The 142831-nt window shown below is 50.0% G+C and overlaps 1 protein-coding gene and 1 long non-coding RNA gene across 3 annotated transcripts in view; both read left to right on the top strand.

Annotated features, from left to right (window-relative positions):
- Nucleotides 1–13720: 13720 nt before the first annotated feature.
- Nucleotides 13721–76659, top strand: UMODL1 (uromodulin like 1). The gene is made up of 21 exons (XM_021935485.2): nucleotides 13721–14783; nucleotides 19161–19403; nucleotides 26123–26284; nucleotides 27434–27555; nucleotides 30449–30635; nucleotides 32439–32579; nucleotides 41080–41334; nucleotides 44376–44488; nucleotides 46104–46323; nucleotides 48263–48400; nucleotides 49555–50400; nucleotides 52097–52354; nucleotides 54667–54779; nucleotides 58049–58262; nucleotides 59993–60130; nucleotides 61801–62120; nucleotides 65336–65481; nucleotides 66000–66236; nucleotides 66546–66705; nucleotides 68589–68673; nucleotides 75605–76659. The coding sequence occupies exons 1-21, from the start codon at nucleotides 14705–14707 to the stop codon at nucleotides 75784–75786; spliced, it is 4359 nt and encodes a 1452-aa protein (XP_021791177.2). The 5' UTR covers nucleotides 13721–14704; the 3' UTR covers nucleotides 75787–76659.
- A 58748-nt stretch (nucleotides 76660–135407) lies between these two features.
- The window catches only part of LOC103882568, a 17994-nt gene continuing 10570 nt past the window's right edge, over nucleotides 135408–142831 (top strand). Inside the window, exons 1-3 of one of the 2 annotated variants that reach the window (XR_002520796.2) lie at nucleotides 135408–137518; nucleotides 138864–139444; nucleotides 139673–139983. This is a non-coding gene — a long non-coding RNA (uncharacterized LOC103882568). Of the gene's footprint in view, nucleotides 137519–138863; nucleotides 139445–139672; nucleotides 139984–142831 lie in introns of those variants that run through there. The other variant, XR_644442.4, reaches the window with a different exon arrangement.

The raw sequence follows: 142831 nt of genomic DNA on the forward strand, positions 1-142831 counted from the left end.
ACACGGCGTTTAAATATATTACCAAGACCAAGGGCATCAGTTTCTCAGCTGGGAGTGACTTCCTCTCACTCCTGGATTCTCTTGGCAGGAGGTAGATGAAGAGAGCTGCTGAAAAAGTGAGTTTCCTGGTTTGTGATCTCCACGGGAAAGAACATGCGACCCGTCTGAGCCTTGAATGTCGGAATGAAGTGTTTTCCTGCTGGTCACAGCTATTCTGGGAAGCATGGCTGTCGGTCTGTGAGACCATGGAAGAGGTCCTTAAAATAAGATGCATGCCCGGGAGGTGGGAGCGATGAGTGGCTATGGGGAGCCCTCTTCTGCCTGCTTCTTCCTGGGCCTCCCCTAATGTGTATGTGGGCTGACCCCAGGCCATTCAACAAGCACTTATTGAGTACCTACTGTATGCCAGACATGGGCTGGGCCCCAGGAGGAAGTAGTCTTAGGTCCTGATTCCTCCTTTTGTTTTTGCTTTGTTTGTGTTTTCGAGTTAGGGCCTCGTTCTGCTGCCCAGGCTGGAGTGCAGTGGCCTGAACATGGCTTATTGTAGCCTCGACCTCCTGGGCTCAAGCGATCCTCCTGCCTCAGCCTCCCGCATAGCTGGGTGTACAGGCACTCACGACCATACCTGGCAACTTTTTTCTTTTGTATTGTTTTGTAGAGACAGGTGTCTCACTATGTTGTCCAGGCTGATCTCAAGCTTTCTTGGTGTGAAGTGATCCTCCTGCCTCAGCCTCCTAAAGTGTTGGGATTACAGGCGTGAGTCACCGTACCAGGCCCTGACTCCTCCCTTTGTGGTGCCCTCACCTATCAGGGCAGGGGAGACCTTCACTCACACTGTCACAGAATAAAGGGACCAGTGACCTCAGAGAGGCGACAGTGAAGTGCTGTTTTGGGTGTCGGGAAGTGGGATGGCGGTGGGCCGAGAACCAAAGGGCAGCAGGGAGGAATGAGAATCTGAATTGGTGCTGAGTGGGATGAGTGTTGGAAACGGCACTGATTGGAATGAGTATTTGGATTGGCACTGACTGGGTTAATATTGGTTCTCCCCTTTTGGGTTGATGCTGATCTGTGGCCCTAGTGTCCCCCTGGGCAGGGCCCCGATTGTGCAGATTGAACGTGGCCTCTGACCCCAGGCTGATGTGGACCCTGGATTTAGTTGCTGCCACTTGGCTCTGCCTCTGTTGCGTTCTGGTTCTGGTCATCTGCTCAGTGGCTCACCCCCTCTGGGGATGGCTCTTGCCATGTTTTGTCCTAGTGTCAGGAGTTTCTGGGTCTGGAGTCAGCCCTGCCACTCCCAGGAAGACCTTCCCGAGGCCAGCTGCCTAGTCCCCAGCCCCGATCCCCTGTCTGTGGCCCTATGTCATTGTGATCCACACTGTCCTGCCCACCACGCTGTCACCTGCTTGCCTCAACCCTGGCCGGCTACTGCTGAACACCCTTGGAAGCCCTGACCTGGCCCAGGCTGAGTGTCCCCTCCCCTGACCATTTGTGGGGACACCTCCTCCAGCGTCAGTCGGCTCTCATCGGGGTCCACTGGGGGCCACTTCTAGGCTAGGCCCTCACTGCCTGCCTGTCCCTAGAGACCACCAATGGCAAGGAGTCCATCTGGCTAGTGGTTCCATGGACAGTGGACCGTGGACAGTGACAGCAGATTGGACAGTGACTGCGGTGGACATGACGCAGCCCTTTTCAGCAGGGAAGGTTGATTTCAGGGTCACTCTTGCACTTGCTCTTCCTAAACAGGAAGCAAGGAAGCCAGCCTCTCTGAAACGCTGATTGCATCCTGGGGTCTCTGTGCAAGCTGGCTCAGTTGCCACCTTTAGGCATGTACTATTCTTCCATTTGCCGATTCGATACCAGGCCAAGTGTCTTCCAAAGGCCACCTAGAAAACAAACGTCAATGGATCTGGGTTTAGACCTGGCTCTGCAAGGACCCAAAGGCCACGGCAGCCCTCTTCCTCCTCCTCTTCCTCAGCGGTCAGCGGCGTCTGGTGTCTCTATTCCTCAGTCACTGCGTCCTTGTGCCTCAGAGCTGAGATTCTTATCTACCCTCCACTGACGCCGCCCACTCGGGAAGGAGCCTCTCTTGCTCACTCAGGTACGGAGGCTGGAAGGCCCCGTTGGGGACAGACAGAGTGGGTAGGGGAGGGCTGCCTGCCTGGCAGATTCACCCAATGCCAGCATTTCTCATCACAGCGCCTCAGACAAGACAGGCTGGGGCTTAACAGCCCTCATTATCTGACCTAAATTCCTGCTGAAATTGAATCGGCCTCTTCTGATTCTGCCCCGAGTGATCTGGAGGCCTTGGTCACCAGACCCCTGTGAGGGGTTGCACCCTGCTCAGGGGGAACTGATGGTGACTGGGGCCACTTTCACTGATGCCCTGCCTTGATGCCCACTTCTAGAGAGGCAGACCTCTCAGCACCTACATTGTCCTCGGTGCCGGGCAGGCCGGGGCCTGGTGTGTGGCTGGAAGGGTGGAGTGATGGGGTGGTAGAAATGCGTCTTGTGTCCTGTGCTCCGGGGTCCCTGCCCTCTGCATGGGTTCCTGGGTGAGGCCAGCTCCCGGCCCCAGCCTCTCTGGAGGGTACAACTGACCCTTCTCCCTTCAGGCTTCAGTGTTGGTACCACGGACCCTGTTGTCTAGGCATAATTGGGCATGGGATTATGTTTAACCTACAGGTGCACACCTGTAGTCCCAGCTACTCAGGAGGCTGAGGTGGGAGGATCGGTGCCCAGGAGGTGGAGGCTGCCGTGAGTCTAGATACTGTCATGCACTCCAGCCTTGGTGACAGAGAGGACCCTGTCTCAAAAAAACAAAACAAAACAAAACAAAACAAAACAAAAACAAACACAAACAAACAAAATCAGCCAATTACCAAACAAGCAAAAAAGGAGTGAGGGTTGCACATGGTGGTTCGTACCTGTAATCCCAGCACTTTGGGAGACTGAGGTGGGAGGATTATGTTTAACCTGTTTAACCTCTTCCCCATTAGACTCTGTGTGAGTCGGCTTGGGCTGGGAACAAAGCAGTGCCAACTCGGAGCTTAAACAACCGATGCTGATTCCCTCATAGCTCTGGAGGCTGGAAGGTCTAGATCCAGGTGTCTGCGCAGAGCCCTTCTGGCCTGTGCTGGTGCGGGCAGGGGCTGGTGGTCCCTGGTGTGCCCTGGCTGCAGCTGCCTTGCTGCCCCTCCACCTCTGTTGTCTCATGGTACTCCCTCCTCCATTCATCTGCATCCAAATGTCTCTCTTTTTATAACAACATATTAGATTTAGGGCCCACCCTACTCCAGTTTGACCTCAACTTAACTACACCTGCAAAAACCCTGTTCCCAAATACAATCACATTCACCAGTTCAGAGGGGTAGGACTTCAACGTATCTTTCTGGGGGACACAATTTAGCCCACAAGAGACTTGAAGGCTTTTGGAGGCCATGAGTGGGTCCCACTGAGGCCCTGGGGTGGCCTGCAGCAGGCAAGGTGGTGAATGTGTGTGGATGGAGTGGGGTAGGGGTGGCCTGCAGCGGGCAGGGTGGTGAATGTGTGTGGATGGAGTGGGGCAGGGCAGGGGCTGGCTCTCAGACAGGCAGCCGAAGAGAAGCCCAGCACATCCACGGCGAGCTCATGCTGGTATCTTTTCTCTCTGTTTCCCTCTCCTTTCTTGTACGTTGGGTTCTTCTTAAATGTGAATTTTCTGTATCAGCATCCCTCCCGCTTGCCCACACCTTCCTCCCATCACCCAAGTCTCACTTCCTGTTTTCTGCCTTTCGCCTGAACTGCTTCAGAAGCTGAAACCCCACAGGGCTCGGCCCGCCTCTGCGAGGCGTGTTTTTTTTGTTGTTGTTTGGAAGGAGGAAGCGGCGACGGGTTACAGGCTGGAGGCTGTCTCTGTGCTCAGATCCCACACATGTCCCCAGCAAGCCCCAGCACCTGCCCTGCAGGAAGCGGGGTCTTGAACACTGCCCTGTGGGGGCGATGTGGCCTCTGGGCTCTCTCAGCGGCAGGCAAGGCAGCGACTTCTCGCACCCTCATTTCCTTCCACTTGTCTCCAGGGCAAAATACTACACACTGGCACCCAGTGGCCGGCCCTGACTTTGATCTTGGGAGCTTTCCTCTCCACCCAAGAGGATCTAAGGTCATCTCTGTATCAGAAAATCAGCAAGACCAGCAGCGGGACAGTGGGGACTGACGGCCTCTGTCATTAGCATCATGGTGAGCACTTGAGCTGTGGTTTCCTCAGGATGAATCGGCCTTCCCCACATGAACTCGTGGCAGGCAGAGAATCTGGGTTGGGACCCTGGACTGCACCCCGTCCTGGGCTCCTGGCCTTTTCCCTCTCCGCCCTGCTAAGACCGCTGTGCCAAGCCCTGGGATCGTCCAACAGGGAGAAAGTCCTTGGGACAAAAATGACACGTTCTCAACATCACCCACTGTTGAGGTCACAAGAAGCAGAGAATATGAGAACGTTTCCAAATGAAAGTGGGGGAAGCTTTGCAAAGAAGCAAGTTAGTTAGGGCTGTGCCCATCCAGCACCAGCGCCAACACCAAGCCATCTCTGCAGGGTAAACTGAAGCAGATGTGGTGAGATAATACATCCAACCCTGAGCACTACTCTAACCTGCCAGAGGCGGAGGGTTCTCAGTGAGATGAAAGCATTACAGATGCGTTAGATCTAAGGGAGGGGCCTATGGAGGCTCAGCTGGCAGAGAAACCAGGGAGGGGCTGAATTGTCAGTCGCAACTACCAGGGATCTGAATCAGTTCGCCAACAGCCTTGGGGACATTCACCTTGGGCTCCACAACCTGTCAGAAATGCCCCCAAGCCCAGAGGCGTCGAGGGAATGGCCAGGTTATTTCAGATTGACACACATCCTAGTGTAAAAGTCAGCCCACACACCCCACGTGCACTGAGCGTCTCTTGTTGTTCACCCCAAATAAACTCTGCTGGAACTGGGGCGGGACTCACAGGGGTGGAGAAGAGGGGAGATAGGCAAAGGGCAAAAGTGGGTGGTAAGAGGCGATGGAGGGGTCCCACGACAGTGACGAGGCTGCACCCCTAACCAATGTCCTAGGGGTGCTGTACAAAAAAGAACCACAGGCTGGGAGGCTGAACAACAGACCTGCACTCTCTCGCAGCTCGGAGGCTGCAGGTCTGAAATCAAGGGGCTGGCAGTGCTGGTTTCCTCTGGAGGCTGCGAGGGAGAAACCATCCCCTGCCTCTCCCAGGCTCTGGGGTGAGCTCTTCCTGGCATCCCGGGCTCGTTGTCGATGGATCACTCCAATCTCCATGGCTTCTCAGGGCTTCCCTCCATGCACCTCAAATCTCCCTCTCCTTCCTCTTGTAAGGATGCCAGTCACTGGATTTAGGTTCACTTTAAATCCAGGATGATCTCATCTAAATTACATCTGCAAAAAGACCCTATTTCCAAGCCACTTCCTGCACTGGGTTAGACCACGGCCTTTGTGGGGGGCTGGGGTCGCCATTCAGCCCACTGCACAGGATGACCGTGTGCCATTCAGCCCACTGCACAGGACACCCCGGTGCCATTCTAGCTAAACTTAATAGGCATCTGCCAGCCCAAACACTCTGCATGAGGCACTGTCATTCTCAGCCCACTTAGGGTGATCTTTGAAAAGGTCTGCTCACTGCACAGGCACTTGCCATGCACTTGCGCTTATCTGTGCCCACTGCACAGGGCGCATCTCGGCACTGCAGTCCCACAAAGCACTGCGTCATCAGCCCACCGAAAGGGTGATCTTGTGCCATTCAGCCCACTGCACAGGGTGACCTTGGCCAAGGGCCCTTTGCTTTCACTTCCTCATTGGTAAGCTGCCCTGTGTTTAGACTGGATTGAGGTTGTCAACCTTGCTGCCCCTTGGAGTCACCCCAGGTGTCCCCCAAAGAGATTCTAAGCTGCTTTCCTGGGGCTGGAGGCCAGGCATTGGGATTTTTTAGAGAGCTTCCCAGCAGGTGAGCAGCCCATCCTCGGTATCAGAAGACTTTCCTGGCAAATGTGGTGAAGGTCCTTCCTCCTGAGCGATGCCTTAGACCCAGGAACCCAGGGAGGCTGCTCACCTGATCGTTAGGGTAGGAGTAGTGGAAACCTCTGGCCTCAGTCCCCCTGGAGGAATCCCCTCCCTCTAAGACTCTGGGGCTGGTGCATGCTGGGAGCCATCATGAACAGTGCTCCCAACTGGCCACTTGCTTGTCCCCTGGCTCCCCTTGTTCCTGGTGGTAGCTTTGCCTGAATTAGAGGGTGTGAGAGCCACCTGTGTCTCAGCACTGCAATTAAAGCAGGAAGCCCTTTCGGAAGCAGCCGTGTGCACCAGCCTCCCATGGGTGGAGCACAGCAAACCACCCACTTCTGCCCTCTGCCCTTCTTCCCTCTTCTCCACACCCTGCGGCCCCCCAGTTTCAGCAGAGTTTATCTGGGGTGAACAACAAGAGACGCTCAATGCCCGTGGGATGTGTGGGCTGACTTGTACAATAGGACATGCGTCAACCTGAAATAACCTAGCCATTTTATGGATGTCTTTGGGCTTGGGGGGTTTCTGGCAGTTTGTGGAGCCCAAGGTGAATGTCCCCAAGGCTGCTGGTGAATCAGATCCCTGGTGTTCTCAGTTGACAGTCCAGCCCAACAGTTTCTCTGCCGGCCATGCCTCTGCAGGTCCCTCCTCTGATCTGATTGGATTAATATTTGAATCAATAGACTAAGTCAAGCAGAATGTGGGCCTCGTGCAATCAGCCGAAGGTCTGAAAAGAGCAAAAGGGCTGCTGCCCCTGCCCCCGAGGAGGAGAGTACCCCTCCTGCTGGATGGCCTTCAAACTGGAGCATCAGCTTTTTGCTGCCTTTGGACTTGAACTGAAACGTTGCCTCTCCCTGGGTCTCGAGTCTGCCTACGTCGGCACAGGAACTACACGTGGGCTCTCCTGGGCCCCAGCTTGCTGACTCACCCTGCAGGTGGTGTTGGACTTGTCAACTCCATAACTGTGTGAGCCAGTTTCTTGTAATCACAATTTTCTTTCTTTCTTTTCTGTTTTTTTATTTTTTTTCTTTTTCTTTTGAGACAAAGTTTCGCTTTTTTGCCTGGGCTGGAGTGCAAAGGCGCAATCCCTGCTCACTGCAACCCGTGCCTCCAGGTTCAAGCGATTCCCCTGCCTAAACCTCCTGAGCAGCTGGGACTACAAGCGCCCGCCACCCTACACCTGGCTAATTTTTGTATTTTTAGTGGAGATGGGTTTTTGCCATGTTGGTTAGACTGATCTCTAACTCCTGACCTCAGGTGATCTGCCTGCCTCGGCCTCCCAAAGTGCTGGGATTACAGGTGTGCGCCAACACCCCCAGCCCACAAATTTCTTTCTTTTCTTCTCTTTTCTTTCGTTTTTTTTATAATCAGTTTTCTGTTTCTCTGGAGAATCCTGACAAAGAGTGCATATCTGATAATTTAAAAATCATTTATTGGAGCTATTGAATCTATTGTATTCTGTTTTTACTTTTGAAAATCCTTGGGGCTGGGGGAATGTACACCTTCCTCTCTTTTCCTCTTAAAAATTAAAGGCTGATTCAAGGTAGAGGCAACTCACTGTCGTGATGTCCTTTTATCCCAACCTCAGCCCCAGCGGAAAATCTCCGCACCTTGGGACACTGGTGTTTTCCAGGAGTGACTATCCTGGAGCAGCTGCCTGTTGCGATGAGGACTGGCGAGGAATGGTCCCCTCTGAGTCTGGAGTCACTTATTTGGAATCCTCCAGCAGAAAGCTTTCTAAGATGTCACACTGTAAACTCATTCATGTAATTATTGCATTTCAGTTCAGATTCTATTGCTCTTGCTTCATTATTTCAAAGCTGTATGATGATATCCATTAGTGGGTGCAGAATGGCCCTGAAAGATCTAGAGGCACCATGGTCTGACCCATCCTGAGAAATGATCCAGTCATGAAATGCTGGTGCAGATATGGATCGAGCTAGTTATCTTCACCATCTGGAATCAAGACCCTGAAATCCAGGTGGCCAAGGACTGGATCAACTCTTTTTTTTTTTTTTTTGAGATGAAGTCTTGCTCTGTCACCCTGACTAGAGTACAGTGGCATGATCTTGGCTCACTGCAACCTCCAACTCTCTGGTTCAAGTGATTCTCCTGCCTCAGCCTCCCGAGTAGCTGGGATGACAGGCAGGCACCACCATGCCTAGCTAATTTTTGTATTTTTAGTAGAGATGGGATTTCACCATGTTGGCCAGGAGGGCCTCGATCTCCTGACCTCATGATCTGGCCACCTCAGCCTCCCCTCCCAAAGTGTTGGGATTACAGGCGTGAGCCGCTGTGCTCAGCCTGCACCAACTCTCACAGACAGGCCAGAGTCCTGTCTAGAAGTCGGGACACCAGGCCTGGCTGGCACTCTGTTCTCCAGACCACACTGCCCTCCGCAGCCAGGTCCCAGGACCAAGACATGGGTGGATTTTTGTTTCTGACTTGCATTCGCTCCTTTACGTGAAATGTGACTTCTTTGTCCTGATGTTACTTGTTAGCACTGACAGAGTTCCTGATCGTGGTACTTAAGCTGCTATCAATAAGCTCCAAAGCTTATCCTTGATGCTAATGATCTCAGAGTTGGAAGAGGCCCTGGCAGGTACCGAGGCCAACCTTGTCTGGTGAGTGCCCTATGTCCTTGAGACCACCTCATGCCCTTCAAGGACAGAGACAAATTAAAAATAGAAGCTTAATTCTCCTGATTGAGAAGAAGGGAAGAGATTTTTCTCTCCTTTTTCTCTGAGCATGACTCTTTTTTCTTTTTGAGATGGAGTCTCGCTCTGTCACCCAGGCTGGAGTGCAGTGGCGCAATCTCGGTTCACCACAACCTCCACCTCCTGGATTCAAGCGATTCTCCTGCCTCAGCCTCCCGAGTAGCTGGGATTACAGGTGTGTGCCACTGTGCCTGGCTAATTTTTTTGTATTTTCAGTAGAGGCAGGGTTTCTCCACGTTGGCCAGGCTGGTCTTGAACTCCTGACCTCAGGCGATCTGCCTAGCTCGGTCTCCCAAACTGTCTCCTGGCCTTTCTGGTTTCCGAGGGAGGCCAAGAGCCTAACTTAGTCCGTCTTGCTCCAAGCTGCAAAACTATCTCCTGCCATGAAGATAGGAGTTTATTCTTCTTCTAGATACAGGCAATTAACAAACACATGGTAACCCCAACGACCAGGTGGCTCTGGGGTCAATGGTGTGTGACAAATGGCACTGTCAGGGCCTCTTCCTTAAGGACTAGTTATTGTTTATGTTGAAAACACTCATGCAGTGAGTTGTATCTATTTGGGTCTTTAAAAGGATGAGATCCTTTCTTTGCAATCTCTTCGCCGTTGCTTCTGGTGCATATCACCTTCTGGCTTAACGGCTATTCAACAACGAAACTTTTCTCTTCCACCTTTGTGGAGAGGTTTTCGGGATTGGGAGCACACTTTTTTTTCTTTTCTTTTCTTTTTTCTTTCTTTTTTTTTTTTTTTTTAGATGGAGTCTCACTGTGTCCTCCAGGCTGGAGTTCAGTGGCACGATCTTGGCTCACTGCAACCTCCGCCTCCCGGGTTTAAGCAATTCCCTGCCTCAGCCTCCCAAGTAGCTGAGATTACAGGCATGTGCCATCACGCCTGGCTAATTTTTGCATTTTAATAGAGATGGGGTTTCACCATCTTGGCCAGGCTGGTCTTGAACCCCTGACCTCGTGATCCACCTGCCTTGGCCTCCCAAAGTGCTGGGATTATAGGCGTGAGTCATTGTGCCTGGTCAGCACATTTTATTTATAATTATATTTCCCCAGTAATGGCCTTACCTACATTTAATGACAATAAATGATGGATACTTAAAATACTCTCCAGTTCTGGAAGGCATTCCCATACATTAATTAATTTGGTTTTCATAAAATCAGGAGGCAGTAAAACACCACTAAATTAGAAGGCATCACTATTCCCTTTTGGTAATTTCCCGTTTAGGAAACCGAGGCGCTGAGAGGATAAATGCCACCCAGGGGACCCTGTCCAGCTGTTGGCAGAATGAGGACTGGACCGAGGGTATTTGGCTCCTAATCCAGGGCTTTCCCCAGGTACCGCTGTGAGGCACACGGGGTTTGAAAACACAGTGGCATGTGCGTGTCCACTTCACCCCGGTCTTAGATACACCTTTGCTGTGTTACAGAAGCACCTCTGAGGGCCTGGGCACCTCTTCTGGGAGTTTCTTGTGTCTCTTCGCCTTCCGCTCTGCTCTGGCTTCACCACGAGAAAGCGGCATGCCCGCGCTGCTCCTAGGGGCCTGGAGACAATGTCCCGACCCCAGGCCGCACCCTCACTTTCCATCCAACCCCACAACTGTTGCCCATGGAGGGCCACAGTCTCCGAAGTAGAATGTGAAAAAGGAAAAGTCATTTGGGCTGTGATAAGAAAGCTGAGCTTCTGCAAAGGCAAACGGAAACAGCAACGAACAGAAACAAAGACAAGAGGGCATGTGTCTGTATGAGTGAGGGAGAGAGAGATGGGGGAGGGGAGCAAAACAGAGGTGGCCCGGAGAACTCTCCAGAAGGGTCCGAAGGCTGCCACATGGAGGAGTGGCACTCACTGTCCAGTGTGAGGGTGGACCAGGCTCCCCGGGTGTGGTCGTTCCAGTGGGAAGGCCAACCGTGATTCCACATCGGGAGGAATTTTCTGGCAGAGCCATCTGTCCACAGAAGGGTCCATCCCATGGATTCATGGCCTGGTGTTCAGGAGGACGGGGTCCCGTCCTCAAGGTTGTGTGAGTACCGAGTCACTGGGATGCCAGGGGCCCATGCTCCAGTGCCTGAGTGAGCGACGGGCGAGGCTGGGAGCCTGCATTTTCTATAGGTCCCCTCCCCATGCAGGTGGTCCCCAGCCACACCCCGAGAAAGAGGGTGTTACGTCACGGCCACTGTCGGAGAGCCACCTGGATGGGCTGGATGGTGGGGTGGATGACTCAAGGTCTCCTCCAAGTCCAAAACATTTTTCGATTGCATGACTCTCCTCCCTAGCTCTTCCTCGCATTCTCCAACACAACCAGCTTTCCCTGAAAATAAACCCACCTGGCCACCCCTTGGAGATGCGGGCTTCTCCCGCCCTGCCTCTTTTTGCCGTGCACCTGCCTGGCAGCCGTTGCCATGGCTGCCTGTCGTGGGGATACGAAGAGGAGGCTGTGAACATTTTGGCCGTAGGGTAATGACAGATGTGTGATTTTGCAGCGTGACTTGTTGAGCCTCTGTGAGCTTGCACACATAGGGTCCTAGAAGTCTGACCTGAGATGAGAAAGGCCCCCTGGAGGCCGTTGAGTTCAAATCGCTTCCTCTAGAGATGGAGAAAACAGGGCAGCTGCCGGCCCAGGCGCCAGCGCTCAAGACGGGACAGGAGGTGTAGCACATGCCCAGGCAGAGGCTGCATCCTGGGATGGGAAGCACTTCCTTGGTTCCTGCGTTGTGCATGTAAGAGTGGGCAGCTGTGTGTGTGCAAGTACATGAGTGTGAATGTGATCGTGAGTATGAGCATGTGTGTGGGTGTGCAGATTCAAGAGTGAATGTGAGTGTGTGCGAGTGTGAGGGCGAGAATGTGTGTGTGTGTGAATGCCCATATGCTTATGGGTGTGAATATGTGCACATGTGTTAGTGTGGGCATGTGTGAATGAGCATGCATGAGTGAGTGATGTGGCATATGAGTTTGTGTTTGCAAGTGTGAACGTGTGTCAGTATGTGTGTGGACTTGTGTGAGTGTGTCTGTATGTGTTAGTGCACATGTGAGTGTGGATATGTCTGTGTTTATGCCCAGTGTGAGTGCATGTATGTCAGTGTGAGAGGGTGTGAGTGCCTGGGCATGTGTGCCCTGAAAGCCAGCACGGCACATCAGTGGCCTCCATTGGCTCTCCAGCCCTTGGATGCTGTGTGGGGGATGCTGGCCTTTCCGCACAGAGGCCCTGAGCGAATTTGGGGCTCTCTGCTGGATGGACTGTGGAAGACAGGCCCCGGCAGCGTCAGACCTCTAGTGCTCGAGAATTCTCTCCCTGTTGGGTTACAGTGTGGGGTTATTTTTCTCCTCAGAGTGTTTACACGGACAGTGCACACGTGCAATATCCCTCTGGCCATCATGCAGAAAAACATGCACAAAGGATAACTGCAGAAAAATTCCTTCTGTGGACAAAACACAGACAGAAACACACACACACACACACACACACACACACGGCAGAGGTATCTTTCTTTGTGCCTCAATGAAAGGGAGGTTGAAGGAGAGACCAAGCTAGAAACAGACTGTTAATTTTGAGACTTTTTTCTTTAATCATTTAATATAAAGAGACAGCATGTTACAATGACATTTTATGGACGATTGTAAATTATGATGAAGTCCTCAACTGGTAAAATGTCTTGACTTTTTTCCCCTGTCTTGGGGTCTGTGGTTAAATCATGACAGACCAGCAGTGGAGTGGAGTGTGAAGAACTGCGGCTTGAGGCTTGGACAAGTCTGGGTTTAATCTCTTGTTTACTGGCTGTGTGGCCTTTCTGAACCTGTTTTCTCACCTATTTAATAGGGACAAATGATCTATTTCATAGAGTAATCGTGAAGATGAGAGACAATGGTGCACCAGACAAATTGGGTTTTAACCTGTAACATTATCCCTGATTTACCTTGATATTTTATAGAGACATTCATACATTATAGTAGCAAACATTGAGATGGTATATACAATATAATACACATTCATCTTGCATTTTAAAGTGTTCAGATTTACTTAAATCGTAATACTTTTAATTTATTCTTTTAGCGTTGATCAAATTTCACTTTTTTGAGTATTATACAATAGCTTTAACAGTTATTCTTTTCCTATGAAACCTTTTTTTTTTTTTTTTTTGAGACGGAGTCTCGCTCTGTTGCCCAGGCTGGAGTGCAGTGGCGCCATCTGGGCTCACTGCAAGCTCCGCCTCCCGGGTTCACGCCATTCTCCTGCCTCAGCTTCCTGAGTAGCTGGGACTACAGGCGCCCGCCACCACGCCCAGCTAGTTTTTTGTATTTTAGGTAGAGACGGGGTTTCACCATGTTAGCCAGGATGGTCTCAATCTCCTGACCTCGTGATCCACCCGCCTCGGCCTCCCAAAGTGCTGGGATTACAGGCGAGAGCCACCGCGCCCAGCTGAAAACTTTTTGTAATGAGCCGATTCTGTGTGAAGCTTTTGGTTTTCTATAAAAGCTGCTGTGTTCCAAGGACACCCGTGGTGCGCAGCCCCTTTGCTGTGTGATCATTTCCGTGTGTGATCATTTTTGTATTCTTGTCATAGCATCTGACTTTTAGTCATTAGCCAAGCAAATGCAGCAGTTCATCATCTCAGAGATTAATCTCCGGAGAATAAAAGAGGTAGCGTCGTCGGTGCGGGAGTCAGGCGAGAAGTTCCCTTCTGGAGGAATTGTTTTGTATCTAGAACACCAAGGAATTATGCTCCTGAAACATACAGCCAGGATGAATCTTTGTTAACTCATCAGAATGTTTCCTCAGTAAAATCCACAAGATCTTCTTCATCCAGTGTTAAAAACTGGGCAGCTGAGGCAGGAGAATGGCGTTAACCCAGGAGGCGGCGGAGCTTGCAGTAAGCGGAGATCGCGCCACTGCACTCCAGTCTGGGCGACAGAGCCAGACTCCATCTCAAAAAAAAAAAAAAAAAATTGAGCTTCAGCAGTCAACATCAAGCAATAAGAGGCAATCAGCAGTGCGATATGAAAACATCATGAGCTTGAAAGAACTTAACATGAAATTTAGAAATCTATGTCACATATACCATGATGGTTACTGAAATAAAACATCAATCACCCGTATTCTTATCACTCCTCAAAATGTTTTCTTCCCATCCCATGGCCCTTTCTGGAGTTTTCTCCATGCTTATATAACTGTACAGCGTTGTCACTTTCATGGAGATGAAATTGCGTGCGTTGCTGTTTTGGCTTCACATTGTTGAGTATTTTTTTATGCTACTAAAACTTCATGGTGAGCATTTCAACACCCGTGTAATGCTGCATCCAGATGCTCTGTAATAATTACACTCCCGTTCTCCTGTGGCTGTTCAATTACGTAATTTTCCACTTGAAGTCATAATAAGTAATGCACATCCCCGTGACCACAGCTTCGTGCTCTCAGCCCAAGCTCCAGGAGGAGAGGACTGGGTCAAAGCACCTGGACATTTTTGTGACTTTTGAACTGCATTGTGGAACCGTGTGAAGGACACTTCTCTCAATGTGATGTACCACTTTGATTTGACGCTGTTTTCTCCTGCCAGTTCAGAATGATAGGGTAAGAGAACACCCTGTGTTGATGGAGAGACTCAGATTTGGGTCTCAAATGTGTTTTCTGCGTAACAACGAGATGGGATCCAGTGATGCGGTCTGGGCTGTTGGGTACTCACTTTTCCTAAAAGATGCCATCTGCTTGGAGCAGAATAGCCTGTGACACGCAGGAGCCCCCAGGGAAACGGCCACGGCAGTGGTGGGTGTTAACGTGCAGGCATAAGGGACTGCTCCCAGCGGTGCTGCCTCTGAAGCCATTGCCACCTGCAGCAGCACAGGAGACAGAAAGGCCCTTTCTCCGGGTCCAGGCGGCTCAGGCCCCTATGTGCCCTGGTGTAGGAGAGACCCAGGCTTCTTGGTAGAGGCCCAGAGCCCTGCGCTGCCACCCCTGCTGGATGATGCTCAGGACCTCGGGGCTGGCCCTGCTGGCTCTGGTCTGTGCTGTGGGCTCAAGCCAGGCCAGCGGCTTCACAGGTGAGGGATCTGGGCTTGGCATGGGCAGTTCTTGAGGAGGGAGGCTCCCTGGCATGGATCTCATGAGGACAGCCTCCTGCTGAGACCTAGGTGGGTAAGGGTGCCCCTGCTTGAAGAGGCGACATCTGTTCCTTGGTGGACGAGCTTTTCCGTAAGCGCACATGGTAGCAGCTGTGGAGGTGGGGCAGGCGTGCTGGGTAGGGTTTTGGGAAGAGGACTCCCTAGTGGGAACCTGTTGCTGAATCACCGGGGCGTTCGTGGGGGTAAAATGCAGATTCTTAGCCAGCAGGTCTGGGGTGCAAGGCCTGGAACTCTGCATGTCTGTGGGTGATGCAGACGCTGTGGGGTCCTCAGATCCCACTGAGAACAGTGAGCTCCTACAAAGGCAGAAGAAAGGTCTCCTGAACCTTGGTGCATTTAAGTCCTCGCTTAGAGATAAAAAAAAAAAAAAAGGAGACCTAGTCTGGGCAACATCATGAGACCCCATCTCTACCAAAAAAAAAAGAAAAAAAGCCAGGCATGGTGGTGCACACTTGTGGTCCCAGCTACACAGGAGGCCGGGATGGGAGGATCGCTTAAGCTTGGGAGGTTGAGGCTGCAGTAAGCTGAGACTGCTCCACTGCACTCCAGCCTGGGCAGCAGAGCAAAACCCCCCTGATAAACAAAGAAAAGCCACAATACAAAAACAAAAAAGAGAGGGAGACCCAGAATGGATCAGGGACTCGCCCAGGCCACACAGCTCACAGGGCAGAGTCACCGCAGGAGCCAGCGGCTGCACCAGGGCTCTGTCTGGAGTCTTCAGGCATGCCGAGAGCAGAGCAGCTGCTAAAACACACGTGGGGGTTCTGAAACCCCGGAATCCAGGGAAATGGGACTGCAGAATTTTAAAATCGTTTCCCTCTTAAAATCTGTCTTATTCAGTTACAAATTTAAAGGAATCCATTGTTTCTAAAATCCACGATGTCTTTGTACTACCTGAAAGTTTTTCACCCAGAAGCAGGATTTTGCTTTGTGATTTGTGAAATGGATATTCCCGTTGGAACAGGTAATGCGTAGACCCCACAGTTCAGATACATAATGGGTGGGAATCCTGGGAAACTGGAGAAGGTCTTAGGAGGTGTTTCCAGAACCCCTCATTGTAGATGAGGACACGAGGCAGAACCTCAGCAACCCCACATGTGCCCGCCCCGAATCTTCCCTGGGTGCCAGCACTGCCTTCACGGGCATGGCCCCACTTCAGCCTTCTGCTGCCTCAGGGCATGGCTGTTATTTCACAGATGACAAGAGGGGGGCACTGGGAGGGCATGACACAGGTACAATCACGCAGCAGGGTGTGAGCGCAGGTCCATCTGACCCCAGGACTCTTGTTGGCCCCAGAGCATTAGGCTTTCCCACGTCTGAGACCGGAATCCAAGACCCCACGCTCCTGCTCTGATGGCCCTTGCAGGGCTTTACAGAATGGCAGAATCTGCTAAACACTTTCTTCTCTGGGCTCTGGCAAGAAGCCAGGCTTGGGATGGCACATGGCCTCAGATAAAATGTGAAAAACAAAACAGGACAAACATCTCCTGGGTTCCACAGGAGACGAGTGTGTGTGTGTGTGTGTGTGCGCGCGCGCACATGCGGGTGTGCGTGTGTGTGCAGGAGGGCTCTGCTGCAGACCAGCTGGGGTCATGTAATGGTCAGGTGGGGCCCTGGCAGCTCTCTGGAGACCAGGAGCTGCAAGTGTCCTTAATGTGGTTGGCGTCTCTGCTCAGGTTACGATGGAAAACACAAGCTAGATCCACCCTGCTAAATTCTTGGTGCAGGAAGTCCTTGGCCTTTGCCTTGCTCAGCGTGGTCACTGAGTAGGTGAGCGCGTTCCTTCTGGCCACATTCCACCGTTCCTCATGCAAGTCACCCCTAGGCTCTCAGCCAAGCTGCCCTGGCCCGGGAAGCTGATTTGTCCTGTTCCACTCCGTACGACAAGGACCTCCCATTCCTTTGCAGAGCTCACGGTAACTACCCCACTGGTGATGGCAAATAGCAGGTGGTCCCCATCCCTAGAGGCCCTGCTGAGCCCGCAGGGTGATCTGGGGTTCAGACCCCAGAGGAGGTTGCGGCTCCAGTCCCTGTTGCTTGTGGAGTGGGGTCACTCTGCGCAAGCGTGTGGTCCAGCACCTGTGTTCCGCCCAGAGCAAAGCTGCAGCCTCTTCCCTTACCTGGTTTGAGGGCCAGCTCTGCCCTGTTTCTTCCTGGGGTGAGTAACAAGCCCCTGGAGTCCCGCTTTCTGCACACTTATAGGTTGCTGTGAGGTTCAAGGAGGGAATCTTCAGAGATGCTGCCCCAGTGGAGGGAATAAGGACAGCATTGGTTTTGTGATCATTTCTGCTCCCATCTCTGTGTTCCTCCCCAGAAATCAATCCAGCTACTCATTGAGGGAAATAAACTCTAATACTGAGCCCCCACCTCTTGGCTGTACAGTCTAGTAAAGCTTAGAGCTCAGGGGTTGAGTGTCTGAAATGCAAGCCCTGTATGTCAAATCCTCCGTTCATTAGGCACTGAGAGTCCATATACTCAGAGTCCCTTGCTAGGTGCCACAGGGGAGCTGGAGGGGACCCTTCACCATCCCTGTGTTCACTGGCTAGGACTGCTGAAACAAAGAAACAGCCTGGGCGGCTTAAACAGCGGAAATGGATTCAGTCACAGTTCTGGAGGCCAGAAGCCTAAGATGAAATTGCGGGCAGGGCTGGCTCCTCCCGAGCCCCTGCAGGAGTCTCTGCTCCGGGCCTCCAGCTTCTGGGGCAATCTTTGGTGTTCCTTGACAGTAGAAGCACCATCCCAGTCTCTACCTTCTTCTCCCTGTGTGCCTGTCTGTCTCCATGTTTCCCTTTAGTATAAGGGCCAGTCATATTGCATTAGGGTCCAGCCTAATGTCTCCACTTTAACTTGATAACCTCCAGAAGACATTACTACAGATAAGGTCACATTCTGAGTTACTGGGGTTTAGGACTTTAACATACGAATGTTTAGAGGAACACAATCGATTCAAATTAGGCAATAGGGTTCTCCCGGGGAGATGGGAAGCCCAGGCACACGTCAGGGGATGTCCATGACAAAGAGTCTCCTGGTGAATGCCATGGGGCTAGGGGTCTCGAGAACAGAGTAATCACGTTGATGGAGGGGTGATGGGCCTTGTGTACAGGACCCAGGCTCTGGTGAGAGATGCATAGGGCCCGATATGGTAAATCTGATGCTTGTCCTGCAGCGGGGGTGACTGTGCCTCCTCCTGATCACAATGGTAAAGGCAGAACAGTTGAACTGGTCTTTTTTTGAGACGGAGTCTCGCTCTGTCGCCCAGGCTGGAGTGCAGTGACATGATCTAGGCTCATTGCAACCTTCGCCTCCTGGGTTCAAGCAATTCTTCTGCCTCAACCTCCCAACTAGCTGGGATTACAGGTGCGCCCCACCACACCTGGCCAATTTTTTTTTTTTTTTTTGACAGGGAGTCTCCCTCTGTCACCCAGGGTGGAGTGCAGTGACACAATCTCGGCTCACTGCAACCTTAACCTCCCGGGTTCACGCCATATTCCTGCCTCAGCCTCCCAAGAAGCTGGGACTACAGCTGCCCACCACCAGGCCTGGCTAATTTTTTGTATTTTCAGTACAGACGGGGTTTCACCGTGTTAGTCAGGATGGTCTTGATCTCCTGACCTCAGGTGACCCGCCCACTTCAGCCTCCCAAAGTGCTGGGATTATAGGCGTGAGCCACCACGCCCGGCCTGAGCTGGTCTTTTATCATCAACAAACTTCTCACACGTGTTTTAAGTACCTGCTTACTTATCTTCCAGCTCACTGAAAAGAAAGCCGTCTTTGTCATGTCCTGGCCGCAGTATCCTTCAGTTTCCACTGTGACGGGAACTGCGGCTCGTTCACTTCCCATATGGCAACCTTGAGGCTCAGGGGGACGAAGAGATAGACGTGCATGAGATTTTACGGCCTGTGGAATGAGCCCACACGGAGCAGAACAAAGGGACATGATCTCTAAGCGTTGATTCCAGTGCTGTGCTCTTTCCTTCGTATATTGGCTGTGAGACCCCTGTGCTTCAGGAAGCGTGCGTGGGGCCCAGGTGGCACCTCCCCCTTGGTCACGGCGGCTTTCTTAGCAGGCCAGGCTCTGTCGATGCTTTATTCTTCTGTGCTCACTCATGCAACAGCCTTCCTGGTGCACTAGCAGGCAAAGGCCGGTGGAGAGGGCTGGTGGGCAGCTTCCGAGAGGCCTGCCCGAGTGCGGGAGGTGTGGTCTCGCTTGCTGTTGCAGAGGGACACCTTGCGGATAACCGCTCGCATGGATCTGATCCTGGTGTTCTCAGTCGCCTCCTTGCTTGCCTCTTTTAGAAAAAGGCCTCTCCCTGTTGGGCTACCGGCTGTGCAGCTACCGTGTGACCCACACTGTGCAGAAGGTGGAGGCTGTGCAGACGTCCTACACGACCTATGCGTCCTGCGGTGGCTGGATCCCCTGGAGGCGGTGCCCCAAGACCGTTTACCGGACCCAGTACCTGGTAGTGGAGGTTCCTGAGTCCAGGAATGTGACCGACTGCTGTGAGGGTTACGAGCAGCTCGGCCTCTACTGTGTCTTGCGTGAGTCCAGGGCTGCCGGGCTGGGGCGGGGCCACCCTTGCCGTCGAGACTCCTGATGGGACAGTCACCGTTGGCACCCACTGGCCCGGAACTTGCTAGATCTTCCAGGAGCACGGTTCCCAGCCTTGACCAGGCAGCAGGGTCATCGGCAGGGCTTGTCCCTGGCCCAACTCTCAGGTTTCTGAGTCTGTGGGTGGGGGTGAAGTACAAGAATTTGCCCTCCTGACAACTTCCTGGGTGACACTGATGCTGCTGGCCCAGGAACCCCACTTTGAGAACCTCTGTTGTTCTCAGAGGGCCCCAAGTCCTCCCGCTTCTCAGTGCAGTTTGAAAGCTGCTGTCCTGTAGGATGCTTGGGGTCAGTTACCAGGGTGACCAGTGCGGTTAGGCCAGGCCAGGGTCTGAGCCGTTGGGAGGGGGCGGGGACTCAGGACTCAGCCTACTGACACGCAGGTGATCTCTTTCAGGGGAGGGGTGTGTGTGTGTGTTTAGTGGTTGCTAATATCGAGTCAATACCAGATCTGCAATGAGTTTCTGTATAGTCAGAAGGTCCTGCCTCACAGCCCCACTGTGGAAGGACATGGGGGTGTGTGGCTCCAGCTTGGTGTTGGCCAGGGTCACTGAGACACAAGGGCTGTGGCCTCCAGAGTGCAGAAGCCACCAGCTCCTGGGTGCCCCAAGGGGGATCCTACAGGACCCATCCTTGTGGCCTGAGACCAGGACACCAGCAGAACGGAACGCGGACTCCCCAAACCAGGGTGCCTGCCTCCTCCAGAAACCGAGGGCCCCAGGTTGCAGAATCTGGGGTCTGCGTAGACCTGCATGCTGGGCCATCCTGAGTGGGCCCTCCCTCAGCCCCCAGTGCGATTTCACAGATGACAGGGAGAGTTGCCGCATTTCTGCTGCCCCGTTCAGAGGGCCAGGCACAGACAGGGCCCGATGGTTTCGGGTGTGCTGTTAACAGGCACGCTTCTCTTTCAGGAGTGTTAAAACAATACCACCATGACCAATACCTCCATCACCAATAGAAACCCGGCGGGGCCAGCTGACCCCAGAGCAATGGCCCTTCTGTACTCCCATTGCTTCCCTAGAGGGCCACCGGCAGGACAAGGCTATGCCTTGGCCATGCTGCTCAGGTGCTGGTCTAAGGAGACCCTTCCTGTCCTGTTGCCTGACCCCATTTCCACTTTCCCTTTCTCCGAGGGCCACACACACAGAGGGGCCTGCTGAGCCACAGTTGCTGCTGTCCTTGCCCTGCAAGCAGCCTCCACTCCTAGTGGATGGCGGGGGCCATTAGGACACAGGTGCTGATGCCATGGCACCTTGGTTTAGAGCATGTGGACTTTGCAGCCAGGACATGCTCTGTCCTGTCCTGTCTTACCTGTGGAGGCCACACCTCTTCCTACCTGTTGGCATTGTCAGGACTAGTGAGGGGAGGAGGCTCTGGGGGAGGCTGATCAGCAGCCCCTTCCTGCCCCCTGCTCTGCAGGGCCACACCAGCCCCACCCATGCCCACCATCACCTTCTGTAAGAGACCCTGGCCTGCTGCAACAAACAAGTTAATTCCCTCCCAGAAGACAGGGAGGCCCCTCCCCACCACCTGCCCTTCATCCTCCTCCACAGAACAGCCTCCAGGAGCTGCCTCTTGTGGGAATCAGCCGCACTGTTAGAGTGTTAGCACCTTTAATTAGGGGCTCACCCGGGCAATGCTTTTGCAGTCAGGGAGTCCCGTGGGTGAGAGTGGGCTGCCATGGGGAGCTGCAGGGAGTGGAGGGCGAGGCCACAGGGAGGGACGTGGGGCATGAGGGGAAGTGGACTCACTCGGCGGGCCCTGAGCCCCTCAGTACATGGCCCCTCAGGTTCTAGAAAGCTCACTCTGGCACAGCGAAGAGGGGGCAGACCTAGAAGGAAGAAGGAAGAGAAGACGGAGGGGAACAGGCATTGCCTGAGTGCATTCTTTCTAAGAGGCCAGGGCAGAAGACCCTCCAATCCCTCAGGTGCCAAAGGAATAGGCATCCCTAGCTCTGCAGGTGGAGATCCAGGCTAGGGGAGGCCTGCGCCTCCACCACCATGGCACAGCTCTGGGAAGCCTGGCTTGGGACATGGACCTGGGGCTCTCTGACCCCCAGGCAGAGTTTTGGGGATTTATCAAGCTGCACTTTAGTGTAGAGGAGTTTGTGGCATTTGAATGCTGTGGCTGTGGCGATTGTGGGAGAAGGAACGTTTCAGGGCACTGAGGACACAAAGTTCTTTCTCAGAAAGGTCCCTGCCTGTGCCGGGGCCTGGTGAAGGGCATAGCCCACGAGGCTTCTGCAGCTCCTGCTGCTGGAGGGCCTGTATCCCGTGGGCCTCCATCTCTTCCCAGCCCCAAGGTCACAGACATCACACTGGTAGTGTGAAGGTGCCTGTGGTGGGCAGATTTACACCCTGGATTTTGTCAGCACAACCTTCTCCATGCTTGCACAGTTCTTTTGATCAAAGCCGCTTTTTCTGGGATGCCGCACGGCAGGTTGACCCCTTGGAGCTGGACGTGAGATGGTCTCAGTAAGTGACCTGTTGAGCACTGCAACTCTGATTTGTACAGAATGAGGCAGACCTGAAGCTGGACCTGGCAGATGTTGGAGGAACCTGGAAATACTGGGAGGTGTGAAGGGCAGGAGATGCTCCTTCCTCTGCAGCAGGGCCTCCAGGTCGCTTGAGTGTGGGTGACTCACACCTCAGCTGCCCGGGGGTCTGCACCTCGGAGTCCTATCCCCCAGACAGTGGCAAAATGCTAGACATGGTTCCTCCTTTCTCCTCCCGCTCAATCATGACTTACGCAAAAAAGCGAAGGGAAGCATCAACACACACGTGATATGATTTTCAGTGACTTTTTCAACTTTTTCATTCCAGCATTTGGAACGCAATGACACCTGGTGCATTAAGTTTTTAAAAATATAATTACAGAAATGAATACATGAGCCATGCGGAAAATATGGGAACACAGAAAACAGGAGGAGGAAACGATCCCAAGCCTGCTGCTCACGAATAACCACCTTTCACATGTTCTTTTTTTTTTTTTTTTTTGAGACGGAGTCTCGCTCTGTGCCCAGGCTGAAGTGCAGTGGCCGGATCTCAGCTCACTGCAAGCTCCGCCTCCCGGGTTCACGCCATTCTCCTGCCTCAGCCTCCCGAGTAGCTGGGACTACAGGCGCCCGCCGCCTCGCCCGGCTAGTTTTTTGTATTTTTTTTTTTTTTAGTAGAGACGGGGTTTCACCGTGTTAGCCAGGATGGTCTCGATCTCCTGACCTCGTGATCCGCCCGTCTCGGCCTCCCAAAGTGCTGGGATTACAGGCTTGAGCCACCGCGCCCGGCCCCTTTCACATGTTCTTTATCCAGGGCAGACATTTCACAAGGGGATGGCCACTGTGTCCAAGACGTTTGTAGCATGATTTTACCACTCAGCAATGTATCCACAGCAGCTTTCATGTCCATAAACATGATTCCACTGCATGCTTTTACGGCCACATGGCATTACCTCATACGCACATCAGCATTCACTGAGCAAGTTCTTGCCACTTAACATTCAGTTGTTTCTAATTACTCATTAGCATACGTAATGCTGTGATGAACAGTATACGGTACAAACGCGGCTGTGCACGAGTTGGATTATGTGCTCAAGATGAATTCTGAGAAGTGGAACCCAGCATCTTAGCCATGCTCCCTAACTCCAGTGACACCCCAATTCTGCACAGGATCAACCTCCTGGCAAACTCAGCCTTGTTAGGCAAATCCAGGACCCCACGGGACCAGGAGACTCCCCAAAACTTCTTGTCCTCGCAGGCTGATGACCAGGGGCCCTTTGCTGAGAAACTCCTGTGCTGACCAGGCGAAGAGGCGCTGAGGAAGGAGGAGGGAGACAGGAGCGACTCCTCCCCAGCTCATCCAGTCCTCAGCACTGGGAGCCTTGGGTTTTACTGCTCCAACAGAAAGCTCCCCTGTTGCTTCACTGGACCATGACTAACAGTGTTGCCAGGAGCTGAGCAGTTCTTTTATTGTTCGCATTGAGTTAGGGAAGAAGGAGATTTTTGACTTTCTACCAAGTTGGACTTGTTCAGCTTTCTCAGGGCACTCAGTCAGCTGGCCGGCTCCAAGGCATGGAGGGGCTTCCCGGCAGTGCCCAGTTAAGATGCAAACCTTTCACTCAAAAACACGCCTCTGGTGATTAGGCAACTATTTTTGGAAGCCAATTTTGGGGGGATTACTTCTATTTAAATAGCCTTTTAGTTTAGAATAGTTTTAGATTTGCAGGGAAGTCTTTATCTTTCTGCAAAGATAATGCAGAAAGGTCCTGTACCCCCCAACCCAGCTTCCCCTAATGTTAGCATCTTACAGCTCTCGGGACAACTTGTCCTAAGGAACCGGCACTGGGCATTGCCAAGAAACTCCATACTTTATTTGGATATCCCTGCTTTCCCCAGAATGTCTTTTTCTGTCCCAGGAGCCCACCTTCCATTTAGTCCACACATCTGCTTAACCCTTAGGCCTTTGCTTTTTGCACTGGGAGACAAAGCAGAGACCATCAGATGCTCAGCAAGCCTCCACCAGGCTCCTGACATTGCCCTCCTCGAGCTGCACCCAACGTTCATTTTTCATGCACGGCCATTGGTAGAGCTGTCTGGATGATGAGGAGAAGAAGACTGAGTCAGGGACAACGCAAGAAAGAGAGTGTGGCTGAGAGGAATGCCCACAGCGAAGCCGGGCGCTGGCAGACAGGGCTGTGTGAGAAGAGCGGGGATGCAGTCTGTCCGCATATTCCACGACTCTGGCTCCCCCTACTCTGGCCAGCTGAGCAGTGTCCTTGGTGATGTGGTCCCAACAGAAACCAGGGCCACCACCTTCTTTCTTGGTTGCGGAGTGCTCTGCAGAGACCCTGGGGGACCCAAGAGGCCGGTCCCTGGGATTGCAGCCTGTTGAGGCTGCCCTTCCACTTGGCCAATCCCACAAGTTTTCCCCACCCTCGCGGAGGTGAGTCTCGGACCCAGTTACCAGCTGGCCTCCTCTAGTCTTCTGGGCTCTGAGAGGTCTCAGGCTGTGCTTCTAAACATCCCCGGGCCATAGACACACAAAGCTTGCCATGCATCTGGGCATGAACTGGACAGCTCTGAGTAAAACTCCAGGGGGAGCACGGCACCCACCATCAGGATGGCTGACTATGGAGGCCACAGAGCGGGGCAAGCCTTCTCTGGGGCCCTGAACTGGGTCCCTCCTCCCTGTGTGTCCTCCTCATGGCTGCCCTCTGCCTCGTGGAGCTCCCATCTCAGCTTCCTTCCGTCCTGGGAGATGGGGTCATCTCCTGCCCTGGGCCCACCTCTGCTGTCTTGGCAAAGGCACACTGCAGGCTCTGCGGCATTGGGCACAGGCTCCACTGTCTCCTGTCCCCTGGGGTTCAGTTTCTTCTCCTTGCCCTCCTCTTGTGTTTCTCGGAGCCCTGAGCGTCAGCCCCCGGACTCATGAAAGCTTCGCTTTGGGTGGATTCTCAGACTCCTGCAGTGCTTTCTGAGAGCTCTACAAGCCCCTTTTCTGGAAAGCCCACCGTGGCCTCCCTCTGCAGCCCTGACTGAGGTCTGGTCCCCAGGACCAGTGTACCTCCCATGGGGACCCCACCGGGCTGGCCTCTTGCCCCCCTCATCTTTGCCTCCTGCAGAGGCTTGCCGTGTTTCTGTGTCTGGAGCTGCATCTGAGCTGCACTCACACTGTGAGGGGCTGGGGAGCTGTGCAGCCAACAGCTGGCGGGCTGGCCTCAGTGGCCACCTCCAGTGCCACTCTGCCGTGCGTCTCCACGTGGGCAAACAGTGAATGTGTCCAGCTTCACATTTGTGCTGCCACACCTGGTCTACCCCAGGCCGTTCTTCCCACAGCTTTCCCCAGCTCAGGAATGGAGCCCCAGGGATGCCAGCCCCAAAGCCTGGGAGCCTTCCTGAAGCTTATTCTTCTCTTACACTCCATCCCATCTGTCAGCACATCCTGTGGACGCCCCCACCTGATCTCCCCAGGGTCCCATGCTGCAGTCGTCTGCACTGTCACCTGGACCAGCCTCCACCACACCCCACACCAGGCCTGTATCTCACCTCGTGGGCGCCAGGGCTGATGTCTGCAGGGCTGCTCCGAGCTCCCCTCTGCCCAGCCCAGGCACGAGCCCCTCTCCAGAGCGGCCTTCCCAGACCTCCATCCCCCACACTGCTTCATCCCCCAAGGCTCTCACCCTGTCTGAATGTCTGTAGATCGCCTTGCACTGTTGTTCCCCCACTGGAATATAAGTTCCCTGAAGGCTGGGCCCTGGGCACCTGGGATTGTGCCTGGCACATAGTAGGTGCTCAACAAATATTGAATGAATGAATGAATGAATGAATGAGCTATCAGGACTGGAAACAGCAAGCAGCCCTCTAGGGGGTAGTGGAGCCTCTTGGACCTGGACTCCTGAGGCCTGGAGGAAACAGAGACACCTAGGACCTCAACTGAAGCTGCCCTGGCAGGACAGATGGGCAGAGGATATGAAAGCCAAAGCCAGCGGCCCTCCAATGGGGTGGGTGTCTGCACAGGCATGGGGATGGGCCCTGAACAGGCCACAGACCCACAGGCAGACTTCAGCACCAGGAAGCACCGACATGAGGCCCCTGTGAAGCAAATCAGGTTCGTCTTTTATCGCCAGCATCACTAACTGTACCATTTTCTCCCAGCTCTGAATCAGTCCAGGGAGTTCACATCAAGACCCGGGGTCTGCCCCGCAGAGGGACCTGAACCATCCACCTCCCCCTGCAGCTTGGACACCGACTGTCCTGGACTTGAGAAGTGCTGCCCCTGGTCAGGGGGGCGCTGCTGCATGGCCCCTGCACCCCAAGGTAGGCTGCTGCAGGCCGTGCTCACAGGTAGGCAGCAAGGGCGGGTCTCGGTGAGGCTGATCTGTGTGAAGGTGCGGGGAGGAGTGTGTTTCTAGGAGCAGCGACCGATTTCACCAGGAGCCCCCACTGTGTGCACAGGCAGCACCTGCTCTTAGACAATTTCTTAGTCAAAATCTGGCCCCTGAACTCTCGGGGAGGAAAAGCTCATGGCGCTCTCAGGGGCCCTGAAATGTGAAGACACGTCTGGTGGGGCAGAGACCCGGATTTCCCAGTTTGCCTGGAGAGGCCAGGAGCTCCAGGCAGATTTGTCACAGGTGCGGAGCTGGCTGGGCCTGCAGTGCCACAGGGGCCCGAGGAGCGCCACAGCGCCGTAGGCAGGTCCTGCCGTCTCAGATGCGCGCCTGCTGGTCTGGAAAGTTTTCTTTCGATTAGGGTCTGCATCCAGGAGAATGGGATAGTCTATATACATATATTATATATATATACACACACACATAATTTAATATTTATACATATTATTTAATATTAATTAATATTAATTATATATATTATATACACATATTATTTAATATTATTTAATATTTAAAATATTTAAATATATTTTAAATATTTATATATTTAAAATATATTATAGCATTAGTATGGTATGCAGTAATAAAGCAATAGTATACATAATATCAAGTATTATGTGATAATACTATATCATTACATTACATGCTATTCTTTAGTACATCTCATATTACATATTATTATACTATCCAATATTTGTAGTATCAATAAAATAATGACACAGTATAAAGTAATTTTCTATATCAACATACTATGACAGTATAACGAGGCTGATAGGCTCTATTTACCTCCTAAGCAGATCTCTTCAAGGCAAGGCCCGCTGCTGTGGGTCCCAGGCCCAGCTCACCTCTGAGCAGGGATCAGTGGTCTTCAGGGACATTAGGATGGAGAGGAGCAAGGGGCAAGCAGTGGGGACATCCCCCCGTCTCCTGTGGTAGATGTCTTTTTGCAGGGAGGTAAATGCAGAGCAGGGCCTCTCATGGCCTCTGGTTCCCTCTCCTGCCCCCTCTCCCACCCCAGCGGCTCTTGTGACTTCAACCTGTCCTGGGTCTGTAATCATCAGTGTTTGCCCTTGTGCAGCTCCAGAGAGGGGCCCTGTGGGCTCCTGGTACAACGTCACCATACTGGTGAAAATGGACTTCAAGGAACTCCAGCAAGTGGACCCCAGGCTCCTGAACCACATGCGCCTTCTGCATTCCTTGGTAGGTGAGAAAGACAGGGGCTCCCTGCACGCTCCTTTCAGCAGCTGCTCAGGCAGACCCAGGTGTGGGGCTGTGGAAGGGACCTGGGGGTGGGGAGGGTGATGTTCCACAAGTGGCCCCAAATGACTGACTGTGAACGAAATTCTAATTCTTAAACAAATCAGCTTCAAAGAGGTATGATTTACATGCAACAACATGCACACAACTGAAGCATGTAGTTGGCTGAGTTGTGATGTGTATACCCTCGTAGGCCCACCTGTTGTGGTGGAGAACGCAGATCCCTAAGCTTGCAGGAGTCTGGAGTCCCAGCAAAGACAGCCTAAGCCCCAAGCTCTTCCCTCACCATCCTCACTCCCAACTTTCTCAAGTTCTGGCTCCTGCTTCATGGAAGCCGGCACCATCCTGGGAGTGCGGAGATGGGAGCTGTAGCCTGGGGCTGGAGAGCACCCTGGGGTCCCATGGTTAGCAGCGCCCCGGCCTCTCCACACAAGTCAGAAGCACACCCCAGGGTGACATGCAAAACTGTCTCCAGATGTCACCCACTGTCCCCTGGGGATAAAAACAAACACCCTTGCTGACCGCTGCTGATGACACAGCTCACACTTTCTGGCCCATCAGCAGTGATTGCCAACCAGGATGTCTTCTCCAGCTCAGGCCACCTTCAGTCTCGGGAATCCCAGCGTGGACAGGGCACTGCGTGCCCCCAAGGCGGCCCTCCCTGGGGGTTGGTCTGACTCTAGGGCCGGCTGCTGACAGGGGCCGGTGCTCAGAGGGGCTCAGCTTGGTCTAAAGTGCTGCCGTTGCCTCTGGAAATGCTGAACGCTTTTCAGACAAAGGGCTCTGCATTTTCCTTCGGCATCTGTGTAGCTCTTCTGTGTCTTTTGTGTGTCCCACGTGTGCCTGGGTGTCTTGGTGTTAGACCCAGGGTTGGGGCACTCCTTGGCCTTTAGACTAAGCTGGCTGGGAGCCCAGATCAGATGGTGCACACCTCCCGTTGTTCTGGGCTGCTGGCCAGTGAGCTGCTAGACAGGTAGTCTGCAGTCTCAGTCTTAACAGCCCGGGCTAGGAGTGATTCCTGTCTCCTCTTAGCTTGTTGAGGGGCTGTCCAACCGGCTAGTAAGAAGCTAGCTCTGAAGCCGTACTGCCTGGCCCAAGTGTTGCCACTCATCAGCTGTGTGACCTTGGGCAAGTCACTTAACCTCTCTGTGCCTGAGATACCGCCTCCATTAAATATAAATAACCGGCCAGGAGTGGTGGCTCATGCCTGTAATCCCAGCACTTTGGGAGGCCGAGGAGGGCGGATCACTTGAGGTCAGGAGTTCAAGACCAGCCTGGCCAACATGGCGAAACCCTATCCCTACTAGAAGTCCAATAATTAGCCAGGTGTGGTGGCACCTGCCTGTAATCCCAGCTACTGGGGAGGCTGAGCAGGAGAGTTGCTTGAACCCGGGAGGTGGAGGTTGCAGTGAGCCGAGATCATGCCAGTGCACTCCAATCTGGGCTACAAGTAAGACTCTGTCTCTAAGTAAGTAAGTAAGTAAGTAAATAAATAAATAAATAAATAAATAAATAAATAATAAATAGAAATAATCACAACCCTGCCTGAGACAGGGCCCATGAGTTTAAATCATACATGTAAAGAGCTCAAGATGGTTCCTGAGCTTCCTGATATGTGTGGGGCCAGAGATGTTGTGGTTGTTGTGTTTTCACTATTGCTGTGTGCCACCTGCTGTCTCCTCGTGTATGCAGGTTTCGTGTCTCCAACCAGCCCATTACCCCCTGTAGAAGCGCCTGCCTTGCCCAGGGGTCAGGCGGCAGCAGGGGCTGGGCTCCGAGGCCTGTTTCTGCTGCTGAATAAGGGGTTCCAATGAGGCCGGGGCTGGTTCCCATTTCTGTATTCTAAATGACGAGTTGCATCTCCTCCCAGGAAGAGGCTTCAGGTGTGTGTCAGAGGACCCCAGCTCTCCCCAAACCTCCTTCGGTGTTCCCAGTGGAGACTCGGGGGTTTGCTGACAAAGTTTGTTTTGGTGACCGCTGGTCTGGCTGTGCAGCTGCCGGTTCGCCTGGCTTCCCAAGGGTTGAGATTCAAGATATTAAACTGAAATAAAAATAATGCATTGAAATGAGGAAAGTGATCATTAAACCTCAAAAAAGTAATTGGATATTTGGATGTACACAACAGGAGACCGTGGCTTGTGATCTCAAATTGTCTAATTCTAGTTCTAATTCTCTGTCGTCAGCTGCAAGAGACCTGCAGTCTTGGCAAGGGTGGGAGACCGGGGGTCCTGGGGCTGGCTGCTGTATTAGTGTCCTGGGGCCACCGTTACCAAGGACCACTGACCGGGGGCTTCAAACAACAGAAACTTCCTCTCTCACAGTTCTGGGGACTGGAGAGTCCGAAATCAAGGTGTCGGCAGGGCTGGTTCCTCCTGAGGCCTCCGGGCCTCTCTCCCTGGCCTGCAGGCAGCTGTCTTCTCCGTCTCTTCACACTGTCTTCCCCCCATTCATATCTGTTTCTGTGTCCACATTTGCCCTTTTTATGAGGGCACCAGCCATATTGGATTAGAACCCACCTTCACTAATTAGATCTGCAGTGACCCTATTTCCAAATAAGGTCACATTCGGAGGTGCTGGAGCTTAGGACTTCAACATATGGATTTTAGGGGACAGAATTCAGCTTATCACAACTGGTGCTAAAAGGTATTGATAATTCTGGTTTGTAGGACTTTTATTAGGCTAGTGACGGATGCATAAGTACTGTAGAGGTTCTTTGCTGAGGAGCAGAATGGTGTGTGTGTGTGGACAGTTCATTTCAACTCTGCGGGCCTCAATCTCCTTGTCTGTCTGACAGGGTGTCCTTCTGCCGTGTGATGCTCTGATTCTGGCTTCACAGGTCACCAGTGCCCTGCAACCAATGGTCTCCACCATCCACCACCTGCACTCGGCCCCTGGGGATGCCTCCACCACGGTGTCATGGCTGCTGCTGGGCCTGCTGCAGCCGCTGCCTGTGGCCGACGTCTCTGCCCTGCTGGGTGACATCGCGAAGCGTGTCTATGAAGTGATCAGCGTCCAGGTGCAAGGTTGGGCTTCCCTCGATCCTCCCTCTGGGGAGGCTGCAGGGTGGGGCCTGAACAGTCAAAATGCAAGGTGGACGCTAAAGCCAGACCAGTCCTTTGTCTTTTAAAGGAGGTTTAAGTTCAGGAGTGAAAGAATAACCGGTTCAAGTGTGTTCATCCCACAGGTGTGGGATCTGCCTTCAGCTCACCCTGTAAACTCCAAGTCCCCAAGTACAGACCTCGAGAACTTATTTTGCCCCCCATTTCTGGCCCCTCTCCCCTTCCCTCCATTTCTCCTCAGATCCCTTTGGACTCCTTCCCCCTCGGCAGGCTTCTCCTTCCATCCTAGTGGACACTGGAGGGCAAATCCCAGGGCCACACACAAAGAACTTGTTTCTTCAGTTCTTTGGTTTCCTGAATTTCCCTCTCGCCTCTTTCCCACCCTTGCCAAGGACATCCTTTTACTCCAAAGGCTCCTTCAGCAGAATTTGTCTAAAGTTGAGTTTGTATCTGGCAAAGCACATAGACGAGGCCTTGTTTCTGGAAGAAATTACCTATTCTTTGTCGTTGTTGTCCTATGGCAGGAATTGGCAAACCTGATCTAAAAGGGACCAGATAGTAAATATTTTTGGCTTTGTGGGCCCACGTCGTCTCTGTCTCAACGACTCAGCCCTGCTGCGGTAGCAGCCACAGACAGTCCGCAAGCAAACCGCCGGGCTCCTGTACGGCTTCCTGTACCCAAGCAGGAGGCAGCCAGGCTAGTCTGCTGCTCCCACGGCTTTGCGGGAGGGTAGCTGCCTTGGTGAAGCCTCTTGTATGACACTGAGGAGGCACGTGACAATGCCAGGGCTCAAAGCCATGTGAAAGCTCTAGCGATTGCAGTGATCTCCCTTCAGATCCACACACGTTCTTCAAAACCAAACTGCATTGCTCTAGTGCCATTAAGCAAAGTGTTCGTTCTATCATCCGCTCTGTCAATGACATTCGGCCAGAGGTTGCAGGAGCACACCTGTGGGTGGACCGGTTGAGTTTATTATTTGAGGCAGCAAGGGAGAACCCATACCATGGAAAACCATGAGGTCTCTCAGTAAGAGATTGTTAGAAAGAAACTGTTACAGGATGTGGGTTGTGATCGGGTAGTTTGGGGAGGGTCTAGGGAAGTGTGATTTTGTTCTGAATTGAATATGCTGTCAGGAAATGAAGGCAACTCCATGATTGGGAATCTCAGTACATCTAAGCAAACGAGACGGGCACAATTGCATAAACATAAGCTATAATTTGTGAAGAACTAATAATCACTCATTTGGGCCAAGAGAGGGGCGTTAGTATTTTGTGGATGACACATGAGCTTATCACTGTCTGTGCTTCGACAGCATTATGAAGAGGCTGGTTGCTGTGAGATGGTTCTGTCTGGGAGGCCTGGGCCAGCCTCAGAATGTCAGGGGTGACTCTGGGTTTCCTTGTTGGCACAGAAAATACCCATCAATTTGCTTTACCCTTGGGATGGGATGTTTTGGCCCCGTCTTTTCATGACCACCCAGTCTCAGTCCAGCCCAGAGTGATTTGCTCATGTGAGGCTGCCCGGTGAGCTAGCCGCGAGCCCTGCCTGCACGTGGGCCACTGCTTGGATGAAGATGGCCAGCAGCCGCTCGGGGCCCTCTAAGATGAGGCTTCCATAGTCCCTCTTGGGCCCACTGCCCAAGGCACCCCTCAACCGACGTGGCACAAATCCATGGCAGGAGTCCACAAAGGCCATGTGTGCAGGTAGATGAGGGCGGCATGGTGGCAGCAACTGCTGAGTGTGGGTCCTGCTGTCCGTCCCTGTAGATGTCAATGAGTGTTTCTACGAGGAGCTCAACGCCTGTTCTGGAAGGGAACTGTGCGCAAACCTGGAGGGCTCGTACCAGTGCATCTGTCACCAGGAAGTTCCAGCCACGTCTCCGCGGAAGCTCAACCTGGAGTGGGAAGGTAACGGCTAGGCTCTCTCAGATAGTGTGGGAATGGCTTAATTCCCATTTGCCCCCGGAATACTCACCAGCAGTGCTTGCAGCTGCAGCATTTGCCCCGAGATAACTTTGCCATGAAATGTCTTGCTTTTATTATTATTTTCACATCACTCTGGTATGTCGACTTTGGAAACAAAAGACACAATTCTCCTTATAGCATTCTGTTTTTAGTAGTGGTGTTTCCATTTACAAAATATAGTGACTCTTGATTGCTGGAAATGTCAAATCCTAGAAAACAGCATTCCTACGTGTGTTGTTAACATTGTTCTCAGACAAGTTGTTGGCCAACGATTCATTTGCTGAACCTGTTTTTCTGACAATTCTGATGATTCAGACGATTCTGAGGTTAGTTCTGTTTAGAAATAACTCCAAGAACAGTTTTTGTATTTTATTTTCATATTGAAAATCAGTTAGATTTGCTTTAGCCCCAAAGAGTGTGTTGATGTAAAATTAAATGAGTGTTGGCAGTGAGCTGCCCTTTTTGTCTTCGAAACGGGAAAAGGGTGAATGCATTTTTCAAAGGCTAGATGGTCTTTAGACCACAGAGACTCTTCTTGCTGAGAGGGAACGTCTGGCTCACAGGCACAGGATACACTTAGTTCTCTCAACCATCATTGGTCTCCTAGTGGGCCACTCTTGCCTCCATTCTTTGGCTTAGGAAATGTTGATGTAGGTGCTATTCACTGTGCTAGGTGCTGGTAATGGAAGCATGCAGAAGCAGGTCCTAATCTCTGTCCGTCTAGTGGATTGTGGAAATGGAGACATTTTAGCGCATGAAAGGGCATGACTGATGTCTGCATTGGAACCACGGGGATAAGCTGGGACTGTCCCTAGCATCGTGGGGTCAGCCTGGGGAGCAGAAGAGCAGGCTGGGCGTGGGGGGAAGCACGTAGAAAAACGTGCCCAGGTCTGTCCCTGTTGGGAGTGGGGAGGGATGTACCAACCAGGACTGGCACACGGGATTGGCTCTGCCATCAAGCAGCTGGGAATAAGAAGTAACTGTGTAATCTGAAATGTAGGAAGGCGCTATAAAGATGATACACTGCGTGCAGGAGTCTAGGGTGTAGAAGGTGATGGAGAAAGGGATTCAGGCAACATTTTAGAGGTAGAACCTCTGGAACTTACTGATTAATCCAGTGAAGAAGAGGATAAAGGAAAGAAGACGGAATCCAGATATCTTGACTGAACAATGGAGTAGAGGGTGTTTCCACTGGAGTGGATGGGGAAGATGCGAGCTGTTGTTATTATTGTCAGTAATAGTTACAGCTGAGATGGAGTGAGTGGAGGTGCCAGGATGCTGACTGAGTTGGACACGTGGTGCTGGAGCGCAGAGGCGGGGCTGGGCTGCATATGTGAGTCCAGGGTCACTCGCCTCCAGGTGACACTTAAACCATGGCATGGCTGAGAGAAGGGAAGAGGCCTGGGGCCTGCGGCCAGAGAACCCCAACAGTGCCAGGTCAGTGCAGGAGGAGAGGCTGCAGAGGACAGGGGTAAGGCAGGAAAACAGCTGGATGGGCGTGTGCAGCCAGGTCAGCAGGGAAGGCTCAGTAAGCCCCAGGCAAGCAAGCAGTAAGCTGGATGGCAAGCAGGGAGGGCACACGCGTGGGTAACAGCAGGGCAGGAAAGCGCCTGTGGGAACTGCGGGGATCTGGTGCCGGCTTCAGGAGAGCAGAAGGGAAGCAGCCAGCAGCCCAGGTTAGGAAGACAGCTGGAGGAGAGAAAGAAGAGAGAACAACTGAGAATCTTGCAGGGAAGCTTGACTATGAAGAGGCTAAGGGAAGGAAAGCCTGGTGTGGAGGAGGCTGTGGACTCCCGGGGGGTCTCTCAGGCAACGCTGATCCCATCTCTTTCTATTTCCTGTTTCTTTCTAGGTTTTGACCTTATTGAATACAAGTTTTTGTGTGTTTTTTTTAACCTTATTTAAATCCTGCTACATGTGTAATTTTATAAGCTGCTTTCTTTAGTTCCTATAGTGTGTACAAAGTTTCCAAGAAGAATCCTGGTTTTCACCATGACAATTATTGGTAGTTGAAAACTAACAGCTTTCTAAAGCAATCATATAATATTCTTTCCCCTCACGGGAGTACTTCTGTTGCTTCCAGGAGTCTGAAACTGTAGCATTGTGACAAGGGTTACAGAGAATCTCTTTATACCCAATTTGAATTCGTTAATCATTTAATTTGCATGTTCTTTTTCCTTAAAAGGACTCAACAGTGAGGACCATCCCTTTGTTCACAATAACAGCACGGCTGGCAGTTGCCGGCACTTCACATACACTGGGCTCTGCTCTCAGCACTCTGTGGGTATTGCTTCGTTTAGATTCTTAGAATAACCTCAAGAGGCAACTAGTCTTAATACGCTCATTTTTTCAGAAGAGGAAATTGAGGGAGACGAAGGTGATTTTCTTGCATAAGATCCCAAGACTGGTTCTCTGCAGATGCACATGAACCAGCTGTTCATGACTCCCTGCCACCCTCGTCATCCTGAGGCCGTCTTCCTGAGAAGCCCTCTGGAGGGGACCTGCCTGAGAGTGTGATGGCCTCTCCCCCATCCTCGGGGGCTGTCCTTTGTCCTGCTGCACTCAGGGAAACCGCCATGCCCTTCCCACCTTCATGAGTGCTTAGGACCAAGAGTCTGTAGAGCTCCAGAAGACTCGAATTATTTTCTTTGGTGTTTCAGAGCCCAACTAGGAAAAGGAGTCTAAGGTTGTGGTTTATTTATTTAATTAATTTTATTTTTTATTTTTTGTAGAGACAAGGTCTTACTCTGTCACCCAGGCTGGAGTGCAGTGGCGTGATCACCGGCCACTGCAGCCTCCAGCTCCCAGGCTCCAACCTCAGCCTCTGGAGTAGCTGGGACCACAGACGTGCACCACCACAGCTGGCTCATTTTTAAATTTTTTGTAGAGACGAAGTCTCACTGAGTAGCCCAGGCTGGTCTCAAGCTCCCAGCCTCAAGAGATCCTCTCTCCTTGGCCTCATAAAGCGCTGGAATTGCAGGCAGGAGCCCCCATGCTCAGCCTAAGGTTCTGATTGGCTCTTCTCGTTGTCCTGTGGGTGAGGGGTGGAGGGAGTGGACCAGTCCCCAGAGCCAGCTGTGGATGTGGTGGGCTCCAGGGTCAGACGTTCCCCCTACCACCAGGAATGTTCTCCTCCTATCAGAATGAGGCTGTGTGGAGAGAGTGGCCTTGCCTTCTGCCCTCTGGCAGATGAATCCCTGGTGCCCCGCAAAGAGCAGGCACTCCACAAACATTTCCTGGATCAATCACGGAAAGAGAGGTTTTCACAGTGTCATCCCAAGGATCTCCAGGTGTTAAAAATTTCCAGCCCAGCTCTGGCAGCAAAACACTGAGAACACTCCTGTACCCTGCAGCACGTGGCCTTGAGATCCACTTAGAACTTCGCACCCCATGCACACCCCACGGCACCCCACTAAGTTCTGCAGAGAACCGTCTATAGATTCCTGCTCTGTGGCTTCCAGGGTGAGAATCCTGTCCCTTTCGTGAGCGCAGAAGGTTAGAAAACAGGTATTTTCCGAATAGTTATTTTTACCCTTGTCAGTCATCTGGAAAAATATTAGATTCTATTTACGGTTAGGTCTGTTGGCAGTCACACTCTGCCGTGTTGCTTGGCGCAGTGAGCTGCCAGATTACGTCAGGATACACGGCCACTCGAGCGACCGCCAAACACAAACAGGGGAGGCTGCGCGGTCCTGGCTTCACTTCTAATAGGGCAGGACACACTAATCCAGTGTTTCCAGTTCAGCAGTTTAGAGTGAATTCCAATTGCACATTGCTAAGGAAACAGCATCCCTGGCACCTTCCCTGCTGAACCAGAGATGAGTCATGGCTGCCCAGAAGAAACAAGGGCCAGACTGTCAGACGTGGAGAACCCAGGGTGCTTTACCCAGATAGCGGCAAAGTTCTGAACTTGTGTTTCTAGCTGTGGATGGGGAGGGCTGTGGAGCAGGGGCTCTGGGGCCTGGAGTTTAGATTAACCACATTACTGTGGCCTTGGGTCATGCAAACACAGAGTCAAGAGCATCATTTTCTAGGCTACATTTAAGGGGGACACTGAAAAGGGTCCCGATTTAAGGGTGACCAAAGGAGGGTGTTCTAGCTAATGAAAACCAAAAACCAAGTTATAGGGGCCTACCCTGGAAGAGAGGAGTCAGGGGTAGAAGGAAGATTTCTAGTTTTAAAATACCGCAAGGTCTGTCCAACAAAAGAGAGATTGGCCTTAGCATGTTAGAAGTTGGTTGGTTGGTTTTACAACACAAAGAAAACTCTCCAAGCTGTGCTGTCCAGCCACAGGAACAGTTGCAGTGAAATTTCGCTAAAGAAGGATTGGGAGATATGTAAGTTTCCTGGGTTTCCTTAACAAAGACCCATGAACTGGGTGGCTTCAAACAAGAGAAATGTATCCTCTCACAGTTCTGAAGACCAGAAATTTGAAGTAGTTAGCACTGGGCCCAAATCAGGATGCCAGGAGGGCTGTGCTCCCCAGAGGCTCTGGGAGAATCCATTCCTTGCCTCTCTGCCCTCTGGTGGCTGCCGGCATTTCTTGGCTTGTGGCTGCATCCCTCCTACTTCTGTTTTTGTTTTGTTTTGTTTTGTTTTTTGACAGGGTCTTGCTCTGTCACTCAGGCTGAAGTGCAATGGCACAATCTCGGCTCACTGCAGCCTCCACCTCCAGGGTTCAATTGATCCTCCTAGCTCAGCCCCCCCAAGTAGCTGAGACTATAGGCACACATCACCACATATGGCTAATGTTTGTGTTTTTTTGTAAAGATGGGGGTCTTGCTATATTGCCCAAGCTGGTTTCAAACTCCTGGGCTCAAGCCGTATGCCCACTTTGGTCTCCCAAAGTTCTGGGATTACAGATGTGAGCCACCACGCCTAGCCCTACTCCATCTTCAAGGTGAACATCTTTGTTCTTTCTCTATTCCAGCTTCATACTGCCTTCTCCTTTGTGTGTGTGTGTGCATGTGTGTGTGTCTGTGTCTGTGTGCAAATCTCCCCGGATTCTCTCTTATAAGGACACTTGTGATTGCATTTAGGGTGGACCTGGGAAATCCAGGATTATCTTTCCATCTGAAGATACTTCACTGAATCACATCTGCAAAGATTCCTTTTCCAAATAAGGTCACAGTCATAGGTTGCAGGGATTAGGACTTGATATCTTTGAAGGTTGTTATTCAGCCTACTACTGGTGATAGGAAAGCTTAGTAGTAAGGCAAATGAACTTTGCTATTTCTTATTGTTCAGCTTTGCCATATACTACCTACTTGACCTTTCTAGGCCTCAGTTTTGTCCTCTGTAAAATGGGGATCCTAGAAGAACCTATTACTTGGGATTGCTGTAAGAACTAAATAGGATAACATGCCTGGTGCACACAGCACCCAGGAAACATTTCCTGTAACCGTATCACTGATAGCATGGCTGGTTTGTGACATGGACGTCGTGGGAGGGAGTACTGTAGGGGGCTCACACCAGGGAGTTAATTTATAGCTCCCTGCAAGTTCCTACTGCTGCTATGATGCATACTGCGCAGCTTGGACACTGTAGACATTAACTCATCCTTGTTCCCTCAGTGTTTATGGTGACGCTGGGTGCATAGTAGATGCTCAATAAAAAAAATTGAGCCGTAAGAAATTGGTGCCCTTGTTGGACAAACATGGTCCAATATGGACAATTCCAAATGCTTCAAGGTAACAGACTGGAAAAGGGCCACACAGATATTGGATGGGAGCGTTGTCCTCAGGGATAATGCATTTCTTTGGATTAGATGAGATTCTCTTTCCCCAAATGCTCACGATCTCTCCTAGCTGCAGAAATCACTGATGGCAGCTTCTGCAGATGCCTCCAAGGGCTTTCACAGCATTTGAAATGCCAGATTTGCAGGTTCCCATCCAGTGATCCAAAAACCCACTGGTATCTTAATTTAAAGAGTAAACATATTTATTAAAAGAGATAAAGCATGCATTGCCAGCCCCGTACCCTTTGAGACTTCTTTCCAAACACCATTCCTCTGCGTTCTTTTCAAATAAGTACGGGTGCCCTTTTAATTTTAACTCCGCTCTGCTGCGAAGCACCCCCCTTATAGAATGCGCTTTTAAATGGCCCGTAATCTGGGTGGGCCATCTGTTGTCCCACCCATGTGCTCTCTCACTCTGTGTCAAGCTTGATATCTGAATGGCGACAAGGAGGCAAGGTTGGAGCCCTGGGTGTGGACTGGGGGCTGCTGTTCAAGCCGCTGGGCTTGCTCATGGCCGCCCCACTTTCCTGTTTGCAGGGCGTTTTGCTGTCACACCATCTTCCACTGACATGGATAAAAAAATGCTTGGGGCTGTGTCCTGACTGTACAAAAATAGAACAGTCAGTGCTTTTAGCAGACTTTTTGGAAAAGAAATTGTAGCCCTTCCTTCCTTTTTCAGTGAGACATACGTTCCCAAGGAACAGACTTTAAAAAGCTGGGTGGTTGTTAGAAGGCCAGGCAGTGGGGGGTCTTTTTGATTCCCGGGTTCTGGTGACCCTGGAGATGGGAGGTGCCACCCACAATCTCAGGTCCCAAGCTTTGGGCGACCCTCAGTTGAAGCATTTCTGCTTTTCTTGCCACTAAAGAAAATATCATAAAGAATGAATCCATGTCTGTGTCTCTGATCAATATGCCAAAAATCACTGGATAATCCTGTAAAAAGTATAGATGTGTCTTTTAAAAAATACATTCTACCCCACATCCTAGAAGTGTTATTAGGACACATCAGAATTTGGATGGATGTCACTGATCCCATCCGAGTGAAGCCTGTGCAGATTCCCCTAACAGATACTCATCTACTGGGGGGTGGAGCGGCAGGGTTTTCAGTGGAGGAGCTCACCTACACAGGGCCCAAGATTCAAAAGAGGCAGCTCAGTCTCCGATTGGAAGGAAGAGACAGCAGGGCTATGTCGCATGGTGGTGACTGGGCACTAAATTGGATTCTGAGCCTCTTGGCAGCCAAGGCGAAAAGGGAAATGAGCTGGATAGTGTTGGTTTTTTTTTCAATTTGTTATTGAGAGAAAGCAGGCACATGTGTCTAGAAACAGAATTTTTTTCATGATACTAGAAAGTGTATATCCTACCAATCCTTACGTAAAAGGCTTTGGGAAGCCACACATTATAAAATTATTATTTTCTTTACCATGGTTTTGCAAAATATATTTTTTAAAATTCTTCATTGCTTGTTTTTATAGAATTTAAACTCTCATGTGAAAATTTTGGTGACTAGACTGGGGGCCATCTACTTTTTATATAATTCTTGCTGCCCAGATACTTGCTGTACAGCCAGAATTTTTTTTAACCAAAAAAGAGCTTCAATGCTATTTGAGCACTGGCATATATATAGGTTGGTACATCAGAGCTTTGCTCCCTGAGGCATGGATTTCAATAGGAAAGCATAAAAAAGGCAATAAAGGAAGCTCAGCCTGGTTTCTGAGTCCTGCTTCCTGAAGAGGCCATCGTTTACGGCGTGATGAGTCAGCCCAGTGCAGACGTTCTCGTGCAAATGACCAAGTGCTTGTCATGAATCAGAGCAGCCCAGGGCCCTGGGAGAAGCTGGCAAGGCAGCGTTTGTAGATGTGGCACAGAAACCTTACACTGTCGTGGCCATTGCTACAAATGTTTTCTGTACAATGACTGCCAACGGGTCCCCAGAGAGAGTGTCCTGACTTTCTAGTAACCACCGATTCTGGATCCCAAGGAGCCCCACGACTCAATGCTATTCATTGTGTAGACAGAGGCACACTTGGATGACTCCTACCCACTAACTTGGCTCAGTGATAGAGAGGCTGAGATTTCAACTTCAGACCTCTTGCTTCTCCATTTCATCTCAACTATCCCCATCACTGAATGCAATCCTGAGCTACCTTCCAAAATTACTCAGAAACCTGGAGAGAGAGAAGATTGATATTCTATTTTGAATGAATGGGTTTCATTTATAATTGGAAAAAAAAATAAAAACAAACAAACAAAAAAACAGCAAGTGGGCCAGGCGTGGTGGCTCACACCTGTAATCCCAGCACGTTGGGAGGCTGAGGCAGATGGATCACGAGGTCAGGAGATCAGGATCATCCTGGCTAACATGGTGAAACCCCATCTCTACTAAAAATACAGAAAAATTAGTAGGGCATGGGGGCGAGCACCTGTAATCTCAGCTACTCGGGAGGCTGAGGCAGAGAATTGTTTGAACCAGGGAGGTGGAGGTTGCAGTGAGCCGAGATCGCACCACTGCACTCCAGCCTGGGCGACAGAGTAAGACTCTGCCTCAAAACAAAAAACAGAAAACAGCGAGTGCTGTCCTGCATGGGTCAACTTGATCAATAAATCAGTGAGAACCAAGTTGAGACAAGGCTGTGTTACCTGCTTCAGAAGATAAAGCCACCCTCGCTGACCCTTTGCTCGTCTTCTCTTCCTGTGCTTTCGTAGATTGTCCTCCACTCAGTGACTACGTGGTCCTCAATGTCACCAGTAGCAGTTTTCAAGTATCCTGGCGTTTAAATTCTACGCAGAACCACACTTTCCACGTCTGGGTTTACCGAGGTATGGAGTTGCTCAGGAGCGCCAGGACACAGGGCCAGGCACTGGCGGTGGCTGGGCTGGAGGCTGGAGTGCTGTACAGGGTGAAGACCAGCTACCAGGGGTGTGGGGCCGACGTCTCCACCACGCTGACTGTCAAAACTGGTAAGGCCCCCAGTCAGAGACCCACGTTAGCTTGTGCACTTGTCTTTCTATACCAGTTCCATGGCCTTAGCATGTCGCATTGTTCTTCCTATAACCAGGGCACCAGAAGTCACTGACCATCCCGCACTTCCTCCCTCCCCTCCCAGTTATCCCACTGCCTGCCTGGCATTGCACCAGCCCGCTGGCGCCTTCATGGGCTCCCTCGCTTCCCCACATCTCACCCTGTTCGGGGTTCACTCTGCTGTGTGAGGGGACAACATGTGGAATCAGAAGAACCAATAAGGCATCAGCTAGAGTGAAGCAAAGGAATAAAATAATAATAAAGCAGAAGGCGGCAGCTCCTGGCAGGCAGATCAGGACCCTGCCTGCTTACCCCACAGCACTGAGGCGGTCTAAGTTCCCTCCCTGACAGGGGAGAATTGCTGACGTTTTCATGCCTCGCTTCCCTAGTGATGCATGTAAAGTGAATGCTGTGCCCACCACATTTGTGCTGGGACGAAATGTTTTTGCTTTTCGAGACAGGGACTCACTCTGTCACCCAGGCTGGAGTGCAGTGGTGCGATCACAGCTTGCTGCAGTCTTGACTCCCTGGACTCAAGTGATCCTGCCACCTCAGCCTCCCTAGTAGCTGGGACCACGGGCACATAGCACCACACCTGGCTAAATTTTTTTATTTTTCGTAAGGATGGAATCTTGCCATGTTGCTCAGGCTGGTGTCAAATTCCTGGGCTCGAGTGATCCCAAGAGGAAACTTTTGTCCCCAAAACACATGATGCACACATGAACTCGGCACTTTGTCGGGAAGGAGCTGGTGTGGCCCGTCTGGGTCTGTCCCATGTGGCCCACTTGGCTCTGCCCGTGACTTGCTCCCCACTTGCCTGGTGCCCAGTGGTGCCTAGACTTGGTCAGGTGAGGCCTGGCTGGTGGAAGTTCTCCCCAAGGCTGGCCTCCGTGGCTGTGGGATGTGAATGTGGGGTTGCTGGGGCTCCATTCTGGCCCTGGGTTCTCCACGTGTGTGTCCCTGATGTAGAGCCGGTGGGAGCCCTGGGCTGTGGGCTTTGGGCTTCATGTCTCAGCAGAGAGTGCAGAGCATAGAAATTGCTGCATAAAGACCATACTGGGGCCTTTCTCACTCACAGAGGTTAATGCTAGTGACAGTGAGTGGTGGCGGAGAATGAATGGCGGAATGTGGCTCAGCCCTACATCCTTTTCAAACTGATTTGGGGTGAACCTCAAGCTAAGTCCTCAGAGCAGCCAGCATGGGCATCCAGAGAGCCCCGAAGCACCCCAGCCACGCTCGACACAAGCCCTCCACTGTGCACGCAGCTTCCCATTCCAAGCTGACTCCACCTCATCTTCTCATTTCATTTCCAAAGTACGCCGGGACTAAGGGGAGGAGGAACTCTTTTCCCTCTTTGGAAACTGAGGCCTGAGAGGCAGTTCCATTATAGAGCCATCCTCCAGGTGCAAAATTGATCTCTATGGGAAATGCAATAGGAACTTGCAGCTCCCTGCCCACCCCACCAACCCCGTGCCCTCACCCTCCCCACCCTACCAAGCCTGTGCCCTCACCCTCCCCACCAATCTCGTGCCCTCACCCTCCCCACCCCACCAATCCCGTGCGCTCACCCTCCCCACCCTACCAAGCCTGTGCCCTCACCCTCCCCATCCCACCAACCCTGTGCCCACCCCACCCTCCCCACCCACCAACCCGTGCCCACCCCACCCTCCCCACCCCACCAACCCCATGCCCTCACCCTCCCCACCCCACCAACCCCGTGCCCTCACCCTCCCCACCCCACCAAACCTGGGCCCTTATCCTCCCCACCCCGCCAACCCCGTGCCCTCAGGAAAAAAATACCTACATTGCAATGTCAGGCACAGATAATTTGGAAGACTCTAGAAGACTCCTGAATTGCCAACCTATTCCACTTCCCAGCCTTGATTTTCTTTCCTTTTCCAGATTATAAAAATGCCCTCCTTTTGTAGACCCCTTTTTGAAGGAGCCCAATTTGCTTTAAAGGCCTTGTCTAATCCCACCTTGTCATGAGCCTGTGACGCCAGGAGGCAGCAGGGCAGGTGTTACAGTGGCACCTGATGCCCAGAGCCTCCAGGGAGTCCAATTCCCAGGGTCCTGGAGGAGGCCGCTGGTCCACGAGGCTCTGCGATACGTCGGGGCCTGAGAATCGGAGGCCACAAGGAGTGCTCCTCCCTCTCGCTAAGATGGGAGATTCACAGGGGCCCCAACTGGGAAATATACAATATACGACATTAGTGGCATTTCTGCAGCCTTAAGTGTGGCGTGCATAGGTGACACACTCTCTGATGGCCCGTAGTTTGCCAGCTGGGAGAGAGCCAGGGTGGGGCACAGCTGCGGGTCGCTGTTAGATAACCAGAGAAATGTGCAGAATTGCAGCCGACCTGTTCCTGTGCCTGCCGACGCTTGGGTTGTGCATGCTGAGTTTCTTTTCATAATGAGAGACGAATATTCCCGTGTCCCATCTTGAACCTTTTTTCCATCTTTGCTTATGTCCAAAAATAATGCAACCTCCCTTGTAAGTGAGCAACCCTACCAGTTTGACTGGCTGAGTACGTTCTTGAGAGATGGGACTTTCAGGGCTAAATTCTGGAACGTCCCAGGCAGGTTGGAACCCTTAGGTCACCCTGATGTTGGGGGCCTGAGTAAGGGCCCTGTGTGAGTACCCGCTGGGCCCTGTGGTTGTGAATAGGGCAAAGGAAAGCAGCAGCCACCCCATGGGAAAGGACCCTCCATGCACTGGTTGAATCCCAGTTCCTGTGGGTCGGGCTGTGTGTGACGTCTGCACCTCCTTCCTGGGATGTCCCTGCCCTGGACATAAAAGTGATTGTTTATCCTTTCGTTTCTTACGTTTATTTCCCCCAATTAGGATACCTCAATCTAAGACTCATGCCCCAACCTATTAAAAAACATTCTCCGCCAGAGAGTAGGCTTCATGGAAAACATTAACAGACAAGTGTGTGACTTTTGACCACAGGCTAATTTGTTTCACTGTCTGTCTCAGATGCCCAGGTATTTGAAGTCACAATAAAGATTGTAAACCACAGCCTGACAGAGAGGTTACTCAACCACAGCAGCATGGAGTTCCAGGACTTTTCTAGACGACTGCTCCACGAGGTAAAGCCACAATGAGACATAAAAATCTTTTCTTGGGCGTTCTGAGTGAGGACATCAAACACAAGCCAATTCCTGCCCAGCTCTTCCTCTGGGATTGTGGCAAAAATACATGTTACTGCAGCTCCAGGGGAGGCCAAACCCAAATCGCACAGTGATTACTCAAAAGCTTCCCCCCTGCTTTTATGGGGTGCTTAATCCAGATACAGGGCCGATCCATCTTTAAAATATGTGCCTTTATTCAAATGGTCTACGCCATTTAATCCGACTGCTGGATTTTCTGTGGAACCTTCTGTCTGAGGGCTCTGTCTTCCAGCTCTGGGGTAGCTTCATTAGCAAAGCGTTTACCAGCAATCACGGCATCCATTCCTCCCTCGTGACTAAAGGGGGACATCAGCAGACAGCCAGGGAGAAGCAAGCCAGTGGGAAGTACATCTATCCACAGATGGTGCATTGGAGGGAAAAGTGACTTCCTAAGCTGCCAAGAATCACATAAGGTCTGAGGTTTTACCCTCCCTGCAAACTAACAAGTGAGTCTACCACAGTGTCATGCATGCTGGCAGAAGACACGAGACTCCTGGGCCAGAGACAGAAGACCGTATTACTCACAGCGCAGCAGGCAGCATGCGTGTGCTGTTGTGCCAGTTCCCCTTCCTGCACCCGAGTCCCACAGAGGTGATGCAGAAGAGCCCAGGGGCATGAAGCACATAAAGTGGGTCTGCACCTGAGCTGAGGAACCCCAACCCTAGGGAACCTGAATCTTTTATAATGGGTGCAAGCACTTGCTCCAGAAGGAGACATTATCTGTTACATCAGACAGTAACAAACCTGTTCTTTGCTTTGGAGGGAGCCATTATCTCTCCCTCCCAAGGCTGTTTACTATGCAAACATCCTTGGAAAGATATTCTGGAACAAAAGGGCAGTTAGTGCTTCTACTTGCAAGATGTGTAGAAATGCCAGAGACCCGCAGAGCGTTGCTTCCCAACATTCGCCTGCAGGGGGAATCCAGTTTTCATTGTTTTCAGAGAACTCCCTCCCTTTTTTAATGTTAACTCACTTGTGTGTGCAAGTATGGGTTGGCAGAAAGGCGGGGAATCAGGCTGGTATCTCCCTTGCTTGGGCGTGGGTAACCCTAAGCACCTGGCTCTGTGTGCATGTTTTCTGCGGGATACAGCCTAGTAAGTGGGGGGACAGCTCCAAAGAGCCGTAGGCATTGTTCCTTGATGGGGCCTCTCCATCTATCAATCCATTTATCAATCAATCCAATAGTCTTTCTCACACACTCACACAAATGACCTTCACACCAGTTTTTGGGACACTCGGAGGGGATTGTCCATCTGATGCTGCATGACTGGGAGCTTGATTGCAGTAGTCACTGTGAGTCCCCAGCACACACCAGGCCAGGCCTGGCCATCCCAGGGAAAGCCCAGCTAAGGTGCTGTGAATGGACCTCTCTGCTTGCTCTGAGAGGTTGGTCGCTGGGTGCCTCCTCTTGATTGTAGAGGAGAGAAATGGCTCCATGAACCATCCACTGGTCACACCTGGAACCCTGCTTAACGGTCGTGAAGACGTTGATGGACGTCTGCTGTCTGAGTAGCTGTTGCCTCTTCTTGGCTAGGTCGTGAGCTCCTTCCCGCCGGCGGTGTCTGACTTGTACCGAAGTGGGAAACTGCGAATGCAGATCGTGTCTCTCCAGGCGGGAAGCGTGGTCGTGAGGCTCAAGCTCACCGTGCAGGACCCTGGGGTTCCCGTGGGTGTCTCCACGCTGGCCCCCATGCTCCGGCCCCTGTTGGCAAGCACAGTGTTCCAGATTGACCGGCAGGGGACACGTGTGCAAGGTACAGCCCAGCCACCCGCCCTGCTGCCTGGTGCCCTCCAGCTCAGAAATCCTCTTGGTGACTTTGAGTCAGTCTTTCCTTTATTTAAAAGGGTAAAGAAATGCAAATCCTATTCTATCTTCCTCCACCGGAACCGGGGGCCAGGGCAGTAGCCCTGAACAACCAGCCCACCTGTGTGTCCTCGGTCAGCCCAGGACCCTGAGTGAAATGGGGCTGGAAGGTCCTCTCGGGGGAAAGGGACAGAAGTTCACTGTGTCTGTGGTCAGGACCCCCCAGCACTTCCAGGCAGCTGGACAACTGCCCACATGTGAGTCTCTTTCTTTTCTTTTTTTTTTTGTTGGGACAGAGTTTTGCTCTTGTTGCCCAGGCTGGAGTGCAACGGCACGATCTCGGCTCACTGCAACCTCTGCCTCCTAGGTTCAAGTGATTCTCCTGCCTCAGCCTCTCCAGTAGCTGGGATTATAGGCGCCCGCCACCACACCTGGCTGCGGGGCCAATGGGAGCAGTGTGCAGCGTCCTGCCCTGGGCTCCTGCCTGCTCTGCGCCCTTGCCTGGCCAGCCCGGGAGGGTACAAAGGCTTGCTGGCAGCTCTTTCTGCTCCCACACCTGCCTCTTCCTCTGAACTGGAGGACCGGCAAGCCTCAAGGCGTAATGCAAGACTAAATACAGCTGTCAGCGCCTTCCTCTGAGCTCGCTTGGGAGCTGTCTGGGGGGACGGAGGAGTGAGGACTAGGTGAATCACCACACACCAAAATAGACACGAGGTGCTTGGTGGTTTGAGCCAGCGGCTTGCTTGGTGCCTCTGCTGTCCTCCATGGACTGCAACCCAGCCAGCCTAGGCTCCAAACCCAACCCGGAGCACCCCTAGGAGAGTTACTGGTCAGCTGGAGGTTGAGTAGCACCCCAGGAAGAGGTGTGGGTTAGCACCAGCAGTGTTCTGATGGCAAGGCAGCCCCCAGGCCATGCCAGGGTGGTGGCATAGCTGTTGTGGCAGCTGACGAGCTTGCTGTTCTCCAGGGAAGCTGCTTCTGTGGAGACCGCAGGAAACACAACAGAAAAAAAGCCACGAAATAAGACTCTGAGCACTCAGCGGCAGGGTTTTCTCTGCACAGAACTGAACTGATCCCACATCGTGGCTTAAATTCCAACTGAATTGGAACTTCTGTGGCATGCTGGGCGTGAGTGCGTTCCTGAGTACCTCCACCGGCAGCTCTGCAGAAGCACAGAAGGCACTGTCACCACCCAGCGGGGCCTGGCCCCTGATGAGCTCAGCTACCCCCCCGGGAACTACATTGTCCTTGTCCTCCCCATTTCTCCCCAAGGCAGGCCCCCCAGTGACATGACATCACATGTCTTTGGGGCACAGGAGGAGGAGCACACCTGTGGAGACACCTGGGTGCTCTAGAATGGCGTGGGAAGTTCATGTTATACTCAGCTGGACCCCACCCCCGGCGTGGGAAGCTTGTGTTATACTCAGGCTAACCCCCACCCCCGGCGTGGGAAGTTCATGTTATACTCAGCTGGACCCCCACCCCCGGCTCCATTACTTTTCCATTTCTTGGTTGAGACACTAAGTATTGGAGAATGTTGGCACATCAAAGAGAGAGGAGAAAGCATTTCAACTTTTGGGGTGTGGAAGCAGAGAATAAAGAAGAGAGGGTTAGATGAGCACCTGTGGGTGCTAATATCATCCAAAGAAACCAACATTTCCTAATCTTTGCCCCCAAGTAAGCCAACCGATGTGAAGGTGGGCACGGGCAGGCCATAAGCTTGTCATGAGAGAGTTGGACGAATGCCCCACTTCTGCCCCAAAAGTGCCCCTGCTCCCGGCCGTTCACTGCAAAGATGGCTAGGAAGGACTCCTTCCAGCGTGGGTCTGTCTTCTGATCACTCTCTGGCCATTTTCTCATGGGTTTTGTCTTGTGTCTACCCCTGGCAGACTGGGACGAGTGTGTGGACAGCACAGAGCACGATTGCTCGCCGGCTGCCTGGTGCATCAACCTGGAGGGCTCCTACACCTGCCAGTGCCGCACCACCAGGGACGCCAACCCTTCCCGCGCAGGCCGGGCCTGTGAGGGTACGTGTCGACCCCCCTGCCAACTCTGAGAAGGCCTCCTGCCCGAGAATCTGGGGGTGGGGCAAGGTCCAACTCTCCATCGGCACAGCGCTGAGGACCTATGGTAATGTTAGGGACCTACAGAAATGTTTTCATTTCCATTTCTTTTAAAATCAGAAGAAAGAAATTAATAGAAGGATAGTAAATATACATAAAACAATGAATCTAGCCTGGATTACACTCATCGCTATCCAGATGTCATTATAAAATGTAATTTTTGATAAATTTTTAAGTGGAGGGGTGCAGGGGTCCATGAAGGCCAAGTTCCTTGGGCCCACAGAAGTCAGGATGCAGCCCGGGGCAAGGGATTCCTCCCTAGGTGGCCTGGAGCCCAAGAAGGGGTGGAAGCCCAGAGAAGCTGGAGAGGGGCTCGATGGGGGCCACTGACCTCTAGTCCTGCCGTATCAGCCCCCAGTCTTTTCTGTGGGCCAGTTCTGATGAGAGGGTTGGGGATACCTGGGGTGCTGAGCTGAGCAGCAGGAGGAGGCCACGTGAGGACCTAAAAGGCTGATGAGCCATGTCGGCCCGGATGCAGGCATGGCAGAGGCGCCCAGCTACCGGCTGCCAGCCCCCGCTGAGGCCTTTCTAGCTGGAAGGAGCAGCCGAGACCTGTTCTCTGGGGAGAATGTTTCTTAGACACTGCGAGTGCTGCTCTGCTTCCTAACACCCACAGCTTGTCTTCTCCTGTTTTTCTTATTTGCCTAACGTCCTGCAAGTCGATGACAGCATCCAGCACCAAGTCCCACACTGAGCACAAATCTGGGGGAAATTGTCCCATTTTCCCAGAGTCCTGATGGATTAATCTGAGGCCTGTGAGAACCAAGCCCTGCATTTTCAAGTCCGGGTTTTGTAGCCCCCCGGGTGGATCCCTCACCCTCAGCTTCAGTCTCTTCATTTATCCAGTAGGGAGGCGTGACTTGCCTTCGGAGATTCCCGGGGAGCCTGCAAACATGAGCCCATTGAACTCTCCCGAACGCTGGCTGAAGCCGCCTGCGGCCCTGCAGGTCCACGCGGGGATGCACAGCAGTCCTGCTGGACAGTTGTGCTGCCCTCCTGGGAGGCTCTTAGTCATGGGTGGGATCCAGCAGGCTCTGACAGTGGATGTTTCTTGGCAGGTGACCTGGTGAGCCCCACGGACAATGGGCTGTCTGCGGCGACAGGGGTAACGGCCCCAGCTCTTGGCATGGGAACAGCAGCCCTCGGCCTAGAGAACTTCACCTTGTCACCCAGCCCTGGGCACCCTCAGGGCACCCCGGCAGCAGGCCAGGACTGGGCCCCAGGGCCCCCGCCCAGGAGAGGAGGCAGCAGTGTGGTCGGGTATGACCGGAACAGCACAGGAAAAGGTGAAGAGCAGGAGGCGCCCAGCACTGCCCTGGGTCTGGGGATGGACCAGGGGAGTCCCAGCGAGGTGAACCCCAGCCAGGGGAGCCTCAGACAGGCGAGCCCCAGCCAGGGGAGCACCAGCCAGGAGAGCCCCAGCGAGGTGAACCCCAGCCAGGGGAGCCCCAGCCAGGGGAGCACCAGCCAGGGGAGCCCCAGCGAGGTGAACCCCAGCCAGGGGAGCACCAGCCAGGGGAGCCCCAGCAAGGTGAACCCCAGCCAGGGGAGCACCAGCCAGGCGAGCACCAGGCAGGTGAGCCCCGGTCATAGGAACACTATTGGGGTGATAGGCACCACCTCCTCCCCGAAGGCTCCTGGGTCAACCCACAGCTTCCCTCCTGGGGCCACAGATGGCCCACTGGCCCTCCCTGGACAGCTACTGGGAAACTCCACCGTGGAGCCACCCTCCTGGCCTTCCCCTACTGAGGACCCCACCGGCCACGTCATGTGGCATGCCACCCGTTCCACATGGGAAACACTTCTGAATCCCACGTGGCTGCAAAATGAGGACAGTGGACCCTCCGGTTCTGTCGACCTGCCATCGACCCCCACCCTCACACCTCTGAAGACCCCCGCCTGTGGTGAGTTCCTCGAATGGTGCATGGGGACTAGGACTAATAGGACCCATAGCCTGTGTGAGCCTCTGGTGGCAAAGCTCCCACAGCCGTGGAGTCGCAGGCTGCTAGCAATGCTCAGGCAGCAGCCTCATCTTGTGCGTGAGGAAACGGAGGTGTCCAGCAGCTGGTTTCTGGTTGAGTTAGGAAGACAGCTTGGTCCCCTTGCCTGTCCCAGCCCTCTCTTCCCCATGTCTTAGGGCTCCCTGTCTACAGCCGCTGGGGCAGAGGTCTGCCTTCAGGAGCAGGCACTGCGGCTTACTTGTCGCATTAGGTACTGGAGCCATCCCCTGAGGCATTGACCACCCCCGCTGTCCTGCCTCCTAGCAGAGCTGTGCCCCCGCCTGCCCCAGCCCCAATCAGTGTGATGACACCCCCACAACAACTCTGCACCCCCCAGTAATGCTGCCCTCCCATAGCTGTTCTGCACCCCTCCGTTGTTCCGTCATCCTGCCAAGCATTCTGCAGCCCTGCAGCTGCTCTGCACACCAAAGTGGGCTGCACCCCAGCTTTTGTGCACCCCCGGCTCTCCCAGCTGTTCTGCACTTCCTCGGTGGTTCTGTCTCCCCAGCTGCTCTGTATCTGTCCAGCTGTTCTATATGTCTCAGAGATTCTGCATCTCCCCAGCTGCTCTGTATCTGCCCAGCTGTTCTATACGCCCCAGAGATTCTGCATCTCCCCAGCTGTTCTGTGTCTCCCCAGCTGTTCTGTGTCTCCCCAGCTGTTCTGCACCTCCATAGGTGTTCTGCACTTTCCCAGCTGCTTTGTGCTCCCTCCGCTGTTCTACACCCACAGTTCTGTACTTCCCCAGCTGCTCTTCACCCCAGACGTTGAACCTCCACAGATGCTCTGCATTGTCAGCTGTTGTACACCGCCAGTTGTTTTTTACCCCCTAAGTGTTCTGTACCCTCATCTGCTCTACACATCCAGGGTTCCTGCACCCCTCAGCTGTTCTGCACCTCTAGTCATACCGTAACCCCAGCAGTTCCATGTTACCTGTAGAAGATTGAGCCATCACCAAGCCCCCAGGTGACATCTCAGGAGAGTCACAGCAGCTCTCTGCAGGAATTGGGTCTCGGCCATGACAGCCCTGTGAGCTTGCAGAGCTAGTCTGCCTCTGGATTTCATGCTAATGAACTGTTAAATGTGATCTTCCTCAATGCATTTCCTCTGCTAAGCAGGCTCTAAGACTAAACTCTTAAGCCCATGTAAGTCAGTATTACCGAGGGCCCTGAGGTCCTCCTGTAAGAATGGTTCTCTAGCCAGCATTGTCACCAGTATCGACCCCTAGTTGGATCCTGGGTAAATCCACCCAGGGGTCAAGAGTAGACGGTCCCTCTGAGGCGCCACCAAGAACCTGCTCAAGAGGCCTTCATTTTGGGGGGTCCAGGGGCCTCAGGGATGTATATGAGCCATTTGCTGAAACAAAACCAAACCAGAAGCCATTTGCTATCATCCTGAGGAGGGGCAAGGATGCAGACCCAGGAAGCCCGCGCTTGGGAGGTTTGTACAGGATCCTACTCAACCATCACTTTGGCGGCCATCACCTGCAAATCGCTCATGTCCCCACGGTGATGAATTTGATTTTTGGCATTGGGCGAGGCTTCTTTTCTCCTAGAAATGGCTTGATTTTTAATTTTGGTGTTTCTATTCCACTTCCCAGTTCCCGTCTCCATTGGGAGGATCATGGTCTCCAATGTGACCAGCACAAGCTTCCACCTAGCGTGGGAGGCAGGTCTTGCTTTGGACTCCGCCTTCCAGCTCACTCTGACTTCCGCATGGAGCCCCACCGTGGTCCTGGAGACCTGGAACACGAGTGTGACGGTGTCGGGGCTGGAGCCTGGCGTCTTGCACCTGGTTGAGATCGTGGCCAAAGCATGTGGGAAAGAAGGTGCCAGAGCTCATCTGAAAGTGAGGACAGGTAATGGGCTTCCATTTGGTTTTTTGTTTTGTTTTGTTTTGTTTTTTGTTTTTTGGTTTTTTTTTGAGACGAAGTCTCGCTCTGTCGCCCAGGCTGGAGTGCAGTGGCGTGATCTCAGCTCACTGCAGGCTCCGCCTCCCGGGTTTACGCCATTCTCCTGCCTCAGCCTCCCGAGTAGCTGGGACTACACGCGCCCGCCACCACGCCCGGCTAGTTTTTTTGTATTTTTTAGTAGAGACGGGGTTTCACCGTGTTAGCCAGGATGGTCTCGATCTCCTGACCTCGTGATCCACCCACCTCGGCCTCCCATTTGTTTTTAAAGAGAGGAATAAAAAGTATGAAAAAGGCTTTCCGTGGGTTAAGGCTTAAGAGAGCTGGATTAGTTTGTGGGCTGCTAAGTGTCATTGTTCCTCTCAGCTTAGGGACATCTGGCTGGCTTCAGCAGGCATGCAACGACGGCCAGGCAGGAGGCGGCTTATTCAGGAAAAGGCATTAGGCAACCCGCCGGCTCTGAGGCGGCGGCAGAGTGCTGCAGGCTGTGCCTGGTAGGCTGCGGGTGTGGCTCCCCTGTGTCCTCTTGGGGAAGCAACTCAGCTGTTGAGCTGCATCCACTCCCTCTGATCTCAACAGTCTCAGAGGACTTGGCTTTCAGGAAGGACATCAGCCGACAATCGGCAGTCACACGGATGATCTGTGAGCAGCCCGCCAGAGCCTGGGGTCACAAACTAAAGAATTGAGCAATAATGAATCAAACATAGACTCCACTGCGTTCAAGCTGGGTGGTGACCATATTACATGTATTTGGATGAAATTCCTCTTTTCTTTTCATTAGCGTCGCCACCTGGGTATTTTCTTATGTGTACCTTACCTGGATAGTCAAGGGCGTGTCTGATGTTGCAGGCTGGTTTTCACACCGTGGCAGTTTCCCAAGTGTTAATAGCAGTGGTCTGCACGGTCGGGTGCGCACCCCTTGAGGGAGGTGTAAGATGGTTTTCACACCGTGGGCAGCATTGATAGCAGTGGTCTGCATGGTGGGGTGCACACCCCTTGAGGGAGGCATAAGATGGCCTATTGGGATGCAGTAACAGAAGTTGAGAACTTCTATGTCTGTGCTTTAAAGTACTAATCAGCCATGGCCTGGGAAATTAGAGAACAGAGGGAGTGCATGACGTGAACTGTGCAAGTTCATAAGCAGCTGGAGAAGAGGGAGATCAGTGCTGGCTGGACGGTCAGACAGGGTGGCCCTGGGGTCTGAGAACCAGAGTTGGGCCGCTGAAGGTCTCAGCTGCTCTGGATGGGACAGGCTGCATGGGGGACCCCGAACATGTGGGCACGCTTATACTTGCTCTCACCTGTGCACCTGTCCTGCTACTGATGGCTTTCAGACTGGGTTGCCCGTGCCAGCCATGGAGACTGAACCGGAGGCCCTCAGGGGCAGCCACAAAAATGATCTCAAGGATGGAGAGTTTGGGGTTCCCCCAGGAATGCATAGCAGAATGGCTCTGTGGTTTGTCTTAAGCCCGAGTGAGAAGCTCTGGGGAGATGGACTCTCAGCCCCCTGAGGGGAGAGCTGTGTCTTTCTCCTTCACTGTCTGGAATGCCTCTGGCACATGGCAGGTGCTTCACAAATATTTGGTGAGGGACTGACTGAACACTGGGGTGGCTGCCATGCCAGGGCCAGGAGGGGGTGGCGACATTCCTGGACCACATTTATGTGCCACATACTCCTAGAAGCCCTCCACGGAGGGAAAAGATTCAGATGGAACAGATGATGCCAAAACAGGGACTGCCCATAGATGAGGGGAGGTGGGGCTGCTGGGGAAGGAAGAAGGGCTGGCTCTAAACAAGACCCCTGGGCACCCTGTGGCCCTGTGCACTCTGAGCAGAGGCCTGGCCAGGGCTCTAAGTCCTGGTCTACCTGGGACAGCCCAGTTTGTACCTGTGGCCCTGGCAAAGTTATTTAATGGTGCCTCCACATGCTTCAAGTCATGCCAGCTTGCTGGTAAATTGTTTGAATGCCCCAGCATGGGTAACGGCAGCAAGGAAGGAAGGGTGTGTGTGTTGAGGACACAGTTGCAGGGGCTGAGCTGGCTCCATCCTCTGGAAAGTTCTCCCACTGTGTTCAGGCTTTGTCCTGTGTCCTCTGGCATCTGATGGACTGTGTCACTGAGCCCTGGCACTATTCCTTCTTTCTAGAACACAGGGCGGCCTTGGTATGATGCTCTTCACAGACATGAAAATACGCTTATTAATATTGAAATGTTACTTTGTTATCTAATACATTCCAAATGTGCTTATCCTCCATCCTGCAGCAGCCCGGAAGCTCATTGGAAAGGTCAGAATCGCAAATGTCAGATACTCAGAATCCTTTCACAACGCAAGCAGCCAGGAGTATCGAGATTTCCTAGAACTGTTCTTCAGGACGGTGAGTTGGTGATATCAGCCCTTAATTCCTTTCAGGAGAGAAAGGGTGGAAGGCTGATAGAATTCTAGGTTAGGCGCGGTGGCTCACGCCTATAATCCTAGCACTTTGGGAGGCAGAGGCGGGCAGATTGCCCAAGCTCAGGAGTTCAAGACCAGCCTGGGCAACATGGCAAAACCCCATCTCCACCAAAAAAATACAAAAAATTAGCCTGTCGTGGTGGCTCATATTTGTGATCTCAGCTACTCAGGAGGCTAAGGCAGGAAAGTCTCTTGAACCCAGGAGGCAGAGGTTGCAGCAAGCTGAGATCATCCCACTGCACTCCAGCCTGGACAAGAGAGTGAGACCCTGTATTAAAAAAAAAAAAATTCTAGTCTCATCCAACAAGGAATTTGACTTGTAGGTCCTATGAGCTCTTCATTTCTGAAGAAAGCCAGGACTATAAGCTCTGGCCTGGCTCCCTGAGTGTCTCTGGATCTGCCCTGGCAAAGACACGGTCAGCAGACAGGAGGCACAGCTCTTCCTCTGCTGCATCCTTATTTCACATGCTTTTCCGTCCAGTGAAATCTGGTTTTCAGTTGTGGAACCTATGAAGCAGAAAGTCCCTCCATGTTTTTTTTTTTAACCTATAAAAAATGAGATTTATTTCATAGACCATAAAATCTACACTTTTAAACTGTACAATTCAATGGTTTAGACTATTTTGCAAAATTGTGCAACCATCACCACTAATTCCAGAACATTTTCATCACCCAAAAAGAAACCTCATTAGAAGTCACTCCCAGCTAGGCACGGTGGCTCATGCCTGTAATCCCAGCACTTTGGGAGGCTGAGGCGGGTGGATCACCTGAGGTCAGGAGTTTGAGACCAGCCTGGCCAACATGGCGAAACCCTGTCTCTACTAAAAATACAAAAATTAGCCAGGCGTGGTGGCAGGTGCCTGTAATCCCAGGTACTCAGGAGGCTGAGGCAGGAGAATCGCTTGAAACCAGGAGGCAGAGGTTGCAGTGAGCTGAGATCGTGCCACTGCACTCCAGCCTAGGCAACAGAGCAAGACCCCATCTCAAAAAAAAAAAAAAAAAAAAAAGGAAGTCATTCTCTTCTCTCTCACCACTTCCTCCCGCTCCTGGTAATCACTAATCTGCTTTTTATCTCTATGGATTTGCCCATTGTGGACATTTTACAGAAAAAGAATCGTACAATATGTGACTTTTTGTGTCTGGCTTCTTTCAGTTAAAATGAGGTTTTCGGATTTCATCCACGTGGCAGCATGTGTCAGCACTGCATTCCTTGTTATGGCTGGGACATAACCCATGCAGGCTCATCCATTCATTCACTGAGGGCACTGGGCGGCTCCCGCCTCTGTCTGTTATAAATAGTGCTGCGATGCCCCTGCCTCAGAGAAAGTTCTTTTCCTGCTCTTTCCTGCATTCCTCCCTGCCATCCCCTCAGCATTCTCTGAGACGCTGTCTGTTACCGTTTAGTGACGTGCCTTCTTGTGGATTTTTTGAGGTAGAGGGAGTGCCCTTGCCATAATCTAGTGATTTTGTTTGCGTGGAATCTCACATTGTAGATGTCTTGAATCTGGGAGTTGAAGGCTCAGCACAGAGAGGTATGACATCGCCACCTAGTGGCCTGTCATGCTAATATCGTACCAGGGCTGCAAACCCCAGCGCTTCACCCACAGATGAGAAGATTCGGCTGCCTTTGGGACCGGCCTCGGTGGCTTAGCTCATTCCCAGCTCCTGGTTTGTGCATTCAAGAGCTGTTGATGGCTTGATTAACAATATGGTTTGATTAATAATGTGATTTCATTGATAAGGTTAAATAGTAGTTACAATATTAAACAGCAAACACCAAATCCTTCCACCTGGCTCTAGTGGTCAAACGAGGCAGCTCCATTTCCTTCCCAAGTTTCTTGATTAATCTTTCCTCTTTGAACCATTTCTTCCTTTGCCCATTTTTGGGGATGTTGTTTTTCTCTTTGCCTAGAATTTCAGGACAGCAAATAGTTACACAACTTAATCACAGAAGTAGGATGTTAAGAGAAATTTCGGGGGTTTCACCTGCTGATAACCGCAGACGTGGATGTCCAGGAGGTGTCAGCTGCGTGCCTCAGTCCCTGGCTCTTCACCACTTCCTAGCAAGGGGCCTGAAACTTTGCTTAGAGGTTGGTTTGAAATGCAGCTAAAGGTCACATTAATCCAAGACTATGACAGATTCCTCTGAGAGAAAGAGAGAGGGAATATCTGATTGTGAAGATGGTCACAACAGTCATCTACTGAGCCAACCCAGGGCAGCTGCACTCTCCCTGGGGTCCGCAGACTCTGAGAGGGACAATGGATCTGTTCACCTTGGCGGCCCAGAAGCTGGGGAGTGAGTCCATGACCTGGGCCCTGAGCCACCGCCCCTGTGAGGACAAACCCTGGAGGTGCCCTTTCCATAGGAGGTTTGCATTGAGGATGATCGAAGCTCATTATAAGATTGTTTGCCTGTCTGGGTGTTTTTTGTTTTGTTTTGTTTTGTTTTGAGACGGAGTCTCACTCTGTCGCCCAGGCTGGAGTGCAGTGGAGCGATCTCTGCTCACTGCAAACTCCGCCTCCCGGGTTCCCGCCATTCTCCTGCCTCAGGTGTTTTGACCAAGATGGGTTAGTGTGGAATCATATAGTGTGTGATGTGTGACTCTGTCCAAAGAGACAGAGTAGAAAGTGGGACATTTGGGGGCAGGAACCCCCTGTCCTAATAGGGATGTTGGAAATGCTCACAGGAAGAGTCTGGGGACAGGCAGGGAGGGAGAATGAAAGGGGACATGTTCTGCAGTGTCAGCAGCAAAAGGGCTGTTCCAGAGAAGGCAGTGGGAGTGGTGTCCCTCCCCACGACCCCGCACTCAGCCTCCTGCCCTCGGTGGCTGCAAACCAGGAGTATTAGGTTCTAGAAGCCCTTGTGAGCCCCCAGCAAATTGTAAGCCCCATGAGGTAGGGTCTCTGCCTGTGTCCCAAGTCCTATACTTACCCCACAGGCATTTTTCTGAAGCTGTTTGCTGGTTTGGGGGGAAACAAGGGCTGTTCTCATATCACAGACACTCCCAGGCATTTGTACTGGGCTTGAAAACATGGCAGACAGGAAAGGGGCCCAGAACCAACCTGTGGCTTTTACCTTTGTGCTATGGGCCAGCCCTGCTGCTGGGCAGACTGGCAGGAGGAACCGCCTTGAGACGGGCATCTGTTTCCTCTCAGCGTGGGGACCTCCTCACATGGCCTCTTTCCTCACAGGTGCGGGGCTCCCTGCCAGCCACGCTGCGTCTGCACATGGACGCCGGCGGGGTCAGGATGGAAGTCGTCGGCGTCACCAATGGCAGCGTCGTGGTGGAGTTTCACTTGCTGATAATCGCAGATGTGGATGTCCAGGAGGTGTCAGCTGCATTCCTCACCGCCTTCCAGACCGCGCCTCTGCTGGAGGTGATCAGAGGCAACACCTTCATACAGGGTATGAGAGGATGGGACTGAGCTTCTCCCATGTTCCGGAACCAGAGGCAGCCAGAGCGCAGCCACTACCCTTCGCTTTTGAAAGATGTTGTGTTGTGCCCATGTAGTCCTTCTTCCCCCGAAATTAGATGAAGATGTGAAATAGACAGGACCCTCTCTGTCCCTCTTATTGTGATTATAATTTTGTAAAAGTTGAAGTGTTGAAAACACCTTCGGGTAAACCTGCAGATGCCCAGGGGTGCTGCTTTCTTTTGGGGTCTACTGCTCCCCTGCTGCTTGTTTCCATGGGCTGAGGGCAGACGCATCCCTCTCTGCAACCAGACCCTCTCCCAAGCACAGTTCCCAAGGAGATCCCAGTAAAAATAATTAATGAGAAAAGCAGGGAAAAAAAAAGAAAATTTAGATTCTTTTCTCCTATCATACTTGAAAATAGATGATGAATGGCTTATAGTTACATGTATCAGAAACCAAAGACCTTTTAAAAATTGAAGATTAATGTTAATTTTTTGATTTTTAGAATAAGAAGGACTTCTCAAAGAAAATACGATTTTCAGAGGAAAAGGATGAGATACTGACTACATGCAGAGATAAATCAAAATAAAGGCACCATTTTAAAGCAAAGTAAACAAAAAAAATTCAATAATTTGATGAAGTGTTAGTATCCCAAATATATAGAGAGATCATACAAATAGATGATAAATATTAAGAACTTGATGGATAAATGCACGAAAGATCTACACAGACAAGGTATAAAAGAAGAAATATGAATGACTAACAAAGATGTGGTAACCCAAGACATCCCCATTAAAACGCGTTGCACTTTTTGCCCATCAAATTGCAAAAAAAGGTCTTTTTACTGCTGACATGAATACTGGTGAAAGTGTAGTGAGGCAGGTGTTTGCACAGACTGCTGGTGGCAGAAGGATTTGCTCACGCTTCCTGGAAACCAGTTTGGTGATATAAATCAAGCGCTTTCAAAGTGGCCATCCACCTTGATTCTGAAATATCAGATTCTGAAATATCCCAATTTGATCTCAGTTTGGACCATAGTTTACATACAAAGATGTTCATCTTCAGTGTTACTTTAAAAGCAAAAGAGTTGGAAGTCCCAATCATCCAGTTACAGAGAAGGTGCTAAATTACCAGGTGTCCCTGCCCTGGGCTGTTGTGCAATGATGAGAATCGAGGTTTGTGGATTTGCATGGAGCTAGGTGGTAGCAGAGGCAAGCTATGCTCTCAGAGCATGCCTGTATTTTGAAAGGCCGTAAGGAAATATGTCCACATGCCAACATGCCCCGGTCATGCTTTTCTGGTACTTGTCCATATTCTGTAGTAAACCTGTTTTGCTGTTAATAATCAACCAAGCATCATGGTGAAAGGCAAATGGCCTGAGGGCCTTCTGCCCAGGGTTGGGCTTGCGGCCTGGTCTGAGGGCCTGTGCATCTCCTGGTCACTCCTGGGAACTGAAGGGTTGGCCTTCCTCTGCCCAGATCTCCCTCCCAGCTCTGGGCCAGAATCCTCTTTCCAGAAGAGCCCCTGCAGACCTCCCTAGCCATTCCCAGCCCCACCGGCAGGAAGCCTCCTGTACTCTCCAGAACTGGCCAGCTTCACCGCAGTCTGCTCTGGCTGGAGTTTCCAGCTTTGTCTGGGAGATGCACTCTCCCCTGAGGCTTCTGTGAGCCCGCAAGACCCCAGGGATGTTCTTCTGTTTTGTCTTCTAAATATTGGCAGATTACGATGAGTGTGAGAGGAAGGAGGACGACTGTGTGCCCGGGACATCCTGTCGAAACACCCTCGGGTCTTTCACTTGTAGCTGTGAGAGAGGAGCCCCCGATTTCCCTGTGGAATATTCTGGCAGACCCTGTGAAGGTAATGATGTCAGCGTTTCTTTTTCTGGAATACTATCTCATAATCAGTTTTATTTAAGGACATTCACATGCAAAGGGCTTCTTGTCCCTATGAGGTCATATTTCTGTGTCCTGGGGAAGTTTCCTGCGTGTGATGTGGGTGCACGTGTGTGTGTGAGGTGTATGTGTATGTGTGTGTACATGCGTGTGCACGTTCCTTCCCATTCTTTCATACGTGTCCAGGCTTCTGGGCAGTGCCTTATCTCTCCGAGAGCTAGCTCTGACATCCATGAAGAGAAAATACACACATACATGAGGTGTGAACATGCAGATGCTGAGCGACCGTCTTGTGAAACACGCAGCCGTGGGACACGCGACACAAGGGGAAGGTTTCCTCTCGGCCACTCTTTCCACTCAGCTCTTTTCCTGAAAAACGGGGTCTTAGTGGATTTAGCGCTGACCCCAAGATGCCCACTGCTATCCAGGAATCTGCGTCAAGTAAAGGGAGGTGGACGTTTATACCAGTGAGGGCAGTATCCAGGGGGCTGTAGAACGTGTCCTGCTTGAGGTAGAATCAGAAAGCACAGAGGAGGCTAAGTTGCTTCAGTCCAGGGAGTGTGGCCGGGGAGGGCTTCCTGGAAGGGGTGTCTCGAAGCTGGTCTTAACGGATAGCTAAGACGGCACCCAGTGGGGATGGCAGGGCATGGTAGGTGGGTGCCGTGGTGAGAACAGAGCTGCTGACGGGCATGATCTCACAAGCAGGTACCTGCAGGAGATGGGTGGCAGAGAGCAGGAAGCAGGCTGCCCAGGGAGGCGGGTGAGGCAGCAGCCAACTGTGAAGGCCTCAGCAGTGGTTTGGACTACAGCCTGGAGACAGGAGTGAGCTGGGTGGAGCTGCAGGGTGCTGGGGCTGGGCGAGCCCCACTCTGAGATAAAAGAAGGCACAAACCAGGCCCACAGATGCCGGAGCCACTGCTGAAGGAGGGTGCAGGGCACGCGCGGAGCTGTGTCTGGGGTCTGCTTCCATATAGACCAGGGAGGGAGCACCCCGAGAACGGGTGGGTGGATCGGAAGCCTTTCCGGGCCCCCTTGTTCTCCTAGGCATTGAAACTGAACCTGCTCTGGGGGCAAGAAGGGAGCTGGAGTGGGAAACTTGGGCACAAGGACCTCAAGAGGAGGCATCATTACCCCATCTTAGAGAACAGACTCAGGGCTCTGAGAGCAGGAGACTCACCCTGTGTCCACTGGCTTGGCACATCCCTGGCATCAGGTCCCTCGGTCCTTGGCCCTCGGGGGCCCATGGTGAGCCTGGCTCCCTGAGCTGGTGGAGATACGCAACACTTGCATGTGTGTGCATGTGTGTGTGTGCATGTGTGCACATATGTGTGTGCATGTGTGTACGTGTGTGTGCATGTGTGCACATATGTGTGTACGTGCATGTGTGAGCATGTGTGTGCATGTGTGTATGTGTGTGCATTACGTGCGCATGTGCATGTGCGTGTATGCATGTGTGCATGTATGTGTGTGCATGTGTGTGTGCGTGCACACATGTAGTTGTGGCTGGAACATGCGGTTCCCAGGTGTGGCTGGTGCAGAGTGCAGGGCAGCTCCAGTCTGCTCCTTACCCCTGCCCCTCCATGCCAACCCCAATCACAGAGCCACTCTTTGCCTTTTCCTCCTTGTGCCTTGCAGATGACTCTCATGGCAACGAAACCTGGGCCACCAGCCCAGAGAGGCCTCTCACCACAGCAGGGACCAAGGCTGGCTTTGTTCAAGACACCAGCCCCACCCCACAAGGCCTGCCCCGGCGGCTGAACCTGACGGGAGCAGTCAGGGTGCTCTGTGAGATCGAGAAGGTGGTTGTCGCCATCCAGAAGCGCTTCCTGCAGCAGGAATCCATCCCTGAGTCCTCGCTGTACCTGAGCCACCCCTCCTGCAACGTGAGCCACAGCAATGGCACACACGTGCTCCTGGAGGCTGGCTGGAGCGAGTGCGGGACCGTCATGCAGAGCGTAAGGCCAGGAGAGCCAGGCTCAGGATGCACGCTAGGGCGCAGGGGGCTCTAGGTCGCATGGGCCTCTACAGGGGAGGGCCAGGCAAGACTCTACACCCCGAGGGGAACCCAGCAAGGGGGGTCAGGACAGGGTTGAGTTCTCAACCAGGGACCAGCCTGCACCCCAGAACTGGAAGGGAGCTGTGAGTCCACCCAGGAGGGACTCTGGTGCTGAGTGCTGGGGCAGGCTCCAGAGTCGGGGCTTAAAACTGCTCCCTGCACAGACAGGATGGAGAGGCAGCAGGATAGGAAGAGGCAGGAAAGCCAAGGAGTTGTGTGTGGATATGAGAGTGTGTGTGTGAGAAAGTGTGTGTGTGCGAGTATACATCTGTGCCTGTGTGCATGTGTCTGAATATGTCTGTGTATGTAGGGGTGTGCATGTGTGTGAATGTGTGTATGTGTGTGAATGTGTGTACATGTGTGAATCTGTGTATGCAAATGTGTATGTATGTATGCATGGCTGTGCTTGTATGTACGTGCGTGTGTGCATGCATGTGTATCGCATGCTTATGTGCGTGTGGGTGTGCATGCATGTATGAATGTGTGAGTGTGTGAATGTGAGAATGTGTGTATGTGCATGTGTGCATGAGTTGAGCATGTGTGGATGTGTTTGTCCATGTGTGTGAGTGTGTATGTATGGGTGGGTGTTTCGGGGGCATTGGGTGGCATTAGTCAGAACTCCCCTGTTGGAGGGACTGTGTTCCTAGCAAACACTCTATTTCAGGGTCCTGGACGGGCTGCAGGGCTCCCAGGACAGAGGGAGCCCAGGTAGGGAAAGCAGGTTTTCTTGGCCTGAGGCCTTTGCACCTCCGTGTGCACAGATGAGCTCCAGCATCTCCCCTTGCAGGTGACTCTGGGCCAGTGGGTCCTGGGTCTACTCTGAGCCTCTAGTGTGTGGCACCCACGAGGTGGCCGACCTGGCTCCAGGTCCCACTTCTTCCCAGGGTGCCCCTGTGTCATGGTGAATGCTCCCACGCATGCCCTCGTTCGTCCCCAACCCCACTTGGCCCCACACAGAACACAAAGGCTTCATGTTCAGGACCCTGCTGCGGGGACAAGAGGAGGGGAGAGCCAGCACCTTCCATCAGCTCAGCCCAGTACTGGGCACAGGGGCCTGGGCTGCATGGGCCTGGGCGTGCAGGGTTGATCAGGGAAGCTGCATGGAGGGGCCGGCGGCTTCAGAGGGAGCCCATGCCAGCTCTGGGTTGGGGAAGTGGCCTTCTGGGAAGGGGCTCGACCTAGAAAGGCCAGCATCGTTCCAAGGGTGAGTGTATCCAAGGGCCATGCCGGGAACGGCCAGATGAGGGAGGCTGGAAACCGTGGCAGAGTTAAGAGTCTGCCCAAGTGGTTCTGGCCAGATGGGCAGGGATGGAAGGGTGGACTCGTGGGCAGGGTGGAGTATGAGGCCTGGTGTGAAAGGTGAGGCTGTGGATGGGGCTGAGCAGGGAGCAGTGTCTGGCTGTCCCAGGAGCTAGGGCCAGAAGGCTTTCCTAATGGGGACATTGTCCTCATTGGGAGCTAGGCAGGAATGGTGGTTCCTGGTCGTTGGCAGGAACTCTGGGCCCTGGGCTTCTGTCCCTCAGGGCCTTTGAACAGTCCAAGGCATTGCATTCTGAAAAAAAAAGGGATTGGGAAGTGTGGTGCCCTGAAACTGCCGTGGACCTGCCTGACTGGGAGTTCTACATTCTACATGCATGACGATGTTTAGTCCCTTAGCGACCCCATGGGTCAGGCATCATCATCCACACTCGGCGGCTGAGCCCTGGGTGCTCAGCAGGGTCCATGGGAGTTCAGGTTCGAAGTCGCCCTGCACCGAGAAGCAGCCCCATCTCTGTGGCTCTGCCTCTTGAGAAACCTTGAGGGGGCGCTGCTTCTGGTTGGGGCTCTGGACACACTCCCTAGTGGGGACACGGTGGCCTCTGGCCCTGGGTGGGGTAAAGCTGGCAGATGAAACCCAGAGTCCGGCATGGGGTGTCAATGTCTGGGAGTCAACAAGGTGGGAACCAGGTGAGCATCCTGAGCGGGAGGCTGGGACGTGGACCTCGGGGCTGAGTAAGGAGCTAGCCCTGGGGGGCAGAGGCCAGACAGCCCCAGAGGCTGAGGGATGAGGTGGGGAGGTGGAGACATAAGGTAGTTCCATGGTGTGGAGCCTGCTTGGAGCCTGGAGCAGGGATTGAGGGTGGCCAGGAAGCTGAGGGATTCACATGGACGTGTTCGAGGACATTGCAGAGCACAAGCTTGCCTGAGAGGCGCAGCTCACTCTGCTGAGCTCATTCCGCTCCCTCGGGGGCTCTTCGGACCCTCCCTGGGCTGAAGGAGTGACCTGCACTGTTTCAACAGCTACAAAACCTTCCTCATCCCTCAACCCCTCAAACTGCACGACTTAAGGAGAACGGCCCAGAATTCGTTTACTCCCTCAGAGATTCTTAGACAGCCACCTGGAGGCCGGGCGATGGCAGCAGGGGGGATGTCTGCAAGGGGGATGGGCAGTGATCAGTGGCTCCTGTGGCTTCTGGCAGCTTCCGTGGTGAGGGAGGTCTGGGGTGAGAGGTGCACATGAACGGGCCACTGTGGCATCCTCAAGCCTGTGCAGGGCTGTGGGGCCGAGTGGAGGGGCTGAGGGTGCAGGACACCCTGCCTGGTGCTCAGAGCACCACCCACACACCAGCAGCTCCAGGGGGGCGGCAGCGCCTCCCAGGGCTGGGGCCCCGGGCGGACCCTGCAGCCGGCAGCTCCCTCTGTGTTTTTCTGAGCTAGACCCATGCTTGGCTTGATTATTAAATGCAGCAGGGTTTGGGGCATGTTGAAAGAAAAGGGAAATTTGTCTCTGATGAGTCACCCAGGCCCTGGAATCCACAGGAGCTCTTGATGGTTTTTGACACTTGTCAAAAACTAAGTTTCCCAGAAAGACTTATTTGTGCAACGGCCACAGAATCCACACAGGTTCAGGTTCTGCCTCCTCTGGTCCACAGGGAAAGGGCAGAGGCCGAGCCCTTAGGCTCTCTTGGGCGATTTATGGTTGGGAGACTCGCCAGGGTCTCAATGCTCCTGAGGAGAAGCTCTAGAGAAGAATCCCCATCCCCGGTCCCCCCAGCACCTAGAGCCATGGCTGACAGCAGGGCGTGGGGGGCCGGCTGGGGCCTGGGAGCTCCTCACACTCCACTTTGTGCTCAGAATGTGACGAACACCGTGGTGAGGACCACGCTGAGGAGCGACCTGTCCCCGGAGGGCATCATCCACCACCTGAAGATCCTCAGCCCCATCTACTGTGCCTTCCAGAATGATCTGCTGACGTCCTCCGGCTTCACCCCGGAGTGGGGGTGAGGGAGAAATGCCCCCGCTGCTCCACAGCCCCGTGCCTCTAGAGCACCTGCGCTTTCAGAGTTCTTTAGGGTTGCAACCACTTAAGGACCCTTCCTTTGAGATGGAATATACAAATGGGTGTGGCTGGGCTGCTCCCCAACCTTTGTTCCCACTTCCCACTCAGGGCCAGCCAGACAAGGCCAAATACGTCCCTGGCCAACCCCATGGGATGGCCCCACTTCCAGTGAGCCACGGGCAGGCCCCCACCCATGGCCTCCACCAGACACCACTATTCCTATGCTAGGTGGCCCCCCCACCTGCCACTGAGTCTCCACCAACACAAGTGAGGGAGGCAACCCCTGGACCAGCCAGTCTTGAACACATGGCCTCCGTGTGCTCTCATTGGCAGTGGGGGATCTTCTCATTCATTTGCACGCTCCTCTGGAGCTGTGTTTTGGGGGAGAAGTGGAAACGAGAGGGGCCACGATAATGCACCTCCTGAAAGCCACCTCCTGCAAGCTGCTTCCTCTTGCAGGGTTTACACCATCATTGAGGACCTCCACGGCGCTGGAAATTTTGTTACCGAAATGCAGTTGTTTATCGGGGACTCTCCCATACCTCAGAATTATAGCGTGTCTGCCAGTGACGACGTCAAGATCGAAGTGGGGCTCTACAGGCAGAAAAGCAACCTCAAGGTGGTCCTGACGGAGTGCTGGGCAACCCCGTCCAGCAACGCCCGGGACCCGGTCACCTTCAGCTTCATTAACAACAGGTAGGGCTCAGGAGTGCAGGCACCCCCATCCAGCAATGCTTGCGGCTTCATTAAGAACGAGTAGGGCTCAAGCGGGCACTGCCGTTGCCTGGCCTGGCTGTGTGGCTGGCTCTGGACTCTGCAGGATTTTCAGGCAAGTGCTGTCATGGACCTGGGTTTTGGGGAATAAATGAGGTGGCCGGTCCTCGACTCCCATGGAGCCTGTGGGATCTGTGAGCGTTGTCAGATGTAGTTGTGAGCAACCTTATCTGAGAACAAGGACAGCAGGACTCGCTGACAAGCAAGGAGTCCCTTTTCCTCTCTTCTCAGCTGCCCGGTGCCCAACACATACACCAGTGTGATTGAGAACGGCAACTCCAGCAAGGCTCAGTTCAAGCTGAGGATCTTTTCCTTTATCAACAACTCTATCGTCTATCTGCACTGCAAACTCCGCATCTGCATGGAATCCCCCGGGGCCACGTGCAAAATCGTAAGTGTGTTTTTGGTTTTCTAAACGTTTGGTTGGATTCACATTGCTTATCGTTATGATGCAAGGCTCTGTTAATAGCAGCCTGGGGCTCGAGTGGCTCGGGGCCGACCTCTGGGAGGAGTCGCTGTGCCTGTCCTGCAGACTCTGCGTCTGAAATGGTATTTCCACAGCAGGCAGCCCTTGCACGGAGGACTCTTGTGAACTGGTGGGCATTTCCCATTTCTCAGTGGCTGAGCTAATTTCCTTTTTGAGGCCATAATGTTCAACCGGCTGTCACATCGGCACTGCCTTGCCATGATACCTAGTGCTTCTAAGGTGACTTTTAGGTGTAAAAATGTTTTTTAAATATTATTTTTAACCACATTGATGGAACATACTAAATATCAGCCACTCTGTTATTTAATAAAGTTTTTTTCCCCTTTCCTTTCTTCAACATTTAGGCAGGGCTAATTTTACATTCCCGTTTCCTTAGACTTTCGAATTTGAAATAGGTTTTGTAATCCTGAGGTCTGAAAGCTGTGCTTTATATCACAGACAAGTACATGCGGTTCCCACGTGTTGGTCTCCTGTCGTCCGAGGCAGGGGACAGCTTAGGGCGCACACTGCTTTTTACTCAGTGACCGAATGCTTCTCTCTCCTTGGAGGGACTGCTTGTTCCTGCGCTCATCTGAGCACGCGTCGCAGAATGCGGCTGTTTTCCTGGGTGACCGAGCTCTGAGCATCTGCGGGACGTGGATAGAAAAGCAACACAAGGAAGGCTGATTCTGTTCATGTCCGTTTTGCTCAAACGGTAGATCTTCCTGAGCAATGGGACACAAGGAACCTCAGGTCCTAATGACAGCAGGCTGAGGGCCACACACGAGGAGCCTGCCCCTGGTTCCATCGGAGCCTCAGAGATGACAGACACACAGACGGCCACTGCCAGGCTTGGTCTCTGCAGGGAGTGGCTGGCTCTCAAGTTCTTTACAAGAGGATTCCTTACAAGAGGAGCGGCACACTGTTTTTTTCAAGCCCTTTTAGAGTGGATAGTGTATGAGCTTTCCAGGCTGCTGTAGGAACGTACCACAAACTGAACGGTTTAAACAGTGGAGACTTGTTGTCTTGGTTCTGGATGTCCAAGACGGAGGTGTCAGCCGGCTGGTTCCCGCTGAGAGCTCTAAAGAAAGGATCTGTCCCAGGCCTCTCTCCCAGCTTCTGGTGGCCTCAGGCGTTCCTTGGCTGGTAGACGACATTTGCCCTGTCTCTTTGCATCACCTTCCCTCAGTACACATCTATGTCTGTGTCCAAATTTCCCCTTTACATAGGGACCCCAGCCATAGTGGATTAGGGCCCATCCCAGTGACCTCAGCTTGATTATCTGTTTCCAAATAAGGGCACATGCACAGGTGTTGGGATTTAGGACTTCCATACCTTTTTGGAGGACATGTTGCAGCCCATCTCAGGCATCTAGTGAGCAGATCCTACCATGTCACTGAGCCGGGCAGTCTTTCTTGTAAGGCAGAGGTGTAGAGGGGAGCAAATGGCTGCAGCGGCCTTTGGAGAACACAGAGGGACTCTTAGGGCTGTGACCAAGACACAGTCCTCAAGGGACCCAAGGAAGCAGCTCTAGGAACCAAAAGCAGCTCAAGGGGTCTCTTCCAGCCTGCTGCTCTTTCAGACCTCGCCTCCTTCCCCGCTGACGCCTGGGCCTGCCTCTTGTTGCACCAGGACCCACCACCCTGGTCTCACCCGGTCTCCCACTCCTCTGTCTAATCTTAGCCCCCTTGCCTTGCAACTTCTAGCAGGATAAAATCGCATGAATCACATTAGCATCCTTGATAGTAGCTCCTTTCTCGTAAGTGGTGTTCAATTAATTTGATGTTTCTCTCCTTGGAAAAAACCAGAATTGCAATAACTTTCGGTTGCTGCAAAATAGTGAAACCTCTGCCACACACCAGATGTCCTGGGGACCCCTCGTCAGGTCTGAAGGTGAGTTGATGACTTGGTTTAGACAACGAAAGAAAAGATGCAACCAATTCCTTTTCACCAGCATATAAACAAAAAGCAACTGTTTTGAAATGCAGAACTCTTGAGAGACTTCTAAGAGGCTTATAATAATAGAAATACTAATAGTTACTGTTCACTGAGAGCTGCTATGTGTCAGCCTGGCACTACGTTCTTCACATGCAGAATGTAATATGATCCTCTCAGCAACCCTAGGAGCACGAGCTATTACTGTACCCATGCTACAGATGGAAACACTGAGACTTCAAAAGGCCAGGCACAAAGTTACATAATGAAATGTTTTGAGCTACATAATATCAGGCTGGTGAAGTTTTCTGACACTGGGTAAATGATACACCCAGTGGGTTGTTAAGAGATAAGAACGCAAGCTATAATCAGACCATGTCAACGTGTGTGTGTGTGTGTGCACGCACGCACAAATGCATGCACAAGAAAAAGCTATTTTATTCAAAAGATGCAAAAAATGGCATGTCTGTTCGTCCTCAGTTTAAAACTTCCATCAGCCAATTACATTGCATGTATTTTCAAAACTCCACATCAATTTTCCAGAAAAACATTTTATTTTCTGTATAGTCCATCATCTTATTTTGAAAAAAATACATTGGTTTGGGGGAAATTGTGTGCTTTGGGTATTAAGAGAGACACCACTAGTTGTCCCATAGTATCTGTTCTCCTCCCCTTTCACAGGAATAGCGACCCCAGCTTTTGCTGGTACATGGCTGCCAGGAATAAAAACTGTAATTCCAACCTGGCAGCTAAGTGCAGCCATGTAAGTAAGTTCTGGCCAATGAGATCTAAGTGGGAAAGTCATGTGACAACTTTTAGCGGTGCACCCTCCTTAAAAGACGTCTGTGCCTGTCCTCTGCCTCTTTCTTCTTTAGGGCGATGGGGCCCAGTCTGTGGAGGGATCCGGCTTCCCCAGGACACTGTGGACAAGTGGCCAAGGCAGGCCTGGGTTCTGACCCCCCACTTTTTTTTTTCTGAGACGGAGTCTCGCTCTGTCACCCAGGCTGGAGTGCAGTGGCGCAATCTCGGCTCACTGCAAGCTCTGCCTCCTGGGTTCACGCCATTCTCCTGCCTCAGACTCCCAAGTAGCAGGGACTACGGGCACCCGCCACCACGCCCAGCTAATTTTTTGTATCTTTAGTAGAGACGGGGTTTCACCGTGTTAGCTGGGATGGTCTCGATCTCCTGACCTCGTGATCTGCCCGCCTCAGCCTCCCAAAGTGCTGGGATTACAGGTGTGAGCCACCATGCCCAGCATGGCCCCCATTTTTATGACAGAAAGAAAGAAACTTCCATGTGCTTTAAGCCACTGCTATTTTGATTTTTTTTCTCTTTCTTGCTGCTTAACCTAATCCTAGTTGGTTTTCCTTTTTTGTTGTTTTTTTCCCTAATCGTGGTGACCCTCTCCCTTCTCTCCCTGTATGAGAACTTCTGAGGTTTGGATGCAGGGTGTGAACCGGAATCTGAATGCTGCTCAGGTCTTGGCCATGAAGCTGAGGAACAGGAGGAGGGAAGTCTTGGCCGGTGACTGAACTGCTGGTTCTCATCCAAAGCATTTGGGAAACTGAAAAAGTAGACACAGGTCCCAGGCCACACCCCAGGACTACACACTCAGAATCTCAGAGTTGTGTCCCAGGCCCCTGAGCTGGTCATCAGGTGACTGTTGGTCAAGGTGCTAGGACAACCTGCTTCTCCTCACTCTTCATTTTCTTAAATTGCTGGGAAGAACGGGTCAACCTATTTCTTTAACACTATAAGAAATAGCATATGTGTGAAATACATTCTCATTAATAGATAATGTGTTCTTTCATGAATAGAAATTAAACTTCCTTCTTCATTCATTGATATTATAGGGAATGTCATAATTAGGGAAGAAAAGCACTACACTTGGAGTTGGGACACCTGAGTTTGATTATAGGCTCTGACACTTATGAGCTATGTGGTTCATCCATCATCCACCCATACATCTATCTGCTCATCTTTCCATTTATCATTTATCCATCCATCCATCCATCCATGCATGTAGCCATTCATTCATCTATCCATCTACCATCCTTCATCTGTCATGCATTCATCTATCATCCATCCATCCATCTATTCATCCATCCACTCATCTATAATCCATCCATCCATCTATCCATTGGTCATTCATTCATCCACCCATTCATTCATCTATCATTCATCCATCCACTCATCTATCATCCATCCATCAATCGATCTATCCATTGATCATCCATCCATCCACTCATTCATTAATCCACCCATCTATCATCCATCCATCATCCGTCCATCCATCCATTCATCTATCATCCATCCATCCATTCATTCAACTATCATCCATCTATCCATCTGTCATCCATCTATCTATCATCATCCATTCATCCATCTATCATCTATCCTTCTATCATCCCTTCATTCATCCATCCATCCATTTATCCATCCATCCTCCATCATCCATCTATCTGTCCATTAATCCATCCACTCACTCATCCATCCACCTACTTATTCATGAATTCATTCATCTACTATGTTTCAGACACTCTGATTTTTCTTTGCAACATGCCCTGCCTACCTCATAAGGTTGTTGTGAGTGTCTAACGGTAACTAAGAATCCTTTGTGAGGTTGAAACTAGACTCCCTGGATTCACAACTTGGCTCTGACACTTAACAATTTTGTGACTTTGTGCATGCTGCATGTGAATTGTGCCTTATTTTCCTCATCTGTGAAAAGGGAATAATAATAATTCCTACTTCATAAAGAGCCTGGCCCATAGAAGTTATTGATTAAGTGCTACTTTTCACTTGTAACCAGTAGAGCACTACACTGGCATAACCAAGGCAGGAAGTACCGAATGTAATAGGGGTGTAATTACTCAGACTCAAGAACAAGGGCTGTAGATATTCATGTTGTTCAACGTTCTTTCTCATTGTGTTAGTAGCTTTTGCTTGATCTATGATTGTCATACAAATACACAGCAGAATCATTTAGACACATGGCATCTCCCAGTTGGTGGGGACTTCGCTGCATTTTAATAGTGTATATTAACAGAAACGCTGTTGGAGACTGCAGAGGTGAGAGGAGGCTGGCAGACAGGTTCCTCAGGACCTCACCACTATCCACGGCCTCTGAGCTCCCATGCTTTGTCCCTGCCATCACCATCAGCTCCACTTCAGGGAAGAAATGAGAAGAACTCAGAGATTTTAGGGAATGTGCCTCAGCTCCCACAGCTGGTGCCCGCATGAGCTGGGCCTGCGAATGCAGATCCAGGCTATTCATAACCTGCTGTCCTCTCCCTGTCCCCTGGGGACTGGGCTGGCTTCATTTTGAGGTTTCCCTCCACCCCAGCCCTCACATCACACTCACGATGTCCTGGCACCACCGTAACAAAGTCCCGCAGCCTGTGTGGCTTAAACAACAGAAATCTGTTCTCTCCCAGTTCTGGAGGCCAGACATCCAAAATCAAGGTGCTGGCAAAGCCCCAGTCCCTCGGAACATTGTAAGGCCGAGTCCTCCCTTGCCCCTACCTCATTTCTGCTGGATGCGCCCAATCTTTGGTGGACCTTGGCTTGCAGCTACCTCCCTCCAGTCTGTGCCCCCGTGTGCACATGGCCTTCTTTTTATAAAGACGCCAGTCATGTTGGACTAGGGGCCTTTCTACCTGAGTGTGGCTTTATCTTAACTACTTGAATCTGCAACAATTCCATTTCCAAATAAGGCCATGCCCCACAGTACTAGGGGTTAGGATTTCAACATATATGTTTTTTGTTTTGTCTCTTTTTTTTTTTCCTTTGAGACAGAGTCTCGCTCTGTCATCAGGCTGGAGTGCAGTGGCGTGATCTAGGCTCACTGCAACCTCTGCCTCCCGGGTTCAAGCAATTCTCCTGCCTCAGCCTCCAGACTAGCTGGGGCTACAGGTGTGGGCCACCACGCCAAGCTAATTTTTGTATTTTCAGTAGAGATGGGGTTTCATCACGTTGGCCAGGATGGTCTCAATCTCTTGACCTCATGATCCACCTGCCTCGGCCTCCCAAAGTGTCAACATATCTGTTTTTGCAGGGGGTGAGGGGTTCACAATTCAACCCTGTGTATTGACAATTTAAGAATGAATCCCTTTGGGCATCTTCCCCGAATGTCTGCTACCAACAAATAGTATATCAGCATCATAATTTTTGCATATTCAGTGTTTGGAAACCTTCCATGGCCTTTCCTAGCTGGCCTAGTTATTTCATATTCATGAGCATGTCCCTGTGCTAAATGGCCAAGAAAGCTCGAGGATAGTGTCCAGGGAGTGCTCTGTGTCCCAGCAGGAAGGGCCTGGGGCAATTACTGAGGCCACTCAGTAGTGAGGAGACTGAGGACCCCAGGCGGTGGCTGAGCTGGGACTCAAACCCCTGGAAGGGCCCTGTTTCCTCTGCACCCAGGTTCTTTTTTAATTTTTAAAATTAATTATTTATTTTTGAGACAGAGTCTCGCTCTGTTGCTCCTGAGTAGCTGGGACTACAGGCATGCGCCACCACACCTGACTAATTCTTTTGTTTGTTTGTATTTTTTTAGTAGAGATGGGGGTTTTACCATGTTGGCCCGGATGGTCTCGATCTCCTGACTTTGTGATCTGCCCGCCTCAGCCTCCCAAAGTTCTGGGATTATAGGTGTGAGCCACCGTGCCTGGCAATTTTTTATTTTCCTTTCAGTTCTGGGATACATGTGCAGAACGTGCAGGTCGTTACATAGGTGTACATGTGCCACGGTGGTTTGCTGCACCCATCAAACCATCATCTAGGTTTTAAGCCCCACATGCCATCTTCCCTTTCCCTCACTGGGCTATATCCCCCTTTACAAAAGCAGCCATTGCTGAGTCTCCGCCATCATTGACATCTTCCTGCATCATGGACTGGTGTGTGGTCCAGTGGTTATGACGCATACGCAACTCACGCCACGTGCCTGGAGCCTCCCTGAACAGCAAGATGCCCTGTTTGGCCGGATGCCTTGCCAATGACTGTGGGAAATTACCATCCACAGTTCTCAGGGCTTGCTCTCCACGTCTAGCTAATCCAGCCATGGGGAGTAACCATTCCTGGACTTTGGTGTCAGTCAGTGGGCAGCACTGGCCTGCGGACCTCCTGTGGCCAGCCCTTAGCTGGTGGTTCAGTTCGGAGCACGCAGCTGCAGGTCACAGAACCCTAGCTGTAGAGGCGGAGAATGAACAGGGCTGGGTCTTTCCCGGGGCTGACAGTCTGGGGCCATTCCGGGCTGCAAGTGGCCAGGAGAAGCGGGTCTCCTTGGTCTTTCTCTACAGCCTCCTCAGGGCGGCACCCCCCACTCCTTGTACTGGCAAGGTGGCCTGTCTCTGGAGGCACAGGAGGAAGGTCCACTATAGAGCCCCTGGGGGCTGGATTTAGTGGCCATCATGATTTAGGAGTTGTCTGGAGAAGTGGCGGGCAGGGATCTGGGGGCCTCAGTTGCTTGGGGAGGTTGGAGTCACTTTGGCTGGAGAGGGGGAGGCGTTCCCTGTTCCTCTCTCCAGAAGAGGAGTGGTGCGGTTCTAGCTGGCTTATGTTCAGCACCCCAGGGATCCCCCAGTGCCACTGTTGGACAGCTTTGCTGATGGTGACACCCCCATGCTGTACAGCAGTGTCCACTCTGGGCAGACTGCCCGGAAATCAATACAGGGAATGAAAATGGGATCTCAAATGCTCCTGGTTGCATAGAAAGGCTCTTTCCAAAGCAGACCTTCCTGATACGTGGGGATCAACACCCCGAGACGGAGGGGACTGCATGGTGCAGGATGTAGCTGTGACCTGGCTATAGATGCCCTTGACAACAAGTTACACCCACACACGGTGGGCAGAGGGTCACGTCTGCCCCTGGGCTGATGGGGGCCGGCCAGAGAGCCAGCAGGCAGCTGGCATCTTTCTCAGGTAGCACAGTTTTTAAAAACTGAAACTGAGATGACATTCATATAACCTCAAGCTAACTGTGTTAAAGTAAACCGCTCAGTGATGTTTAGTGCATTGACAGGGTTGTATCGCCACCAACTCCTTGTAGTTTCTAAACATTTTCCTCGCCCTAAACGCAACTCCATACTCACGAGTCCCTCCCCATCCGCCTTCTGCCCGTCCCCGAAAGTCACTCATTTGCTTTCTGTCTGGTTCTGGGTGGTTCCTATGAACAGGATCATGTTATAGGTGCCTCTGGGGCCTGACTGCTTTCACTCAGCGTGACGTCTTCAAGGTTCATTTGCGTTGCCGCGGGTCAGCGCTTTATTCCTTTCACGGCTGCCTCACGTTCCATTGCACGGTGGGCCACAGTGTGTTGATTCATGCACCAGCTGGCGGACACCTGGGTTGTTGCCACCCTGCGGCTGGTGCTGTGAGCATGGGTGTGCAAGTAGCTGTTTGAATCCCTGTCTTCATGTCTTTTAGGGTCCTCTTTCTTTCTTTCTTTCTTTCTTTCTTTCTTTCTTTCTTTCTTTTTCTTTCTTTCTTTCTCTTTCTTTTTTTCTTTCTCTTTCTTTCTTTTCTTTCTTTTTTTTTTTAGATGGATTTCCGCTCTGTTGCCAGGCTGGAGTGCAGTGGCGTGATCTCGGCTCACTACAACCTCCACCTCCTGGGTTCAAGCTATTCTTCAGCCTCAGCCTCCCAAGTAGCTGGGATTACATCCCACCCTTGTGGCCCAGGCCTCCCCAGGCTGCGCTGTCCTTACTGCAATGCTGTCCTGGGCTTGGACACCTGCCTCGCCTTTGGTAACCCACAGGCACACGGGTGCACACGTGGGCCTTGCACTCCCCGTGCTTCAGCTCCATCAGCCCCAGATCCGGGTAGAGGGCTTGCTCCATCGCCTTCCTCCTGTTCGGGCAGATCTCTCACCTGTGCCTGCCTCCTCCCCCAGGTGAGCCTCCACGTGCAGAAGCAGGCCTGGACGCCAGTGATGTGGTCCTCCTTGTGGTGGCCATCTTTACGCTGGTGGCGGGGGCAGCCACCCTTCTGACTGTGCACTCCCGGAGAATGAATGGGAGATACAACTTTAAAATCCAGTCCGACAACTTCAACTACCAGGGGTTCTACGAATAGGAGGCGCAGGCTGACAGGAAGGTGGGTGCGGAGTGGGGGCGTCTGATATGCGTGTCCTGCCTTGGCCACCCACGGTGATGGGGACGGCAGAGCGGGATTTGGCCTAAGGGTGGATTTGTGTATGTGTCTGGGTTTTGTGGCCCTTTACGGGGCGTGCAGCCTCCCTTCTGAGAAAGCAACCATGAGCAGGCACAGAGGGGAAACTACAGGCAGACTGGTGAAGGTTCAGTCGCTTCACACACCCACTGGACTGGCTCCGTGATACCAGCGGCAGTGCTATGTGGGTGACCGCAGGACCCAGGGGCCTACCACAAATCCCGTCTCTGCCACCCACTCTCTGGGCCGCCTAAGCAAGGTCCTGAGCCTCTCGGTGCCTCGGTTTCATCATTTGTAAAAGAAATCATGGTAACAGTCCCGGCCGTATAGAGGGTGTGACATTCAAATGGGAAGATGCCCAAGAGGCCCCGCTACGGGGTCCAACGCCCTCAATCACTGATGGATCCTAATGATCGTCCTCAGCCGAGTGTCCCTGAAACCTGGCACTCGCAGGGATTGTCACGTGTGGTGTGGATGCCACAGTGGATTCCCCACACCTTGCTACTCAGGCCCACACCCCCAACTTACGTATGTCCTTTTGAGGCTGAAGATGCTTCTCTGATCTGCCCCTGTGGACTTTTGTTTCTCCTGGGCTTGCACATAGTTCACCACAAATGAATGACAAGCGTTATGGGGGGCAGTATCATTGGTATAAACCTTCAGTGGGAAATGCCAAGACTGTGACTTCTGTAAAGATTTTCAGATTTTTTTATTTTTTGAGATGGAGTTTTGCTCTTGTTGCCCAGATTGGAGTGCAATGGCGTGATCTCAGCTCACCGCAACCTCCGCCTCCCGGGTTAAAGCGATTCTCCTGCCTCAGCCTCCCGAGTAGCTGGAATTATAGGCATGCACCACCACGCCCGGCTAATTGTGTATTTTTAGTAGAGACAGGGTTTCTCCGTGTTGGTCAGGCTGGTCTTGAATTCCCGACCTCAGGCTATCCACCCGCCTCAGCCTCCCAAAGTGCTGGGATTACAGGCGTGAGCCACCGTGCCAGGCCAAATTTTGAGATTTTTCTAAAAAAAGAACATGGCTGTAATCCTAGCACTTTGGAAGGCCAAGGCAGGAAGATCGCTTAAGCCTAGGAATTTGAGACCAGCCTGGGTAAGACAGAAAGACTCCATCTCTACAAAAAATGCAAAAATAAGCTGGGTGTGGTGGCACATGCCTGTGGTCCCAGCTACTCAGAGGCTGAGCTAGGAGGATCGCTTGAGCTCAAGAGGTGGAGGTTGCAGTGAACTGAGACTGCCCCACTGCACTCCAGAGGGAGACCCTGCCTCAAAAATAAATAAATAATAATAAAAGAAGAAGAGAAGCACTCACGAGGCTTATCTGGCAGCGTGTGAGACTGTTGACTACAGATGCTGTACGGCAAGCACAGCGGCATCGGCTTCCTGGGAGTCCTCAGGAAACTTACAATCATGGCGGAAGGCCAGGGGGAAGCAGGCACCTCTCCCGTGGCTGGAGCAGGAGGAAGGGGTCAGGGCAGGTGCTACAGACGTTTAATCAACCAGATCTTATGAGAACTCTATCATGAGACAGCACCAAGGGGATGGTGCTAAACCATTTATGAAGGATCCATCCCATGATCCAACCACTTCCTACCAGGCCCCACCTTCAACAAGGGGATCACATTCAACATGAAATTTGGGTGGGGACACAGATCCACACCATATCAACTGCCCACCATCTAAGCCAACAGGAGAACAAGGAAAAACGAGAGGCCAATTTTCCCTTGAATGTTTTAATTTCGAGGAGGGGGACATTCAGCATGACCTTGGCACCAACCCACCAGATTTCCTTAGAAAGCTAGCAGGACAAGTGTTGGCCTCGTCACTGGGATTCACATCTTAAATATTAGGTAAAAGGCACTGACATTTCCTCGTAACTCTATCTAGGGAGGTGACTGGCATAGCACTTTGGCCCACTCTAATATGTATGGGGTTCTGGGAACACCAGAATAATGCGCATGTTAGTTACCGGGAGTCTAGCGAGGAGAGAGAGATGAACAAAAGAGAGAGAAAAGCTAACACAAAGCATCCAAAAGCCTGCATGAAGAATCCATCCACTGCTTGGGTGGCGTTTTCTCTGAGGAGTTGCTTAACAGGTGCATGGAGGTTGCCTTTTGAAGAAATGTGCTGCTCCCAGTCTGGGTTTGTGGGAGGATTTGGCAGCAGGAGTTTCTCTGGGCCCCATTCTCATTTGGGTGGAGCCAGTGTCTACTGCCTTTTTGTATGTTGTTTCATCTGTTAAAAGGGGGCTGCAGGCCAGTGGCTCAGCATGCAGAAATCCCTTGGGGAGGCAGAGGCAGGCCAGGATCATGAGGTCCGGGGAGAGATGCAAGGACCATCCTGGCTAACAGAGTGAAACCCGGAATCTCTACTAAAAATACAAAATTAGGCAGGCATGGTGGCAGCGCCAGTCCCAGCCACTTTCGAGGGAGGCACAGGGAGCAGGGAAGGAGGAGGGAGCCAGCGTGAACCAGGAGATTGGAGGCTTGCAGTGAGCGAAGATGTGCCGCTGCATAAAGCCGGGTGACCTGGCGAGACTCGTCCGAAAAGAAATAAGGACCTGAGCACAGGAAGATGGAAAGCAGCTGGAGAAGCTGCCACCGCGAAAGCGAAACCGATGCGGTCTGGTCCTGTTGAAAATATGCTTTACATCCAGCCGAGGAATTGTGCTGTTATTAAAATCACCCGTTACCAGTTAGAAATCCGGGGCAGGAGGGATAAGATGTCCCCGAGGTCATCCAGCCGAGCCGGGGGAGGTGGTGGAGCTGGGCTGCATGGGATTTCCGTTTGGCTCCAGGGTCAGCTCTCTGAGCTGCCAAGCTTAGAGCCTCTCTTAGGCTAGTGTTCACATGACTGAAGGACCCTTAGAACAATGCCCCTTGCCTTTCCGCTTTATCAGTGACCTGGAGAATTTGTATTTTAGCAGCTGTGCAAGGGAATCCATAATTCTTAATTCTTGCGGTAGAGGCACCAGGTGTCCCAGTTAGAGGCAGAAACTGTTGTGGTTACAGGGAAGGAACCTTCCCAGGATCCCTGAGCCTCCCAGGGAGCCAGGCGCTGCTGCTCAGCTGTGGTCTGGGTCCTCAGGCACCTCTGAGGATCCCAAAGGGGCAGGGAACAGCAGTGAAGTTTCAGTTCAACTTTACACTCTAATAGTGAAAAATGCGTAAGCTTCCTCAGCATGGTAGCTTTTGGCCTTTGGTTTGGGGCCCATGGGGTTTGGGCCATGAAGACCTCCTCCTCACCAACCCCATTGCCTCCCATCTGGGCAGGGGACACTGTCAGTACCAGCCTGCTCCCTTTTTGTCAGGCTGACAGTTTCCCCAGGCAAGCCCGTCTTCCCTGTGCTCAGGTCGCCGGCCTGTGAGAGATAACTCAGATTTTTTCAGGAAACAACTCGAAAGCAAAGTGCTCAGTAGACTTTACTTCGAGGCTCCAATCTTAAAATGAGGAAATGGGGTATTTGAGAGCCCAAACAAATCCTCCAGGTCACAACAAAACCAGACTACAGCACACATTTCAAAGAGCATAAATGCTGCCCTTGTTGGGCAACTCCCTCAGAAAGCGTCACCGGCAATGGATAGTTCTCTACCCATCGCGAGAAGTGGGATGCTTGTGTTAGCTTTGTCTTACTCCTCTCTCCTGCCAGGACTCGATCAGCTTAACATCGCATTATTCTGAACGTCTCAGAACCCGCCTGGCAGATGAGGCCAGTGCTAGAGGCCAGTCACCTCCCTAGATAGAGTTACGAGGAAATGTCAGTGCTGCCAAATGTTAAGATGTGAATCCCAGCGACGAGGCCAACACTTGTCCTGCTAGCTTTCTAAGGAAATCTGGTGGGTTGGTGCCAAGGTCATGCTGAATGTCCCCTCCTCGAAATTAAAACATTCAAGGGAAAATTGGCCTCTCTTTCTTTTGGTCTCCTGGAATATAATGTTTGCGGTGAGAACTTTGTCTCCACTTCAGTTCTAAAAGAGTTCCTGCAGACATCTGCTCTTTGAAAACCATCAGCCAAACCGCCCACCCCCACCAGGCTGACCCTTGGGCAGCCCCACTCAGAGATGTTCCCAGTGTCCTGGTGGGTTCTCCACGGATGGTGCAAAGGTGCAGGGGCCCCAGGTGTGCTCGTCCGGTTCAGGTATCTGCACCAGCCACCCCCACCAGTCGGCGTGGTGGGAGCGTCACTCACCTGAGAACAGGCACAGCCCCACGGCCGCCGTTCCACTGGGCACCCTGGAGTGGCTGCCTTTTCATTTGGGGCTTGATCTGTCCCTCTCCAGTAAACATAGATGCCACGTCCTCGGGTTGGTGGTTCCTCCACTACCCATCCTCCTGGGGTTTTCGGTACTAACTTTACCTTTCCTGCATGCAAGCTGACCCAGGGGACCTCTTTCTCCACACAGGTTGCGGTGAGTCAGCCTGCCTCTAGAACCTTGGAGCTTCCCTGGCGGGCTCCCCCGGCATCCCCAGTGTCTCTCTGCGCCTCCACCCATCCCTCGGTTCTTAACTCTTCAAGCCTTAATGGGGGTCTGCTCTGACGGATGTGCTCTGCCAGCGCCTGGGTGAACCCAGAGGGGATGACAGCAGCCACCACCTGCCCCCAAGAGGCAGGCCATCCTGTAGGTCTTAGAGGAGCCACAGCCCACAGGCAGATGAAGGGGCTCCGGGAGACAGGGGCAGTGCTGGGGGTGCTCTGGCTCCACCACCACCCATGCAACCCCCACAGCCCAGACCTCCCAGACCTGGGACCCTCCACACCAGCCCACCGAACCCTCCCGGGCTTGCTCTCGCTTGACGTCCATCACCCCTTTGGCAAATATAGAATATTTCACATTCTCAGAGAGACCCGACAGTGCTCCTGACGCTCCTTTGAAAATAGGTCAGTCTTAGAAATATACTGCCAATGTTATTTTTAGTGGATGTTTCGGCTCTTTGACTTTTCTCCTGCGTACCAAGGTGTTGCTTTTATTTACACAACAGTGGCTCAAAAGGCACTCTATTAATGTGACAACCTTCTTAATAAGTAGAAATAACATATGCACACATCACTCTTCACATTTTTCTAAGCATTTTCACAGCCGTTTTTTCATATAATCCGACCACAGTGGGGGGTGTGATTGACCCGTTACACAATGAGAAACCAGAGGAGCTGATGAGTTACTTAATTGAGGTCACAGAATGAATTAGCAAGAAAATGGTTCTAAAATCTCAGTATTTTAGTCTAGACTTTTCTCCATTATATCATCCTAAGAGATAATGCTCTGTACTTTATTTGAAATAAATTGGAGTTGTATTAGGTAGCTCACGCCTGAAAGTAAGAGTGTTTTTCCTCAATGAACTTAGACTTATAACATGGCCTTAGTTTTCAATGCACGATACTAATTTTGTTGAATATAATTGTCATTCATACAGAACATTTGGGGAAAGGAGTATTTTGATTTACTGGATATTCTCAGAGTCAGTAAAGAATGACAGTGGGTAATACGTGTGGATCACAGATTCCGATCAAGTAGAATCAATCACACAAGACACTGAAATGTGGCTGCTTGTGCTGCATGCTCCATTTGGGATGGTCCATCACGGGCTCACTGAGCATCCACCGAGGGCCAGTGCTGTGCTGGGCACTCTGGGGAGGCCAGGAACGCATCTCTGATTCTTCCCAAGTCATGTCCACCAGTCGGCGTGGTGGAGTGTCGCTCGCCTGAGAGTAGGCACAGCCCCACGGCCGCCGTTCCACTGGGCACTCTGGGAGTGGCTGCCTTTTCATGTGGGGCTTGATCTGTCCCTCTCCAGTAAACATAGACACCACGTCCTCGGGTTGGTGGTTCCTCCACTACCCAGCCTCCTGGGTTTTTCATGTAACCTGTTATAAGCTATTCTGAAGTCAGCTGAGGAGCTTTCACTTGCCTTTCCTGGAAGAGCATGACATACTCAGTAAAACCAGCTGCTGAGCCCCATGACTGTGTGGCTCTTTGGATTTCAGATAAAGTTGTTAACATATATTTAAAAACCCTGTCTTTCAAACTTCATCTACAGTTTTCATGTAATTTTTTTTTTTTTTTTTTTTTTTTTTTGAGACAAAGTCTCGTTCTTGTTGCCAAGGCTGGAGAGCAATGGCATGATCTCGGCTCACTACAACCTCTGCCTGCCAGGTTCAAGCACTTCTCCTGCCTCAGCCTCCCGAGTAGTTGGGATTACAGGCTCCTGCCACCACGCCCGGCTAATTTTTGTATTTTTAGTAGAGACCGGGTTTCACCATGTTGGCCAAGCTGGTCTCGAACTCCTGACCTCAGGTGATTCTCCCACCTCAGCCTCCCAAAGTGCTGGGGTTACAGGCATGAGCCGCTGCGCCTGGCCTCATGTAATCTTAATACATATGCCATGTCTGTTCGTTTGTGTTTTCTGAAATAATGAAAACTTGGTTTACTCTCATCCTACCTCCCCCATCCAAGTCTATTCTTCCACAAACACTTCCTGAGCACTCACAGTGCTCCAGGCCCTGAGCTTAGTGCTCTGGGCAAAGTGGTGAGAGAGGCAGACCAAGCCCTGCCCTCACAGAGCACACAGCCTTGTGGGGGAGGGAGACGCTGAAATCAGGTGATGAGAGACATGGTAAGTACTGAGAGTGATGACTGCATGTGTGCTGTGAGATGCCTCTCACCTGGTCCCTTCATCCACCCAGCTAGCCATCTAACCATCTACCCATCCATTCACCCACCCATCTACCCATCTGTCCACCTCTCCACACATCTGCTCGTCTGTCCATCCATCCATCCATCCATCCATCCATCCACCCACCCACCCATCCATCCACCCATTCACCCATCCATCCACCTGTTCATCCATCCAACCATCCATTCATCTATTCAACCATCCATCCATTCAACCATTCATTGATCCATTCATCCAACCACTCACCCATGCATCTACCCACTCATTCACCTCTCCATCCATCCACCTCCACCCACCCACCCACTCATCCATCCACCCAACCATGTGACCGACCATCCACTCAAACATCCATCCATCCATCCATCCATCCATCCATCCATCCATCCAAACAAGGAATGTGTATTGAGTCCCAGTTTATATACTGACATGAGGAAGACAAGAAGAATGGGGCAGAGTTTTTGGCCTCAAGTATTCGCAATCCATCTGAGGAAAAACTCCTGTGGATACTATAACACATGCAGGAAATCCAAGGAGGCCACTGAAGGAAGGAAGAGAGAGAAATGGAAAAATGCAAGTCAATGCATATGGACTTGTGCACCTGTTCCCATTACGTCATTGGAAGGACTCTGGGGTGCTGCCGTGTCAGGACTGCTATTTGAGAATATTCTCAGCATGCATATTGCTTGTAGTTTAAACCCTCCAATCCCAGACTGTTCCCACTGGCATGGCTTAAGGGATTAAATCCAAAGTGTATGGAAACAGAAGGAGGAAGGGAGAGCCCCAGGGTGGCCCTTAGATGTCTGTAGAAGTTGTTCACTGCTCTCCAGTACAGATGTCACCCCAGGGTTGTGCAGTGCACAACCTGTGAGGCCAGACTTCAGGGCTTTGGAGACTCCCCAGAAGATCTCCTAACAGACTGAGTGGGCAACTCAAGTCCTCCTGTCTGTGGAAGCGGGGAGACTGACATAGACATATTCTATACACGTTTCATTATAAGCCCTCCACAAATGATTGTTCTCACTTCACAGTTGAGGAAATGGAGACAGTTTGCAACGTTTCTGAAGCCAAACAGCTGGCTGGTAAAGGAGCTGCAATTTAAACCAAGCCCATTGGGTGTAAAGTTCATGCCACCCTCTGCTTTCTGTGGGGGATGGGAAGGAGGGCCTTTGCAGATTTTAGAACTCAGAGTACCTCTCAGTTGTGGAAAGAGGGCTTAGGGGTTCCCCAAGGCCAGTGGGCTTTTGGTTCCTGGGGTTTGGGTCCCTGGAGGTTCTCATGTTCAGACACTATTGGGACCTCAATCTTCCTGGCCCAGGATCCCAAGCTGTGAATCACTGGAAAGTGGAAGATCTGATGGAAGTGCAGGGTCTAATGGAAGAGAATCTGATGGAGGAGAGGCTGATGGAGGTGAAGGCTCTGAGGGAGGAGGGTCTGATGTCGGGGGAGGGTCTGATGGAGGTGGAGATTTACTGGGGCTTTCCATGGGCCCTCTGGCCCAGGTTGCGTCTCTCCATGCTGGCCACTAGATGGCAACATTAGCCGGAGTCCACGCTGGAAACCGAGGGTCCCCTGTGTTCCCGCTGCAACCACAGTCCTGGGTTCTCTTGTTTGTTCTCTTTCACTGCATTTGAGCCTCTTTCGTGTCTGAAATTGTTCTGCAGACCTGCAGGGTCCGGGCCCGGCACATGTGTGCAAAGGTGGTGCCCTGGAGGCCCTGTAAATAGCTCAGAAAGTGAAGCTGTTCTTCAGAGCACTGAGTGATGGCCAAGTGCAGGATAAATGAGTCTATGTGGGGGTCACAGCACGGACATCCAGTCTCGCATCTGGATTTCCCAAGAGTGGGAGATGTCTTTTCCCTCCCTTCCCGTTTCTGGGAGGAAAGGGGCAGACAGACAGGTGACTAAGACAGGTGGCAGAGAGCCAGCAGCCCCAGGAGCTGGTGCTGGGGAGGCCCAGGTGAGATACCTGTGGCTCGGGAGAGGACCTGTGCATGTGGAGGGGATGCCTGCAATGCCCAGTGACACCTCTGTCTATTGTGGAGGGTGACAGAGTCCACTAAGTTAGCCACATATGCACCTAAACCAGAAGTGAGTAACCAGATCAACAGTGCATGCCATAAGCCATCAGATAAGAGAGGCTGGACAGGGGCTCCCCAAGCCTGTCCTCGGCTGTGACGGGGTGGTTAGCAACCCTCTTTAGTTTGAGCACCTGCTTTGTCCCAGAGAGGGAGTGTTAAATGTCTGCTGTTCACCCCCTGCACCCCGTCTCTGTCACTCCTGGGGAGGAGGACTGTAGATCCTCACTTGTGACACCCAGAACATCAAAGTGGTTCTGTTACCGGACAAAAGGTCTTCACTGTGTGTCATCCAGGCTCTTTGTATTGAACAAAACACACAAAGCAAAAAAGAAGGAAGCAATGAAAGACAAAGCAACAAAAGAACAGTAACGAAAGTGCAGGTACATGGAAGCTAAAGTACACTCCACAGAGTGGGAGCAGGCTGGAGCAGGTGGCTCAGGAGCCCCCATTACAATGTTCTTTAAGGTTTTTATAAAGCTCAAAGAATCTGGTAACACCCCTAGGTGCCCTTTGGAAGCCTCCAATTAGACCCTATGAAGGATTGGCCTGTGACCAATCAGAAGCTGAAGTGGAAACTTCTGTCTTGTTATTACAGGAGCGAGGATGTGGCCTGTGTGCTGCCTAATCTTGCCTAGAACTGGCTGCACCTGCTGTTCTTTCGCTTCTGCCTTAACCCTTGGTCACCCTAATCCCTATTCTCCTGCCTCAGTTCTGATGGAAAGAAAGTGACAGACGATCTGGAGGTTCCTAACCCAGGGAATAGCTAGAGTTTGCATCCCACAAGCTAGTGTGAGATTGTGGGAGGCTAAGGGCATGGGCTTTGCGGTTGTGAGAGTTTGGAGGTTGAATCTCAGCCCTTCTGTGTGGGGCATGTTACCCAGTCTCTCTGAGTCCCTGTTTCCTCACATTTACCCCACCTGTGAAGTGAAGGCGTTGCTAACATTGGTTAGGGAACTTTGGGCAAGAAGTAATGGAAATGTCAGCTCCAACAGGCTTTAAGGATAAAGCCAATTTATGACCCCTTGCAAGTGAGAAGTCCAGGCCAGGGTGGACCTCAGGTGTGGCTTGCTCCTGCAGCTCTCAATGGCTCAGATTTTGTCTGCCTTTTGCTCTACGTTCCATGGTGTTAGTTTAACCCAAAGCTCCCTCTTAACTCCTGAATAACTGCGAGCAGTAATCAGGACTAATTGCTCATTTGTGTGTGTCCAGCTGAAGACAAAACAGGTTTTCCCCCAACTGCTGATTAAAAGGCTGGGTTAGGCCAGGTGCGGTGGCTCATGCCTGTAATCCCAGCACTTCGGGAGGCTGAGGCGGGCAGATCACGAGGTCAGGAGTTCCAGACCAGCCTGGAAAATTGGTGAAACCCCGTCTCTACTAATAATACAAAAATTAGCTGGGCGTGGTGGCACGCACCTATAATCACAGCTACTCTGGAGGCTGAGGCAGGAGAATCACCTGAAACCGGGAGGTAGCAATTGCAGTGAGCCGAGATTGTGCCATTGCACTCCAGCCTGGGCAACAAAGTGAGACGAGACTCAGTCTCAAAAAAAAAAAAAAAAAAAAAATGCTGGTTTTATGTCTTGATTGAAATGTCCTACGCGATGTTCCCAACTCCAGGCCTATCGCTCTGGCCAGGAGGATGTTGGGTTCTGCTGATGGGCTGAAGCCTGGGCCATTTGCAATGTCAAGGCGAAAGGCCTCATGCTGTTGGTTCATTAGTGAGAAGCCATAGGAAGGTGACATGCCAGGGAAAGAGACCAGCTTCTGTGTTTTGGGTCCACAGCACCCAAGCCTGCACCCAAACATGGAGAAGGGGACTTGAGTGTCTTTTGAATGTGTCTGCATTGATATTTGCTTCTCTGACCTTGCTCCAGCTCTGGCTCAGCTCCAGGTTCCGAAGGCTTCATCTCCTAGGACGTTTTCTGGGAGCTAGGGAAAACAGGATGGCAGAGCCTGGTCACGTAGTTCTTTGATAATGCTCTCGGTGAGCAAGCAGCGCCTTCTTACTGGGTTGTTCCTGTGAGAAGCGTTCTGATTCCCACTTAGAAGCCCTGAATGAAGGTGGGAGCCCCTGATGGTGGCAGAGGGGGGTGTGTCCAGGGTCTGGGGGCACCTGGGGTCATCTACTTGAGTCGCCTTTGAACCCTGCGTTTGGCAGCAGAGCAATGCCAAGGAAGTCACTTCCCCTCAGCGTCAAGCACCTGTGTTCATCCTCAAAGGGATCAGTGATGCTTAGGCCACACTCTCCAGGGCCTGGAGCTGCTGAGCTGCACACATGTGCATTTCTCCATGAGGCCATCTTGGGGGACAAGTGCTGGGACCCCCACATGGTAGGACAAAGACAGAGGCCCTGAGACATTAGTAATCTGTCTCAGATCACACGGCTGAGGCCAGACCAGAGCCCAGGCTGCCCATGGTCATGTCCTAGGCACCATTTGCTATGGGCGTCATTGAGTGGGAGTCTGGGCTAAACAAGACCACACTGGTTTTGATGATGGATTTTCTGCCCCTGTACCACATGGTAGGCCAGTGTCTCCCTCCCACCTGGCTATGCTGCACCTCCACCTTCACTCTTAGTCTCTGTAAAGAGATGTTTTGAGTGCTTGGGGCAGTGGCTGAGAATATTAAAGACATAACACAGAGGTGTGCACAATGTGAGGCCCCAGTGGGCTTGGTACAGGTTGGCTCCATGCCTGCCCTGGCTCCAGGACCCTCCTCCCCAGGATAGAGCCAGGACAGGTGGGGAGGGGGTCACTACCTGGCATGATCTGCCAGGGGCTGGGGCAGAGGGATGGAGGCCTTCCTGGCAACAGCCATGATCAGCCAGGGGATGAGCAGAGGAATGGAGCCCGGCAATAGTTCCAGGGGCTGTCCTTGGTGGGACTTCCCCTTCCCAGGACCTCCAGTTCCCAGCCACAGCAGGAGTCCTGGTCAGGGAGGCTGGCGACCTAGGGGGAAGCCAACACTGGAGCTCTGGCTGAGGATGGAGCAGATGCTCTCTGTTCAACCCTCCAGGAAGCCAGGTGGCTGGGGTGGCTTCTGGCCTCCGCTGTCTGCACCCTGTGCCCTGGAGCTGCCTTGGGAAGGTTGTGGCTCCTGCAGCTCCCCCACGCCCACGCAGGCACTGGCCTCATTCGGAGCAGGTCCGCTCTTCCCCAGTGGCAGCCCCACTTTATCGGAGTCACAATGATCTGACTTCCTCCTATTGACCACACACAGCATTTCCTGGGACTGAGTCTATGTGGCCCATCAAGCCCCTCCTGGGCAATCCTCTTCCTTCCTGGAAGGTTCATTAAACTCTGAGGTTTCACAAGGGCTGGCTGCATCCCCGTGCAGGCAGACAGGACCCCACACACCCAGGCGAGCCCTCCTCAGCAGCCTGTTCATCTGCAGGGATTCCTCTGGTTCCCCGTCTGGGCAGCCCCACGGCCCAGATGCCTCAGCTTCCCAGCCACAGATCCCTCATTGCCCTCCCCTCCTTGCTGGGGAGAGGCAGGCGCTGGGCCGTCCATGGGGCATGAAAGTGACAGCTACACCCTCCAAGCCTGCTGGGTCCCTCTGCCGGGCACCTCCCGTACCTGCCCCTCTGCAGTCGGGCAGGAGAGATCTGCTAGGGGAGGAGGTGGCACCGGGATCCCCGTCACCGTCCCAGCCTCCCCGCTGCCCTGCACTGGCTCCTGGGCTTCTCCTCGGCCCTCGGTTCCGTGTCTTCCTGGCTCCGGCCTCCTGCCTGGGGCCGCCCGGGGCTTGGTTGTTCCAGGAGACTGTTGTACACAGACAACATCTTCATGGCTGCTTGAACATTTAATATATAATTTATTGAGGTTAATTTAAAAAAAACAATTAGTTTTCCTTAAGTAAACTCAATTCATGAATCTTATTTGTTTTCTATTCATCTGGGAGCTTTTGGCAATCTCTTTTAGAGGGACTTTTGATTAATGTTTGACCAACTCGGTTGAAAAAAATCCTCATAAACAGTCAATTCTGTTAATTAAATTCCCTCAGACATTTACACAGAACTTACACATTTATTTGATTTTCTTTTTAAGACACTTCAGCTGCCTGACCCAAGTACTTCAGAGGACTCCGAGAAAACCACTGACACCTTTGTAAACAGGCGGCTCCCAGACTGCAGGAAACATTCCAATTCCACTGATATATCTAGTTTGTTTTGCTCACACCTTTCAACTTAGAATCACTAGTCTGTAGAGAATCGCACATTTTAAACTAGAATCAGCTATTCTGGGGAATAAACTGGAAAGTGTGTGCTGTGGGAGCCTCTAGTATGTGTCATTCTCTTACACACTGTAAACACTTTCAAACACATACATGGACTGTTTCAGAACACAGCAGGAAAGTATTAATATGGTAGGCTTGATTTGCTTCATCATCTGCAAACGATGGTAAACCTTCCGGAGTTGAAGAGCTTTCTCCACTATGGAAGCAATTTCCTGTAGCAAGAATGGGATTACTTTCTCAAAGTGTGCGTGATTTCAGTCTGGGCTTGAGACCTGGGATCACAGGCCTTCCAGATGATTCTGTGATGCCACTGATGAGAACTCTGGAAGCTGCCCTGACACAGACCTCCACATCCTCCTGAAGGGCCAGTCTCCCAGGTGTGCCCTGGTTCAGATAAATCATTCCCTGATCCTTCCATCAGATTAGTCTGTGCCCATCACCTGGTGACTTCACCGCTGATTAGATTCAAAGTTTCTGCTTATTCTCGAGTTATCTTCAAGCTGTTCTGAACTGGAGGAGTACAACTGATTAGATTCAACTTCTCTACTTCTCCTTCAAGTTATTTTCAAGCTCTTCTGAACTGCAGGGGTACGGCTCGCACAGGCAGAGTCTCCATGTCTTTTGTGCTCTGCCCAGCTAGGTGCTCCCTGTGCTGTGAAGCTGCCTGGGGCTCTGGGCTGCCCCTTGATCTGCTTCTGATTTAGCATCTGGCTCCAGCTGCTCCACTGTGGCCCTGGCCCTACCTGTGCTCCCGGAAGGAGCATTTGGCCTATTCAAAACTAAACCCTACCACCCAGTCTGTCCACATGCGCTTAGAGAGTGTAGTACAATTGGTTGACTGTATGGGACTGTGGGCTTTAGAGACCTTCATGCACGTTTGATCATCGATCCTCACAAAGGCTGTGCAGTTGGGGGATATCCTCCCAGGTTCATAGGTGAGGAATTGATGCCAAGGCACGTTAAGGGGCCTCATGAAGCTGCAGAACCAGTGCCCTTAGAACCTCGATAGCAAGAGCAGATATTGATTCGTGACGTTCTTAGGGCTAGATGCTGTGCTAAGAAGTTTACATACATGATCTCAATGACACCTCCCAAGAATACCACGGTTTGGGAACTGTTACCACCCCCGTCTCACAGGTGGGCACTCAGGAGCTCACAGAGGATGAGCAACTTGGTGAGGCTGAGATTCCGGCCCAGGCACCCTGACCCCAGAGCTTGAGCTTAGCGTCTGCCGTGCTGCGTTTTCCCTGACGTCAGCCCAGGCATCGCCAGCTGTAGTGGCTTTGGACACAGTTATAGGTGCCCTGCTTAATCTGGAGGAGGCAGGGTGGGTGAGCTATATCAGGACAAATCCCGGGGGTGGCCCCAGCTGCAGGCAGGACTTGGTCCTTAGCAGAGTGGCCACTGTACAGAAAGCCACACCAAGTCAGAGGGCGTAGGGTGGCACTGCGAGGAAGGAGCGTGTCCAACACTCAGCACCCAGGCTGCACCTGGATGGGGGCAGCAGCACAGCTTTCCAGGCAGGCAGGCAGCTGGGGACACCCGTCCAGGGGCAGTGCTGTCCACTGCCAGGCTGGCTGACTGGGACGCAGGAGTGAGACTCTATTCCCTGACTTGGGCAGAGGCAAGGTTTCTAATGCAAATGTTTGTTGAACTTTTCTTATGTGCTGGGCGGTGATGCACTTCACAGAGATGATGCCCTTGAATGTGCTCTTGGCAGCAGGAAGCATTTTCCTTATTCTTCAGCCAGAGAAACTGAACGCAGAGAGAAGGGAGCTTGGCCAAGGTCGTCCGTGAGCAGTGTCGGGCCTGATCTAGCACAACACACCTGGGCAGGTCACCAAGGTTCTGTGCTTCAGAAGCCAGGCTGGGGAGTCCCGGCCCATCGGCAGGAGCAGCACCAGGCTGTGTGAGACTGAGCCCTGGAACACGGGACAGGAGGGCTGATGCCCTGATTCTCTGTAGCCTGAGCCCTGGGACCCAAGCTGGGCTGAGTGTTGGTGGCCCTCTCTCAGGTCTCAGTGGCAGGGGAAGGAGGTCATGGGGACTGGGGACCAGGGTGCCCTTTTACTCACCACCCCATAGCTACCTCCTCCCAACACCCATTGTGATACAATGTGTCAAATCTCAGACAGCAAATCCTTCTCTCATAAGGGGGCAGGATCATCTCCATCCTGTTCCAACAGAGGCTCTAGTCAAGGGCAGTTTATGGGGGAAGAGGGATGTGCTGGGGCCCCCCAGGACCACACTTAGGCTTGATGCTTCTCTGGAAAGACTCACAGACCACAGAAGTCACAGTTTCTTATAGCAAAAGGAGGCAGATTAAAATCAGCAAATGAGAAAGGCACACAGGGTGGGGCCCAGGAGGGACCGGGTGCGAGCTTTCAGCTCCTCCCCCAGTGGGGTCACCAGTCAGCACCCGTTCCCTCAGCGTCCATGTGTGACAACACTCACAGTTCCTTGCCACCACCCTGGGAGCCCTGAGCCTTGGTGTCCACGTTTTTATTGGGGGTCAGCCATGAAGGCATGGAGCACCCACATGACTGCCCATGGCTTCTCAGCCCCCAGTCCCCAAGAGGTCAAAACTGATACAGTGTGGCCCAGGGCCCCGGAAGACCAAGCCAAACCTTTACCCTAAATCCCCTGGTTAGGGTAAACCATCCAGCAGGGCCCCAGGTCCTAGGTCTATAAAGACATGCTTGTCGGGCAGGATATTCCAAGGGCTTAGAGGTCATCCCCAGGCCCAGCAGGAGCCAGTCCCGTGGAATGTGCAGGGTCTGGACGCCCAGCCCCACTGAGTGAGCCCTTCCCAGCACAGAGAACAGGTGGTCCGGATGGGAGGGGCACTAGTGTCTGAGGATGCCTGTGTCCATGGAGCCGCCCTCTGAGCACTGACATCTCATAAAGGCATGTCCCAGCTGTTGGGGGTCAGCCCCTCCTGTGTCTGGCTCTGATTTCCTTGCAGGGTGGGGAAATTGCCCCACCCCAGGCACCCAGGCGCAGCTGGACTAAAGGTCAAGCAACCTAAGGGCATTAGCTCAAGCTCAGAGCTCCTTGACTTCAGCTGTGCAGAAACGATGAGCACCTGCTGGAGGGACAACTGGTGCGTGCGGCTGATGGAACACAGCTGAGAGGAGACGCCCCCTCGTTGTTTTTGGCTGCATTGTATTTTACACATCTCTGAAGGTGTTTATAATTTTTTTTCGAGTAGCGGAAATCGACATCAACCCAGCAAAAATAAACATATCAGTAACCACGGTGACTTCAGCATTCCAGCACTGGGTAGAAATGACCTCAGGCGGACACGGAGGGCCACAGGCATGGATCTAAAGGCTGGATTCAATTGAAGGTGGACTAGACCTGATTGAAACCCTTCACAGCCCCTGGTGGTTGGAATTCCAGGCTCCCTGAAGGTGTCTGCCCTTGTTTTGTGACCTGGGAAGTCTCAACAGTGACAGGGGCTGTAGCTGCTGGTGCCCGGGCTGGTCTCCTGAGGCCACGACTAGCTTCCTGGGGAGGCGCTTTACCCAGCTAGGACCCAGGGCCGGAGACCTGGGCACTGCTCAGCCAGGCTTCCTTCCTCGGGCCTGGACCCACGGTCTGCCTGGGCTTTCGTTGCAGAGCAATGATGCCGGGAAGCCCACATATTCCAAAGTTCACCGGTGCACGCCAGCCTTCTCTCTGTGGATTTTGGGAGAGCAAGAGCGAGAGAGAAACAGCAACAAAATTCTAAGGAACTAACGGTGTGAGAAAACAAATCAACATGCAGAATTTTCTATGGAAAATGGATCGATGCCACCAGGTTAGAGCCTTGCGAGTGTGAGTTAAAAGCGGGGTGTGAGGGCATGGGAGTCCCCCCTCTGTTAGGACGAAGATGTTGAGGCTTGAACCTTCTCTACCCTGTAACAGGAGATGATTGGGGTGGTGTGTTAAGCAGCAGTGGGGTAGATAAGCCACAGGACAGGGCCTTCCACAGAGGTGACAGGGAAGGGGACTTCCTGCCAGGCGGATGGCCAGAGACCCTGAGTCTTCCAGCAGAGGGGCCCCCAGGCATGGCCTGCCACTGGCAGGAATGCGTGAGCTGGGGTCTGTGCATGTTCACATAGTCTCCGGGGTCGTAGCTGGGGTTGTGGCTGGTAGTAAGAGAATAAATGTTTTGTGGAAGCTATTTTAGAATTCTTAGACAAGCCAAGCCGCAAGCACTCGAGGTTCCCTTCCTGAGGGTTTGCAGTTCCCATTAAATGGAGTTCAGAAAGTTCTCTGGCCCCAGTGAACAGATGAAGGAAGAGGCACGAGGCTGGGTGTTGGGAGGCCTGTGCCCATGGGGCTGAGTCGAGAGGGGTCAGCCTGCCGGAGCTCCCAGGGGTGCACAGCCCAGGCACCACCTTCATAGACCCCTGGGGGTTGCTGGGGACTAAGAGGCTGGGCCTGGGGAAGGCCCAGAGGAGACAACCTGGTGACAGTCCAAGGGGGCCAGTGTCCCTTCCACTGTCCACATGACATGCTTACATCATCACGGAGAACGAGGCCATAAACTTAACCTCGAGAAGCTCAGCTTGACTGGAGGCAGTGGCTGGAGGAAGCCCTTCCCAGTTCTGTAGCGGGGACATGCAGGCCGTGCTGGACTCGGCCCTTTCTCCAAGGGCAGGTGGCCGACCCAGGCTTGCCCATCTGTGGAGTCAGAATAATTAAAATGTGTGATACCACAGGGACACTCTTAGTGGGACTCTGGGCCACATCACACACTTGATCCCAAAAGCAGGGGCCGGGGCCGTCCTGGGCGGGCGTGTCCTGGGGGCGTGTCCTGGGGGCCTGGCCCAGCCCTGCAAATGGCCCCTCTGCTTGCGCCTAGAGACATCCCGCATACACTCGGGGCATTTTGAGAAACGGCAATTGGAGGGTTCCTCCCCTGGCTGCCTGGTCACTGGAATCCCGCAGTGCCCTGTGGCTGCCTTCTTCGTGGGCAGCAGAGCAAGGAGGCATTTCTCCCTTGTTTGCAGTGAACGTCTGTACTCCCTGCAATACCGCGGAAATGAGAGGCTGCGGGTCTCCCTGCAATTCTGGGTCGTGGACAATGTGCGTGGGATCTGTGAACACACTCAAACCTCGTCCCAAAACTGCAGACGAGCCAGCAACACAGGCACTCACTACCCAGGCCGCAGCTGTGCAGGACTGATTTCACATAGCAGCCGTCCACATGACCTCCCCAGGCAAAGCTTTCACCTTCTTCCTAAGGCCCAGCCTCCTCCTAGGGAAAAGGTCATTCCCCGACCTGCTGGCGAGGGAGAGGTGGCCCCGATTCTCACACTCAGGGTCACGGAGCTTGTCCTCCCTTCCAAATCCAATCTGCCTGGACACTGATTAGACTGGAGAGAGGAACAGATCAGAGACGTAAGACCAGGGTGGGCAAAGGAGGGGCCAGAAGGCAGAGGCAAAAAGGGGAGCCTGCCAGGCGCGGCGGTTCATGCCTGTAATCCCAGCACTTTGGGACGCCGAGGTGGGCGGATCACTTGAGATCAGGAGTTCGAGACCAGTCAGGCCAGCATGGCAAAACCCGTCTCTACTAAAAATATAAAAATTAGCTGTGTGTGGTGGCAGTCTCCCGTAATCCCAGATACTTGGGAGGCTGAGGCAGGAGAATCACTTGAACCCGGGAGGTGGAGGTTGCAGTGAGCCAAGATCTTACTATTGTACTCCAGGCTAGGGGACAGAGCGAGATTCCATCTCAAAACACAAACAAACAAAAAGGGAACCTGAGACCCCCAGCTCCTGCTGCCCTCGGTCTACCCTGCTAGCAGCAAGTCCAGTCCATGGTTTTTTCAGACTTTGAGGCCCAAACCTTTGATCTGGAAGGATCTGGGATTGCCAAATTGGCAGGGACTAGAGGATAAAGGGTGGAGTCTGTCGAGGCGGGGTGTGGGGTGCCCTGGACACAGAAGACTGGATTTTGGGTCTTTATCCCTCATTGTCTCCGCAGATGCTTTTGTGAAGATGAGGTCTGCTCTCCAGGTGCTCGCCTCTGCCCCTGGGTCCTGAGGGCACTGGCCCTGCCTCCCCAACATTCTCCCAGGTGAGAATGCAGGTCAGGCTGGAGGCAGACACCTGCAGATCCTCCTAGAATGCCGGCTGCTGGGGACTCCAGATGTGGGAGTCCTGATACCCACAGTCCAGCTGTGGCCGAGAAAAGGGGCATTTTCCACTTTGCTGCTCTGTTTGAAGGGAATAACACCCAAAGATGCCTTTCTCCTAAGTCATGGACAGACAAAGGCAAACACGAAAACCCCATCAGCCTGGCTGGCCGCGGGCCCTGACGCCTGCGGGGCTGAGCAGACTTCTGCTGCATCTGTTGGGAAACAATGCACAGTGGCGCTTGTCCCCAGGACGCAGGCTGCCTTTCAATCACTGCTCTTTCTGGAAAAAGAGAGCCCAGTCTTCCCAGAGAAGCAGGCTTACTAAGGACACAACCCTTCTGTACTCACGATAATCACAGCTCACGCCGCGGAGAGCTTCATAGCGCCCCATCCTGTACTGAGCCCTGCGCATTTATAATCTCATTTAATCCTCACAGCAATCGGGCAAGGTCAATACCACTGTCACTGCTCCCCTTCAGGAAGCTGAGGAACTGCCCAGGACCCCAGGATCGATCAGTGTGGAGCACGGTCAGCCCGAGCCCCCCAGCTGTTAGCCCCCAGAGCCTGGGGTCACAGCGGTGAAAGAACGGGACATACAAATGCAGAGGGCTCCTGTGCTAGGGGTTTCTGGGTGCTGTCACAGACACACACATAACTGGTAATTTAAAACAATGCACATTTATTCTCTTAAAGGCCTAGAGATTGAAGTCCAACACAGGTCTCCCTGAGCTAAAATCAAGGTACTGCAGGGCTGGTTCCTCCCAGAGGCTCGGCTTAGGGAGAATCCACTTCCCGCCTTTCCCAGCTTCTAGAGTTGCCCTCAGGCCTTGGCCCTTGGCCCCTCCTCCCTCTTCAAAGGCAGCGCTGGCGTCTCACATCTCATCCCCCTGAGCTCCTCTTCCGCCTGTTCTTTCACATTTAAGGATCTTGGTGATCACTTTGGGCCCAACAGGACAATCCAAAATAAACTCCTGGTGTTAAAAGGTCAGTAGATTAGCAATTTTCATTCCCCCTGATGCCTTAATTCACTCTGCCAGGTACGGCAACCGAGTCACAGGTTCCAGGATTAGGAGGTGGAAAGGGCTTCAGTTGGGTTGATGCATTCAGAGCTGTGCTCTCTATGGCCTTTCTGTGCCTTGGCCTGGCAGTCCTCCTGGGGTCTTGTCCCTGCTGGCAGGGACAGGTGCTGGAGTCAGCTCACACCAGCTTGTGAGAGCCCAGTGGGGAATAGCTGAAATGTACAATTAATGAATTGTATTAAAACAAAGGTAACATGAGTTTTGATCATTTGTTACCTTTGTTTTAATACAATTTATTAATTGTACATGTTATGGTATTATTACGATATAATGTTATGATAATCATGCTGTAGCAGTTATTACCTCTATTGCATCTGTATGGCAGAAATCCTGGTAACAGGAGGTTTGCTAGGGCACACTGGTCTCTGCATTGAGCTTTGTCGTGTCCACTGCTTGGAATGTACCATCGCAAGAGCATTTATGTTGCAAAACTCAGCATGTGCTACAAATCAGGGCTTGATTTTATCGTCTTATTGATTATCTAGACTTAAGAAAATGAGGATGAAAATATTCAATTAATGCAGATTAATTTACAAGTGTGCTATGCTTGTAACTGTTACATTGTAAATAGCACAACAAGTTGTCAAATCGTAGTTGAATTGCAGCTATAGGTTGGCTACAAATATGAGAGTTTGGCCAAAATCAACAAAAGCATCCATGTGGACCCATTGGCTCTATGGAATTTATTATAAAAAGTCCTGCATATTTATTATTTGTAAATTGCGTGCTTCCTTTTTATCAATAAAATTTAGAATGGACTGATGTACAGATGTTTACACGCACACCTTTTTTGCAGAGAGCTGGTTGTTAAACATTTACCAGCACACCACCGCCTCCCTCCCAACTCCCAACCGGCCAGCCTCACCTTCCCAGCCCCACGCTCTGTGCTCTCGTCCTCTGAGCCACAAATACTTTCCAGAGCCCTCCTGCTGTACTGATGCCCTCTTCCCAGCATGGGATGACCCACCCCAACCACCCTGTCCCCTTGCCTGGCCCATCCTACTGGTCCCTCAGGCACGGCCCAGCAGCTGTTCTCTCCAGGAGGCTGTCCTGGCTCCGGGGTTGGGTCAGTGCCCTTCTGTGTTCTGGGGGTCCCAGGCTTTCCCCCATTGCACCGTGCGGGAATCGTGCTTGCTTCTCTGTCTTTAGGACTGGCCCCTGGCTGCCTTGTTGGTGGGGCCGTACAACTCTCCTTTTGTGCCCCAGAATCTAGCACATTTCCTACATAGTAGATGCTCAATAAACACTCACTCAATAGAACAAACAGAATATTCACTTAAGGAACTGGGATTGTTCTTGACTGGATGCAGAGTTAGGTCTCCTCCCGGACACAGAAGGAAACAGACAAGGGAAGGGAAAGCGCTGATGGATACGTGGTTCTGAAGGGGCCCTGGGTCCTGGCACATGAAGACTCTTGGGCACAAGGGTGGGGAACACTGGGGAATGCCACGTCTCAGCTTCTATGTCTGGAGGGCCCTTTGGACCCTTTTGGCTTCAACAGAGCAGGCACCTGACATCCTTGACAGAGTTCATGCAGTGTTTACCTTTCTGCTCCTGGCTTATTTCACTTGACATCATGTCCTTCAATTCCATGATGAGTTTCTTGACAGGCGTTTCTGCAGATGCACGAGGGGTGTGGAACCCAGGACTCAGAGCGGGCAGAGTACAGTTCCCCCCAGGGACGCTGGGAGCCACGATCCTGCAGCCAGGGGTGCTCAGAGGATAAACAGGTGAGGCAGTTAATTGGGAGGCAGTCCTCTGGGAGCCTCAGCGCAGTTGGCCAGGCATGGAGGCCGTCTGTGTGGGCTTCCGTCATGGTGGGGCACTGGGGGTCACGTGGGGTTCCTTCGCTTCACGTTGTGGGTGCGGCTCATCATGGGATGACAGTGGGGGGTTGGAGGGGAGACCCGAAGGGTCCCAGAGATGCCAAGTGAAGTCACTGTGATGATGGCGGTGCTGGCTGGTGGCCTCCAAAGCCAGGCAGGGGCAGCCCCTTTCCCTGCGTCCAGGTCCACATGGACATTCTCAGGGCTATGCCCATTTGACACATGAGCAGGGAGAACGAAGTCTGCACGCCTGGTGGATGTTGGCACCAGGACAACCATTCCATCGGGGTCCTGAAACCACCAGAGAATACTCCATATCATGATCGTAAAACACTCAGTGCCACCCGCAAGCTCCTCTGACGGAGGCTGTGGTTCCCGCAGAGCCTAGGCACCTGTGGCACCTTCTGCCCTCCCGCTCCATCCGGAGCCCTGGTGGCTGTGAGGCGGGGGCTCCTCTCCTGTCCTTGCCACCCCCACCAGGTGGTGCACCCATCCTGGGAGGCCCCCGCCTCCTCTGCCTCTTCTACCCGGAGTGTGAAATCAGTGGACATGCGCTGGGACAGAGCGCGGTGCTGACCCCTGTGCTCGCTCACTCTGCAGGCGCCGCAGGCAGGGGCTGGGTGGGGGGCCGCTGAGCCAGCGTGAGGGCCCTCCCCACTTCTTCACCTCGGAAGGAAATGCCCTCCCTGGAGCCGCGGGGCAGTACTGAGGCAGCACAGGCGCTGAGTGCCTCTCTGGTGCCAGGCCAGGGGGCAGCCCGTGTTGGGGACATGGTGAACGCCTCTCTGAGTCCTGGAGCCTGAGTGGCTCTAGCCCCCAGATGTTCTCCAGGAAGCTTTACTGGCCTGAGGGTCGCTCGGGAGGAGAGATGGAGGGGAGAGATGGGCCCTTCCCACTCGGCCTCCAGCAGCTCGGCCCAGCATCTGCCCCCTGATGACCCCCTTTTTCAGGTCTCTTTTTGGAGACAACAAGGTCACTGTGGCATGAGGACCCACAGTTCCTTATAGTCCAGAGAAATTTAGGGTGGTGGACGGTAAGCTGGGGCAAGAACTGTTATTGGGCAGCCCTGGCTGGAAACATCACAGATTTGTCAATGAGTTTGCAAACATGATTGAGACACCTCCACTCAGGAGTCCTGGGCTTCAGGTGACAATGACTCACTGGCAAGGGCTACCAAGTGTGTGTGTATTTGACCTCAGCGTGTTACACATGCACAACACAGACACACAAAGACACAGACACAGACACACACACATAGACACACAGACACATAGACACACACACACAAATACACACAGACACAAATACACACAGACACACACAGAAACACAGAGAGATACAGGCAAACACACATACACACTGACACACAGACACATACAGAGATGCACATACATACACACAGACACAGAGAAACACACAGACACATACAAACACACACATACAGACATATGCACAGAGAAACACACACACAGAAGACATACAGACACACACAGAGACACACACAGCCACATACAGACACACAAAGCCTCACACACAGGCACACACGCCACCCTGAGGCCACACAGGCCACACTTCGTACGCGGCACCCACCTTCCACAGGCCTCTCTGTTTGTACAAACACCACCAAACACATCCCCTTCATCAGCCCATTTGAGTTTTCAAAATAGTTACAATATCCTCATTCCAACAATGTCTGGAGGAAGGCTGCCTTTCCCCAATTTACTTTTTAGACAAAGAAACAAAGAGTCCAGGAGACGCCTGGGAGAAGGTGGAGGAAGTGGCAGAGCAGGGGCGGGGAGCGGAGCATCCAGAAGCCCAGAGAAAGGGGAGCAGGGGAGGGGGGACCCGGTGGAAGGCACAGAGTCACCCATGAGGTGGAGGACCAGCACAGCCACGGATTCTGCAGGCGGACTTGTCAGGACAGAGTGGAGTGAGGGTGAGTGAGGGGCAGACTCAGATGGCTGTTCAGGGGCAAGTAGGGGGAGACTCCTGTGACTGTGCAGGGGTGAATGGGGGGAGACTTGCATGGCTGGGCAGCAGTGAGTAGGGGGAGACTCGCATGGCTGTGCAGGGGTGAGTTGGGGGAGACTCACGTGGCTGTGCAGGGGTGAGTGGGAGAGACTCACGTGGCTGTGCAGGGACAAGTGAGGAGGAGACTCACATGTCTGGGCAGGAGTGAGTGAGGGGTGACTCACATGGCTGGGCAGGGATGTGTGAGAGAGTGAGACTCACGTGGCTGGGCAGGGGTGAGTGAGGAGGAGACTCATAAGGCTGGGCAGGGGTGAGTGAGGAGGAGACTCACAAGGCTGGGCAGGGGTGAGTGAGGAGGAGACTCACATGTCTGTGCAGGGGTTAGTGGGGGGTGACTCCTATGACTGGGCAGAGGTGAATGAAGAGAGACTCCCATGGCTGGGCAGGAATGAGTGAGGGGAGACTCACATGGCTATGCAGGGGTGAGTGAGAGAGGGAGACTTACATGGCTGCACAGGGGTGAGTTGGGGGAGACTCACATGGCTGGGCAGGGGTGAGTGAGAGGAGACTCAGAGGGCTGTGCAGGGGTGTGTGAGAGAGGGAGACTCACATGACTTGGCAGGAGCTAGTGAGGGTGAGACTGCATGACTGGGCAGGGGTGGATGAGGCATGAGGAATGGAGGCAAAGAGCAGATTGCTCCTTAGGGACCTGGGCCGCTAATGGTAAGAGGCAGCCAGCTGCTGAGGAGGTGCCTGGTTGCAGGGAAGGGTTTGTTTTCGCCTTATGCAAGATGGGCAGGTTTGTGGGCTGGAGGGCAGGAGGCGAAAACAGAGCCTGGGGGAGGGGGAGGGGCTTGGGGAGCAGCTGCTGGAGACATGGGGAATGGGTCGCTGTGAGCAGAGGGCTCTGCCAGCTTCGGATGGAGAGGCAGTGGTGAAGGAGGAAACGTGAGTGGACATGGAGATGTTAGGGCTCAGTGTGGGGTGCGGGGTCCAGGGTCAGGCCCGCTGGTGGAGTGGAAGTTGGTTACGGGGGATGTGCCAGGTGCCCAGTCCTCAGTGCAGCCAGAGCTGAGCCCCAGGTCAGAGTGCATGGCCTGGGGAGTGTGGTGAGTAGTTAATGGGTGCCAGCCTGTTGACTTCTGTCATTAAAATATTTTTGAGACAATTGTTATAAGAAGGGTAAATAAGATACACTGCACTCCCGCCTGGGTGACAGAGCAAGACTGTGTCTCAAAAAACAAAAAAACAAACAAAAAGAGAAGAGTAGATAAGATAGTAGTTATCAGAAATAACACAGAGATCTCATGTGCCCGCCTCCCATTGCCCGTGATAGCATCCTGCTGACAGGACTCTCTGCCCTGTGCTCTGGTCCCTGGGCTCTCCTCATGGTGGCCATGCCCCTGACTTTCCTGTCCTGGATTTCTAAGCCATCTTTGACCTAATTAGAAAGCCTGGTCTACCAACCTGCAGACCAGCTGGGAGAACCCTTAGCCCTGACCCAGTGTCTGGCGTGGGCCTCTGGGTTTTAGAATGGGGCTAGTGATCAGAGGAGTTACTCAAGGTCTTTGGTTGTAAGCCACAGAATATGGATCTGGCTGAGAATCCAAGAGGCCAGCGTATGTGGGAACTCAGAACTGGGGGAATAGCTAAAGAACCAACCAAGAAAGAGCAGTTTCCAGGCAGCGCTGGGGATCCAGGTCGTAGAGTCTGCAGGTCACTGCCTTGGGAGGAATTGCTTTTGACAGTTTCACTCCCATCCCTCCATCACCCTGATCAGGGTTCCAAACTAGAGTCTCCTTGGCCTGATTTGTGTCCCAACCCCACACTTGGCCAAGAGGTGGAGCTGCTTGATTGACAACCTCTAAGCCTGCACACAGCATCAAAGGCAGCCGTCCAAAGTCAAGCAACTGTGGCTAGAGGAAGGAGAAAGAAACAGACTAATCTGACCCCCAGATCTTGGTTCGATGTTGGGTAAAATTATGGCTGGCACCAGAGCCCAGAAGTTGCAAGGACACTCAAGTGAGTACGTTTGGGTGCGGAGGTGCAAGACGAGTGCATCTGAGAGTTCGAGTCCCAGTGTGGACGTGTCTGACATCATGTAGACAGGCAGACTGTGCTGAAACACGTGCAGATCAGTTGCAGAGAACAAAAAGACCTTTAGTTATCTGGGAAATTGTACTTAAAAGTAGTTATGCATCTCGCCGTCATGAAACAGAGTCACTTATTGCAAGTAACTTCCCTATGAGAGTCTATTCAAACTCAGATGGTTTATTTTATGTAACTTTAACCTGGAGACTATGATGTTTGTTTTACTTACTTGTGTGGAGAAATTATATTTACTCATGCTTTGTTCCTTTATATGAAATTGTGCTTACCTACCAACCATATTGCATTAACCTATGGACTAACTTGTTTTAGTAACACAAGCAGCAATATAAAAGAATGGCTTTAGATTCTCTTTGAATACGGAAAACATCTGTTTTTCTTCTTAAATAGAAAAAACCCAGTAAGACTATTAACGATGATTAAAGCTGATTTAAAATACACTGCAAGACTTTCAGTTTAAAAACAGTGTTCTAGGTCAGGTGTGGTGGCTCACACCTGTAATCCTAGCACTGTGGAAGGCCGACAGGGGCAGATCCCTAAGGTCAGGAGTTCGAGACCAGCCTGGCCAACATGGCGAACCCTGTCTCTTCTAAAAATACAAAAATTAGCTGGGTGTGGTGGCACATGCCTGTAATCCCACCTACTTGGGAGGCTGAGGTAGGAGTATCTCTTGAACCTGGGAGGCAGAGGTTGCAGTGAGCCTAGATCCCGCCCACTGCACTCCAGCCTGGGAGACAGAGCAAGATTCCATCTCAAAAAAAACAAACAAAAACAGTCATCTAAAGGCGTAATTTCCCCCTTAACATCTAGGAAGACCCGCACACAACAAGAGGAGTAAGAAACATGAACTCTATCTGTAATAAAATCAGGGTGTACGTGAGACCTCAAGCCACAGAGGTGGAAGAGATATCAAAAGCGGTAGCTGGCCAGGCCCGGTGGCTCACGACTGTAATCCCAGCACTTTGGGAGACCAAGGTGGACGGATCACCTGAGGTCAGGAGTTCAAGACCAGCCTGCCCAACATGGTAAAACCCCGTCTCTACTAAAAATACAAAAATGAGCTGGGCGTGGTGGCAGGCCCCTGTAATCCCAGGTACTTGGGAGAGTGAGGCATGAGACTCTCTTGGATCCGGGAATTAGAGGTTGCAGTGAGCTGAGATCACGCCACCGCACCCCAGCCTGGGCAGAGCAAGGGTGCAGGAAGAAATGGAGACAGAAACTTGCAGCCGCACATTTCAGAAAAGGCCGTGAAGGATCGCGTCACGAAGGCGAAAGCTGGTATGTAGCAGGGAGATGAGGTCCGTGCGCAGGCAGAGGGACAGCTGCACCTGTGTTGGTTCTGAGACATGGAGGATATGGGGCTGAATGAAGAATTACCCAGCAAACCATACAATGAGGAAGCTGTGTGTTGATGTTGTACCTTTTTATTATAAAATGAGGAAGCGTCCCGTGTACAAGTATGAGAGATCAAACATGTCAGGTCATTTAATATAAATGAGATAAACAGAAGAATCAAAAACTCAATCCCGTGCCGGTCCAGGAGACAGTGCTAAAGCTCTGTGACTGAGAAAGCTTGTAAAATGAAAGGATGGGCGAAGAAGGGATGGACAGCCCCAAACAGAAACAAAGCTGGATTTGTATCCTTAAAGTCAGGTAAGGCTGAGTTCAGGGAGAAACGCACCAAGGAAGACCAGAATGGGTTCTTTAGAATAATAAAGAATGCAGTTGACAACAGATATGTCCCAACTACAAATATTTATGTACCAAAAAGGTTCTTCAACATGCACAGGGTGAAAATCGTGGGGGATATAGTGAGATACACGTAGGGCCACAATAAAATAGGACACTTTAAAGAAAATAACTGTTGTAACGTATTTAATTACTTTTTGTATTTTCCCCAATATTTTACTATGAAAATGTTTTAAATACACAGAAAAGTTGAAAGAATTGTACGAGAAACACCCACATGCCCTCCTCCTATGTCGGGGTCAGCAAATTATAGCCCATGGGCTAAAACTCACCCACTACCTGTTATTGTATGGGCTGCAAGCTAACAATGGTTTTTCTGTTCTTAAACGGTTAAAAAGTCAAAAGAAAAAATATATTGGGACACATACAAATTATATGAAATTCAACTTTCAACATCTATAAATGAAGTTGCATTTATTTTACAACAGAACCCAGGCACACTCATCATTTGCATAGTGACTATGGCTGGCTTCTTGCAACCACAGAAGAAGAGTCGAGCCATCGTGACTGAGATTGTCTGGTCCATAAAATCTGCAGTATGCATTTGGCCCTTTATAGAAAAGTGTACCAAACTCTTCCTAGATTCTAAAATGAACATTTTTCTATTATTGCTTTATCACACATTTTTGTCAATTCCTCTGTTGACAAATCCACTGGTTTTTCAGATGCATTTTAAAGTAAGTTGTAGACACCAATACGCTTCACTTTGCAAACGCTTCAGCATTCACATCATTCATTAGAGTTCATTATAAGTTTATAGTTCTTTTTTTAAATAAAATTTACAAACAGCAATGTGCATAACTTTTAAGTCTCATCCAAACCTCTCTCACAATACAGACCTTTCCCAGGCACTATGGAACCACTGAGGCAACCACAGTGCTGAATCTTCTTCCCTGGGGATGAGTTTTGCTGGCTCTAGACCTTCATATAAATGGAGTTGCAGAGTCTGTACTGTTTTGTGTAAGATTTCTCTCACATGGCATGGTGTTCTGAGAATCACACTGTTGCACACAATGGTAGGCCAAGCCTTGGATGCATGAGTATTGCTCCATGGCGTGAATGCACCGTGGCTTGTCAATTCGCTCTCCTGGTGACGGACACACAAGTTGAGTCCAGGATTTGCTTTGACTTGTCTTGGGTAAATATCTAAGAGTGGGAGGTTAACTCATGGGGCTGGTACATGTTTAGTTTTGTAAGATCCTGCTGAACATTTTTCCAAAGTGGCTGTGCCATTTTGCCTCCCAATGTGTGAGAGTTTTCGTCATACCACATCTTTACCAACAATTGATGTTGCCTTTCTTTCTAATTTTAGCCATTTTGTTGTGATCTCTTTGTGGCTTATGGGTATTTTCCTGATGCTGATGATTTTTGCATGTGCTTTTTGGACATCATGTATCTTCTTTCGTAAAGTAAAAAGTTAGATGGGCTCATGCCTGTAATCCCAGCACTTTGGGAGGTTGAGGCGGGTGGATCACCTGAGGTCAGGAGTTTGAGACCAGCCTGGCCAACATGGTGAAACCCCATCTCTACTAAAAATACAAAAATTAGCCAGCCATGATGGCACACACCTCTGATCCCAGCTACTCAGGAGGCTGACGTGGGAGAATCTCTTGAACCTGGGAGGTGGAGGTTGCAGTGAGCTGAGATCGCACTACTGCCTGAGCGACAGCGCAAGACTCCGTCTCGAAAAAAAAAGAATAAAAAGATTAGATTGATTCTTGTCATCGAAATGCTCTTGTGAACACTCGTGTATCAATATTTCTGTACTTACCCACTGTGAACATTTGTGTATTTGCTCATAGATGAGTAAGACTAAGAATAATAGTCTTGAAACATTTATCTGTGAGGAAATTCACAAACAACACTGGAATAATCAGTGAATTGGTTAAAAATAAACAGCACTTTCTGAAAAATTCACTTTATTGAGATGTAATTTGCACATTCAACAATGCACCCATTGTAAGTATACAGTTCAATGCCTATGTCCTGAGGGAAGGTTTGAGGTTCCTTTTTCTTGTTCTCATATGGACCCCCTATTGTTCCAGTACCATTTGTTGGAAAGACTATCCCTTCCCCCATTTGATTACCTGAGCATTTTTGTCAACAATTAATTGAGGGTATACTTCTGCACTCTGTGTCCTGTCCCATGAATCTTTACGTCTATGTTTATACCCATACTACAATGTCCTGATCACTGTGGCTTTATAAGCCTTAAAAGTATGTAGTGGAAGTCTTCTAATTTTATTCATTTTCAAAAAAACTTTTGGCTGTTCTAGGTCCTCTGCATTTCCATATTAAATTTTTGAATCAGCTTATCAACTTCTACAAAAAAAGAATGCTAAGCTTTTTAAAGAGTTTTACAGAATTCATGTTACTTCTTCCTAAAATGTTTAGTAGAATTCACCAATGAAGCCATCTGGGGCTAGAGTTTTCTTTCAAGAAAGCTTTTAACTACAAATTCAATTTCTTTAATAGATAGAGGAACATTCAGGTTATTGATTTTTTTCTTGAGTGAGCTATGGTAGTTTGTGTTTTTCAAGAAATGTTTTCAAGTAACTTGTCAAACTTATTGGCATAAAGTTATTCATAATATTCCTTTATTAATCATTCTTTTAAAATTTATAGTATTTATAGTAATGTCCTCTTTATAATTCCTTGTATTGGTGACTTCTGTCTTTTCTTCTTTTTTAAAATTTTTTTGTTTTCCTGTCTAGAGATGTATTAATTGTGTTGATCTTGTCAAAGAACTTGGTTTTATTTTCATTGATTTTTCTATTCCTTTTTTTTGTCTCCTGTTTCATTGATTTCCACTCTTAGGTTTATTATTTTCTGTCTTCCTTAATTTGAGTTTAATTTGCTTTTCTCTTCCTTCTTGTGGATAATTGATTTGAGGCCTTTTTTTTTTTTTTTTTTTTTTTACATAAACACTTAATGCTATCAATTTCCCTTTAAGTGCTACTTTAGCTGCATTTCACAAATTTTGATATGGTGTGATTTTATTTTCATTCAATTCAAAATATTTTCTAATTTCCTTTGTAATTTCTTCTTTAGCCTATGGGCTATTTAAATTTGTGTTATAATTTCCAAATACTTGAAAGATTTTCCACATATTTTTCTCTTACTGATTCCTAGTTTAATTATCTTATGGTTAAAAAATAAATATTACATAATTTGAACCACTTTACCTTTATTATGATGTGTTTAGTGGCCTGGGATATGGTCTATCTTGGTAAGCATGCTACATGTACTTGGAAAGATTGTATATTTATTTGTCAGTAGTTGGGTGGAGTGTCAGTAATTGTGAATTGGGCAAGCAGGTTGATAGTGGCTAATGCTTTGTTCCTGAGTAAGGAACATATTCTTGCTAACTTCCTGTGTACTTGTTCTATCAGTTACTGAGAATCGTCAACTCTAATTGTTGATTTGTCTGTTTCTTCTTTGAGATTTGTCAGCTTTTCCTTTACGTATTTTTGAAGTTCTATAATTAGGTACATTCACATTTAGAATTGTTATATCCTCATAATACATTTCTTCCTTTATCGTTCTATAATGTCCCTCTCTATCCCTGGTAATATTCCTTGTTCTAAAGTCTACTTGGCCTGATGTTAACATAGCTATGCCAGCTAATATCATGCCTAGTATATGCATGGTATATTTTTTCCCATTTTTTTTAACCTTTAATCTATCTGTGTCATTATGTGGATTTAAAGTCAGTTTCTTGTAGGCAGCATAAATTTGGGCCCTGCTTTCTTGTACAGTTTGACAATCTTTGTCTTTTAATTGCAGTGCTTAGCCCGTTTATATGTGAGATAATTTGGATGTGGTTGAGTTTAAGTCTACTATCTTGTAATTTGCTTCATTTGTCCCATGATTTACCTGTTTCTTTTTCCTTTTTTCCTCTCCTATTTTGATCAATTGAATATTCAGTATCTTTTTAAATCATGATAAAATATTCATAACCTAAAATTTAAATTGAGTGGTTTTTAGTGTTTCATTTTATCTCCACAACTGGCTTGTTGGTTGTACTTTTCTTGTTATTTAGTGGTTGCTCTGTTGCTTTTTAGTATTAGACTCTAGGCCATCTTCAGTTTTGTCACAGGCCACCTCCAAATCACAGGACACCTCTTCCGCATGTAGTGTAAGAACCTTACAACTATAACTGTCCTTTCATTTCCCCACCCTCCCTTTGTATTATTGTTTTCATACATTTTAGTTTTACACATGTAGGGTACACATGAATCCTACAATACATTCCACATCATTTTTAAGCACTTCTTTTACAATCACAAGTTAATGGAAAAACAATTTTTAAATACAAATATTAACATAAGACATCAAAATGACACAGTAACTACATGGCTTCTTCCTCTTGCTTCTAGAATGTACTGTTTGTACTTCAGTTGCAGCATTTTTATGCTGTTATTATTTATTTGTCTTTCTCTTGCATTAGACAATAAGGCCCTTGAGAGTAGAAACAATATCTATTCATCTCGTAACCTTAGCACAATGCTTGGCGCTCAGTAGGAGGTCAACAAATGTTGTACCATCACTGATTTCCTGACTGTCCAAGTGACTGACTGAATGAATGAAGGAATGATAAGCCTGCGGAAACACACATACCGCACGCAGGTTGGGGCAGGCTCTAGCACACACAACCAGATAAGCACCCTCCCCCTTGATAACTTTTATGTGCGCCTCCTCCCCTCTGTCCTCACCTCTCAATGCTCAGCTTCTCATTTAAAATTTGGCAAGAGGAAAGAGGAAATCGTGGACCATCAAAGAGTGCCTTAAAGAGAATGGACTTTTAAAAGTCACAAATAGGATTCAGGTGGACCCTAAGTTTGGCTGCCTGCCAGGAGCTGCTGAACGTGGCCCTGTTCCGTGCGTCATTGTGTTTGGAGGCCTTGGGTGTGTCTGTGTTGTGAACAAATGTGACCGTGGGTGGGGTCTGGAAACAGAGAGTGGGTCACTCTGGATCGGTGTTCTAGCTGGGCCTGGAAAGTGCCCCAGAGCCCATGCTTGCTCCTCATCTCATTGGGGAAACTGAGATATCTTAGCAGCAGCATCAACTGCAAATAATTCTCTGCAACTAAAGTGGGGCATTGAATGCTTAATAATGTGGGTGTTAGTTGTTTGGGATATAAAAATTTCATGCCTAAAGCTTTAAAATTATACACCCCAAATGCTTTCTAAAGCGGTTGTGTGCCACAGGAATAGTTAAAGCTGCCTCACAGTGTACAACAGTGTTCTCAGTTCTAAAAATGAGGATGTGGAAGTATTTCTCTTCTAGCATTTTGAGTTCAGAACAATGATAGCATTATGTTATATACTTCACTCTGCTTTACTGACCTTTCTCTAATTTTTTAATCCTTGAATGTTGGAATGATTAGAAAAATGTTCACAATGTGCTTTAATAAAAGTTTCTACATAAATAAACAAAAAACCAAAAACAATAAAATAATACTCTTGCCCTCCCTGGCTAGTTTTTTTTTTTTTTTTTTTTTTTGAGACAGAGTCTCGCTCTGTTGCCCAGGCTGGAGTGCAATGGCACGATCTCGGCTCACTGCAAACTCTGCCTCCCGGGTTCAAGCAATTCTCCTGCCTCAGCCTCCCATGTAGCTGGGACTATAGGCCCCCACCACCACGTCTGACTAATTTTTGCATTTTTAATAGAGATGGGGTTTCACCATGTTAGCCAGGATGCCCTCGATCTCCTGACCTCAGGCGATCTGCCTGCCTCGGCCTCCCAAAGTGCTGGGATTACAGGTGTCAGCCACTGCGCCCGGCCCCCAGCTGGTTTTAACTTTCTATTATAGAAGAGGACTTATTTCACAGAGGGATCTTTAAGGCATCTATAACATTATTTAAAACACTAAAGAATTTTCTTTCAAATGTAAAATTAAAATTAAGTTCAACAGTCTTCCTGTTTCCTGTTTCATTTATTGAGCACGGATTTCTTTTGTATTTTTGATGGGGAGAGGTGGGTTTTGTCATCCGTGACTCTGATAGAAGACCGATGGGATGACTCGCTTGAAGGGAGGCAGGAAGGTCTCTGTCCAGTGATCAACATTGGCTCCCGACGTGCTTCTGTGTTTCCCACACATGTATGGATCGTAGAAACGCCTCTTGCCACTGCATCACGGAACCGGCAAGCCTCTGAAGGCCACGCGCCATGGCGGTTCAGCATTCTTCTGTAGCCCGGGACCTGCTGCTCAGTGATCCAAGTGGAAGTGGAGCCGCAGGTTGCAGTGGGGCAGGGCTCATGGCTCTGCCTCTCACCACCTCCCCGTTGCTCTCCTGAGACTTGGGCGGTGGGCTGTAGAGAACCACTGACCTCGGCTACTGCCTTCATTTAAACATGGGGAAACTGTGGCTCCGTGAGCTTCTGTGACCTGCCAAGGTCCCCTGCACCCCTTCCTCGACCCTTGCTGCGACAGAGCTGGCCTCCATAGGGGTCTTCTGACTCCTGGGCCTGTGTGGTTTCCCTTGTACCCGGATTCTGGGAGAGGGCAGCAGTGGCGGTGTGGAAGAGAGGGCATGCCTTGAGAAGCACCAGCACCTCTGAGCATATGGGTGAGGTCCTGACCAGCTGAGCAGTGGCGACCAGCTGAATTAGTGTCCAGGGCTCCCAGCATCCAGGGAGTCTTGGAACCCAGAACCTCTCTGAGTTTGAAGGCTAAGGCTAGGATCCCATGAGAAAGCCTGTTCTCGGTCCATTTGGGCCCTGGCCAGTGTGGAAACCTGCCAGGTGTGGTGGCATGGGAGAGGGGACTTCTCGTTTAGAGGTTGTCCAGAGAATGGCAGGGAATGGCAGAGAGCCCAGGAGATCCTCCAAGGGGAATCGGGACAGGATTTTTTCCACAGGAAACACCCCATGTGGTTCATCAAAGAAGAAAGGCAACCCATCTGTTCCAGAACATTCCAGATCATCATTTAAGACCTCCAATGACTCTGTCACAGAAGATAGGGTCAGTATCTCCTTTGCCTTTAAAGAGGCCATTACCCCTAGAGCTTAGAGTTTTCTAGAAGTGTTCAGCCTGATTCAACCAATTCAAAAACTACTCTAAGAAAGCGAGCCAGGTATTGTTTTAGAAGTTCCATGAACTCTTCCAAAATGATCAGCTACCATTTAGTTAATGACTACTCTGGAGTATTTAATGACATTCCAGCACCTGAGAACATTGGTTTCATCTCATAACACTCTCTAAAGTGCGCGTGGGTGGGAGAGAGAAGGAGAGAGACACAGAGAGTTACGTTAGAGAAATAATGTATAAACGCAAAGGTTTCTCTACACCTCTAAAATGCAGCTCATTCCTCTCTCGGTGGCCTGAATTAACGGCTAGTTCTGTTTCTATTTTGGGGAATTATTAGCTGGAGTTTCTTTAAAAGGTCGTTCATCACCCCCTTATGATTAAAGACTGTATTAGTCTGAGCAGCAGCCGTCTCAAACCAGCCTAGGCAAAACAGGGAGCCCCTTGGCTTACACAAACGGAAAGTCCAGGTGCACCCAAGTGGCCCTTGGCCAGGCTCTAATGATGTCATTAGTCTCCCCCAGCCCCTTCTGATCCTCTTCCTTTTCAAAGGCGCTTTCTGGGCCAGGCTGGAGAGGAGGCAGGTGGACTCTCGGGTTTCACATTCCTCTTGGTGCAGCACATCCATGAAGGGAGAGAGCTTTTCCCATTGGTTCCAGTGCTGGCCAGGAGAGAGTCTGATTGGCCCAGCCTGAGTCACGTGAGTGGGTTTAAACCAATACCATAGCCAGGAGGTGGGGTGCTCTGATTGGTCAGGTCTGGACCATATGGTTGGCAAGATGTCAGCCCCGTCTGGGCCAGGTGGAAAGGATACCCCTTGGGAAAAGGGGTTGGTTGACATCAGAAAGACGCGAAAGGGTACTATACACACAAAAGTCACCAGACCCTATTTTTCTGGCCCTTAGTTCGTGTCTTAAATGACCTTAATCTTGACAGTCCTACGAGTAGTGCGGATGATACCCTCCTAATCCTTCCTGGAACAAGGCTGGGTCTCAATACATAAATGTATAACTATACACTGTTTTATTTTAAAACCTCGTTGCCCGCTGTCTCTGTTGTTACTGCCTTGATTGTGTTTAGCTTTTAGTCTGGCTTTATTTCTTCATATATAGGTCATTTGTTCCAGCGATATATACTTCAAACTCAATTTCAAGAGTTCTGAGAGGCCACAGTGGCTTACGTCTGTAATCCCAGCACTTTAGGAGGCTGAGGTGGATGGATCACCCAAGGTCAGGAGTTCAAGACCAGCCTCGCCAACATAGTGAAATCCCATCTCTACTAAAAATACAAAAATTAGCTGGGCGTGGTGGCAAGTGTTTGTAATCGCAGCTACTTGAGAGTCTGAGGCAAGAGAATTTCATGAACCCAGGAGGCGGAGGTTGCAGTGAGCTGAGATCGCACCATTGCACTCCAGCCTGGGTGACAGAGCGAGACTCTATCAAAAAAAAAAAAAAAAAAAAAGAAAGAAAAGAGAGAGAAAGAGAGAGAAAGGAAGGAAGGAAGGAAGGAAGAAAAAAGAGTTCCGAGAGATTTAGCAAAGTCATCCCTCAATGCCTCTAAGTAGTGAGTTTTTTAACACTGGAACGTCCTGGCAATTTCTACTGTTCTACGTACTGTCCTTGGCTATTTGAATTCCTTAACAGACTAACCTTCAACCTGCCAGGAATGCCTCCTGCAGAGGAGCTCCATGGATGTCCTTACTCCTCCCAGCAATGGCCTTAAAAATGTAAATCCATTTCCCCAGTGGCCTGCAAGCACTTGTCTGCACCACTTCACCCAAGCCACTTGCCTGCGCAGAAGCCTCCCGATCACTCCAACTTCCCATCGAAGCTTCTCAGCTTCTTGGCTCCACGTGCTTTCTCTTGGCTACCATGTGGATTTTTAAAATCTGATTATTTTAGTAAGAAAAGACCTCAAACCACAGTTTTGAAGCTGGCTTTATGAAGCACTAACAAACCGCTTTAGATCTTTAGTCAGGGAACCTAACCTTGCTCCTTTGCTCACTTGGCCATCTGCTGAGTGGTTTCTTCCCTGCATACAGTGGGTGTGTGATGCTTGCGGATTTAACCCCAATATAGACATGACACACTTCCCTCTTCCATCTAGAAGGGATCCTGCTCCATCTCACAGCAAGTTCTGTCTCCTTTGGGCTTCTGCAAAATATGGACGTTTGATCAAACGCTGCTTAAATGTTTGCCATGTGTTGGATGCTCGAGTGGGCATGCGCGTTCGTGTGTCTGAGCGTGTGTGTGCAAGTGCACAGAACTTAGCTCCATTACTTAGCCTGTCAACTCAAGGTTGGGTACCAAGTTTTCCAGAACTTTGGATTCTGCACAGTTCCTTCCTAGCCAGCACTCAATAGACACTTTTAAATGAACTCAAGACCTACTTCAAGATTTACAAAGGTGTTTTCCTTCTATTCTACTCCCGGGTCTGCACCTTGCCCTCACAGATCTGAAGCCACAGTACCCCCAGCACCAGCCTGCTCTCACACCCGCTCAGCTGCCAGAGCCTTGTGGGGGTTTTTGATGGCCACACAGTCACAGCGGGAGACAGTGCAGCTGCTTCGGTGTTTCTTTCTGGAACCTCAAAATGGTGCATGCTTTAAGATTCAAGATCTGAACATGCAAAACCCAACACTGAGGTATCAGTGCATTCCCTGGAAGAGCTGAGGCTCACCGGAGCCTTCCTGCCAGGCTGCCAGTGCGCTTCCCAGAGCTGAGAAGGATCACAAGGTTACTGGGGAGACACGATCGCCAAAGCCTAACCTCAGACTCACAGTGAAATAGGGGAAAAGACAGAGGATTTTCCTTGTCTGCAGAAAGGGGTTGGGCATGAGGATTCCCATGTTCCTTCTTTTTTTTTGAGACGGAGTCTCTCTTGTTGTCTGGGATTACAGGCGCCTGCCACCATGCCCAGCTAATTTTTGTACTTTTAGTAGAGACAGGGTTTCGCTATGTTGGCCAGGCTGGTCTCGAACTCCTGACCTCAGGTGATATGCCCGCCTCAGCCTCCCAAAGTGTTGGAATTACAGGCATGAGCCACTGCACCTGGCCCCCACATTTCTTCAGCTAAAAATCTTAGGGACACAAACACGTGGGCAGGATTGGTGAGGAATCATTTAAAAGCAACTCCTTACATGATTCAGCCCTTATAGGATGCAGCAATCCAATTTGACTTCGTAGAAGCATGGATTTCCTCCAGCAAAATACATTTGGTTTCTTTTTAGAAAACAGGCCGTTTTTAAGTGGTTGAAATGTTCTTGGAAACATTCTCACATGATTGCACTGAATACTTTGTGTTAACATTAAAGCTCAAAATACACCCACTGTTTTTTTTTTTTCTTCTCCGCTTGTAATATTGACATCCCTTGTATCGACACACTCAAGGAGCTAACATTTGATGATTAGATTTTCCATTTGGATTAAACGCTTTTGAAATTTCTTTTTTATAAATTATGAGAAAATAAACCATGAGATCATGAGAGTGAACAAAACATGGACTTTTAAGAATGTCCAAATGCCATTAGAGATTGATCATCTCACATAATTAATCTTCTTGTTTTGAGAGGCGGGGTGCCTAATGGGCAGAGCAGAGCCCTGGATGTAGCGGGGCACTGCCATGCACTGATTTTGTAATCTTGACCACCTGTGTCCTTTCCTTTACCCTTAAAAGGACCAGGTTATAGAGGATACACATCCTCAAATTCACCAAATGTCATGAACCTGCCCTCCAAGGTAGTTGTACCATGTTGTTCTCCGCTGAGAATGTACTAGAAATCCTGTTATCTGCATGCTTGGGTACACTTGTTGTTGACAGGCTCAAAATGTCTAAGCATATGAACAAGTGTGACATGGTCTGTCATTGTTTTAAGTTACAGCTCCGTGTTTACTGACAAATTTGAACATCTTTTTATGTGTTTGGTAGATATCTGAGTTTCTTCTGTGAATTTTCTGTTCATATCCATTGCATGTTTCAAATATCAGTTTTTTGTTTTGTTTTGTTTTGTTTTGAGACAAGGTCTCTGTTGCTTATGCTGGAGTGCAGTGGTGCAAACTTGGCTCACTACAGCCTCAACCTCCTGGGCTTAAGCAATCCTCCCACCCCAGCCTCCAGGGTAGCAGGGACTGCAGGTGCAAGCCACCTCACCCAGGTAATTTTTGTATTTTTTTGTAGAGACTTGGTCTCACTTTATTGCCCAGGATGGTCTTGAACTCCTAGGCTCAAGCAATCCTCCAGCCTTGGCCTCCCAAAGTGCTGAGATTACAGGTGTAAACCACCATGCCTGGCCTGAATTTCTTATATAGATATTAAATCTTTTTGGTTGAATTGTACATGTATATTCCCTTCAACTAGCATCTTAAAAGCGTTGCTATGAAGAATAGTGTTCTGCCAATACTCTTCAAATTTGATTTCAGGGATTCTGAGGGATTTAACATTTTCATAAATGCTAATGTGTGTATGTATAGCACAATTTGTGTATGATGAAGATAATCTATTTCTTGAGGATTTGATAAAAACTCATCTGAAATTCTGTCTAGGATCTCTAGAAGGGTGGGAGAGTTTTGATTATCAAATCAATGTGTGTTAATGGTTATAGGTTTTTCCAGGAGTTTGATTTCTTCTTGATTTGATTTTGGTGATGTTTACTTTTCTGAAGATTATCCATTCCATTGCTGCTTTCAGGTTCATTGGACAAAGTAATTCATAGTATCTCAGAGATGTGTTTTAAGTCATAATTTGTTCTCTTTACTCTCTCTTCTTCTCCTTCCATCTTCTCTGTCCCTTCCCTCCCTTTCTATGTCATTCTGGCTGGATGCTTGTCTATTTTATTAGTTTTTACAGAGAACCCACTTTTGAGTTTGTTGATTTTTAAAGTTGCTTCGAGGGGTAATATTCATCTATGACAATATGATGTGTTCTTGTCATCCATCCATTCAGGTGGAGCTGGCATCTCCTAACCCAAATGATTCTTGGGTTAGAAATTGCCATTTCCTAACCCCAGAGTCATTTAAGAGGACATTTTAATTTCTTTCTTTTTTTTTTTATTGAGATGGAGTCAGGCTGGAGTGCAATGGAGAGCGATCTTGGCTCACCGCATCCTCCGCCTCCCAGGTTCAAGCAATTCTCCTGCCTCAGTCTCCCGAATAGCTGGGATTACAGGCATACACCACCATGCCTGGCTAATTTTGTATTTTTAGTAGAGACGGGGTTTCTCCATATTGGTCAGGCTGGTCTCAAACTCCTGACCTCAGGTGATCCACCCACCTCTACCTCCCAAAATGCTAGGATTACAGGCGTGAGCCACCGCACCCGGCCCTTAATTTCTAAACATACTTTTGAAGTGCTTGTATAGTTGATTTCTAACTTAATTGCACTGAAGTTTGAGAAAGTGCTCTGAATGGTGGTAATTTTTAAAATTTGCTGAAAATTTTTTTTAAAAAACTTCATTTACAGTTATTTAACCTGGTTCCATGTGCTTGAAAGAATTATTTTATTTCTTGGATGCTAAAATGTTGGCCACTGCTCTGAACAATTGTTGAATTTTTTTTTCTTGACCCTGCTGGGACCTACTGAGCAGGGCATGGAATTCCCTCAGACTTCTTTGTCCAGGTAACAAGAGAGGGCCATCAGCTGGCAGAGAATGGAGCCCCCATGCAGCTGTTGGCTGAGGCCACAGCTGGAACGAGACAGAAACTACATAGATCTGAGCTGTGCCCCGGGGTCTGGTGCAGTTTGCTTTCTGATTTATCAATGTCAATTTGGTATTTATTATTTTCTTCCTTGTGATATTTTTGTGCTTATTTGCTTGGTCTTTTTCTAATTTCTTATGCTGGAAGCTTAATTCTTTTTTTTTTTTTTTTGGCCTCTCCTGTTTTCTAATGTAAGCTTTTAGGGTTCCAAATATCACTTTAAGAAACATTTAATCTGCAGTCTTTAAGATTTAAGATCATTTATTATGGCTAAACTATTATTTTCTGATTTCTTTTTTAAAAATTTTACTCTAAGTTCTGGGATACATGTGCAGAACGTGCAGGTTTATTACATAGGTATATATGTGACATGGTGGTTTATTGCATCTATCAACCCGTCATTTAGGTTTTAAGCCCTGCATGCTTAGATATTTGTCCTAATGTTCTCCCTCCCATTGCCTCCCATGGCCCAACAGGCCCTGGTGAGTGACGTTCCCCTCCCTGTATCCATGTGTTCTCATTGTTCAACTCCCACTTATGAGTGAGAACATGCAGTGTTTGGTTTTCTGTTCCTGTGTTAGTTTGCTGAGAATGATGGCTTCCAGCTTGATCCATGTCCCTGCAAGGGACATGAACTCATTATTTTTTTATGGCTGCATAGTATTCCATAGGGTATATGTACCACATTTTCTTTATCCAGTTTATCATTGATGGGCATTTGGGTTGGTTCCAAGTCTTTGCTATTGTAAATAGTGCCAAAATAAACATATGTGTGCATGTGTCTTTATACTAGAATGATTTATAATCCTTTGAGTATATACCCAGTAATGGGATTACTGGGTCAAATGGTATTTCTGGTTCTAGATCCTTGAGGAATCGCCACACTGTCTTCCACAATGGTTGAACTAATTTACACTCCCACCAACAGTGTAAAAGCGTTCCTATTTCTCCACAACCTCGCCAGCATCTATCATTTCCTGACTTTTTAATCATTGCCATTCTGACTGGTGTGAGATGGTATCTCATTGTGGTTTTGATTTGCTTTTTCTCCAATGACCGGTGATGATGAGCTTTTTTTCATATGTTCGTTGGCTGCACAAATGTCTTCTTTTGAGAAGTGTCTGCTCATATTCTTTGCCCTCTTTTTGATGGGGTTGTTTGTTTTTTTCTTGTAAATTTGTTTAAGTTATTTGTAGATTTTGGATATTAGCCGCTTTGTCAGATGGGTAGATTGTAAATTTTCTCCCATTCTGTAGGTTGCCTGTTCACTCTGATGGCGTTTCTTTTGCTTTTGTGCAGAAGCTCTTTATTTTAATTAGATTCCATTTGTCAATTTGTTTTTGTTGCCATTGCTTTTGGTGTTTTAAGTGCCAAGTCTTTGCCCATGCCTATGTCTGAATGGGTATTGACTGGGTTTTCTTCTAGGGTTTTTTTATGGTTTTTAAGTTTTATTTAAGTCTTTAGTACATCTTGGGGTAATTTTTGTATTATTTTCTAATTTCTTATAGTTTCCTCTTTTGACCCGTAGAGTGGGATTAGTGTGTGTTTATTAATTCCTAAACATGCGCTCCCTCTCCCCAGTTATCTTTTGTGTTTAATTATTAATTGTGGATAAATAACAAGATGTTAATGAAACCAAACTTTTAACATTTTTTGAGTTTGCTCTGTGTCCTGGAATTAGGTAAATTTTTGTAAATGTTCTGCTTGTGCCTGAAACATGCCTGTGTTCTCTCATGTCACAGATGTGGCTGGTGTCACCTGTGTCTCTGGGGCCCTGTCATTTTGGGATGTTCTGTATTACTTGTAACTAGCAATGCCTGCATCTCTGTGTCCGAAGGCTTTTCTGGAACTACAGAGAAGGCAGGCATTTAAGTTCCTTGAAGTGGCACTCCTAAGAAAAGCCAAGAGACAGTGAGGATGAGAGCTGGGGAAAGGCCCCCTCCTGTCTACAGACATGTTTGTTTTATTGTCCTGGTGAACTGAAGCTTTGTCATTGAATACTGATACTCTATTTATTGCTCATGGTTTTGCCTTACATTTATTTTTCTGATACTTACATGTATTCTTTGGTTACTGTTTTTTTTGCTATTTCTCTTCTCTCTTTTTAGTTTTCTATATAAAAATGTCTAAACATAAAAGTAGAGAGAATCGTGTAACAGACTACAATGATGCAGCTTCAAGAATCAGCAGAAAACCAATTTTTGTATTTTAAACCTGTTTTTAAAGAACGAAGTTGACTTCCGAATTTTCTCTCCTAGAGATGTTTTTCAAAGAACCAGACCATTCATTCATTCTACCTATGTCTGATTTCTAACTCAGTAACTTCTACTTTTATTGATATTAATTCCTTCTTTTTACTTTTTTGCCAGGTGTAAGGTTTTTTTAAAATTTCAATTATTCTACTCTTCATTTTCAAATTTTTTAAGTGATTCTCTTTTTATATCTTTTTTCTTTGTTTAATAATTTCTTCTGCTTCTCTTATACTGAATAATTTCTTCAGTACTTCTACCAGAATGTCCTACAAAATTAATTTTATTTTATGTGAATGCATGTTTCTAATGTTTCCAATGCTGGTTTTGGGGGTTGCTCATTTGGGCTGGAATCCAGGTCTGCTGGCCCTGGTTTTCAGAATGTTCTTCACTCAGTTATGTGACTCCATGGCATTAAAAAAGGCTTTAAAAGACCAGGTGCAGTGGCTCACCCCTGTAATCCCAGCACTTTGGGGGGCTGAGGCGGGCAGATCACTTGAGGTCAGGAGTTTGAGACCAGCCTGGCTAACATGGCGAAATCCCGTCTCTACTAAAAATACAAAAAATTAGCTGGGCGTGGTGATGCACACCTGTAGTCCCAGCTACTCAGGAGGCTGAAACAGGAGAATGGCTTGAACCCGGGAGGTGGAGGTTGCAGTGAGCTGAGATCACTCCACTGCACTCCAAGCTGGGTGACAGAGTGACTCCATCTCAAAAATAAATAAATAAATAAAAGGCTGGGGGTGGCTTTGAAAGCGTCACAAATTAGGCAGATAACTGTAAAAACTTATATAAACTATTATGAAATGACTTAGTAAGGTATTCAAAGCCAGTGGATTGTTAGATGTCTCCATGTGTTTTAGAATTGTGGTTTGCAAGCTCATGTCGCATGAGAACTTGGATTTGTGTTTTTTTGTTCCCTAACCAAGGAGCAGCTCTGGGCCCTCTCTCTGCCAGCTCCCCACGATCCCAAGGCTCACCTGGGCCAGGCTCCTTCTCCCCAGGGGCTGGGGCTTGTCTAGCAGAGTTCTCAACACTGTGACACCCATCCCCATCTATGACACGCATCCCCTCCCTTGCCCACAGTGGCCTTGGCTGAGGCACCCTAGCCCAGCCCAGCCAGCAGCAGCAGCAGCAGTTTTTTCTCAGTCACTTTCGCCAGCAGGGCTGGCCTGACCCCTGCCCTGCTTTAAGCAGGAATGCTGCCTCCATCCCCATCTCACTCCAGACCCTCCAGCACCTGCCTGCAGCCCCAGAGCCCAGCCAGTCGTGGCTCTGTACTTCTGTGCCATCCTCAGCCATGAGCTTCCCAAACCTGGCTTTGGCTATGGATTTGTCCTTCTAGGTTTTATGTTTGGGAAACACCATGTCCACACACCATCCTGCCTATTCATGAAGAGGTCTGGAGAGGTGGTGTGCCTGCCCAGCATCACGGACAGGTCAGCTGAGGGACAAGGGCTGGAATCCAGGCCTGCCGGCCCCACTCTCAGGGCACTCATCACTCTGGCGTGGGACTTCATGACATTAAACAAATTAGGCAGACAAGTGTAAAAACATACAAACTATTCTGAAACTACTTAGTAGATAAGCTATTCAAAGCCAATGGTTTATTAGAAGAGGGAAAAATGTATGTGTGTGTGGGGTGTGGGGTGTGTGTAGTGTGTGTATGTGGTGGGGTGTGTTCATGTGGTGTGTTTGTGTGTGGTGTGTGGTGGTGTATGTGTGAGTGTTTGGTGTGGTGTGTGGTGTGTGTGTGTGTGCATGTGTATGTAGTGTCTGTGTGGTGTGTGTGTGGTGTGTGTATGTATGTCTGTGTGGTGTGTGGTGTGGTGTGTGTGTGTGGTGTGTGGTGTATGTGGGTGTGGTGTGGGACGTGGTGTGTGTGATGTATGGTGTGTGGTGCATTGTGTGTGTGTATGTATGTGTGGTATGGTGTATGTGATGTATAATGTGGTATGTGTGTGTTTGTGTGGTATGTGGTATATGTATGTGTATGTGTGATATGTGTGTGGTGTGTGTATGAGGTGTGTAGTGGTGTTTGAGTGTGTGATGTAGTGTGATTGTGTGTGTGAGATGTGTGGTGTGGTGTGTGTAGTGTGTATGTTGTATGGCATGTGCGTGGTGGTGAGTGTGTGGTGTGTCTGAGGCGTATGGTGTGATGGTGGGTGTTTATGGTGTGTGTGTCTGAAGGGTGTGGTGTGTTGTATATGTTACGTGTGTGTGAGGTGTGTGTGACTTGTGTGTAGGAGTGGCCACAGGTGGCAAATTATGGTGTGCCTGCCTGCCTGCCTGCCTGCCTGCCTGCCTGCCACTGCCTGCCTGCCTTGCCTGTGTGTGTGTGGCCTGTGTGTGTGTGTGTCATTCCATTCCATTCCATTCCATTCCATTCCATTCCATCATTCCATTTATTTGTTATTATTTTGTTATTGTTATTTAATTCATTGACCACCTTGTGTGGTGTATATGTGTGGTGTGTGTGTGCATGTGTGTGGTGTGCATGTGGTGAATGTGTGGGTATGTGTGGTGTGTGTGTGTGGCTTGTGTGTGTGTGTACCGCCCAGTGACAATAATTATTGCACTGTGGTGTATATATAGGGCATGTGTATGGGTGTGTGTGTGTAGTTTGTGTGCATGGTATGGGGGAGTGTGTGTGTGCTTAAGCCTTATGTATTATAGAAAAAGTGAAGAAGAAGACTCCCTGAGTGCTGCCAAGCTGGGACCCACTGGACAATTGGGCCTCATGTTTTTCTAAAACCTTAATGGTTAGAAGATGGGGAAATAGTTTTTAAAACCATAAGCCATTCTTACTTTAGAAGTGAGGAATTCCTTGGGTAGAATATTTCGTTGCTCTGATAAGCCTCACAGTGTCATTGGTGTGCGTTTGGCGGTGGGGGAAGAAGAGGAGGAAGAGGTGAAGGCTCCAGTGAAACTGCTGAGGGGACTTGGAGCCAGTGGAGCTGGCAGTGGCCTCATTGACCCGGAGGGACCAATCGTTAAATCCTCTTGGTCCAAAACTGGATTATTTTAAAACCAAGAGTATTAAATCCTCAAACCTTATCAATTCCTAGTTATCCCATTTTATTCTGTCGGTTCTGGAGGTTGTTGATGGTGGAAATACTCCATGACGGGGTGCAGCTGCACCTCTCTTCCTGATGTGTCTGGGGAAGTCATGTTGGGCACTTTTAATTGGTCAGTGGTAGGAGTATTTACACCATGGAATCTGGCAAACTCTACATGCCAGGGAGTTTTTTTTAACCCCCAAATCGGATTGTTCAGCATGGATCAGCATACCACTGCTTAAAGCTGTGAATTTTTGGCTTTCCAGGTGGATGAGGCCTCATTCTCCCCTTATATCAATCAGAATAGTTCCTTGGCAACACGGGAAGCTACTCTCTTGTTAAGATGTGAGTATGGCTGGGCGTGCTGGCTCACACCTGTAATCCCAGGACTTTGGGAGGCCCAGATGGGTGGATCACAAGGTCAGGAGATTGAGACCATCCTGGCTAACACAGTGAAACTCCATCTCTACTAAAAATACAAAAATATTAGCTGGGCGTGGTGGCGGGCACCTGTAGTCCCAGCTACTCAGGAGGCTGAGGCAGGAGAAGGGCGTGAACCCAGGAGGCGAAGCTTGCAGTAAGCCGAGATGGCACCACTGCACTCCAGCCTGGGTGACACAGTGAGGCTCCATTTCAAAATAATAATAATAATAATGATGATAATAATAATAATAAAAGATGTGAGTGTCTCAGTATCTTAGGTCAGGCGGGGATAAACAACATGGTCATTCAAAGACAAATAAGCCCAATTTGTTTCAAATATAAGAGGAAAAAATACTGTAAAATTGTCAATTTCTTAAAAACAAACTACTAGTTAAGGGAAAACCATGACTAATAGAGAAGAATATATTATTGACCATTTCTAGAACATGCACACAAAAGAAAAAGCTAGAGTTGCCAGTATTAGTATTAGCAGGAAAATTACGCCAGTAACAGTATTAGCAGAAAAAAAAAAGGCAGCAAATTTCATGTTCCTACATCAGAGAATAGCTGAATAAATTGTGGCACTTACAATTCAATGAAGTGGTGGCTAATAAAATCATGGGTGGGATCTGCACATATGGCCATGGAATGCTTTTGTGATATGGAGAAGGTAACATGGCTAGTACAATTCCATAGTGATTTAAAAGAGAAACTACCTCACATAAATCACACACACACACACACATACACACACAGAGTCACAATTACTGATGTGTTATGACTAAAGGGAAAGTTATGGAAGGATGTTGTTTTGGTCTACTTGGGGTGTGATATGGTTGGGCTGTGTCCCCACCCAAATCTCATCTTGAATTCCCACGTGTTGTGGGAGGGACCCAGTGGGAGGTAGTTGAATCATGGGGACAGGTCTTTCCCATGTTGTTCTCATGATAGTGAACAAGTTTCATGAGATCCGATGGTTTTAAAAAGGGGAGTTTCCCTGCACAAGCGCTCTTCTCTTGTCTGCCGCCATGTGAGATGTGCCTTTCACCTTCCACCGTGATTGTGAGGCCTTCCCAGCCATGTATAAGTTCATTAAACCTCTTTCTTTTGTAAATTGCCTAGTCTCACATATCTCTTTATCAGCAGCATGAAAACGGATTAATACAGGATGCTAAAATACAACAACATACAGTGAGTGACTTAAACAACAGAAATTTATTTCTTACAGTTCTGGAGGCCGCACCCTTAGTGTTCTCTTCTGAACATGTCTTCTCATTTATTTTACAATATGGATAGGCTGAGATTTTTCCAAATCTTTAAGTTCTAGTTCTGTTTTGCTTAGTGATTCTTTCTTCAATCTATTATCTTTTCTCACATTTCACTATAAGCAGTCAGGAGGAACCAAGCCACTCCTTCACAACTTTGCTTGGAAATATTCCCAGCTAAAGATCCCGTTTCATCTTTTGCAAGTTCTGCCTTCCACAAAGCACTAGAACAAGAACACAAGTCAGCTGAGTTTTTTGGTGCTTTATAACAAAGATCACCTTTCCTCTGCTGTCCTATGCCATGTTTCTCATTTCCCCCGGAGACCTCATCCAAATGGCCTTTGCCATCGTATTCCTACTAGCATTCTGCTCATGGTTGTCTGTGTGTCCTCTGAGAAGTTGAATGCTTTCCCTCCAGCTCTCCTCTCCCCTTTCTGAGCCCTTAGCAAATTGACTTTAGTGGTTCCTTCACAGCCATCTCAGCTTTCTCTAGCAGGGACCCCCAAACTCTTCCTCCACTCATCACCAAGCTCCAAAGCTGCATCCGTATTTGTGGGTCTTGGTTACAGCAGCATCCCACTCCTCAGGCCCACTTTCCATCTCAGTCAGCTTAGACCGCCATGGGGACTGGGTGGCTCGTAAGCAACAGGCTCCCAGTTCCAGAGCCTGGGAAGTGTGAGATCAGGGTGGTGGCAGGGTCAGGTTCTGGTGGGGGCCCTCTTCGTGATTGGCCAACAGAAGATTCTTGCTATGTCCTTCCATGGTTAGGGTTGAGAGGGCATGAACGTGCAGGTGTATCTCTCTTTGTATAAGGGCACCAATCCAAACATGAGAGCCCCACCCTCGTGACCTTATCTCCTTCCCAAAGCAGCACCTCCAAATACCACCACATTGGAGATCAGGGGTTCAGCTCGTGGATTTTGGGAGTCCATGCAGAAATACACCCAATTTTTAACATTGGTATCTGATACGTGCATTGGGAGTGAAAAGCCTAGAAGCATTGTTTCATATATCTTTATTTTGTTATGATTTATCCTATTTTTTTGAAAGAGATCTTCCGCACCTTTTTGTTTCCTAAAAAGACTTTAGGACTTTTTGGTCCTAAGTCGTGAGGTGGGCTGAGCAGGGTAGGGGTCTCTTCTGGTATGAGTGGGGCAGTGCCCTGGGTCAGAGGAGGCGCAGGGGTTTGAGCAGGGTGAGGGTCGTGCTCACGGAGGGGAGGCCTGGTGTAGAGATGAGAGCCAGGGGAGGTTGGGAGGCATTCTTTGGTGGAGGCAGCTGACTCAGGGTGTGGGTACCCTAGCAGGGACAGGCGGGTGCCCCACAGGAGGGCTGAAAGCTGCAGTTCGTGTCTGTTCCTTATGTCTTTCAGGGTTCACCCAGGGCCTGAAAGCTTGTGTCCAGACCGCTGAGAAAGACAACTGGACAGTTCTGTGTGGATACAAACATGAAGGAGGAAACCCATGCTTCTCAGCACAGGCCCTAGAATCAGAGTAAATGAGGTCAGAACTCAGCTGCCCCCCTGACTGTGTGCCCTGGACAAGCCACGGGCTCCTCTGTGCTTCAGTTACCTCACCTGGAAAATGGGAATCACTTTGGAGTGACCAACTTGTCCTGGTTTTAGCACTGAAATTCCCGCTTTCCAGGAACTCCTCTCCCCTCCTTCCCAGTCCTGGCAAAGCCACCCTAAATAATCCCCACAGTCCTAGGCTGTCCTGAGAGTAAAGTGCTGAGCATGGGAGAGGCACTTGGTAACAGGTAGTTACTGCTTTCATAATGGAAGCAGTTTACAGACATCTGCTTGGGAAAAAGTATGAAACATTAAAATGTGGTTTACAGAAGAGATCAGTGATGATAAAGAAGCCAATCTAAGTGGCTGGTCGGAAGTTCATGTTTTTATTTTACTTAACTATGTAAGGCCAGTGTTGGCCAAAAGGCACACTCCTTCCCCATGACCAAGCCCCCTCTAAGTCTAATTCACACATAGCAGCTGTTCTTCAGGAAGGCCATGTGAGGTGGCGACAGTGCTCCAGGAGGGCAAACTGTCCACCACCCACAGTCTGGAACCGCTAGGCTTTTAGAGTTTGTGGAGACCTCGCCGACTGTCTCCTTCTCTTCTGTAGTTAGAGAAGGGCTGTAGGAGTGTTAGCAACAACTCAGCCAGAAAGAGAAACCAGTGTATTTCCTGTGATCAAGTCACACTGCCTTGGCTGCAACAGCGAGACAGCCAGTAGTTAAGAAGTTGGCTCTAAGGCTGAGCAACCAGGAAGAGCTTTGGCTGCGGGCTAAGATGGAAAACAAGAGCGGAAGTCAGACATAGCCCAGGGAGAAGGGGGCTGGGCGAGGCATTTACTCATTTAGAAATCTATCATCTCTCTTTCTCTCTCTGCCTACCTATGTATCTATCATCTATCTATCTCTTTATCGATCTGTTCATCATTGATTCATTCCTTCCTTCATTCAAAAAGAGGTCCTACATATGGTTGCTTCATATTGGTTGAGCTCAATTATGTTGCTAAATTTTTTTTTTTTTTAATTTAAGAGGCATGAACATTTTGCAGTGGATTTCAGTGGAAAGCTGATGTTTGTGGGGTCAGAAGCCAGTCCTTCCCACATGAGCCCCAGGATCAACACCTGCATCCACTGGGAAGCAGGTCGCAAGCCCTGTGAATGCTTCCAGGTCAACAGTTCCCTGTCTCAGCTCTGAGCTGAGCTGTGCCATGGTGCACACTCTTGCAATGGGACGGCATGAATATTGCAGTCAGCCAAGGATCCTCTGCTATCCTAGAATTCCCAGGAAACTCCCCTTGAGAACTTTAATCATCTGTTTGCCCTTCAATAGTTGCTTATGGAGAAGTTCCCAGACTCACTGACACCTAACGTCTTAGGGGACAGTTATAGATGAAAAACACTTTAAATTGATAATGATTGGACCGGGCGCAGTGGCTCATGCCTATAATCCCAGTACTTTGGGAGGCCGAGGCGGGCGGATCACCTGAGGTTAGAAGTTCGAGACCAGCCTGGCCAACATAGCAGAACCCCATCTCTACTAAAAATACAAAAAATCAGCCGGGCATGGCAGTGCACGCCTGTAGTCCCAGCTACTTGGGAGGCTGAGGCAGGAGAATCGCTTGAACTCAGGAAGCAGAGGTTGCAGTGAGCCAAGATTGTGCCACTGCACTCCAGTCTGGGCAACAGGAGTGAAACTCCGTCTCAAAAACAAACAAACAAACAAACAAACAAAAAGGTTGAATTGTAACATTTCAGTTATAACACATCTTTTAAATTATGTTGTAAATCAGTTGACAATATATTATTTAATGTCCCAAAATATATTAGTGTCTATACAACTTTGAAGAGATATGAAGTATAGCAACATAAAATTACAGTAACAACTCAGGTGCAGTACACAGTGGCTATAAATATACTTTATAGCTAAGTTTTTCTGGACATGGAAGTGGGAGGTGTTCAACTTTTCAAAACTAGTGATTTCAGCTCTCTAGACTACACTTAATTTTGAGTACAGAAAACAAAACCTTTTCCCCAGAACATGACTGCCTGCTTTTTCCCTGACATTGCATAGATGCCATTTGGCATAGAACATTTTTAGATTTATGTGCCCAATTGTAGAATCCTTGACAAATAATGCTTCTAGTATGGACTTCTGAAAATGACCCAGTGTCAGCTTGCATTTAAGAGCACATTTTTCCATGGGGAATTCTAAAAGTATGGCAGGTACTGACTTTCCCAGTGAAGATGTGGCCAGGGTTGGCAAATTCCCAGCAGAGTGTCCCTGCCCCGTTCCGTGGCAGACATCACTAATCGATCAGAGCCTCGGGCCCTGCTGAGTATGGACATTGGCTCCACAGGAATTAAGGCAATGACAGCCTTACCGACGGATCTGATTGGGCATGTGAGATGAACCTGAATGGCCTGCTCCCAGGTGAGATCCTTTGTGCTGACGGGAGCTCTGTCGGTGTTCGCTTCATCAGCCCTTGCTGCACAGTTTAGAAGCCATCAGAACTCTCAAGTCTCAACCTTCAGAAATGACTGTGTTAACCAATATCCTGTCATCTCCATCTCACCTCCTCGGCCCTGTGGTTGCCCCCCTGGCCAAGAACCACCCTGTAGGTGATGCTGGGCCACACTTGCCCCTGCACAAAACCCCGCCTGGACCCCAGTGGACTCCTCAGCACCTGTGTGGCTGTGGCGTGTGGGCTGCTGGAGATCTTGTGTGAAGGGAAGACCAAGCCTATAGCCCTGGAGGCCAGGGGCCGAATTTGGAATATTTTTCCAACACCCACAGTGTTGCAGAGCTCTCTATACTGAGTCCTACAGTTTGGTACCATGAGGAATTACAGTGAGGCAATCTATTTACAAATGAAACAAAAACAGGCTTTTATGGACTGGCCTGGGAACCTCACCCTTGCACAGATGGGAAAATGCATTCTAACTTCTGAACAATAAGCCCACGAAAGCACTGGCTGGCCTGGGACTGCCAACACGGGATGGCCTGCACTGCCCACAGACCAGAGGAGTGGACAGTGGCGCCTGCCGCAAGCTGCTAGGGCCTCTGCTGCAGAGCTGGGGCTGAGGAGGTGGGCTTTTAGCCCCAGCAACTTTAAAGATCCTGTGTCCAGTGCTCCATCAGGTTTTGCTAAGAGATCCGAATATTCAAAGTTTTTAAGTTAAGATTTCAATGGTTTCTAAAGACAAAACCTTTGTTATCAGGGCACATTTGTACACAGGGCCCCCAGTCTGACTTTTAAAGAGTGCAGCCAGGAGCTGGGAAGGCTGAAACGGAATCGCACTGTTAGTCCCTGGCTGCCTCTGGCTCTGCTCTGCTGGAAGGGCCCTGCCCATTGCTCTGAGCAGCTCAGGATCTCATGGGTTCCAGGCAGCAGGTGAGCTTTCTGTGGCCCCAAACATCAGGTGTTCCACGCCACCTTGTGCAACCCACTCCACTCAGCTCCCCTTTCTATCCCCCGACCCCGTGCCATCAGCTGGAGACCTGAAGGTAGGAAACAGCAGTCCACATCCAGCGGTGACTGTGCGAGGTTCACAGCACATTAAGGAGGAGCATTCATCTAGACCCCGAGCTGCCTGACTTACTGCCTTCAAAACCCTCTGGGCCCTGGGGAGGCACTGACTGGGTTTGTTTTTCTGTCCTCTCGGCTCCCATGATGCACAAATGACCTTTTGGTTTTCCTGCAGCCACTGGGACTGTTCCAACCATGTGGGCAGCACCTGGACTGTCTTGGTGAGTAGATTTGAGATTTGGTCAAAAACAGTCTGTGATTTATATCAAATGGCAGCCTACTACACACATATGTCTTTCAACCCCAGCTACATGAGATATTTTTATGTGGTTTTCCATTTTCCACATCCTGCAATTATTTAATAGGTGTTGTGGCTGCTGTCAGTTGGGAACCTCTTAGGAGCCTTCTTCCCGTGTTGGGGAGTGAAATGCTCCGCCCCAACATGACTTTCTACATTTGGCTTTGATGGCACGATTTCATTTTCTGTCCCAGCTCATGCTTACCTGACCTGCTCTGGACAAGCCTCATCCTAGCAGCTGCTTCTCTGTAGAAAACACACAATAAACATCCCGCTGCCAACAGCAGCGTACATCCCAGAACTCATCAGCCACCGGAGCCTGAGACATTTGTTAACATCCCAGGACAGGGCCAACAGCAGTGCAGAAAGTGAAAATCTTGGAGGAAGCAGGTGTGGCCGGTCTGCACTTGCCTCAAGCCCTCCTAGGCTTACAAACGAAATCATGAAGGAGCCCAGTTCTCTCCAAGTCGAAGCTCCCGGGAGCGGGGTTCCCACTAGAGGCTATATCTAAAATGGTCATTGTTGTTGCAGACAAATTTGTCCGCAGTGTCCAGTAAAACGGAGGGGCATACATTCCAGGCGTGCCTTCACACTCACTGTGGTTCGTAGCCACGTGTCAATCTGGTTCGTAGCCACGCTCGCTCACTAAATCACACTGCCTGGGCAGGTTCTCCAAAGATCAGAATATGGAAGGGCAGGGCAGCCGGCCTCAGGGCAAAGCAGTGAAGCCACTGGGCCCTGTGTTCCCCGTCTTTGGACCTGGCTGTCCCCTTCTTCCCTCGCTTACCCACCGCCTCCCTAAACCTATTGTACAGAAACCACTATGTGTGACAATTTGTGACCAGCCTTCCCCGTTCCCATACCACCCCCTCTGCCTCCTTGCAGTCAAATCCAATTCCCCTGGCCTCCTTCTTCGTGTTCCTATTCCCAAACCCTTCTCTTTTTTTTTTTTTTTTGACACCTTTCCAGTTTCTCTTTCTGGAAGTGGGCCAGAGTCAGCGATCAGGGCAGGTCTTTCTGTGAATCAAAAAGGACAGGTGCGTCAAGCTGGTGTAGATTTGCTAGACTCCCCACAGGGCCCTTCTTCAATCCTCTCCTTATTTTTATTAAGAAGAAAAATCTCCCACATCTCAAGCTCTCTCTTTCCCAGCTTCAGCCTCCCCTGCCCACCAAAGGCATTTGCAGTTACTCTGCTCTCTTCCGGGTTTCCTCCCTGGACCTGCCCAGAATATTCTAGAATATAGACTCCAGGAGGACTACAGAAAACAACTTAGTGGTTTGAAAATGACTGCTTTGGAGAAAGACATCTTTTTAATGCTGAAAACACTGATTGTCATTAACTTCATAATCTTCATTATTCTTTATTAATCAAGCTCTTTACATGGAAAGGACCATGTTTGCTCCAGGACTTGTACCTGACACCACCCCAAGCTCCATTAGACAGCTTCCTCCACTGCTGCCAGAATGGCTTTAAATGGCAGAACACAGTTTCACAACACGCAGCACAGCTTGAATGCAAGTACCCCTGAGAGGAGCAAGGGCCAAACAGCTGGTCTCAGATGCCAAGAGCAGGTTCTGAAAGTTAAGGAGAGAATGACTGACCTCAAGGACACCAGAGATGCAGAGGGGTGGTGACCAGCGGAGGTCCTCACAGGAGGCTCTGGGGGGGCCCTCAGAGACAGCCCCTGCCCTTCCCAGCGTGGCCCAGGGTGCTCCAGCAGTGTGAAGCCCCCGCAGGCGAGCCGCTCCCCTGCCTGTCATCATCCCAGCCAGCCACCACGCCACAGTCTCCACGCCAGTCTCCTTGCTTGTTTTGTGGTTCTTCTCAGACTTGTTGAGCCTTTAGCAAAGCAAGAAAATAGTCTGCGATGTATTTTTCAAAGAGTGAATCATTTCTTATCCTGTGGTTCATCAGGAAAAAACAAAGCAAAACCCTCATCCTCATGTCCTCGTGGCCTGACCTCATACACAAATCCCGCCTGCAGTGACCTCAGACTGCACCAGCAGGTGAGGCCGGCAGCGAGGGCAGCCCGACGGGCTTAGACCAACAGACCAGGTTAGGAAAGCAGATGGCCACTTGCAGCAGGGGTGTAAAGCCGCTGAGGTATGCGTGCAGGGGGACTGGCAAAGTATTGTGAAAGAGACAGGGGACAATGACCATCAGCGTTGCCACCTCCAGTGGCTCAGGACTGGCCCGAGACATGGCCCTCAACCCTGGTAGCTCACTGGAGTCCCCTGCTCCTGGATCCCACACCCTGAGCTCTTGCCTTATGGGTCAGGGGTGACAGTCACTCCCCAGGTGATTCCACAGGGCAGCCTGGCTTCAGAACTGTGATGGCATCACACTCAGTCACTGTGCAAGGGGCAGGGAGGCCTGGCTAGTCTGAGTGGGGCTGCAGCATTAGGTGTTCATGACAGACAGGGAAGGAGTTGGCACGCTCTGCCAGGGACGACATTACGCTGATACCATTTTCAAGAAGGAATACAGAAGTGCTGTGGACACTTATACCCAAGGAGCTGGTTCAAAACGTGCAGCCTCAGCTGGGTGCAGTGGCTCATGCCTGTAATCCCAGCACTTTGGGAGGATGAGGCAGGCTGATCATGAGGTCAGGAGATTGAGACCATCCTGGTTAACATGGTGAAACCCCATCTGTACTAAAAATACAAAAAATTAGCCGGATGTAGTGGCGGGCACCTGTAGACTCAGCTGCTGGGGAGGCTGAGGCAGGAGATTGGTGTGAACCCGGGAGGCGGAGGTTGCAGTGAGTCGAGATGACGCCACTGCACTCTAGCCTGGGCAGCAGAGTAAGGCTGCATCTCAAAAAAAGAGAGAGAGAGAGAGGGGAGAGAGAGAGAGAGAGAGAGAGTGAAAGAGAAAGAGAGAAAGAGAAAGAAAGAAAGAAAGAAAGAAAGAAAGAAAGAAAGAAAGAAAGAAAGAAAGAAGGGAAGGTGCAGTCTCAGACCCACCAAGTCAGAATGTGGCCAGTGCATTGGGCAAGCTCTGGGCGATTCTTGCACACATTCAGCTTCAGGTGTTCTCTGCCTGGGAGGAGGACGCGAATCACCTGGGGAGATGCCCAGTCTCACCATCAGAATCTCTGAGGGATCCCAGGCTGTGAGCCTTGCCATATGCAGGAGGTGGGGCATGGAGTTAGGTCATCGGGAAAGGGCTGGGGGGAGGGATTCAGGGAGCTGGAGACCCCCTGGGCCAGGTCCCTGCAGGGGGACAGGAGTTGGGTTTGAGAAGAAGGACACTGCATACCCGGGGCTGGAGAGGCACATGCCATCATCCTGATGCCTGAGGCAATGGAGCAAAGGGAAGGAAGGGACATCCCTCTGCTCTCCACATCTGTGATGCTGTGGCTGGGCTCACGGATGCTGGGAATGCCCCTTCATCACACTTGGCTGCCACACAGGAAAGGACAGTGGCTTGAACAGAGAACAGAGAAGGACCTTCAGTGTTTGACCCTCCACCTCTCGAGAGTGAATCAAGCACACATAAAGCGAGTTAATGTGGCTGGAGGCGCAGGTCAGCCCCGGGCAGCCCCACACTCGGGCCTTTCCCACTCGAGGTGCTCCTTAGAGGTGCTGGCACCCACAGCTGCCCTGGCTGGAGAAGCCACAGGAGCCAGCCAAGGGCAGGTGCCACAGGAGCATGGGCGGACGACACAGATGATGGGCTTCATGGAGACGCCTGCAGACAATGCCAGCAGCTAAGGGAGCCGCGCTGATCTCAGGCTACAGGAAAGGTACTGTCTCAAAAGTGGGTCCTGCTCTCCTCTGGGGGGCTCAGGCCCCTCAGGAGAGCTGGGGGCGGGGGAGTCACAACTTCTTATGGGGGGAGTTGAGGAATCCAAATGCACCCAGAGCTAGGTGGCCAGAGAGCAGAGGCTGAAGGGCGTGTGCTGCTGCATGTGGATGGGCTGATTCAAGAAAATGGTGAAAACAGTTTTTATGTATAGACCTGGTGTTGCCCAAGACAAGTTCCCAAGTCGTTTGTGGAAAAGGAAAGACAACCCCTGGCTGTCAGTCACAGGCCGGTGACCTCACCGCAGTCTGGGTGATTGCATTGCTGTTGTTATAGACGAGTTGCAACATTCAGCTCCTGGCCTGGTTCCTGGAAATGGCATGCTGGGGACTCTAAGAAATGATGCACACGTGGGAAGACAAAGCTGACTCCAGCAGCAGCAGGCTGTGGGTGAGAGGCAGCGCAGCTATGGGAGGCCAGCCTCACCTCCTCCCTTCTGGCAACGGCTGTGTGTTCAAGGGTCATGCTCTAGAGAAGGAAGTGAGCAGCCAAAGACTGAAAAGTAATGCTTGTAAATGTGCTAAAAACAGAGGAAAAGATGGACATGAGGGGTGCAAAGAGAGAGCATCCCAGTAGAGAACTGGAATCTGCAAAAGTCACCAATGAACATTCCAGAAGCACAAATAAATATTGACATGAGAGTATTGCAGATGGCTGTAACAGCAGGCTGCATTTAGCGGAACACAAGATTAATATGCTTCAAGACGGATCAATAGAAAATATCCAAAACAAATCATGGAGAGAAAAAAATGGTAAAAACAGAACAATATGTTGATATAGTCAACGCCAACACAGGTGTGACTGGAGTCCTAGAGAAAGGGAGAGAGTAGGGAGGGAGAGGGAGGGAGAGAGACAGGGAGATGCAGGATTTGAAGAAATAATAGATAAATATTTTCTAAACCTTATGAAAGACAGCAACCCACAGATTCAAGAAATTAGATCCAAGCCAGATGAATGAGTTTTTAAAGGATTATACTTAGGCACAACATAGTAAAACTATCTCTAAACAAATCTATCAACTGTTATCTTTAATAAATGATCTTAGAAAATTCATTAAAATGTGAAAATTAAACAGTACTCTCTTAAATAAACAACAGTTCAAAGAAGAAATCACAAGGGAAATTGGAAAATACTTTAAAATGAACAAAAATAAATAGAAACACCACATACCAAAAGATCCGGGATAAGGCAAAAGCAGCACTTAGAGGGAAATCTATGGCTGCCAATGCCTGTATTTAAAAAAAGATCTCAGATAAATAATCTAAACTTCCACCTGAGAACCTAGAAGAAGGAGAGCAAGCTAAACCCGAAGCAAGCAGAAAGAAGGAAATAAAGATTAGAGCAGAAACAAGTGATCCTAGCAAGGTTGCAGGCTATAAATCAATATACAAAGGGCAATGCACACCAAACATTTAGACAGCAAGACCAAAATATACCATTTATAATAAAAAATATTAAATACTTAGGAATAAATATAACTCAAGATGAACAAGAACTCAACCCTGAAAACTTTAAAAAACTGCAGAGAACTGGGCCCGGTGGCTCATGCCTGTAATCCCAGCACTTTGGGAGGCGGGCAGATCACTTGAGCTCAGGAGTTTGAGACCCACCTGGGCAACATGGCAAAACCCCATCTCTACTAAAAGTACAAAAAATTAGCTGGGTGTGGTGGTGCAAGTCTGTAGTCCCAGCTACTTGGGAGGCTGAGGTGGGAGGATCACCTGGGCCCAGGAGGTTGAGGCTGCAGTGAGCCGTGATCTCTGTACTCCAGCCTGGGCGACAGGAGTGAGACCATGTCTCAACAAAACAAAACAAAACAAAACACTGCAGAGATAAATTTTAAAAGACAAATAAATGGCGAGCTATTCTATATTTATGGATCAGGATGTTTAATGTGTTAAGATATCATTTCTCCTCAAATTAATCTATGGATATGGCACAGTCAAAACCCCATAGGCTTGTTTTCTTCTTTCTCTCCTGCTCCCTTTTTTGAAGACAATTGACAAGGCGATTCTAAAATGTATACAGAAATAACATCCAGAACAGCCAACACAACCTTGAAGAAAATTGGAGGACTTACAGTATCGTATTTCAAGACTTAGTTAAAAACTATCGTAATTAAGACGGTGTGGTGTTGATACAAGGACAGATAAACAGAGCAGTGGAGAAGAACAGATGGTTCAGAGATTTACCTTCCTCCCATATACGGCCATTGGTTATATCAAAGAGCCAGTGCAATGAAGACAGGAGGGCGTTTTCAATCCCTAGTGCTGGAGATGCTAAGAAGGCATTTGGAAAAAATGCACCTTTCAGCCTACATAGAAATTAATTCAAGATGCATCATAAACTTAAATCTGAAAATGAAAACAATGCTGCTTCTAGAAGAAAGCAAATAAATGTATTTTCATATTCTTCATTTCTTCAGAGATTTCTTAAAGAAAACACACATTAACTATAAAATAAAAGTGATTAGATTTCATTAAAACTAAGAACTTCTGTCATCAAAAAACAAACACTGACATTATTAAATGGTCAGTCGGGCACAGTGGCTCACGCCTGTAATCCCAAAACTTTGGCAGGCCGAGGCAGGTGGATCACCTGAGGTCAAGAGTTCAAGACCAGCCTGGCCAATACGGCAAAACCCCATCTCTACTAAAAATACAAAAATTAGCTGGGCATGGTGGAGGGCACCTGTAATTCCAGCTACTCGGAGGCTGAGGCAGTAGAATTGCTTGAACCTGGGAGGCAGATGTTGCAGTGAGCCGAGATCATACCACTGCACTCCAGCCTGGGTGACAGAGTGAGACTCCATCCCAAAAAAACAAAAACAAAAACAAAAAACAAAAACAGAACAAAACCTAAATGGCAAACTATGAACTGAGAAAACATATTCAAAATCCATCTATGTGACAGAGGGTACCTATTTAGAAATATTAAGCAATTCTACAAACCAGTGCTAAAATCAAAACAATACAACTTAAAAAAATGAAGCAGCATATCATTAATCAGTACAGAACAGAAAATTAAAATCTTGATGATATGATCACCACACTCCAATCAGAGTGGCTACATTTTAAAGAAACTGACAGTGCAAAGTGAGGGCAAGCACGTGGAGCCACTGGAACTCTCCCATTAAAATTTGGAACTCTCCCAGTAAAAATTTGGAAAACGGATTGATAGTAGCCACTAGCATTAAGCACATTCTTGTTCCATAACCTGGCAATTTCTCGGGTAGATTTCACTCAACAAAAATGAATGTTTGTATCCACCAAGAGACAGATACAAGAATGCTAGTGGCAACTTTATTTATAACAGTCCCAAACTGAGAACAAACCAAATGTCCACCAATAGGAGAATGAAAAGCTACTCTGTGACATAAAAGAGTAAACTATGGACACAAGCACCAACATGCATGAATCACAGAAACATATGAATGAAAGAAGCCAGACACAAAGTAGTAATACTATATTCCAATTATATAAAGATCAAGAATAAACAAAGCTAATCTATGGTAATTGAAGCCAGAATAATGTTTACCTCTAGAGATAGTAATTGGTTAGGAAATGGAACAAGAATATTTTTACACAATGCAAATGGTCTATATCAGGATAGGGATGGTGAATATACAGGTGTATAGGCATGTAATATTCATCAGACTTTACAGAAAGATTTATGCCCTTAAAAAGAAAGTAAGGCCCTATAGGAAGGAAAAAAAGGGCAGCTTCTGGAGCCACACCCACCTGTTTTGACTCTGGAATTGGGTACTTTCTTGCTGTGACCTTGGGCAAGTAAAATAATCTGTGCCTTACTTCCCCATTGTGAATAATAGCAGTGTCTGGCTCGTGGAGCTGTGATGGGGATTAAGTGAGTTAATGGATAGAGTTCTCAGCACAGAGACCTAATACAGCCTCCATCCTATTTGTCCTTGTTACCAGGTTTCTGCTACGCTCCCTTCCAGGGCTGAGATCTCAGAGGCTTCAACAGCTCACTTTCCCCGACGTTGCTGCAATAATCATTGGCTAGAGGTATTGTGATATGTCATTAAAGTTAATCTAGACAAAAATTTGATTTACCTATAACTATTACACTGTAGACCCAGAGGAATTTCAGTTTTTGCCATAATTGTTTTCAATGTGTGTTATAAAAAATAAATTCCACTATGTTCACAAACGTAAAACTCATGATCTGACCAAAAGTGAGAGATGGGTAGACTTTCCTACTTGGGTCCCTCTGTAGACAGGTACTAGGTGCTGTTTTATGCCCAGTGACTTGGGAGGAAACAGAACTGCCCTTTAGTAACCCCGCTCACTTCCTGTTTTCTGCAGTAACAATTACATTAGGCAATATTATTACACATGGAATTGCATTATGGTGATTTTAAAACAATCCTCCCTGTAGCATTACACAGACACTGAATCATCATTTGTAGTTTGGGGGTTTTTACATGCCTGCAGTGGTGAAAACTGAAATTTTGTCCCACTTAAGGGAGTTTCTTCTTCCCTTTATTAATTGCAAAATAAATATATGTCCCTTCAGAGGGCAGCAGCAGGACTACCTATGTTTGTGGGTAAGTCACTGACAAAATGCTGTCTAGTAAGAAAATATTTTTAAATATAAATGTATGGGAAAAGTGTAATTAACTAGATGTCGATTAAGAAAAATGTAAACCACATCTCCTAGTTCAGGCAGCAATCATTTGTGACTTAAACTGTGATGTAAAGTATCTGTGACCTAACCAGTCAGACAGCAAATATTGGTGAACTGCCTGGATTTGGGAGATGCAGTGAGAATGAGTCAGAGCCCAGGACATGAGAGGGAGAAAGGGGGACCCTGAGGACTTGGGCTCTGGTGTGAGGATCCTGCACTCGGTGTCTGTGAGGGTGGGTGCAGAGGAGTCACAAGTTCAGGTGAGCCTGCGGCAGGGCTGTCCATGGTCCCTGGTGAGCGTTTGCAGCCAGCCGAGCCATGGGGGTGAGGCCGGCTTGGTGGCTTGGATTGCCTCCTTCTCTGCAGGGTCCCAGCAGGTTTCTATATCCCTCCAGAGAAGCCTCTGGGTACATCCCATGGCTTCCCAGCCTCCCCCTCTCAGCCAGTGGAGAAGAATTCTGATCAAGTGTTGGGCATGAATACAGTAGCTTCAATTTTCAACCATTTTACCTGCAGTCTTCGTAGATCAACGACCCCCAAACTTTTTGGCACCAAGGACTGGTTTCATGGAAGACAATTTTCCCGTGATTTGCGGGTGGGGTGGAGGGATGCTTTGGGGATGATTCAAGTGCAATACTTTTATGTTGCCCTTTTTTTTTTTTTTAAGACGGAGTCTCCCTCTGTCATGCTGGAGTGCAGTGGCATGATCTCAGCTCACTGCAACCTCCGCCTTCTGGGTTCAAGTGATTTTCCTTCCTCAGCCTCCTGAGTAGCTGGGACTACAGGCATGCACCACAGTGCCCGGCTATCTTTGGTAGTTTTAGTAGAGATGGAGCTTCACCATGTTGGCCAGGCTGGTGTCGAACTCCTGACCTCAAGTGATCCACCTGTCTCAACCTCCCAAAGTGCTAGGATTACAGGCATGAGACACCACGCCCTGCCTATTGTGCTTATTGCATTTTATTTTATTTTTATTTTATCGTTCTTCATTTTTCTTAAGTCCCGAGGTACATGTGCAGGATATGCAGGTTTGTTACACAGGTAAACGTGTGCCATGGTGGTTTGCTGCACCTATCAATCCACCACCTAGGCATTAAGCCCAGCATATTGTACTTTTTTTTTTTTTTTTTTTAACTCACTTGCCACTATAAAGCCTGCCACCAGATGCAGCTTAACTGTCACTTGCCACTCACTGATAGGGTTTTGAAATGTGTCTGCAAGCAGTTGATTTATTATGGTCTCTGGGCAGTCAAACCTCTCTGCCAAGTTAATCTGTGTTTGCAGCAGCTCCCCGGCACGAGCACCACCACCTCGGCTCATTAGGCATTAGTTAGAATCTCATAAGAAGCGTGCAACCTAGATCCCTTGAGTGCTCAGTTCACAGGAGGGTTTTCACTCCTATGAGACTCTAATGCCACCACAGATCCGACAGGAGGCAGAGCTCAAGCCATAAAGCTTCCTCGCCTGCCGCTCGCCTCCTGCTGTGTGGCCCCACTCCTAACAGACCACGGACTGGCTGGAGACTTGTCTTACATGACGGGGTGAGCTACCCTGAGTTAATCTGAGTGAACTCCATTCTGTCGACTTTCTTCCCCTCCACCACAGCGCTACACCAACCTGAACTTCGCTTCCTGAGACCTAAGATTCAGCCCCGTGCTCAGCAGACATCAGGGATCACCTACCGTGTGCCAGGAGCTGTTCTTGATGCTGGCAACGCAGGGGTGGACAAAACAGAGAGAGCCCTGCCCTTGAGTGTGGTCAGAAGAGACATGGAAGGATTTGGAAGCTAAAGCTCAGATCTAGGCCGGGCTTGTTTCAACTCGTTTCGTGGGCCTGATGTAGTCTAGAGATGATCCTTGGCATGGGCTGCGGGAGCTCCTGCTGTGTAGTCTGGGGAAGGGCCAGCCCCAGGCAAATAGGGGACCCGTGTCTCCAGCCTTCAGCACATCTGCCCTTCAGGGTCATCCCTCCAGGCGCCCCACCCTGGGGACTTGAACTCTGCCCTTGTCCCCCAAACCACTTCATCCTGATGCTGTGGTTCTCCTGGTCCATGCATGGCGCGGAGTCCTGCTGAGTGTGCCGGTGCCTGTCCCTGCCCTCTGCGATGTCAGCTCCACGCGGCAGCAGCGTTTACCCACGGATGGATCCCCACCCCCAGACCGTGCCTGGGGACAGGTTTTGTTCAGGTTGGTCCATTACTGAGCATAGGGGCCAGGGTTCTACTCCAGGCCCCTCTGACTCCCTCACCAGGCTGTTCCTAGAGACTTGTGAGGGAAGTTGACAATCAATATGTAAATTCAGATGGGTTTCATGTTAGTGAAAACCTGAATATTGAAATATTACAAACCTAGGGTTGAAGATCTCAGGCTGGTGGGAGTGCCTTTGTGCATGCATCCACCTGCTTTTCCTTGCAGAACTTTCTACACAACAGTTCAGCACAGGAAGCATGGAGGAGTAAAGCCATCTGGGGAAAGATGAGCAGTGAAAACCGGGGGCCGGCAGGTTAGAGGAGGGGTGTGATCTCAGGGTGCAACGCTGCTGAATGCATGCACACCTCCCTCCTCCGATCCCTCTCTTGGCAGCTCCCAGGTAACTTAGCCACCCACATCTTAATTTCACTCAACAGCCACAACAGTCTCTCTCCCTTATTTTTTTCGTTTGAGACAAGGTCTCGCTCTGTCACCCAGGCTGAAGTGCACTGGTGCGATCACAGCTCACTGCAACCTCTGCCTTCCAGGCTCAAGCGATCCTTCCACCTCAGCCACCTGAGTGGTTGAGACTACAGGTACACACCACCACGCCTGGCTGATTTTTAAAATTTTTTATGGAGATGAGGTTGCACCCTGTTGCTCAGGCTGGTCTTGAACTCCTGGGCTGAAGCGATCCTCCAGCCTCAGCCTCCCAAAGTGCTGGGATTACAGGTGTGAGCCACAATGCCCAGACTTCAACAGTCACAGCTATCTCTTGGCATAGACTGTTTGCTATTGGCAAAAGGACAGACACAAAGACCAATGGCACAGGATAGAAAACCCAGAATCACACTCACTCAAAGGTACAAAGCAAATCAGTGGAGGATGGACGGCTTTTCCAGCAAGCGCTGCTGACGCATTTGAGTATCCATGCGCAGAAAAAAAGAATCTGGACTTAAATTTTCTTGTACAAAAGTTAACTCAAAAATGCATCATAGATGTAGAATATTTGAGAATTTTGAGAGTTCTTCAGGCATTATGAATCGTAATCCTTTGTTGGACATGAGATTTGCAAATATTTTCTCCTGGTCTATTATTAATACTTATCTTTTCATCTTAACAGGATCTTTCTGAGTCAACACTTTTCATTTTGATGAAGTCCCATTTATCAATTTTTCATTTTATGGATCATGCTTTTGGAACTCTTTGGCTCCGGATCCTAAAGATTTCCTCCTAATATTTTTTTTCACTGAAAGGTTATTTCACATCTACGATGCATTTTGAGTTAACTTTTATATAAGAAAATTTAAGTCCAGGTTCTTTTTTTTCTGCCCATGGATACCCAAATGCGTCAGCAGCTCTTGTTGGAAAAGCCCTCCATCCTCCACTGATTTGCTTTGTACTTTTGAGTGGATGTAATTCTGGGTTTTCCATTCTGTTCCATTGATCTTTGTGTCTGTCCTCTTCCCAATAACAAACAGTCTGGATTGTTGTAGCTATAAAATAAGTCTTGACATCAGGTAGACTGATTTCTCCTCCTTTATTCTTCTTTTTCAAAATCGTTTTAACTCTTCTAATTCCTTGGCCTTTTCCTTAAATTTTAGACTACTCTTGTTTATATCTACAGAAAATTTTGCTGAGATTTTAATAACAATTACCTTAAACACGCATATTTTGGTGATCATCGATATCTTTATGATGTTAAATCTTCCAGTCTATAAACAGTATTTCCCTCCTTTTTTCTTTAGTTCTTTTTTTTACTTCTTTTATCAGGATTTTGTAGGTTTTAGCATACAAGTCCTGTACCTGTTTTGTTAGGTTTACACCTAAGTACTGAATTTTGTTTGAGCAGTTGCGAATGGTATCATGTTTTTAATTCTAGTGTCCATATGTGCATTGACAGAGCATAGAAATAAAATTTATTTATGTATGTTTATCTTGTATCCTGCAACCTTGCTTGAACTCACTTATTGTTTCAGGAGTGCTTTTGTAGACAGATTGGGATTTCTTAGGTAGACAATCACGTCATTTGAAAATAGAAACAGTTTTGCTTTTTTTCCCCTTTCCAACCTGTCTGCCATTTATTTCCTTTTCTTGCTTTACCACACTGGCTAGAAATTCCAGCACCATGTTGAATAAGAGTGGTGAAAGCAAACATCCTTGCATTATTTTTGATATTAAGGAGCAAGCATTCAGTTTTTCACCATTAATTATATTATTAACTGTAGATTTCTTGTTGATGCCATTTATCAAGTGGAACTTCTCTATTCCTATTTTTCTGAGTGTTTTAACCATGAATGGGTATAGAATTTTGTCAAGTGGTTTTTCTGTATCAGTTGGCATGATCATGTGACTTTTTCCTTTAGTCTGTTAATATGGTATATTACATTGATTGACTTTCACATATTGAACCAGCCTTAACGTCTCTGGAATAAACCCCACTGGAATGTGGTATGTAATTTTAAAAATATATTTCTGAACTCTATCTACTAGCATTTTGTTTGGGTTTTCTGTATTTATACTCATGAGGGCCATTGGTCTGTGGTGCAGTAGTCTTGCTGTGTTGCCCAGGCTGGAGTGCAGTGGCTATTTATAGGCACGAAAATGGTGCACTAAGGCCTCCAACTCCTGGGTTCAAGCAACCCTCTTGCCTCAGCCCGTGATCAACTATAGTATTTTTTAAAAATATTATATTTGTCTGATTTTGATATCAGGGTATACTAACTAAATAAAATGAATTGAGAAGTGTTTCTTCCTCCTCTGTTTTCTGAAGGAGATTGCCTAGAATTGGTGTTAATTTTTTTAAATGTTTGCTAGAATTCTCCAGTGATATCATCTGGGCCTGGAGAATTAGGTGGTTTTTTTTTTGTTTTTGAGTTTTCAAAACTAAATTCAATGTTCTTAATAGCTATGAGACTATTAAAATAGTCTGTTTATATTCAGTGAGTTGCAGTTTGTGTCATGTGAGGAACTGGCTGATTTCATCTAAGTTGTCAAATGCATGATTGCAGAGTTGTTTGTAGTGTTCCCTCATTGTCCTTTGGATGCCTGTGGGATCTGTAGTGATGTCCCTTGCTCCATCCCTAATATCAGTAATTTGTATCTTCTCTGTTTTTCCTTTGCTCATCTTGCTAGAGGTTTGTCAATTTTATTTATTGTGGCCAGGCAAGGTGGCTCACGCCTGTAATCCCAACACTTTGGTAGGCCAAGGTGGGCAGATTACCTGAGGTCAGGAGTTTGAGACCAGCCTAGCCAACATGGTAAAACCCCGTCTCTACTAAAAATACAAAAATGAGCTGGGTGTGGTGGTGGGCACCTATAATCCCAGCTACTTGGGAGGCTGAAGCAGGAGAATCGCTTGAACTTGGGAGGCGGAGGTTGCAG

The sequence above is a fragment of the Papio anubis genome, chromosome 4, assembly GCF_008728515.1.
Source record: "Papio anubis isolate 15944 chromosome 4, Panubis1.0, whole genome shotgun sequence".
In the NCBI taxonomy this organism is placed as follows: Eukaryota; Metazoa; Chordata; class Mammalia; order Primates; family Cercopithecidae; genus Papio; species Papio anubis.

Bases quoted from the DNA above. Each gene is read 5' to 3' on its own strand.
- UMODL1 (XM_021935485.2), top strand. From the start codon at position 14,705: ATGATGCTCAGGACCTCGGGGCTGGCCCTGCTGGCTCTGGTCTGTGCT. The intron at 30,636-32,438 runs GTTGGGCTTCCC...CCGTCCCTGTAG, and splicing joins GATCAGCGTCCAGGTGCAAG to ATGTCAATGAGTGTTTCTAC. The intron at 62,121-65,335 runs GTAAGGCCAGGA...CTTTGTGCTCAG, and splicing joins GCGGGACCGTCATGCAGAGC to AATGTGACGAACACCGTGGT.